The 133131-nt window shown below is 41.2% G+C and overlaps 3 protein-coding genes, 1 long non-coding RNA gene and 1 other non-coding gene across 6 annotated transcripts; 3 read left to right on the plus strand and 2 right to left on the minus strand.

Moving 5' to 3' along the window:
• Window positions 1-1887: 1887 nt before the first annotated feature.
• On the minus strand, window positions 1888-4420 carry LOC133502173 (uncharacterized). 2 transcript variants are annotated; one of them, XR_009795384.1, is made up of 3 exons: window positions 3599-4420; window positions 3351-3477; window positions 1888-3227 (listed from the first exon to the last, which is right to left on the minus strand). It is a non-coding gene; the product is annotated as an uncharacterized LOC133502173 (long non-coding RNA). The 2 variants fall into 2 exon arrangements; XR_009795383.1 differs by having other exon boundaries at window positions 3805-4408.
• Window positions 4421-9393: 4973 nt separating this feature from the next.
• On the plus strand, window positions 9394-70399 carry pdhx (pyruvate dehydrogenase complex component X). Its single transcript, XM_061822657.1, has 11 exons — window positions 9394-9664; window positions 21497-21580; window positions 29011-29111; window positions 39041-39225; window positions 39985-40083; window positions 41923-42085; window positions 43015-43162; window positions 55368-55426; window positions 63323-63481; window positions 66076-66140; window positions 67766-70399. The coding sequence occupies exons 1-11, from the start codon at window positions 9529-9531 to the stop codon at window positions 68019-68021; spliced, it is 1455 nt and encodes a 484-aa protein (XP_061678641.1). The 5' UTR covers window positions 9394-9528; the 3' UTR covers window positions 68022-70399.
• A 6344-nt stretch (window positions 70400-76743) lies between these two features.
• LOC133502651 (CD44 antigen-like) lies at window positions 76744-95906 on the plus strand. The gene is made up of 9 exons (XM_061823682.1): window positions 76744-76848; window positions 76935-77117; window positions 86698-86863; window positions 90216-90358; window positions 90474-90521; window positions 93688-94014; window positions 94439-94522; window positions 94622-94700; window positions 94792-95906. Exons 1-9 carry the CDS (start codon window positions 76803-76805, stop codon window positions 94997-94999), a joined length of 1284 nt encoding a protein of 427 aa, XP_061679666.1. The 5' UTR covers window positions 76744-76802; the 3' UTR covers window positions 95000-95906.
• An 802-nt stretch (window positions 95907-96708) lies between these two features.
• LOC133502566 (excitatory amino acid transporter 2-like) lies at window positions 96709-112864 on the minus strand. Its single transcript, XM_061823501.1, has 10 exons — window positions 112725-112864; window positions 108388-108540; window positions 107265-107515; window positions 106496-106643; window positions 106251-106377; window positions 105891-106124; window positions 105608-105802; window positions 104834-104968; window positions 103537-103780; window positions 96709-100324 (listed from the first exon to the last, which is right to left on the minus strand). The coding sequence occupies exons 1-10, from the start codon at window positions 112852-112854 to the stop codon at window positions 100253-100255; spliced, it is 1689 nt and encodes a 562-aa protein (XP_061679485.1). The 5' UTR covers window positions 112855-112864; the 3' UTR covers window positions 96709-100252.
• On the plus strand, window positions 104168-104240 carry trnat-ggu (transfer RNA threonine (anticodon GGU)). The gene has a single exon. It is a non-coding gene; the product is annotated as a tRNA-Thr (tRNA).
• Window positions 112865-133131: the final 20267 nt, after the last annotated feature.

The raw sequence follows: 133131 nt of genomic DNA on the forward strand, positions 1-133131 counted from the left end.
AAGTATGTGCAGGCCATGAAACCACAAAACAGTGTGGGCTTGATGATGCTTGAGTTATTTGCTACTCTTGTTGAGAAACCACTAACTGAGTTCCATGGCAAAGGTCTAAACTGGTAAAGCCAGACTGTAGTTTTGGGAAATGCTGGAGCACACAAATATGGTATGTTAAGCGTCCATGATTAATGTAATTAAATCTCCAGTAATTCACATGCGTTGGACCTTGCGAAACAAACATGAACCCAAACTGGTTGTAATTTTCCAAAACAACTGCAGAAGGAACGAATTAACTGAAATAACTGTCCCATTTTCATTGAAACTCATTTTGTACTTGAAATACTTAATGGAGAAGAGGGTTAGTAGTATTCATAAGATATACATATACATACGATACAGTTATGAAGTTGAGGAGATTGAATTGCATTGTGCTTGTAATATTTCTGCACGAGGAAATGTTTTACGGCCTGCACGTTTATTATAGGCATCATGTAACACACGATATACTTTAATTGTGTAAATACCGTAGGCAGTTCTCAATTTATAGCCTTGATGAGAGTTGCTCACTAAGTAGTGATCATCACAGCGAAGAATGTAATAAAATAATATTCATAATGTAAATAAGGCACACCTTACGATCCGTTTTTACCTCGAATATGATGCAAAATTTATGATTAAATTTTATAGTAAACTAAGCACCTTTTACGTTAAAGCAATTTCCGTTTGTTCCCAGCAGGTGGAAGTAGGGAGATGCGGTTAACGGGACATAGACATAAAATACAGATACATTTCACCTAAGGTACTAAATCAGTCGTCTATCATGCCACCATATTGGATGTGTCAAAAGTGGAGTACAGTAATGTAAAACTGCCTCATTTAATGGAGTTTTTACTTTACATTGTACCAATATTTTTAGATTCAAAGCCAGATATCATGAGAATAATAATGAACAATAACATTGTGAATATATTAGATTGTGGTGTCTACATAATTCACCTGCGGGACTTCGAGTTGGGTAGTGGGGTTCCGCACGGACTGTTATTGTTGTTCCACTTCCAGTGTTAAGGTGTTATTAGAGTTCCCGCCGTAATGGGTTCACTCCGTTAATGTCTACATTAAAACGAGGCTTGCTCCTGTGTTCAGCACTCCGCCTCCGACTCCTTTTCTTTGGCGCTACAAGATCATTGCAACACACAATTTTGCTGATAGTTATCCCACATGTGGCTCATGCTGAAGACATTGCCGCAGTGGAAACAGCCTCCATACAAAGTCGTTCCTACTTAACTTAATTGCCCTAAAGTATACAGTTCTCTGACTGTTGATACTTGCGTACTAACTTAAAAATAAATAAATGGCTGAGAAAGCACCGATCTAAAGGGAAGGGTTTTTCTGCTCGGAACCCCCTGCCGCCACCCCACATTACAGAAATCAAGACAACGAGGAGGCTAGCTCGTGTGAGGATTGATGTGGAGAGAACCATTAAGCGTGTTAACAATTTTAAGATTCTAAGTACAACTATGAGAATTAACTTTATAGTGTCTCAGTTTGACAATATTATGACAATATGCTGTGCTCTTTCAAATTTACATCCTAAATTGCTTTAATGACTTACCGCAAAAGGAGAGGGTATGTATTAATCTGAATTTCCTTTCAAACTTTCCCATAATTAAGGTTTGAGGAAAATCTATGGCATGCACTTAAAGTTGAGGAGAAATAATGTGTTGTTCATATTACTCAACCACATCAAACTTTGCAGCCCTCATTGTTTGATGCTTCATAGTAACAGCTGACATTTGTCTTTGTTATGATTTGCACAACTTCCATAAAAAGTGCATGTATTTTGACAAAACCTTATGAGAAATGACATATAAAGGAATAATACATCATTGCTATCCTAATATTTTAATGTTTAACAGATCCGTTTGATATGTCTGTACACAACAGATTCAATTACATACCTTAATGATAAAATAGGTACATTTTTATTGTCCATTACTGCAAATGAAAACAGAAAACAATAATTTTCTTTGTGTAATGGCAAGTACGCAACACTGGCTATCCCATCACACAACTTGGACAAAACCAAGATCCTTTTGGCTTTCTTCTAATGTATACACACTCATAGTGAAACCTGGTGTATGGACAATAAGCACCATCACACATGATCATACGTCCATGCTCCTCCTCCTGACAGAAGCACCACACATTTTCCACTAACTCCTTGTCAGGAATAATGTCTCTATGTTCTGGTCTGCTGTTCTCAAGTTTTCTAGATACAACTTCAGGAAGGACATGGTCAAAGAAAAATGTATCACATTTTGACAAAAGAATTGATGTAAATGTATCATCTCATAGAATTCTTACAATTGCCATGTCTAAGTTTGTATAAACCACAAGATCACAGTAAGATACTTTCTGGATATACATTTGAAATTGCACTTGTGTATATTATCTGTGTCCTTTTTTCAAGTCCTTGTCGAGACAAAATAAATTGTCTTTTGAAGCATGACCTACATTACTATCCCTGTGTTTGTAGGGACATTTCACCTCCACACATCCTTTCCCACTACATGTACATGAAACAATTCCATCACATGAAACTGCCATGTAGGGTCTGGTTTGACAGATTAACAATCCAATTGTTGTGCAATCAAAATTGAAATGACTCTTGGCCGCTTGTTTAGAATAAAGATTTCTTGCACGTGCCTCGTTATCTGTGCCCCATGCCACTGCAGCCTTCTTTGAAATATCCCAACTCTTGTATCCCATTACCTTCACAATATTATTCTTTGGGTAAACTGTTGCCTTCATGACAAAGATGTCATGAGCCTTAGTTCCTCTTATTCGACCTTTCCTGTATTCGTACCAAATGGGGCTTACAGCTGGATGTTTTGTCACATTTTCAAGGTTAATAATTTGTTCCTCAGTGCATTTGTAAGAACTCCACTGTTTCTCATAAACAGATTTGATGTTATCCTCTGTGATATCTTCCTCAGATATCAGACTTGTGATGGTTGGTGGGAAGGACCTTGTTTCTTCTTCTTCCTCTCCTGCGTCTCTTTCTTCCTCATCCAGTGAAGGAATGGTTTTGAAGAAAACTGCATCAGGGCAAACATCTCTTAGTGATTGGAGGGTATTCCTGTCTGGTAGCAGAGCTTTCCCTGTTGCTGATGTCGTTGAAATATCAGTCTTTTGACTTCTCATGATATCAACGTCATTGGTATTGGATTGAGCTGAAATCAAATCAAATCATTGTGAAACACAGATAACAGGTTCAAATAACACAGCATTCATACAACGACATAATTTAGAAATATTTCCTGTTATAGTGAAATACATTAAGTTGACATTGATACCTCTTCTCTGTATGATGCATTCCACTTGAAAGCTTCACTTGTGCATGCTGTTGATGTAAGACTAGCACGGACAGCTGCATCAACCTTGAACAAGAGCGCTGCAACATGACTGCATACATCACCTAGACTGGAATGATAAAATGGAAAAAGTCAACGGTGTTAAATCACACAGAGAAAAAAAAGGGATATTCAAATTGATTCATGTAAAAAAAAAATAATAATAATAAAAAAAAATAAAAATACAAGACCTTGTCAAAGATACAATGAGGTATGAATCCAACATTTCAATTAAAACAATTTTTACATCATAAAGTTTTTGTGTCCCTGCCAGATGAGGGGCATTGCAGATGGTATCCTGAAATAACGTCATCAATCCACATTTCTAACATATTTTGGATTTTTCGTCTAATAAATGTATACACAGTCAAAAACAAATTTAAATAAACCATCTTACACTGCCATACATGTACAGTGTGCAAAGTAAACAGTCCCCTCAGATTTGTTTAAGCACGTCCATGGTTGATGAGGTTTGTCCCGAAGTCGCTGAGAAGGGTGACCTTTGTCTTAAAAAAAAACAATGCGGCAACTGCTCTACGTTGAAACATAACACGGGATGCACGTGTCCACTTTTTACGTATTCATCGGCTTTGAGGGACTTGTATGCCTTCAAACTATTGTGAGTGAACTGTCCGGACGTATCGACGAGGTAGAAATATATCGGTGAAAGTAATGTCCGGCCACAAAGACGGATCGCGAACCCATCCATTCTTCAAATTGTAAGGATCGGGTAAGATACATGTATCGTCAGGATATCCCAGCTTCTCAAAGTACCGCTTTCGGACTTCAAACTGTAGCTTTCGTGCATAATCGGAGCATTGTTGAGATTTTCTGATACAGTAATTCACTTTGTTGACACTCCCCATTGTTGCTTTTGCCTACCAGTGAGAAAAATCACGTGGTTCATGACATCACTTCTATAAACGACAAGCATCTTCTGTATGTGGTGTCCAAGCCAATACCAGCCATAGCGCCGCCTCTGACTTGGGGAAGAACTGCAGCACATTATCATACTGCACTCTTGGGTTGCACTCGAGTATAGAGGCAAACAACGAGTGGGAGAGCCGCAATGACACCGGATGTGCGAATATAAAGATACCTCCATCCATCCATCCATCCATCCATTGTCTACCGCATTTCCGTGTCGGTTCACGGGGGAAGTAGCTTCAGCAGGGATACCCAGACTTCCCTTTCCCCAGCCACTTCTTCCAGCTCTTCCGGAGGGATCCCTTGGCGTTCCCTAGCCAGCCGAGAAACATAGTGTCTCCAGCATGTCCTGGGTCGTCCTCGGGGTCTCTTTCCAGTGGGACATGCCCGGAACACCTATAAAGATACCATAAATGGGAATTTCAGTGCTTCGTATGAACAATGTATCCAATAGGTCATGTAATACGTACTCTATTTTGACAATGTGATGTTAAATCCGCTCTCATTTAATCATGTTTTGAGAACATTATTATCGACAGTTCGGAATTTTCAGGGGCGCTGCCATTTTTGCGAGTCACATGACTTACTTGAGCGGATGTGACGTGTAAGGTGTGCACCAAAAGCTCGATTACATTATGCCCAGCGCTGATTTCTCGGATTTATCCTCATCTGATGAAGAAATAGCAGTATCGGTTTGTAGCGCCAAAGAAAAGCAGTTGGGGACAGAGTGTCGAACGCAGAAGCAAACCTCGTTTTAATGGAAGACATCAACAGACTAAATGCATTACGGCGGGAACTCACTCCGGAAGTGCACCAAGCAAAACAGTGCGTGTGGAACCACACAACCCACCCAAGGTCCTGCAGGTGTATTATGTAAACACCACACAAGCCCCCCAGCATCCCCCAGCCCCACATCCACCAAAAAAAAAATTCACCCATAGTCAACATCCCCATGCCGTGGAGGGACCACGACCCGACCCCGGCGGGTGTGCACTGCAGGGGGCGAGGGGGGCGGGGCCACACTGTCCCTTGAGTCAACGGACATGGGCCCTGACGGGGTCGAGGGCACCGCTGAAGAAGCAGGGGCGCAGGGCAAATGGGGACGACACCGGCGTGGAGGGAGGGCCAACCCCAAAGGATGGGCAATGTCCAGGTTAGCGGGCTTGACCCTGTCCACGGAAACAGTCTTTGATCTACCGCCAATGTCCATGAGCAGGCTATTATCCCCGCACTCCAGGACCCTGAACAGGCCATCATATAGGTGTTGCACTGGTCCGCGGTGGGCGTCATATCGAATGAACAGAAAATCCGCCAAGCGCAGGCAACGGGGCAGCCGGGCAGCCAGGGTGCCATGTTGTGACGTGGGAACCGGCACAAACCCTTTGGCGGCCTCCAGCAGGGAGGACTGTTGCCTGGCTGCAGACCAAGGCACCGTGGCGTCTGGGATGAATTCGCCGGGGACCAGCAGCAGCTGACCGTAGACGAGGTCGGTGCACGAGGACATCAGGTCCTCATTGGGGGCGCACCTGAGGCCGAGCATGACCCACTGGAGCTTATCCAACCTGTTGCTGTCCATCAAGCCAGCGCGCAGGGTTGCTCTATGGAGCAGTGGAAAAGCTCGCAGAGACCGTTCGCCTGGGGGTGATAGGCGGTAGTGCGGTGCAGCTTGATCCCCAAACTCTCAGCGACTGCGTTCCACAGTTCGGAGGTAAACTGAGGGCCACGGTCGGAAGCGAGGTCGGACGGGGACCCGAAGCGCGCAACCCATGTGCCGATGAACGCCCGGGCTACATCCAACGATGTTGTGGAGGAGAGGTTTTGGGCCAGCGGGTCATCCTGTCCACCATGGTGAGCAAGTAGGTGAAACCGTGCGAGGGAGGAAGCGGACCCACCAAGCTGATGTTGACGTGGTCGAACCTCCTCTCGGGGAGAGCGAAGGGCTCTAAGGGGCCTTTTGTGTGGCGATGCACCTTAGCACACTGACGGGCCACGCACGAGTCAACCCAGGCCTGCACATCCTTCTTAAACCTGCGCCACATGAACTTCTGGGCCACCAGCCTCACAGACAGTTTCCTGCTGGGGTGAGAGAGGTTGTGGACTGCCTCGAAAACAGCCCACCGCCACTTCGCAGGGACCAGCGGCTGAGGCTGGCCAGCCAAGAGGTCGCACAACAACCTGATGCCTGAGTCACCAACAGCGACTTCTTTCAGGCGCAAACCCGTGTCAGATGTCTTGTGGGCCGGCACTCCGTGGTCCGAGGCCTGGTCTGCGCTCATGCGGGAGTAGTCGGGACCCAGATGCACAGTGCCGACAACTGCCCTGGAGAGGCAGTCCCCGACCACATTGGATTTGCCCGCGATGTGTTGGATGTCCGTAGTGTACTCTAAGATGAACGACAGTTGGCGTTGCAGGCTGGTGGACCACGGCTTGGCCACTCTGGACATGGCGTAAGTGAGGGCTTTATGGTCCACATATGCCATGAACTTACAGGCTTCCAATAGGAAACGGAAGTGGCGGATCGCCAGCCAGAAGCCGAGGAGCTCCCTATCGAATGTGCTGTATTTGCGTTCCCTATGGACCAGCCTATGGCTGAAAAAGGCAAGCTGCTGCAAGGCGCCGCTGACCCACTGTTCGAATATGGCCCCAACGGCGTAATCCGATGCATCAGTAGTGAGAGCGACGGGGACCCGTGAGACGGGTGGGCCAGCATAGCGGCCCAACTCAGCGCGGCCTTTGTGGCCCCGAAGGCTTCCACCTTCTCGGCCGTCCATTCAATGTCCTGGTTGGGGGCCTTGCCCTGAAGAGCCTCATGCAGTGGGGGCATGATGCAGGTGATAGAAAGTCACCATCCCCAGAAACTCCCGGAGCCCCCGAGCCGAGCGAGGTCAGGGAAAAGCGGAGACGGCCTCCATCTTTACCTGAAGGGGGGTGGTGCCGTTCTTGTCGATGAGGTGCCCGAGAAACTGGATGGAGGGCACCCCGAAAACAAACAACAAACATTTCACCAGGTTGAGGATCAGGCCATGCTGCTCGAGTCTCGCGAAGAGGTCCCGGAGGTCCATCAGATGTTCTTCCTCCGAGAAGGTGGCGACGAGTATGTCGTCCAAATAGATGAACACAAAGGGCAAGTCTCAGATCACCGAATCCATTAACTGTTGGAAAGATTGGACCATGTTTTAGAGACCAAGCGGCATCCTCAGAAACTCGAACAGGCCAAACGGTGTGATTACAGCCGTCTTGGGAATGTCTGAGGGGTGCATGGGAACCTGGTGATAACCGCGCACCAGGTCAACCTTGGAGAACAGGATTTTGCCCGCCAGGTGGTCAGAGAAATTCTGAATGTGTGCAACAGGGTAGTGGTTGGGTGTAGTGGCATCGTTAATGCGGCGGTAGTCACCATATGGTCGCCACCCGCCACTTGGTTCAGGGACGATGTGTAGCGGCGAGGCCCACGGGCTATCCGAGTGACGGACGATGGCCAGGCGCTCCATGTTGGCAAACTCGGACTTAGCGACTGCTAGCTTCTTGGGGTCGAGCCTTCGGGCTCTAGCGTGAATCGGGGGGCCCTTGGTTTCGATGTGGTGCTCGACCCCATGTTTAGTTGCGGCAGAGAGAAAGTGGGCCGTGTCAACCCAGGGAATTCACCAAAGAGGAGCTGGTACTTGGTGCCGTCCGAGAGCGAACTGGAGAGACCGCCAGAAGTTGCCTAATTGCGGGCACAGGCAACCGAGGAGAAAGTCAGTGCGTCCACCAGATGGCCCTTCTTCACATCCGCCAGCAGCCCGTGAGCACAAAAAAATCAGCGCCGAGGAGAGGGAACAAGACATCGGCAGTGACAAAGTCCCATGTGAAGCGCTGACCCCCAAAACACAAGTCCACAGTCTTTATGCCATAAGAGCGGGTAGGGGAGCCATTAGTGGACAGTAGGAGTGGCCCCTGAGCCCTGCCAGTGACGTCATCCGCAGTGGCAGTTAGGACGCTCCTCTGGGCGGCGGTGTCGTGCGCCGGGGCCAGCACCTCAGGGGAGAAGCGCTGAGTGGCCAGGAAGAAACAGTCGGCCTCCTCAGTGAGGGCACGGGGCTCAGTGATAGTAGTGTTAGTGAGCGCTGTCTGAACATGCGGCAGCATGTGTCTAAGAAACAGTTCCATGAAAAGGAAAAGGCTCTTCCACGCCCAGCAGGTTTAGCATCATTTCCATGTGTTCGGAAGGTTTGCTCACCCCCAGTCCATTAATAGCCAAAATACGTCGGGCTTGCTCTGGCCGTGAAAGCTCGAAAACTTTGAAGAGGTGAATCTTGAGCCCAGCATATTTATCTTGAGCCGGGGGAGATGTGATGAAACTCACTGCCCTGGCCGCCGTTGAGCTCCCGAGGGCTGAGACAACGTGATAATTGCGCCCGGTATCGAGACCCCGCGAAGGGCGAATTAAGCCTCCATCTGCGCGAACCACGCTGCTGCGGATGGCTCCCAAAACTCCGGCAATTTGAGAATGGCAGTTGCCATGTCTCGGAAACGAAGGTTTTCTCCAGGATCTCTGATTTCCTCCCACACCCAAAAACCTGCCTTTATTGGAGATGCTACCCTTAGGTATGATTGTGAGTGCTAATACTGCAGTTGTTTATCTCTGTATGACTTGGCTGGCAACCAGTTCAGGGTGTACCCCGCCTCCTGCCCAAAGATAGCTGGGATAGGCGCAGGGAAGCCTGTGACCCTTGTGAGAATAACCCGCTCACATAATGGATGGGTGGATTTATGTGTGTGTGTGTGTGGTGTGTGTGTGTGCGTTCATTGGTAGTGATCATTAATTTTGTGCACTTTCATTGTACGTATACTGTTTGTTGTCGTTTTAAGAAGTTCAGGTATTTTATTTGTATTACAGTGCCTACCATACATATTTGCCACATCTAATATGGAAGATGCGCTGACTCCGTCAACATCAGCCCACCTGCAAAGTAGGTGTTCATGTATCAATGTCTATGGCAAATTTCCTGTAAGGACCTTATAGGAATTACTTGCGCCTGTTTAAATGTCTTTGAAATAATCGTTGTTTAACTCAAACAAGTACTAACACCTGAAAGTAATTGTTTAATGTGTATATATTCTATAAATATGAAGTAAAACAGGCTACATTAGATTATGAAAGCCAAACGTTTTAATCAGGCACATCCACGTCTCTCCGAAAGACGGCATCAACATGGCGGCCTCCTTGCGTCTGGGTCGTCAAGGAATTTTATTCGGCCTTAAATTATCGAACATTAATAAATCTTTGTGGATCACGCAGCCGTTACAGGAGCATGCCAGACACTTCTTTCAGTCTCCATGGACTTTGGGTGAGTGATGTTATATGCAATTTTGTAAAGCTATGACAAGTTTGCGACCGTTAACATTTATAGCGATTTCTCCTGCAATATAAGGTTAACCACATCCCAAAAACCTTTCAGTATAAATATTTGACTTTAGTTTGCTCCCCCCCCCCCAAAAAAAAAAGCACTTGTACGCGTCCATCCAGAACGACGGACCATGTTGCAAATGTCAACGAGGGTTACATGTTTTACTGTCGGAGTATCGTAGACTATTAAGTTGCTTCATGACCACCTATGTTGATATTGCTTCATGACCACCATTACCTATGTTGAAATCAGATGATGCCGTTCCTACCTTTATTTTCTTCTTTGTATATAAAATGTGTAGCCGGAAAGGTAAGAGTGCATTTAAAAATAGCGTATTATGATCCTGTGCAATGAATTACTACAGCAGCTATATCATAATACTATACTGCAAATACTTTCTAAAATAAGCTTAAAGTGCTGTATTTTTTTCTCCTTGTATTGGAGAAACAAAAGCTCGTGAGAAAACTACGCAGGCTACGTTTTTAACTAGGATATCCAGAAGATGACAGCAGAATTATGCATTAAATGTAATGTCTCCCACAAACGAAAAAGTTTGTCCCAAACAAAGTAAAATTTTAACTCCTTATTTTAAATGCACACATACAGCGACTGAAAGAAGTATTTACCTAACAATTTTTCTCATTGAATATATTTCCAAAGGGTCGATTGACCTGAAAATTTCACCAGATGTCTGGAACAATCCAAAGCCATAACTACACACAAATAATATACAATGTAGATCCTTCTGACCTTCTCTGTATTTTTCCACGAGCATCCTCAAGGCAAATAGTGCATCTGGGGTACTCTTTGTAGGCATGAAACCATACTGTTGCTCGCAGATACTTCTGTCCTGAGTCTATCCTCCACTACTCTTTCCCATAACTTCATTGTGTGGCTCATCATCGCAATCCTCATACTGATTTTAGTAATCCTTATCTCTGAAGCAGGGTTGTCAAATCTTAAAGCTTGTGTTATTTTAAGGCTTGTGTGGTTAAATTGTCTTGACGCAATACAACTGTCTTGTAATATTTTGCTGGTTTGACAAAGGGAATTTTGACGTAACATTAAATAGACAAATAATAGCTTGTCATAGGAAACGTTGGTCTGCATCATGCTCAACAGACATCTAGCAGGACTGAGACTTCATTCTGCGGACATTGAAAGCATACCATCTGGAACCAGGCTGACCATGCGGGACCAAGCGCTATGACAAGTGCGGTGAAATTATCAGGTGCTGTCGTTGTGGCTTTCATTTGCACCCTCTCCATGAACTCTCCGGTGACGATGTGTCAGCAACTTGGCGAATGAAAATGGTCAGTTGTGAAATGTAGATAATGTACATTTTTTTTTTCATCAATTGCAGCTGAAAACACAATAAATTACTTTATTTTGTACTGTGACTGGCTGTACAAATCCACTGAAAGATTGGAAATCCCGTCCGTTCTCGTCAGACTTTCAGGGCACACAATCTCTGCTGCCTTCCTTATGCATGTTTTTCTAAATTCTTCCTCATTAAATGCTTTTGAAGCTGCTGTGATTTCTTTACTGAGGAGGTAGTCAGCCTCCACAGCTGTGAGTAAACACAGACTCCTGTTTCTTCAGACCGGTCAAGACTACATTCACTTATCCCTTCTCCACTGTCCTTGAAAGTTGTCATATTTGTCGGCATGAAGACTCTAGTGGCGACAAACTTTATATTCTTTCAGAACTTGAAAATGGTGTGAACACACCAAGCAGCCTTCACATTCACTTCTGTGAATAAAAAGGAGGAGAACAATCTTTCTTGGAAGACCTGCAGTTTGCGTCCAATTTTCTCTCTTTTTGACGGAGCAATGAGGGTGCCAAAGTACACACCGTACCACAGAAGCCATAATAGATAGTGCAGACAGTACACAAAGCAGCTCATCCAGACAACGGGTTTGAACTACTCTCCCCGTTATAAACGGTTTGCTTGTTAAACACAATTGTTATTGTTCTATCCAGTGGACGCAGTCAGAACAGCAGTTGCTTTTCTTGAAAAATTGCAGCTCTTCTTTTGTGTCCATCTCTATGCCATCGTTTTATACTTTAGAAAATCAGCTCGTGGGCCAGATTAAACGGGCCCGCCGCCTGTACGTGTGACACTCCTGCTCTAAAGTCTCTAAACAAACTAAGTCAACAACCAAGCTGACGAAAAACACTCAAAACTATCCAAACCCTCAATTGGCTGCAACTCTCCACCAAAACTCACATTTTGAATTGTCTGGGCTTGAGGGGTTTATATAACAGTCAAACATCATGGTGAACCAGTGTACTAATTCCCGAATCCGACACGTGGTGCAGCCGAGGAGCAAGGGTTTGGAGATCATCATTTCCGGTCCCTCCCCAAATAATGCTTCTCGGAAAATGCCCTTTCCATTGCTCAACACAAGCCTCGAAACACTGGTGCATCTCCTAACATCACTAGTTGATCCCAACATCTGGTGAGATTCTGTCTGTCTGTAACATTAGTAATATATTGAGTGAGAAAAATGGGGACGTGTTAAATACTTTTTTCATCTGTTGCACCTCACCAGCATAGAATACATTTTTAGTCAAGTTTGGAAATGAAATGAACTTTTTTTTTTTTCAGATCTACAATAGAGATAAATGATTTGATTTTCATTGGCAGTTTTAGGTGTGGAAAGCAGTACTTGAATTTCATGGCTTTGGTCATTCAAGATTCAAGGAGTAGCTCCAAATAAAAAACAACTCATATTTTAACAGTTCTCTCAAATGTTAATAGTATTAATGATTTAAAATGATCAATTATAATTTCATGAACTCCCATGAAAATACAAATAATTAATAGCTTGTCAAGTTCGTCTGTATCTTGCTCAACAGATATCTAGCAGGACTCAGACTTCATTCTACAGACTTACTTTTTTTAATTGCTATTTGAATTATTGTGCCCCACTGTTGCAATCCTTAAGCAGTGGTGTTTAGTTTTTCTTAAACTCATTTATTTATTTGGGGAACATGCTCAATTTTAACATGCTAGTTAAGATTTTGGTCTGTTCTGGAGCAGTTGGTGTCATGCGATGTCTGCACATCTTTCAGCTGCATATTCATGTTACAAAAATGTTTTCCTTTTACCACATCTGAGAGCTCTTTTACTCAATTAAGATTCGGTCACAGTGGTAGGCACTGAATAACATTTAGGTCATTGTCATGTTGAGATGGGTTTTGAAACAAACCATTCACTGGGCAAGCAAAAGAAAGTGACAAGAAAGGATGGATAGTTTGTTGCCATGCTGGGCAGTCCAAGCTCAGTGACAGCACTCAACTTCTATATGGCATTCCTGCTGGTCTTTGGTTAGATGCCTCTATATTGTGTATTTTGAAGAAAAAAAAATAGATGAATCACATTGCATCTTTTTTTTGTACATTACTGTTCAGTTTGGGCTTGCAACCGCTTTTTTTTTCTTAGGGTGCAGGGGTTAGAATCTAGAATGCCATTTATTATCATTGTACCAGTCACTGTGATTTGACAGGCGCAATTGCGCCCGCGCGCCATCGCACTCGCAAATCTGCACAGTCGACCACGAAAAATCATGCGTGTAAAATTTGTTACGAGTAGAAATACATACATATTGAAAGATGTTACTTATTTTGTGTCGTCTTGTCCAATGCAATTGCGCACTTGTCGCATATTCTCAGCGCATAGGAAAACCGATCCAGCACAGTGAACCACAGCCTAACATCTTTTTTTTTTTCTTTGTTTGTTTTTTAACACGGAAGCACACTGTCTCTAACAACTAGCTGCTGCTCAGCCTACTTCTACTTCCTAGTTTACCTGGCACCATCCCCCTCCGGCTCTGAAAGGGGGACACTCATAAATATAAATACCGTCCACCACCAGTGCTTTAGTTAGCAACTGTTTTAAAACATTTCTGATACCTCGCTCAGGAGTTCGGTATCAAATTTTAATAGGTTCGTCGGAGATAGGCACTCAGAAATGAAGACAAGACACACTTCTGGCTACCAACAATTGGCACTTTATTGGTCCCACACAGAAATGGTAACACAAGCACAAGCAAAAATCACGTGGTATGAAGCTAAGTAATATCCAATCAGCTCTTAGAAGAATATCCAGCTCTTACCGTGCGCCAATAGGAGGGAGAGCCAACACTCCAGGTAGAGAGCAGCTTCAATACCGGCTGGGCATCCGTACGCAACCCGCAGCAGACTCTACCGAGAGTATCTAAAGTTCTCCTTTTATACTCTAAGCGTGTGCGGAAGGAGGGTTGAGTGGCCAATTCATCCCGCCTGACGCCACACTATTCTTTGTTACCAACAAATGGCGTTGCACGACATCATATAACACAAAAACATCTTTTTATGACATTGCTGGTTATCCAAACATCCTTTTATGACATTGCTGGTTATTCAAAGCTATTGCGATCGTCTTTTAGGTTATACAAAGCTATCGCGAAACATATACGAAGCTATTGCAAAACATCTTTTAATTATGGAAAAACAACACAATAAAATTATTCTTACTTCAGCAACACAGTCCGGGCAACGTAGAGCAAAGAGAGTTAGACATGCTGGTTATGTTTACTCTTGATGATAATGGTAAAAGTAGAAAAAAAAAGTGCTGTTGCTTTAATGAATGTTGGGGTATGTGAATAATAGAAGAAAAAGTGGTGAAACTGGAGTATGAAGTATGAAATTGTAATTTACTTTGACTTGATCTAAGTTCTAACGTTACACTAGTCTGTCCATACATCTAAATGCGTCGGTCATTTTCCCCTGTGGTACCACGTTATCTTGACGTTGAAAACTTTGAAAAATCAATGGCCTGACAATAGATACTGCTGTAAATTATGTTAGATTATAACAATACATCATGATGAAATAAAATGATTTGATTATATGAATATTTAGTTTTGAAACTGAATATCTATTGACATCTTTAAAAATGTATCTCTCAGTCTGTGCAGTGTCAATAAATTATGATTATGGTATTAGGTAACTATATACACGGGTATAGCAACCCAGTATTTATTTTTTTTTTAAGGTCTTGAGATTCCATCCCTAATCACACCCGCAACTTTATATCTTCGGGTATGAGTGGTGGACCACACTTGTAACTTTATCCGTGGGCATGACTGATCACACCCGTACATTTTTCAAATGTGAGTGACTGGTATACATCATACATTGAGATAGGAGAACTTCTGTTTCAGTGCATACAAAAGTGCAAGGTAAAAATATGTACAGAAAAATAATTTGTAAAATGGAATGCAAAGCATGTATTGCAAAGGATGTTGAAATCAACATGCCTTCACATATTGGTTCGTACAATTTGAGGAAAAATCAGATTTCAGGCTGGTGATGGCTCCCAAAAAAAAAAAAAAAAACTACTATTCCAAGCATGAGGATTTCGGCAAGTATGGTAACCGATCTTTTGGTTCCGTTGATTTTTGTCCTGGGAAACGGTGGGAAACGATTTTATATTCATATTCTGCACCTCAGCTTTATCACCTCACCTTCTTCATTGGTTTCGGCAATAAATTCTTCAGATATAGTCCACTTTTGGAACGTCTTTAGGGACACAGTCTCTTGTCTTTTACGCTTAGCCCCCAACATGTTTGAGTGACCCGGATATGAATAACTCGACCTTGCGCATGCGTAGCGCAGAATCGGAAACCAGTGCCATTTGTAAACCACACTGACAAAGCTGGGCATTTTTATCATTAAAAATAAAGGGGTTCATTTTATACAGATTGTTGTATTTCGTTGAGAACTTGTTTTACATTTCACACGTGGGCGAATTTTATTAAAGCCCTGAGATCTGGGAAACGGACTTTCGGTTCCGTGTTTTCTCAGGCTGCGTAACGACATGGTAACGGAACGATCGTTTCCGTGAAATGCTCACGCCTGTATTCCTCAATTTGTTGGCTCTTGCTTTTGTGCATCTCTACCGCCTTTCAGATGTCAGTAGCTCAAACAGTTGAAAACCGGTGAAAAGTGTATGTCAAGACCCCAATGCACGTTTTTGCTAATATTATACAGATTTTAAGCTGAATACGAATTTTAAATCTATTATGAAGGAAACATTTTTATTTTTTGATTATCTGCAAAGGAATGATCGGACATTGCTGTATCCGCCAGAAAAGGATGGAAATGTTGCGGAAAAAGCCGATCAGAGGCGTGACGTAGGACGTTGTGACAACATCGATTCCGTAGGAAAACACTGTAAGAACGCTGATGAATTTTTCAATAATTCGAGCAATAAACATTATTCTGAAGGGCCCCACAAAGACTGTGAAGAACATGACCTTTTTGAAGGTGCTAAAGGTTATTCATTTGACCCAGGTAGACAGCACACACGTTTGAATTCACATGAAGTAGCTGGCAATGAAGAACCCGACACAGCAGACAGACCATCGTTGAGTATATGCCTCGTGTTGGAAATATCGACTGGTAAGCGTTTGGGAAGTTCTTGTTTTGTTTAGTTAGCCATAACATGATAAATAGTAAAGGCTTCGATATCCTGAATTTAGAAACGTAGTTATTATGCAAATGCTGTGTATTTAGTAATTTGGTACACGACAACCGCAACAACTACATTGCGTCTAAAATGCTTATTATTGCACCAAAACTTTGTGCTTCTATCATTCAACCATGTAAACTGTGTTCAATGTTCCAAAACAGCCCATCCCAGATTTTATAACATCAGAAGTCCACCCACTACATGAGTCGTTTTGCAGTCATAAACACTTGTATTTTTTCTGGTAAAAACATTGGACAGGATATGTATTTTATGCAACAGTTGAACATATATTTTCGTCTAGATAAGATAATTTGTGTTCAAAATTGCACATTACATACACTTAAAGGTTCTGAGCTCTGCTGAGGCAAAAAGAGGAGTAAATGTCTGTCACAGAGGGGAGCGGGCAGCCAACGATCTTTTATGCTGTTTTAATTGTCCTCTGAAGGCTTGTTCTTTCTGTCTCAGTGCAGCTTGCGGGTCAGATGGAAACACAGTACGTAAGCAGGATCTCAATGGATTAGTGGTAGAAGGCCACCCACAATTTTGTGCCCAGGTTATTTTTAATGAGGACTTTCAGGAAGTGGAGATGCTATTGAACCTTCTTAATGACCGCTGAGATGTTGTCTGTCCAGGAGAAGTCCTCAGAGAGCAGGACTCCCAGGAACATGAATGTATGGACTCTCTACACACTCGTTGTTAATGAAAGACAGAGGTGGTTCTGTTCCTCCTGAAGCCCACAATGATCTCTGTAGTGTTCTGTGGCAAATTGTTGTCTGAACACCAGGTTGTAAACTTCTGGACCTCCTCTCTGTAGGCTGCCTCCTCTCCCTTTGTGATTTAGCCCGACCACTGTTGTGTCATCAGCGAATTTGATGATGATGTTATTATTGTGAACTGGCCTGCAATCAAAGGTGTACAGACAGAACAGAAAGAGGCTGAGCATGCAGCCTTGTGGTGAGCTGGTGCTCATTGTCCGGGTGGAGGAAAGGTTGGAACCGATTGTCACAGTCTGAGGTATGTTGGTCAAAAAGTCCTTCAGCCAGGTGCGTGTGAGAGGAGGGAGACCCAGGATGTCATATTTAGTCAACAGAATGACCAGTATGATTGTGTTAAAAAAGGGGTCTCAATGTGTCTATTGTGATTGACCAGCCGATCGCCGAGGCAGTTTTGGTCAATCGCGTGACAGTGTGCCAAAAAAAAGACATCAGCCTGTCATCCATCTCGGTGCTTGATTCAAGTGTGGCCAATAAGATGATTGCATACACATAAAGGCGCGTTCGAGCAAGCTGTGCTCCTATTTACGGTTTCTCGTTTGCTTTCTCCGTGGGAGTCGCAGCGATGCACCCCTGTGCTAAAGTCTGAACTGTAATCCACAAGACCATCCTAGCATAGCTCTGCGGTTGTTCCAGGTGGCTCAGAATGTAGAGCTATGGCGATGGTCTTCCTCTGTTGATCTATTCAACTGGTATGCGAACTGGTGGGAGTCAAAGTTCCAGGGCGAGACAATCTTTGATTTGCTTGAGAACCAGCCTCTCAAACCACTTCATGATGACAGGTATGAGGACAACAGGGCGGTAGTCATTAAGGCTGGTTAAGGTTGTCTTTTTGGGGACAGGAATGATTGGCGAGGATTTCAAACAGATGGGGATGTCTGCTTGGGCCAGTGAGAGGTTTAAGATCTTACAGAAAATGCTGGACAGCTGGTAGGCACATGCTCTGAGCACTTTGCCTGGGACACCGTCTGGTCCTTCCTGGGTTCCAAGAGCAGGATTGCATGCCTCACGTTGTATTTCTGTACAGTGAGTGAGGAGTTATTGGAGCCTGGTGAGGGGCAGCTGAATGTCACTGTGATAATTCAAAGCGAGAAAAGAAGCCGTTGAGCTCCTCTGCCAATGCCTGTCACATGCCCTAAAGAGTGGGCGGACCTGGGTGGTCATCCAGGGTTTCTGGTTTGGAAAAACCCCGATGCTTTTTTTTCCATACAGACCTATAGGATTCTGCTTCCTCTTCCTCCTCTACCTGCGCTGCTTTGCTGGCCGAACAGAAGTCCACAGCAAGTCCAGCGATCTTATATCTTCTGGAATTTGATCTTTGTAATGAAAATCATTATTTCCCGTAGGTATCCGAGGTCCAAAAGTTATTCCCAGATGTAGCAATGTAGTGCAGAAGCGTGCATAAGCAAACTGCCCAGAAAAACAAACATTCCCTTTTTTTTTTTTTTTTTTTTTTTAACAAGTGTAAAAACAACTCAACCCCACCATCTGGCACCAAACAATTAAGAAACTCATCCCAATCACACACTTTCACCACTCTTTACAAATGATATGAATATTAATAAAAATTATTGACCACAATAAACAGACACTCGATTTGGTTTTTAGTTGACTGATTCGCATAAGATGCAGTTAAGTTTTTTTTCACAATAATCTCCTCTTGTGGACTGTAATCTCCAGTCAGACGTCAGTTGTACTAATACCCATTTGTTTGGAAATTGATGTTAGCATAGGAATTCTATGTAAATACTCAGTTTCAGGTTAAAATGTTACAAAAATGTTAATCATATAGTCATTTGCTAACTGTAGGTTTATTTCTTTATTTAGTTTACATATTCTTAGTCACCCATCGTGACTGTTAATTCATACCAGATTGGCTTGGCACGTCTGACATTTAATCAAAAGCATTCAAATTGCACAAAACAGGAGTATTCAATTTGAAACAATTTGTAGACGCATAGGTACGCCAAGGGAATCCCATACAGCTCACTTATTTCTGTCATTGTTCATTACTAGGCAGTACACTCTTCTTTTCCTTCTGGCTTGTCCTGTTAGGGGTCGCCACAGTGCGTCATCTTTTTCCATGTAAGCCTATCTCTCCTGTATCTTCCTCTCTAACACCAACTGCCCTCATGTCTTTCCTCACAACATCCATCAACCTCCTCTTCGGTCTGCCTTTCGCTCATTTGCCTGGTATCCTCAGCACCCTTCTACAAATATACTCAGTGCCTTGCCTCTAGACATGTCCAAACGATCAAAGTTTGCTCTCTTGAACCTTGTCTCCAAACCATCTAACTTTGACTGTTTGAGCTAATTTTTTTCCCATCCTGCTCACTCCGAGAGAGAACCTCAACATATTCATTTCTGCCACCTCCAGCTCTGCTTTCTGTTGTCTCTTCAGTGCCACCATCTCTAATCTGTATATCATGGCTGTCCTCACCACTGTTTTATAAATTTTGCCCTTCATCCTAGCAGTCTTCTGTCACATAACACCAGACATTGATTGACATTATTGAGCCCAAGTATTTGAAGTTGGGCACCCTTGCTATCTCTTTTTCATGGAGCCTCACTCTTCCTCCTCCACTCCTCATTCATGCATATATAGTCTGTTTTACTTTATTGGATGCCTCCATCTTTCTAAATGTTCTTCCACCTGCTCCCTGCTTTCACTGCAGATCATAGTGTTGTCTGCGAACATCATGGTCCAAGGGGATTTCTAACCTAATCTATCAGCATGTCCATTAGGTGTATTAAAAAAAAATGCTTGTGGTTCCGATTTCCCGACCGTCCCTAAAAATTCCCTCTAACTCTAATTTTTACGCCACGTAATGTCGAGCATGTTTCTCCACGGCTACATGCTTATTCGCAACTTGCCCTCCGCTCTGCTGCGGAAGCACAGCATTAAGTAGGGTGTTTGACAGCACCTGCGGCGTGCAGTGGTGTGTCCGAATCCATTCCTGTGCTCACTGCTGCACCTCATTGCGCCCTGATTACGTTGTGTATTTAAAGGGTTATCCAGTGCTTTGCATGAACAGTGTATCCAATGTCATGTAATATGTAGCCTATTTTGACAATGTGATGTTAAATCCTCTCATTTAATAGTGTTTTAAGAATATTTTTATCGACAGTTATGAATTTTCAGGGGTGCTGCCATTTTCGCAAGTCACGTGATCTACGTGGGCCAGAGCTCGCTCATCAGACTCCGCATCATTCCCGTCCGAAGAACCATCCGCGGCTGCCGGCCCAGAGCTCCCGGGGGCCTTTGTTTACGCACTTATGTCTCGCGTAGGCCTTCTAGTAGTCAGACTCCGCGTCATTCCACCCGACAGATCCATCTGAATATTCAATATTAATTTCCCTCCACAGGTTCAAATCTGTATGAAAGTATTTCCTCAGTCTTCCCGATCAACTGATACTGCTATTTCTTCATCAGATGAGGATAAATCTGAGAAATCAGCACTGGGCATAATGGTCTCCCATGTAATTGAGCGTTTGGAACGGCACGGTACACGTCACATACGCCCATGTAGATCATGTGACTCGCGAAAATGGCAGCGCCCCTGAAAATTCGTAATTGTTGATTAAAAATCTTCTCAAAACACTTTTAAATGATAAAGGATTTAACATCACATTGTCAAAATAGGGTACATATTACATGACCCATTAGATACTGTTCATGCAAAGCACTGGATTTCTCCTTTAAGCCTTGTTTTACATGCCATTTGTTGCCAGATCATTGTGTGTATATCCGTGTGTGTTCAAGAGTGTCACCTACTGTAATTATTTTCATCCCATACCATAGTGTTACTGAGCCATAGCAAGTCAAGTTACATTTTCATGTTTTTCCATGTCTGATTTTTGACTGTTTCACGTTTTTTGGACCAAGCCTTTTGCCTTGTCATTTTTGTACTGTCGCCCTGTTGGACTGCCTTACCTCTGGGTGGAAATAACCCTTGCTAAAATTCACGCTTAGGTCTCTGCTTCCTGAATCTGGGTCCTACCCACCGCCTAGTTTGACAAAATGAAAATTATTTTTCATCTCTGCTAATATTACAGTGTTTCGCAATGCGAGATGCCATCATGAATTTTGATCTAGTTGTGCACGAGATAGCGTGAGTTAATGAGAACTGACAAGAAAATTCCAGTGCCATTTGCTGGAGACGGAGTAAAATTATTTTGTAAAAAAAGAAAAACGTACCGACTGACACTTGTTCTGAAATTTAGGGATTTTGACCCATAACATTTTTTTGGCCTTATTTGTCTGTCAGTCTTGTCTACCATCCTCAACAATGATGTAATCGACATGACTGTTTTATTTTTTTTTATTATTGTTGTGCTTTGTCTTACCGTGCTGTACTGCATTTTTTAAAGATATCAAACCATTTCATCATCATTTTCCAAGAAATATTTGTGCATTACCTTTTAATTTCCTGTTCAAATGTTTTTTTTAAGTTGTGCTGTTATGGTTTTTTTTGGTAGGTGTCGCCCCACTCAATGTGCAAATGCCAGCTCTCTCACCAACCATGGAAGAGGGAAACATTGTCAAATGGCTGAAGAAAGAAGGTAAAATCAATTTACAAGTGTATAACGTGCTTTTCAGCACAACTCTCTCCTGCGGATATTACCACAATCAAAATTTGTTATTCTTCTCCGGTCAAGTCGTCGATGCCGCAGGAGTCCCAAAGCAAGTGTGCATTAAAAACTATGACAATATTTATCTAGTCGCTATGGGCCAACATGAAGCGCCTATCATCATTCTCTGTGACAACACAGCAACGTGCGAGGCATCTGCTTTTGCACTGTTGCATTCATTAGCCTTTGGTGATAAACTGGTTATAGAAAACCCAGCCGTCACTATTCATTACTGCTTAGCAACTCTGCTTATCCAGGCACTACAGCAGGATCCTATTTTATCATGAGCAGCTGAGTTCTGATTGGCTGCTTTTGCTGTGTTCTCATGTGCTTTTCTGACCTGGAGTGAGACATACAATAGCTTATATGTGGATGTGATTATGAAAAATAAATTCTCACTGACAAATAAAAAAAACACATTTGGCCCTTAGTTTGATTACAAAAGTACTGCTACTACTGAAAAAGACTGGGATTTTCAAGAAGCATATGAAATTTAATGATCATAATTAGGCTTTACACGATCAGGATTTTTGGGGCCAATCATCAATCAGGAAGTTTAAAAAAAAAATTATAACAGATAACAGATCCGATCACAAGATTGAGCAATGAGTCTATTTAAATGACCTGTTCATTTACTCTACATACCATCATTTCTCCTGTATAGTGTACACCAAATCAGGAAAACCCTTCTACCAATGTACAATGTGCACCACCAATTTGCTGCTATCTATATGCTCAAAACATAATTTATCTGTATTTCCATTTTGCTAAGTTTTCACTTTTGTTTGTACTTGTATTGTTTTTCAAAGAAATGTCCATCACAATAATTAATAATAATCTTTGTGCATGTGTAATAATATCTTGGGACAGGACATCCTTGTCCTGGTCCCTGTAATTTTCAGAAGAGAATCCCTCAACCAACTAAAATAAATGCTCAATGGCCTTCCCCTTATACCCTGGGGGTACCCCATTTAATTGGGGCCAGAACCACCTGCAAAAAGCAAAAAACTGGAAAGTAGGGGGGCGTGTATGTTTATGTGGGTACCAGAACGTTAAAAATATGTCAACAGTATTTGTACTTTGGATATTTGAGAAAAAAAGAGGTATTTAGTTAAGTCTTGAGTTATAAAATCTTATATACTGTACTATAAGTGTATAATATAAATTATAAAAAACATACTGTATTATATTACTGTGTGGTTAACATTCATCACTTGGAGGCTCTTCTGCTGGAGGCGCGTGTAATGTAGCTGGGTTTTTTACATTTGAGATGGATTTTTTTTTTTTTTGTGTGTGTGTGTGTGTGGGAGTACCAGAATGTTTAAAACGTGTCAACAGTACAGTATTTATACTTTGCATACTTGAGACAAAAAAATACAGCAATACAAGTGTCTAGTTAAATATTTTAATTATAAAACATTATGCTCCATTTCTTCTTTTCCTTTCGGCTTGCCCAGTTAGGGGTTGCCACAGCGTGTCATCTTTTTCAAGCCTATCTCTTGCATCTTCCTCTCAAACACCAACTGCCTTTATATCTTACCTCACAACATCCATCAACCTCATCTTTAGTCTTCCTCTCTCTTTTGCCTGCCAGCGCCATCTTTAGCACCCTTCTACCGTTAGATACTCTCTCTTGCCCCTGGACATGTCCAAACGATTGAAGTCTGCTCTCTCAAACCTTGTATCCATAACCTCTAACTTTGGCTGTCCCACTAATGAGCTCATGTCTAATCCTATGCAACCTGCTTACTCCGAGAGAGAACATCAACATCTTCATTTATGCTATCTCCTGATCTGCTTCCTGTTGTCTCTTCAGTGCCACCGTCATTAATCCGTACATTGTGACTCGCCTCACCACTGTTTTATAAACCCTAAAACCCCTGCGTATTATCAATAGAGATGAAATATGTATACCCTGTACAGTGCTTTGGAAAAAGTAATGGCCCCCTTCTCAAATTCTTATATACTTTACTAGATAATTTACTCACTTTAATGTTGAGGGTCAGCAAACCAGTGTAAAGAGAAATATAACCCATGTGAATGTCAAGTGCCACAGACACCTCAAACATAATATTTAGTATGTTTTTAACCAAAAATAATCATCCGGAATAGACCCATCCGTTTTTTTCACAGCAGGTCAGAATGTTGCTGTATGTAGTTTTTTTTTTTTTTTCATCTCCCGCCAGGGAAAGTCTCTCTCAGATGTTGTGTTGAGGAAGAACCAGGAAGTGGCGTTTTTTGTAGTAGCTCGGTCGAGTGTTTATACTGGTTTATACCTATTGTACCGGGGCAAAAATAACCGTTTTTTTTTTTTTTTTCAAGGTGTTAGCCAAAATACCAGTTTTTTTTATTGCTGGATTTTGCGAGAACACTCAGGAGGATGAATACACTCTTCACACGTTTTCAAAAGACCCAGTTTGTCGTGAAAAATGGATTGTACAGGTGCAAAGGACATGAGCTTTATGGGTTCTAAATGATGGGAAAGTGTGTATAGAGCTATTAAAATAATAGTTGCGAGGGGGACTAATTTGTCTGAGTTTATAGCATATGTTATGTGATAATTTTGAATAAATACCCATGGTCAAACCAGCAAAATATAACAAAGCACTTGTATTGTGTTTAAGACAATTTAATCATTACACAAAACATAAGCAAAATAGAAGTACAAAGACAGTTTAGTAGCATGTAACACGAGGAATCTACCCAAACGACGTATATTCACCACTCGAACTTGAACAATACACTTGTCTGAAAGCACCAATATTTAAGAGTTCCATCCACATCCGATGACGTAATACTTCTCTCAGAACATAACAAAAAATGCTACCAGCTCTTCCAACCTGCCTGGACCTGGCTTATTCATGCACATATATTCTGTTTTACTTCGGCTAATCTTCATTCCTCTCCTTTCCAGTGCATGTCTCTATCATTCTAATTTTTCCTCTGCATGCTCCCTGGTGTCACTGCCAATCACAATGTCATCTGCGAACATCATGGTCCTAGGGGATTCCTGTCTAATCTCATCTGTCAGCCTATCCTTTACAACAGATATAATATATAAGATGTAAACAGGGAGGGGCTCAGGGCTGATCCCTGATGCAATCCCACCTCCACCTTAGATTTTTCTGTCACACCTACACCACACCTACACCACACCTCACCACTGTTCTGCTGCCCTCATAAATGTCCTGTACTGTTGTAACACTTTTCTCTGGCACACCAGACTTACGCAGTACCACAGCTCCTCGCTTGGTACTCTGTCATAAGCCTTCTCTCTCCATAAAGACACAATGTAGCTCCTTCTGACCTTCTCTGTACTTTTCCACTCATCCTCAAGGCAAATAATGCATCTGTAGTGCTCTTTCTAGGCATGAAACCATACTGTTGCTCGCAGATACTTCTGTCCTGAGTCCAGCATCCACTACTCTTTCCCATAACTTCATTATGTAGCTCATCAGCTTTATTCCTCTATTGTTCGCACAGCTCTGAAAATCGCTTTCGTTCTTAAAAATGACAGCTTCTCGCCTGCTAGTATTCTGTTGAATAAGTTGGTCAAAAACTCCACAGCTCCCTCTCCAAATTGCTTCCATCCCTCCACAGGTATGTCATTAAGACCAACTGCTTTTCCATTTTTCATCCTCTTGAGTACCTTTCTAACTTCCCCCTTACTAATCATTGGTACTTCACACTTGCCTATTTTACTCTTCTTTCTCTTTTCTTCATTCATCTACTTCTCAAAGTATTCTTTCTATTTAGCACACTACTGGCACCAGTCAACACATTTCCATCTCAATCCTTAATCACCCTTACCTTCTTCACATTTTTCCCATATCTATCTGTCTGGCCAGCCTGTGGAGATCCTTTTCTCCTTCTTTCGTGTCCAACCTGGTGTACATGTCATCATAAGCCTCTTGTTACGCCTTTGACACCTCTACCTTTGTGCTACGATGCATCTCAATGTATTCCTTTTGCCGCTCCTCAGTCCTGTGTCCCACTTCTTTGCCAGCCACTTTCCTTGTATGACTTCCTGTATTTTGGGGTTCCACCACCAGGTCTCCTCCCAGAAGACACACCAAGTACTCTCCTGTCTGTCTCTCTGATCACCCTTGCTGTAGTAGTCCAGTCTTCTGGGAGCTCCTCCTGTCCATCGAGAGCCTGTCTCACTTTTTTTTCTGAAAGGCTGCACAACATTCTTTCTTTCTCAGCTTCCACCACATGATTCTCTGCTTGACTTGTCTTCTTAATCTTCCTCCCCACCACCAACCTATTCTGTCGAGCCACACGCTCTCCTGCCAATGCCTTACAGTCAGTAACCTCTTTCAGATCACATCATCTGCACAAAATGTAATCCACCTGCGTGGTTCTTCCTCTGCTCTTGTCGGTCACCCTATGTTCATGCCTCTTCTGGGAAAAAAAGTGTTCACTTCCTTTCCTGGTTGCTGTACTTACCCATCACTTATTCATCGCCCAGTTTCCTTCACCTTCATTAGAATCTGCACCAATCAGAACTCTCTATCTAAGGGCTACTTCATCTAGTTCCTTCCAGAATTTCTCTTTCAACTCTAAGTGAAGTATATGTAGTGCTTGGCTTCAGTGTGAATACAGTGGGAGAGGAGGAAAGGGGAAAAAAAAAAACTGTTGACAGCGGACAACATAATGCCAAATAAATTAATGTGACACTTAAAGATATTGCACCCCAGTCATGCTGATAAACCTCTGGATTTTTTTCAGCGAAAATGTGCTGAATCTTGTCGACAATCATCCCGCTTTGTGAAAGCTTCTTCAATAAAGCAGCGAGTACTCTTTGTATCATATAGAGCTCGTGCACCTATGTCACCGAAATCACGTGACTAGCCGTATTGCCGGTCAAACCAAAGCATTGTTCAATGCTAAGTCCGTTGAGACGAAACAAAAATGTCTTATAGCATGATGCCCAGAGTTTTTGTCCGATACCGTTAAACATTTAGAAGGTGGTGATAAATTAAGGTACGTGGAATAATGAGGACAAATCGATGTTTTCGGCGATAAGAAATTGGACAGTTAATTCGCTTCTGCTTGTCTTGGACAACTAGATATACACATGTATCTGGTGAGTAAGTCGTCGAAATTTAGACGAAAGGGTTTGAAAATGTATAAAAGTCTGGATGGATACAAATACTTTGTTGCTGGATCTGTTCTCAATCAAGAATAAATCCCACTTAGTGATGAACCCACTCCACTCAGATGTTTTCAATACAAATACTGATATTTAAATAAATGACCCCTGGTTTTCCACAAACCTGCATTCATTAACGATGATTGGATATAAGAGCACAGGGAGTCGGCTTCTCCGTACATGGAAGCGTATTGCTGCCGCATTTTAACCTCTGTTGCGGCGGATGGTTTATTTTTTTTTTAAATATGCATTGTTCTCAAATGAGTCAACTTGGTATTATAAATACTTGTTGGTAATTTGAGATTGAAAAGACTAATTCCTACCTGAAATGAAATGATCGCTACATAGGCGTGTGTATTTGGATGGGCACCATCCATCATGTTGAATTGACGAAATCCATCGATCTTTTTTGGTCTTTTCAGCTTGTATTGAATACAAATACCAATATTTAAATAAATGACGCCAATGTTACACAAACCGCATTCATTAACTATGATCGAGGGGGAAGAAAAAAAAAAAAGAGGACGGGGAGTCGATTCCTCCGTATACGGAAGTGTATTGCGGCCACATGCGCGCGCACACACACACACACACACACACACACACACACCTATAAAACCTCTTTGCGACAGACATTTTTTTTTTATGTGTATTGTTCTCAAATAAGTCAGTTTGGCATTGTAAATTCTTATATTATTCTTATAAATACATAATTTATTTTTTTTATTAGGTTGGCCACCATCCATCTCATTTAATTGCCGAAATTCATTGGTCTTTTCAGATGGTATTCCATAGAATGATCTCTTAGAATATCTATCTCGTCTGTTGTGACAACCAACGGCACAACAGGTCTCGGGGATTGTTATTATTCTCCTCCAGTTCCGTGAAAAAGGTGACAAGCTCGATAAGGTGTACCAAGTTCCTTTGTTGTTTTATTCATTTCTTTTTGTAAGTTAGTGTTTTATATATTGTGCTCCTGAGTTAATGTTGCTGAACTGAATTTGAACGTATTTATTGATTTTATTTAATTTAATTTTTCACTCTCAAATGGTCCTAAATATGCCGATGTGTGCGTTGGACGGGGTGCCGCGTCGGCACGCCGGCAAAGGCTGCCACGTCGGGCTCGCGGTTGGCGGCGGCTAAGAACAACGCTGCTGGCAATGGGGCACTCAAGCCGCGTGCGACGACAACGCCGCGAAGCGGCCCGGCTCGGCGTCGTGATAAGCCAACTCTGTGCCGAAAATGAGCCATTGTTTAGTTCTTGCTGGGGGAGCGTGACAGAAAATAAGTGAGGTCTAATTTAATATATATAAATGTGTAACATTAGACATCTGGATCTTATTGGAATGTAAATGTACAACTTTTTCACCATCTGTAGGTATTGCTATTAAATGATTTTCTTTTTATTTTTAATGTATTCCTAAATATTATGTGCTCTCTTGACTTTTGAAATATTTTTGGAAACATTTGTGCATTATTCACGAGAAATTCTGGTACTCTAAGTTAGAGTTGTCCCGATCCTTTTTTGTGATCGGAAATTGGGAATGATCACGTAATTTTTAGCTGATTGGTTTCAGATTTTAAAAACCAAACCACAAAAAAAAATGTTATTTTTTTTCTTCATTTTTAAACATCTTTTGTTTGTGTCACTTAAATACTATTTTTATTTTCTGTTTGTGAACTAGTTTTTATTGTGTAGAAAACTGGCGCATCTGTAGAGCATTGCCCCTACAGCTCTGAGGACCAGGGTTCAAATTCCGGCCCCACCTGTATGGAGTTTGCATGCTCTTCCCGTGCCTGCCTTGGTTTTCTGCCGGCACTCCGGTTTCCTCCCATGTTGCAAAAATATGCATTCTTTGGAGACTCTAAATTGCCCCGAGGTGTGATTGTGAGTACAACTGTTGTTTTGTCTCCAGGTGCCCTGCAATTGGCTTGCAACCAGTTCGGGGTTCCACCTGCCCGATAACAGCTGGGATTGGCTCCAGCACTCCTGCGAGCCTCCTGAGGAAAAGCGGCTCAGAAAATGGATAGATTTGTAGAAAAGCTGCTATGGTTATAGAATTGTTTAAAAAAATAAAAGTTTTGAAGAAGTCACCAACACTCTTTTCATTTTCTGTTGCATTTTTCTATTTATGGTTTCATAATGTCCTCCAAACGTTCCATTTACATCATGTATTTGTGGATGTGCACTCTTTTACCATTGCAGGTGAGGCAGTGGCAGCAGGTGATGCCCTTTGTGAAATTGAGACTGACAAAGCTGTCGTTACAATGGAATCTAATGATGATGGTATCTTGGCAAAGATCTTGGTAAGTACTCTCTTTCTCAAAATCTGAGACAATCCTGATAGCTGCAATGGTGTATTTTGTATCTTCTGTACTATGATACAAGATTGTTTAGCCATTTTTTTTTTTTTTTTAGTCCTGTATTTCAACTGGTTTCTTTTGCTACATTAATTTGTATATACTTGCAGGCTTTGGGCTTTCGTTAGTGATGTACATTTACAGTCAATGTGATTTGACAGGCGCCTGCAAGCCATCGCAGTCACAAATCTGCACATCGTGCAGGAAAAATCACGCGTAAAATTTGTTACGAGTAGAAATACATTGATATTCTCAGTGCACATGAAAACCAATCCAGCTCAGTGAACCACAGTCTTACTCTTTATTATTACTTTATTTTCAACACGGAAGCATGCCGTCTCCGGCTAGTTTACCTGACCCCGCCTCCCTTCGGCTCTTAAAGGGGTACACTCATAATTACAAAAAAACGTTCACCCACACAGTCTGGACAACGGAGTGCAAAGAGAGTTGGACATGCTGCTTGTGTTTGCTCTTGATAATAATGGTAAAAGTAAAAAAAAGAAATGCTGTTGCTTTAATGAATGTCGGGGTATGTGAATAATAGCAGCAAAAGTGTAAAAATTGGATGAGATTTTCTCTTTTTTTTTTCTGAGTAAAAAAAGGTCTGGTCTGAAGCCAAAGTAGAAAGTACAGGATGAGATGGTGTATCATGTTAAAATTCCACCTTGGCACAGCCTGATGGAGGATAAAAGCACAGACAATAAAGTGCACAAAAAACTAATTCTGTACTTTAAATAATAGAGGCAACATAACATTAACCTTTAAACTGTTTGAGAGCATCATTCAGCTTTCAACATGCATTGCTAAAGATATTCTACAAGCAATAATTCACTTTTACACAAAGAAAAACAGACAGGGATATCATTGTGGGTAAAAAAAAAATAAACTAAGTTGCAAGTGACCTTTCAAATTTAGTTTATAGTTGGCTTGGTGTAGTTATCAATGTATTCTTTTGTTTATTGACATTTTCATTGTAAGTTTGCAAAAACAAAATTGTAGAAATTTTCTAATGGGAATAAATGGTGTAGTCTGAATCTTTGAATGAGCCATGTAAGGTCAATGGATGACACTGATCTGACAAAACTGTGTCTTTGTGTATTTGGTCAGAGACATAAAAAATTAGAGGCAACATTGGTCTTGACATTAATTTATGTGTTTGTCATAAAACGTTGGTAACAAAAGAAGCCTGATCCTAAGCAATCAGTATTCACCCAGAAACAGTAAATGCAAGTTAACCGTACTGAGCACGTTCGGAAGTGATGCCAAAAGCACATGTTCTGAGCTTCTTCACGTTCTGTGAGCAAATTTACATCGAAAGTCATCAACATCATGAGCCATGTCAAAGGAAATTCCGTTACACTGAATACATTTCTTGGACATAACACAGGTAATGTTTCAGTATCTAACTATAATAAAGATGAGATTGTGATTTACTTTGACTGTCCATATATCTAAATGCGAAGGGTCTCTTTCTCCCGTGGTACAGCGTTATTTTGAAGTTGGAAACTTTTTCTCTTCTACATGCTTTAGAAAGATATAAATTATCTACTGCTATCGTTCATCAATGCATTGACAATAGATAACGCCGTAATTTACGCTAGATTACAATACATCATGATGAAATAAAATGATTTGATTATATCAATATCTTCTTCTTCTTTTCCTTTTGGCTTGTCCCGTTAGGGGTCGCCACAGCGTGTCATCTTTTGCCATCTTAGCCTATCTCCTGCATCTTCCTCTCTAACCCCAACTCCCCTCATGTCTTCCCTCACCACATCCATAAACCTTCTCTTTGGTCTTCCTCTCGCTCTTTTGCCTGGGAGCTCCATCCTCAGCACCCTACCACCAATATACTCACTCTCTTGCCTCTGAACATGTCCAAACCATCGAAGTCTGCTCTCCCGAATCTTGTCTCCAAAACATCCAACTTTGACTGTCCCTCTAATGAGCTCATTTCTAATCCTATCCAACCTGGTCACTCCGAGCGAGAACCTCAACATCTTCATTTCTGCCACCTCCAGTTCTGCTTCCTGTTGTTTCTTCAGTGCCACCGTCTCTAATCCGTACATCATGGCCGGCCTCACCACTGTTTTGTAAACTTTGCCCTTCATCCTAGCAAAGACTCTTCTGTCACATAACACACCAGACACCTTTCGCCAGCTGTTCCAACCTGCTTGGACCCATTTTTTCACTTCCTTACCACACTCACCATTGCTCTGGATTGTTGACCCTAAACATTTGAAGTCGTCCACCCTCGCTATCTCTTCTCCCTGTAGCCTCACTCTTCCCCCTCCACTTTTCTCATTCACGCACGTATATTCTGTTTTACTTCGGCTAATCTTCATTCCTCTCCTTTCCAGTGCATGTCTCCATCTTTCTAATTGTTCCTCTGCATGCTCCCTGCTTTCACTGCATATCACAATATCATCTGCGAACATCATGGTCCAAGGGGATTCCAGTCTAACCTCATCTGTCAGCCTATCCATTACCACTGCAAACAGGAAGGGGCTCAGAGTTCATCCCTGATGCAGTCCCACCTCCACCTTAAATTCCTCTGTCACACCTAAGGCACACCTCGCCATTGTTCTGCTGCCATCATACATGTCCTGTACTATTTTAACATACTTCTCTGCCACACCAGACTTACGCATCCAGTACCACAGTTCCTCTCTTGGTACTCTGTCATGGGCTTTCTCTAGATCCACAAAGACACAATGTAGCTCCTTCTGACTTTCTCTGTACTTTTCCACAAGCATCCTCAAGGCAAATAATGCATCTGTGGTACTCTTTCTAGGCATGAAACCATACTGTTGCTCGCAGATACTTACTTCTGCCCTCAGTCTAGCCTCCACTACTCTTTCCCATAACTTCATTGTGTGGCTCATCAAATTTATTCCTCTATAGTTCCCACACCTCTGAACATCCCCTTTGTTCTTAAAAATGGGAAGTAGAACTCTTTTCCTCCATTCTTTAGGCATCTTTTCGCCCGCTAGTATTCTGTTGAATAAGTAGGTCAAAAACTCCACAGCCATGTCTCCAAATTGCTTCCATACCTCTTCGGGTATGTCATCAGGACCAACTGCCTTTCCGTTTTTCATCCTTTGTAGTGCCTTTCTGACTTCCCCCTTAGTAATCATTGCCACTTCTTGGTCCTTCACAGTTGCCTCTTCAACTCTTCCTTCTCTCTCATTTTCTTCATTCATCAACTTCTCAAAGTATTCTTTCCATCTATTTCACACACTACTGGCACCAGTCAACACATTTCCATCTCTATCCTTAATCACCCTTACCTGCTGCACATCCTTCCCATCTCTATCCCTCTGTCTGGCCAACCTGTAGAGATCCTTTTCTCCTTCTTTCGTGTCCAACCTGGTGTACATGTCTTCATATGCCTCTTGTTTAGCCATTGCCACCTCTACCTTTGCCCTACGTCGCATCTCGATGTACTCCTTTCGCCTCTCCTCAGTCCTCTCAGTATCCCACTTCTTCTTCGCTAATCTCTTTCCTTGTATGACTCCTTGTATTTTGGGGTTCCACCACCAAGTCTCCTTCTCCCCTTTCCTACCAAAGGACACACCAAGTACTCTCCTGCCTGTCTCTCTGATTACCTTGGCTGTCGTTGTCCAGTCTTCCGGGAGCTTCTACTGTCCATCGAGAGCCCGTCTTACCTCTTTCCGAAAGGCCGCACAACGTTCTTCCTTTCTCAGCTTCCACCACATGGTTCTCTGGTCTACCTTTGTCTTCTTAATCTTCCTACCCACCACCAGAGTCATCCTACACACCATCATCCTCTGCTGTCGAGTTACACTCTCCCCTACCACTACTTTACAGTCAGTAATCTCCTTCAAATTACCTCGTCTGCACAAAATATAATCCACCTGCGTGCTTCTCGCTCCACTTTTGTAAGTCACTATATGTTCCTCCCTCTTCTGGAAATAAGTGTTCACTACAGCCATCTCCATCCTTTTTGCAAAGTCCACCACCATCTGTCCCTCAAAGTTCCTTTCCTGGATGCCGTACTTACCCATCACTTCTTCATCGCCCCTGTTTCCTTCACCAATATGTCCATTACAATCTGCACCAATCACAACTCTCTCGCTGTGTGGGATGCTCAGAACTACTTCATCTAGTTCCTTCCAGAATTTCTCTTTCAACTCTAGGTCACATCCTACCTGTGGGGCATAGCCGCTAACCACATTATACATAACACCCTCAATTTCAAATTTTCGTCTTATCACTCGATCTGATACTCTTTTCACCTCCAAGACATTCTTAGCCAGCTCTTCCTTTAAAATAACCCCTACTCCATTTCTCTTCCCAACTACTCCGTGGTATAATAATTTAAACCCTGCTCCTAAACTTCTAGCCTTACTACCTTTCCACCTGCTCTCTTGGATGCACAGAATATCCACCTTTCTCCTAATCATCATGTCAACCAACTCCTGAGCTTTTCCTGTCATAGTCCCAACATTCAAAGTCCCTACACTCAGTTGTAGGCTCTGTGCATTCCTCTTTTTCTTCTGACAATGGATCCGGTTTCCTCCTCTTCTTTGACTTCGACCCACAGTAGCTGAATTTCCACCGACGCCCTGCAGGTTAGCAGTGCCGGGGGCCGGCGTTGTTAACCCGGGCCACGACCGATACGGTGTGGGATTCTTTAGATGAACGCTCATATTTGTTTGGCACAGTTTTTACGCCGGATGCCCTTCCTGACGCAACCCTCTGCATTTATCCGGGCTTGGGACCGGCCTATAGTTTGTGCCCCCATAGGGCTGCATTGATTATATCAATATGTAGTTTTGAAATTGAATGTCTATTGACCTCTTTAAAAATGTCTATCTCAGTGCAATGTCAATAAATTATGATTATGGTATTAGGTCACAAGTTAATACTCGGGTATAACAACTCTTTATTTTAAGGGCTTGAGATTCCATCCCTTATCACATTCGCAACTTTATCTGCAGGCACAACTGGTGGACTACACCCGTAACTTTATATCTGCGAGCATGACTGACCACACCTGTACATTTTTCAAATGTGACTACATTTATCGAGGTCCATCCCCCAGTGTTATTAGATATTTGAATTTTTAATGGGGTTCCAAAGATTTACCAATTGTTTGACATCCATTTTGCTCCCTGAAGTACAGTTATCGTATTTTCGCAACCATAAGACGCATCGTATTAAAAGGCGCACTCTCACCAGTCTACACGCCATCGTCACTCAGTGTCACACCAGACCAAAATCATTCCACCGCATTGAACAGAACAGCACAACCAGCAAAACAAACGAAAAGATGAGCGAAGAAGTAATTGACAGAAAACAGCCACAATTCATTCACAAATTGTGGTGTAACTCGCTGGGCGCTGACTCTCAATCTTCAAAAAGCTTTGTTCGCCATTTCTCAACCATCACTCCCACACAGCTTGTAACTTCACTCTGTTCTCCCCGTTTACAATTATGTCCACCGTATGATGTTGCTTGGTCAAGCCGCCTGGAATAATTGATCATTAGTCCATTGCTCGAGTTATTGTTCTAAGTCGGGCCACCTCGCCTTGTTTCCACGGAAACTAACATTCACCTTCTTGACTTGGCAAAACTCGTTTTCCTGCTTCCTCAACTTTAGCACCATGGATTTGTTAATCTCGAATTTTCTCGCAGCTGCTTGATTCCCATGTTTCTCCGCGTAACTAATAACTTGCAGTTTATACTTTGCTTCATAAGTGTCTCTTCGTTGGTGCCATTTTTGGTGTCCTTAGCCAAAGGGATGTTATTTAGCACAAAACACACATCGGCATTAGATACCTAATGGGGGGGAGGGGGTGCCTTTTGCGTTCTCTCCCGTGGCCACACTTCCCCCTGTAACGTCCGCATGCTGTCCTCTCACGTGGCCACTTTTTCTCTATACAACTAGCGTGTCAGCAGGAAATGCTGCCAGTCAGTTACAAATTTTCGACGTCGATTCACATCTTAGGCGCTCTGCATTATAATGCACCCTGTCCATTTTGGAGAAAATGTAAGACTATTAAGTGTTCCTTGTAGTTGGGAAAATACGGTATATGTTTTTATTCAAATATAATCTATTCTAATTTGACTTTGTGGCAATTTAATAATTAGGGCGCAATTACAAACTTCAAACCATTGGTTTAATGCTAATCTTTATTGGGCGTTTCCCATGTGCCACATTCCCTTACTCCTATCTTACTTTGCTTGTGTGGCGATTGGAGTTTCCATAGCAACCACTGAAGAATTGAGGGTAGGAGCTTTAGACCTGAGGCAGACAGAGAAAATGGGCTGTATAAATCCCACTGTCAAAATGAGAAAACCTTTAGCTGGAAGTATTGCATATCCATTGTCAAATAATTTTTTCATTTAGTTTGTATGATCCTTGATGCCCTTTTCTCAGGTTGCCAAGAAGATTTGGTGGGAAATGTTTTTTCTTTCACAATTTAGATTTTGACAAATATTTGGTTCTGCAGGTCCATATACCAGGATCTCCCAGCGTTTTGTATAGTGACATGTCCTTCAAGTCAGAGAATCACCTCCCTCGCTAGATAGTTAGATCGCAAGATTATTTCTACACATTGACCACTCATTTGCTTCATTTGCGCCACATTTATAGGGTCCTCCCGACCTTTAGTGGGTCGTCTGCCAGCTCGTCTTCAGCTAAGATGTGTTGGGAAGTGAACATGCCGAACATGACATGTCATTCCCATTGGTTCCTTGAAATTTTTTCTTCCTCTTTTTTACTCGCCTTTTCTGCCCTTTCAACCGCTGATGAAATGCTGTGCGCTTAGCCACTATTTGTGTGTGTGTGTGTGTGTGTTTTCTCGTTCCCCCCCCCTCTTTTTCTTGCCAATTCTACTCTCTGTTGCAGCCCCACTCCCTCGTGACCCTTGCGGCCGCTTGTCACCGGCCAGCGGGACGCTGATCCTCCGTTACTCTTATTGTGAAGCACAATTAACCAAGCATTTGATTGTTGGCTTAGTAATATGGAATGTGATCTGAAAAGGGACATAGATGAAAATTAAATGAAGTGGGGATATTTTAAGGTTTATGCTCATGATCCATCCCTATTCATTGGAATTGAACCTACAGCGATGATCATTGCTGGCAAGTAGGGAAATATCTGCAAGCTTAGCTATTTCAACCATAATGGTACATCATGAGTTATAACTAGAGTAAAGTATTGTTGTAAAACACAACATAGGTATACTTTATACTAATACTGTATTTAAATGGCTTGGCATCAACAGAGACTTGCTTTAATCCCAAAAACAATGTCTTGCTGTTGAACTGAGTTAAGTGGGTAAGTACCAAGCACAAAGTAAGCAGGTATTTTAATATTAATTTACAAAAGTACATCATAGGTGCATGGAAATTCTATCTGATTATTTGATCAGATTCATCTGATCAAATCTCATGCATTTATTGTCTTTTACATTCAATTGACAAACTACATAGATGTCAAACTTAAATCATTTCATGTTTTGACCCGTGTCAATCTTAAAACGGTTGTAAAAAAATATTATGAATGAAAGGCTACTTTAAGAGTGCTTTTGTAACCAAAAATTATTTTTTATGCACATTGACCAGCATAATTTCATACATTTTGTTTAATACAAACCTAGATTTAGGGATGTCACCAAATAATCCTTATCCTTTTATTTTATATATTTCATCAAGTAGCCAAGTAATTACCCCATGTATTATTTACTTATTTACAAATAATCAGGTACTCTGACTTCAATTCTGTAGTATCTACACTGATTTCCAAGCATCTTTAGATTACAGGTTGAAGTTCCACTGCTGATTAATAAATATACTAAATGGTATAGGTCCTCAATACATGAAAGAAATGCGAATGGAATATAAACATAATAGGTCTCTGAGATCTGCAAACTCTGATCAAATGGACCACAAAGTCCAACGCAAACATGGTGAAGCAGTATTTAGTTGTTACACTGGTAACTGCTACATAAATGGAATAAATTGTCAAGTGCCATCAGCCCCAGGTGTCATTTTTTTCTCCTCATGCTTTTCAGAACATTTACCCGTTTAAATATTTGTTGCACTGTATGCTGCTTTGCTTTGATTTTTTCTGTTTTAAATGTTTGAGCTGTGTTTGTTTTTAAATGCTTTTAATAATGTAAAGTTACCTTGTGTATGAAATGCACCATATAAATAAATGTGCTTTACTTTACTTTCTTTGTTTTCCCAGCCCAACCTAGATTGCCAGTTCCATAGACCTCAAATTGCCCCAAAATGGTTCAATATGGGGCTCATTCGCACAGCTGTCGGTTACGGATCGTTCATATTTTGTCACAGAAAACACTGACTTATTAACTCATTACAAGCATCACAGTGTTTCTTCTAGATATTTGTTGATATACAGTTAACAACATGCCAATTACACATGTAGCATTATTTGACCGAGTCAAAAGCCTTACTTACCTTTGCGTGGTTATTCTGGTGTGATGACATTCTCGCACATATCATAGCGTGGTTGCTGCTACTGATACTATAATTTCTGGCCTATAAGCCACGACTTTTTTCACACGCTTGCAACCCTGCGGTTTATGCAGTGATGCAGCTAATTTGTGCAATTTTTCTAACGGCCGCAAGGAGTGGAAAAGGTAAGAGTGAGACCGGTGGAATATATATGTAAAGGAAATGACTTGCCGGTATGTTTTTTTTTTTTTTTTTTTTTTTTAACTGTCCCTGTTAGCGCTGTGCTACCGTGTTGTACGTTAGCGCTGTGGTACCGTGTTGTACTTTTTTTTTTTCGTGCTACAGTGTTGTTGCTATGTTAAACTAAGGTATTAAACGCTTTCTGTTTACCGTCTTTCTTTGTAAATATCTCATGTTTCAATGTGGGCACTTGCAGCTTATGTATGTACCAAATGGTATTTCATTTACAAATATACTGGGTGAGGCTTATAATCAGGTGCGCTCTGTATACCGGATATTACGGTAGTTTACCCCCATTTTATAAAATGGTTCAGCACTGAGAAGGTGACTCATGGGCTTGAGATGGAATTTTCTGGAAAAAGCCATCCAATCTCTTGACGTCTACTTCTCTCAGCCACTCAACTTCTGCTCGTCCATCCACCCCTTGCAGTGATTCAACATCTGGTTGATGAACTTTCGTGGACACCCACTTTTAAGTCTCTCCAGAGATCATCATTTGGGTTTGAATCAGGGCTCTTGCTGGACCATTCAAGAACACTCATGGAGTTGTTCTGAGGCCACATTTTCTTTATTTCAGCTGTGTGCTTAGGGTCATGGTCAAGTTGGAAGATGGACCTTCAGCCCAGTTTGAGGTCCTGAACATCATAAAGATTTTCATCCAGGATATCTCCACATTCATTGAGTTCACCAAATTTAATTTTAAGCTTTTATTTTGAAGTTGGCCACAGGGTTTGTGCAGTGCTGGCTCTTTATGAAGCCCTAACCATACATTCACCTCCTGGTTGCTAGCTGACTATGATGAGGGCACTGCTACAAATGAAGTACTTTTATATGTAGCGGTGCATATATTTTAAAGGTTAAATAATTGCAGATAATATTGGATGTTTCATCATCCAATGTTTGAAATATTGTAATACTACTCTTGAATTTAAATGTCTGTGGAAAGCTTTTTCTACCCTACAATTTCAACCAGTTTGTGCTGCTGTTCACAAATTTCTTTCATGCTGTATTGACAGAGACGCCTCACAAAATCGAATTGACATACAAAAATTCACTTTCAATTAAATTGGAAATTGACAAACAGTGAGCCACAACATAGCATATGTCGTCTTTCAGTCTGATGAACATGTTTTGTTCATGTGCTACAACTTAATTTTAAAGGATTTGTTTCCCCCACATTTCAGATCGAGGAGGGCAGTCGCAATGTGCGCTTGGGAACTCTCATTGCTGTTATGGTGGAGGAAGGACAAGACTGGACACAGGTGGAGATTCCCCCTCCCTCTACACCTCCACCCACTCTACATGAAACCGTTGCCTCTGTCTTGCCCCCTGCTTTTTCTTCATCCCTGAAAAATGTCCCAGCAGGATTGTAAGTATCACCCAATGATCTATTGGTGGGATTTGGGATATGTATGTGATTATTTACTGCGATTTGCTGGTGAAAAATTCAGGATGTATCCCACCTCTAGCCCAAAATCAGATGGGATTGGCACAAGCAAACCGACAGTCCTAGTGAGGATAAGTGGTTAAGAGAATCAAGGATGTAATTAAATAACAAACCACTTAACTATTGCAATCCACAACTGTGCAATGTTCTCTTTTAACTAAATATAATTCATTACAATAACTGTGCGAGGTCTATTGTATTGCATTATGACATTGCCAAGGTATTTATGTTATTAGATAGTTATTAGGTTGGCAATTGAGACTTTTTCCTCTCATATTACAGCCTATTTCAGGATTAATGTATCATTGAATGCTGTGCATTTTGAATTTCAGAACCCCTGCCTACCCTTGTGTGCAAAATACAGACATTCGGGCAAGGTACAGGACCTGCCAGATAACAAACAGTGTGTATTTGTCATGCAAGAATTTTGCAGTGAGCCAGTTGACATAATCAGATGTGGATGTCTGGATGAACTTGGTAGAAAATGGATTCAAAACAATACAATTGTCAATTTTTTTTCCATTTACAAATACAGTCGAGGAACCACAGTATTTTATTTGGTAGCAAAACCATTAGAGGCTGTAATTAAAGGTAGAATTTGAATAAACATTACAAAGACCATAAAACACTTAAGTAACTTGTTCATTGCCTCATGTTCTTCATTGGCTCATTCTTCTTCAGGTTACGACTAAGCCCAGCAGCAAGGCACATCTTGGACACTCATGGCATTGATCCAAAACTGGCCACACCGTCTGGACCTAGAGGACTAATCACGAAGGAGTAGGTTTGAGATGAAAAGCTTTCTCTTATGTATTTTACCTTTTAATTTTCCCTTGTATATTTTTACAGATTTTGTAAAATCTGCTATAGGCTAAATCAGATCACACTGAGTTCATAACAGTATCAGCAATCGATTACCTAACCTACCCTATGCAGATGCTCCTCTACTTATATTCATTCATGGGTTTTTTTCCATTTTGTTTGAACTGACTAACATAATTTTGTAAAAAAAAAAAAAAAGCGATTTTTGTATTCATTTTTTTTAAAGTTTAGTGCGCTCTCCATATCTTCCGTTTGACTTGACACTGTCCATTGTTTACATGGCGCAAACGACAGACTGAATGGGCCTTGCCTCTTCCCAGATCATCGCGTTACCCTTGTGTTAAGATGTCAAATCTGTGATCTCTTTACATTTACATTGTTTTGCATTTTTGTAAGCCTAAGCAAATATGGTTGGTCAAAAGCAAAAGTCAACAAGTGATAGTGGCAGTCAAAAGAAATGGCAAGCCATCTATCAGTCTATCAGTCGCAGTTTTTTTTCATAGTTTGGCCTCAAGTGCGACGTATTCTCCAGAGCGCATTGTATTTGTAAATATTAACACATTACATCCATCCATCCATCCGTTTTTTGAGTCGCTTATCTGTTATTTTCACACTGACAACCATAAGAGGTCACGTGTATGCGCCCGCGTACCATCACACTCGCAAATCTCCACAGTCGAGCACAAAAAAAATCACGTGTAAAATTTGTTACGAGTAGGAATACATTGAAAGACGTCTCTTATTTTGTATAGTCTTGACCAACGTTCCCTCTGAACTGCACCAATGCGCAATTGCGCACTTGTCGCAAACTCAGCGCACATGAAAACCGATCCAACACAGTGAACCACACCCTGATGTCTTTTTTTTTTTTTTTAACACATAAGCACACAGTCTTCAACGAGCTGCTGCTCAGCCTACTTCTACTTCCTAGTTAACCTGACACTTCCCCCCTCGGCTCTTAAAGGGGTACCCCTTTTAACTTTTCAATGTTAACAAATTTGCCATATATAAAAAAAGTCACGTGACTAAGAAAGCGTAACTGGATTGGCTGGGTGTTGGATTCTGACCTGAAGTAACCCTACCTTCTTAAAACTCAATTTACATGGCGAATTGTAGCCAGTTGAATTTCAGATAGCAAATTGTATCCAGTTGAATCTCAGGAGACTGAAAATATTGTGTTTGAATTTTAAAGGTTGAATTTTTTTACTCACCAGATTCTTGTGTAGATCCAGTTGTCCAAGATCCAGTTGTCCAAGAGAAGTGGAAGCGGGTTAACAGTCCAGTTTCTTATCGGAAAACATTGACTTTGGCATTAAATATTTGTCCTCCATGTCAAGTGTCTCTAATTATTCAACGTACCTTCGTTTATTATGACCTTGTAAATGTTTAACTGTATCGGACAAAACTCTGGGAGACGTATTTTCGTTTTGTCTCAACGGACTTAGCATTGAACAATGCTTTTCTTGACCTCCAATATGGTCAGTCACATGATTTCGGTGACGTAAGTGCACGAGCTCTATAGGAGGGGGCTCAGCACACAGCCCTGTGGTGAGCCGGTGGAGAAAAGGTGAGAGCCAAATCTGTTTGCTATCTGTTGGTCAAAACTCTTTCATCCAGGATCATATGAAAGGATGGAGGCCCAGGATGTCTGATTTATTCATCAGAATGTCCGTTGCATTAAATGCTGAGCTATAATCCACAAATAGCATCCAAGAGTCTGAACACATTGTGCAGAGTTATGGTACTGGCGTCCTCTGTCGAACTAATATAGATAATATATATATTTTTTTGTTGCAGAGATGCATTAAATCTTTTGAAGATGTCTCCAGGAACAAAGACAATACCCGTGATTGCCCCACCTTGTCAAAGTCCTGCCCCGACACTAGCACCTATTCTACCACCACCAGGCAACAGACCCAATGTACCCCCTCTTTCAGTTCCAGGAAAGCCAGATGCACTGGTAGGTTTTACATTTGCTTACCCAATGTACAAACACCCATCTCTCTGTTTAATGTCTTCCCATCAGTCATCGTCCTTTCTAATACTCAAATACATAAGTTGTAGGTCATCCTGTGGTTATGGCATTGCTCAACATGAAATTCATTCAGTTGATGGATGCTGATTTCACCAATTTGCCATTATTTATTTTGGATACAGATGCTACAAGTTACATTTCAGAAGGTTGCTTGTACCACGAAAGTTCCCCACCTTGGGTATGCTGGACATCGAACCTCCCCAAGCCTCTGCCTTCCCTGCAGACACCCACCTTTGCTCACATCACAGGGGCTTCACTGTTCTTGGAATATGCCACCTTCAACACTCACATATCTGTGGCTGAAGATCGATTTTATCACATAAATATACAAAGAAATGTTATGAGCATTCAGAGCACAAGCTAGCACGGATTACCTAACTACCCATAGTTTAGATTTGGCAGCGTACAATTTGTGGAAGTGTTGCAAACAATGTAACTGCCATTATTATTTTTTTTTGTTCATCATTCAAATATTTGTAAGTCGAGTGGTGTCGCTATATCTGTCAATGTGAGACGGGTTTGACTTGGTTTCAATATCCATTTTGCTATTTTATTTCAAAACATACACTAACCTTTTCTATTAGATATGGCCTTTTTATACTGTGTAATGGGTCTGTAAGTAACTCAATGACTGTTCAGACCTACCATAGGCTTTATGTAACAGAGTTGTCAGTTTCTTTGTTAAACTGCTTTCTGTTGTGTTTGATAACAGCTGAGTTGGGTGGTGTCATCAGTATGAGACAGTCATCATTCTTGTCCTTGTTGGGGCATTTCCCTATTGACTCTCTTGAATTGGTGTTTTCAATGGCTTCAGTAATTCACTGTGTCTTGTCCTCTGCAATCTTATTCCTCAGGGTACTTTCACAGTGCTTCCAGCCTCTAATGTTCGCCGCGTGATCGCTCAAAGACTGACGCAGTCAAAAACCACCATTCCCCATGCTTACGCCTCTGTTGACTGTGACATGGCTGCAGTCATGAAGCTGAGAAAAGATTTAGCCAAAGGTAAGCAACAAGCTTGTGTGTACAATTATGACCCATCATCTAGTTACTTTATTTAGTTAGTTGGCAAGAGCATATTTTTATTCAAGGTTTCAATTGTTGTCCTTGAAGATGAGAACTTAAAGGGTTTCACATGACCACTCATTTGACAAAGAGGATAGTCTGTCGCACGGAACGAAACACTGGCTATAACTGCTCTGTCACGCTAATTAGAACTCTCATTCACACACCAAACTCAAACTATTTTGACAACTATAGACGTGAAAGGCACCCGTTAGACTGATTGAAATTGATTTGGCTGCATACCATTAACAAGATTTATTAATCAAAATACAAGAAAGCTAAATAATTTGAAAATCATCACACACTGAAACTTGCTGTTTGTGTTTGTTGATCTGTTCTTAAATGAATTGGTTGTTTTCTGGTTTATGGAGAAACGTGTAAGAACTTCTTCCCTTTTTTGTCATGAGAATTGGGGACCAATTCCATTCTGTCTTAAATGACTCACATAACCAAAAGCGTTACTTTGAAAAGGTGAAACAGATCCTCACGTTCACAAGAAAAATGAAGGACATTGCGTCATGACAGGGGAGTGTGGAGGGCTGCTTTGAACTACTATTGACACTTTTCAATATTAAGGTACACCCAGCTTTTGTTCATGTTGTTGATTCCCAATGAATGTTTGGAACCGTAGGTTTGGGAGAATAGTGTTTGCAAGGGGGGGGTGCACTGAAAATGTCATAGCCAAAAAGGGAGGCCCAGGATAAAAAGTTTGAGAAACACTGTACTAAATAAATATCCTCTGAAGATCAAAACTACAAAATATGGAAACTCTTAAAATGATAAAGACATCAAAACATAAACATTGTTTCAGAAAGTTTTCATTTTTCAGATACCAAATTATCATCTGGTTTTTGTCAGCAAAAAGGGTTTTTTGGACTTCTCTTCAGAAGGCATCAATTCTACGTAAGGCATACACAAAAAGGACAGAAAATACATAAGTCCACAAATAATGAGGTATGAAATCTCTAAATAAATCCTGTAGTCTAGAAATATTCAAGGCACAGCAGCAGAAAAGGAAGTGTAAATTAGCGTTAATTTAGTGACATCAATATCATTGAAAATAACAGGAGCAATTGATTTGTAATCAAGAGTGTAATGACAAGTGTTGGAATCTTCAAATGAATGCACTCAGCAACTTATATTTTGACGTGTGTCAATATTTGGGCACCTACTCACCATTGCTCTTGTTGGAGGACACTTTTTTTCCTCGCCGCGTGTTCGTTTAATTTCGGGTAGGGAGAATGTTGGTTATCCAAATACAGGCTGGAGATGATGAACAGTTTCTTCGAAGCTTTTACTTACAGAATATTCTGGGCACAAATGAGTGACAGACAATGGCTGTAGCAGATCAGAAGTGCAAAGATACAGAGGACTTACAGCATTCCCCTACTATTCATCAGGGTCCGCATCACAAATGTATGAAAGAAAATAAAAGCATCATCACAAATAAAGAACATCACAAAGAGAACCGCATCATAAAAAAAGAGCATCGCAAACTATCTTCATCATAATGACTAAGCTGGTAATAACTGGCACATTCCTATGTCCTGGTCTCTCCATTAATGTTAACTGATGATTTGGCATGCTTGAGCAGCCTTGTAGGAATCTTTGAGAAACACGAACAGGTGTAAAGTCCACATTAGAAGCATATGGGTTTAGTAAGAAATCTATACAACCTGAGGCAGTGGGGATATGACGGGGGCCGGCCTGCGGAGTCGCAGTTGTCGAGAGATGTTCAGTGAGTGAAGATCCACTGATAAACTCAAATGAGCATGTCCTGCACCAAGGGGGCCTATTCATACTAAAATGAGGCGCTCAGCTATCTGCACACATTCGATAGGGTGGGGATGATAGACAGAATATCTGCCAATCAGACCCAGAGTACACTACAGTGGTATAGTACGACCAAGATACAGAAGACCGATAATACTGATAATTAGGAGCCCAAGAACAAGGGTAAAATTTGCATGCATTGAATTCGAACGTAACTCGAACATTTCCTGGAACCATTAGGCATTCTCCTATGCTGGGCACTGTGGTGGTGGACATTACGTAGAACCGCCCTGTAATATGCTGCGTGCAAATTGGGATGGGACATCCTGAGGTTGCTTCTGCAATGACCCCTGACTGCACCAGGATAGCTACGACCCAGACAATGACTATCCCTGCCAATGTCTGTGTCGAAGAGGGACTCATGTTGAACATCACAGAGAGGAGACCTTTTCCTCTGGGATGAGTCGAGCTCGGGCGCAGTCGGCTTCTTCAGGACCTTGGGGTGAGACTACCTGGTCCCAGGTTGATTCACCGGGATTATTGTGCCCGTGTACCGTGAAATCAACCCTTGTAGAATGATGTCATCAAAGGGTGCCAGCCAGCACTGGAGACAGTTTTCCGGTTGTCGCCAGGTGGAGGGATTGCTGAGCCTGAGGCGGACCTGGCAGGTCGTGTAGACGAGATGTGGAACCACGTGTCCCCCTTTCCTTCAAGACGTTCAGCAGTGGCGGTCCGCTCAGTAACTTGAAAGGTTCAGACCATTGTCGTTTAATCACTTTTAACTACATAGATTCGCGAATGTTCATTCCGAGGGGACCATCTGGTAGTCTTTCTGTTAAATGGGAAAAATTAATGGTTAGTTGCCTGAGTCCAGGTGTGCCTGGAACGTCATCCACAGTCAGTGGAGCTGTGGGTGCAGGAAACTGTCTGTTAGTATGACACTCGAATGGAGTCCACCCTTTAGAAGAATTTAATGATATCCGAATGTTCATCAATGCCAATGGAAGAGCTTGCAACCAATTGAGTGTCGATGAAGCTAAAGCCTTAGCTATCCTTTCCTAAATGTTCCTGTTCATGAGCTCAACCTGACCTTGCAATTGTGGATGATGCACAGAAGCAAAATGATGTTTCAAACCTGACGTTTTTTCAACAGCGTGGAGATGTTTGTTTTTGAAATGAGTTCTATTGTCTGATCTAATTTTCCTAGGGAACCCGTGCGTTGGAATGTAATGATTAACCAAATGTTTTACCACTACGCTCGCTGTTTCAGATTTGCAGGGATATGCTTCTGGCCATCCTGAAAAGGAGTCTGCTATAACTAGCAAATACCGGTAACCTCACACTGTTTCATTCACGTCAGTAAAATCCATTGAATTCACCTGACTAGGAGCGTCCACATTCGGATCGTGTACTCCCTGCGGTGGTTTTGTTGTAGGCATGCTGTTATACCTACTGCAAACACTGCAGTCCTGTAGTTCACCTCTAACAATTTCTCTCATAAAAGGATACCACCAGGAGTGGAGTCGTCTCAATGTTTCATCCACATCTACATGGCATGTTCCATGGGCTTCAGAAATTCGATTTTTCAATTGTGTCTGAGATGGAATGCATTTAGCTTCTTTTTGCCATATGCCATCCTCATCTTTGACACCCCTTTTCGACTTCCACACACTTTTTTCCTGAACTTGCCTTTTCTTGCCACATCTTAACTTTCTATTGTAACCTCCTGTTGATTTTCACATTCAGACTCACAATTATTTGGAGTGTTGGTCAGTACCCTGCAGCCTTTTTTGCTGCTTGATCTGCTGATACAAAATCATTAGTTCGAGAGTGACCTTTGCATTTTATTATTGCTACCGCTGTTGGGAGCAGTGAAGCATCTTCCAATTTGAGAATGTCGTCCTGATGTTTAATGGGTGTACCGGTTGCAGTTTGGAAATTGTTTCGCTACCATTCTTTTAATGCAACATGAACTGTCATGTGTGCATACGCTGAATCTGTGTAAATGTTTACTGAGTGGTTTTCTCCTAACCTGAGAGCTGCTGTCAATGCCAAAATTTCTGCTCTTTGTGCTGACTGTGAGCCTAAAATTCTTACAGCTTGGACTTCTTCAAAACCTGTTTCTGTGGGTTGGGTTACTGCAAATCCAGATTGTAGGCCATCGTTGCCCTTGAAGCAACATCCATCTGTGAAAAGAATGAAGTCTGGGTTCTCAAGCGGTGTCTCATAGAGTTCAGTCCGAAGTGAGTCTTCTTCCTTAGTTCTTCGTCCACAACAATGTGGTTCTCCTTTGAGCAGACCTTCAGCCATGTTTACTCCTTCATGAATAAAGAGAATATGTAATTGTGTTAAAATTGCCTCAATTTTCCTCTGTCTTCCTCCGGTCATGGTAAAAGCTTGACTTGTGACGTACTGGACTGTACTGTGTGATGTTCGCACAGTCAGTGGGTGATGGAGAACAATGTGACATGTTTTCTGAATCACTCTGGCTAGAGCAGATGCGAAAGCAGCACATATTGGATGTCTTTGCTCGTATTTTTCCAATGGAGTGGATGCATACAGACAGACTTGTCGACTTCCTCCTTCCCCCTTCTGATAAAGGGCAGCAGACAAACTCCTGACCTTTTCAGATGCGTCTAGATAAAACATGCGGTTGTAATCAGGAATCGCAAGAGCTGCAGCAGCGGAAAGAGGCTGTTTCAAGGAAATGAAGGAAGTATCTGCTTCCGTGGTCCAACAAAGAATATTAGAAAGGTTCCGCATACCCTGGTCATTTACCATCTGTCGGAGCGGGTAAGTAAGTTCAGCGAAGTCTGGAACATGATGTCTGGAGTAGTTGCAAAGACCAAGAAAGGCCAGCATGGTTTTGACATTCATTGGTTTTGGGTGATGAAGGATGTCGTCTTTGTGAGAGGGAGACATTCCTATGCCGTGGCGTGAGATCAGTTCTCCGAGAAAGGAAACCTGTGGTCGGGCAATCTAAAGTTTGGACTTGGAACACTTCAGGCCAACAGAGGCCAAATGAGAGAGCAAAGACCTGGTGGCTTCAAGACAAGAAGTTTCAGATGGAGCTGCCAGCAAGAGGTCATCCACATACTGCACCAGGAGAACTCCATTAGGCAATTCAAGCGGAGACAGCAACTGACAAAGACGGTTGTTGAAGAGTCCGGGGGAAACGACAAAACCTTGAGGCAGGCGATTGTAGGAGTAACAAACACCATTCCTAGTGAAAGCAAAAAATTGCCTAATTGAAGGATGGAGAGGAATGCAAAAGAAAGCATTAGCCAAGTCAATGAAAGTGAAATGAGTGTGGGCTGATGTAATTTGGGAGAGTGTCGAGTGAGAGTTCGGGACTGACAAAGTGAGAGTTAAAACAGACGCATTAATTGCTCGCAGGTCATGGACCATGCGAAACTTTCCAGTGTCTTTCTTTTCAACGGGTAAAATTGGTGTGTTATAATCAGATTCAGGAATTTCACATAACCCCCCTGCTTTGAGCAAGCCGTCAATTGTGTCTGAAGTGCCAACCATCCCAGCCTCTCTTACAGATTATTGGGGAACATATAGTTGTCCTGGTTTCATCAGAAACGCAACAGGTGAGACATTGCAGAGACCAACATCAGTGGTATTCTTAGACCACAGTGACGCAGGAAGGGAATCAAGAAGTTGACCAGCAAAGTCACTGTCGGTTGTTTCACGTCCATGGTGCCTATCCAGAAGCTGGTGCTCCAAAACAGAAGTTGGCAAAAATGTGTTAGACTGGATCCAATAAGCGTCAAGGGATGAGGAATAGAGCAATCGTGAAATGAATTTTAATCTGTAGCCTGTGTGCATGTCAGGACAAACGGACCATGATCCTTCGCTGTGTGCTGAGATGAAACCATCAAGGAGACATGTGGGTGACAAGGAGGCATAGAAGGATCCAGAAGATCCGCCATCTTATACCATCATAGTTGTTCAGGAGTCAAAAACACCGAAAGGCAACACCTGGTTTGCCCACAAACAAATCACCATGTTCAATTCCCATATGTTCTTATCAATGTCCTGAAATGCCTCGCTATAGATCTCTTCTCCTGATCTATCATAGTACAGAGTGCAATGCATACAATCAGTTACCATATCATAAGATCTGAGATTACAGACCCAAGCTGACCAGAGAGTCCAAAAGTGCTCAACATCGAGCCAACCACTGGAGTCAATATCCACTCTTGCCCAATAGATGTCGGCAGGGGCGCATGCCACAGGGCGTTGTTCAACATGTGGAAAGTGGGTCGTGGCACCGGAGGCAGAGGCGCCAGAGCAGCATTATGTGTTACCATCCGGAAATTCCAGGGTAAGTCCATCAGGGCTGCATTTGATGAGAGGGCACGTGGCAATGAGGAGATCTCTGCCCAAAAGATTGACTGGACAGTTATGTGCAAACACAAGAGAATGAATCACTGGAGTGGTCAATTGCAGGGCAGTTTCTTCACCCTTGAATCCAACAAGTGAGATGGTTTTCCTGGTAAGAGAGGTATCAGGTGGCAGGGCTGTGATATTAGAATGTCGAGTTCCTGTGTCGACCATAAATTATAAAGTTAATCCTCCTACTGTCAGGATCATCAAAGGCTCCTGCAGGCCTAAACATGTCAATTCAGGGCACCATCATTGCGGAAACTGTCCACCAGAGGGCGGTAGATACTGCTGGTTTGGCACTGAGGGATATCCCTGTTGCTGCTGCTGGTGCTGTGTAAGATGTCCTCCCTCTCGGGATTGGTTGTAACCTCGTCGATTGTAGCCACATGCAGGTTGTTGGCCTCTGCCTCTCCATCCGGACACCTGGGGTCGCTATCTGCAAGCATGGGCCCAATGACAAGGCCCTCCACAATTGAACCACATGTCACGGCCACCAGGGGGCGCACCTCGACCTATGAATGAACCTGCTTGATACATCATGCACTCGGAACCGACAGAGGGAGATGAGATCACAGCATGAGTGGCTTCTTCCTGATTTTTCAGATATTGCAACTGCAACATAGCAAGTTGTTTCTGTACTTTTCTTTTTGTCTACCTGAGATTCTTTGTCTTTAGCATATCTCCTCAAATGATGTTTAAGATGTGACAACCACTGGTCAACCTCAGCACCAGGAAAGTCAGGATTGGCCTCCATGGCCTGCGCCACAGACTTGGGAACGCCCTTCAAAATAGCTGCTCAGAACACTTGGGAATGCAAGGCAGAGGCAGTAGGAGCGTGTCCTGTTTTCAGAGAATAATCAGTGACGGCACGGTCAACAAAAGCCGCGGCCTCCTCATCTGCTTTGGGAGCAAACACCATATCTGAGATAACACACTTGTGAAGTGGAAACAAAGCGTCCAGTGCTGTAGACAAGGTCAAAAAATTTTCTCGTGTAAGAGCCTGATGATCGGGGAGAGAAGATAAACCTGAATTTTGCATCAGAGTATTCAACTGTGAAAGTGGACATGATTGTGTAAGAAGGACATGGATATCACCTGCTGTTAACATTTGTCCTGTAACCGCTCTCTGCACTGCTTGAAGCCAATTTACACCACCAGATCGCATAGGTGGAAGTTTCTGCATCAGCACACTCACATCAGTGGGAGAGAGGTTTGTAAAACAGAGTTATCAGTAGCCCGATCAACTTTGGCCAACATGGGAGCCTGTAAGATTTGGGAACGTGTCACAGGCCGATGAGGAGAAGCTGGACCATCGGAAGATTTCTCGAGGTCTTCAGGACCTCCGGTTTGATCCAGAACAGAGTCGTGGTGGGAACCTGAAAGATTTTGGACATGACACTTTAATTCTGTTACTTGGTTCTGTAACTGATCAATGTACAACCTGTTTTCCACTTCCCCACTTGAAGGGCCTCTACCAACGTAAACAGCAAATTCCTGTTCTCTCTTCAATCGGGCTGCTTCTTATTCTGTGCGGAGGACACGTTTCTGCTCCTCCACTTCAGCGTTCGCTCTGTCTTCATGTTCAGTTGTGATTCTCTCAAGTTAATTTCCAATATTTTGTGGAACCTCTTGGTGTCTATTTAATTCCGCCTTGTACATTCCTAGCCGATTCAAACGTGTAAATGGGTCAGCTCTCAAATCTACAACTTTGTCCAATTTTCCTTCTAATTCTTTAATGGCGGCGGTCACTCCAGCAGCCAGAGTTACTGCAACCGTATTCATGTTTGATGTTTGTTGTGAGTGAGTGACAGACGTTTGATCATCTACATCTACTTCAAGTCGACCGGCAGTTACATTCAACACTGGAGCCTGAAATTTCCTGGCTTCATGGTAAGGTGGTACACATGGGTCATTTGGAGACAACGCCAAAAGATGTTTCTCCTCCAAGTAAGGAGGCGGCACGGAGGGCACTTTGGGTGTTGAAGGTACCAGACCAACACTTTCTTCCTTGACAGCCAAACGGGACAACTTTAACGCACATCCCATCACCATCCTCCTTGCTCTCGCTTTCATTTCCACAACTTTCTCAGCATTCTCTCTCACCTTACTACCTTTGGGAGACAATCTGTTAGTTTTTTCCACTTCCAATTTGAGAGCTGCCTCTCTTTTAGCACAAGCTCACAACATTTCCTCATCCATTCTTTGAACTGTTCTTTCTTTCTCTCGTTCATTTTCAGGCAATCCTCCAACACACACATCACATGCATTCCTCACTTGTTCACTTAGCAACACTTGTTCAGAATGGTTTGGCATTTGCCGCAAATCGAACCACTCACTTTCTCTGTCAAACTCTCCCTGCATTTTGATTTAAATTGTCTTTTATCAAAAGTGGTCGAACCTCTTCGATTTTTTTTCTTTTTTTTTTCAAAAGTACTCTTAAAATCTTATTTTATTTGACGAATTCTAGTTTCTAGGATTCTTGAAAGAACGAAACAACCTCTCCTAAAATAAAACTACAATTGCGCAATTCGCTGTTCATAAGGGTAATTCTTATCAACTTCTGTTCATCCGGGTATTTCTTCTCAACTTTTTATAGTGCACACTTTGTGCTTTGATTTCGAATGAGGAATTCTAGTCTCTAGGATTCTCCGAAAAGAACGAGACAACCTCTTGGTTCAGAAAGTTTTGTACTGGTTTCAACCCACTGGTCTGTCTCCCAGTCACGGGATTTACAAAATTTTTGTGTCGGCACAACCTCCGATCACAGGGCACTTCTAAACCCTTTTTAGAGTGGTACGCCCACACACTCTGCGGCTTTTCAACCTTTTAGGTGGGATGCGACGGTGTCCCACCAGGGCCTCTAACCCAGGACCATAACACCCACAATTTCCCCACTGCTCAACCAGCCAGAAACTAATTTCACACTGACACAAATTCAAACGTGACTTGGAGGTCAACACCAGTTAACAAATAGAAGATCACTTTTGGAGGATAAATGTCCTCTCACCTTGTCAATTGTTGGCCGGCCGATGTTCTGTCTGTCAACCAACACCTCAGTCCAAAATCACGTTGGGGTCACCAATTGTTGGAGGACGCTTTTTTTCCTCGCGGCGTGTTCGTTTAATTTCGGGTAGTGAGAATGTTGGTTATCCAAATACAGGCTGGAGATGATGAACAGTTTCTTCGAAGCTTTTACTTACAGAATATTCTGGGCACAAATGAGTGATAGACAGTGGCTGTAGCAGATCATTAGTGCGAAGATACAGAGGACTTACAGCATTCCCCTACTATTCATCAGGGTCCGCATCACAAACGTATAAAGGAAAATAAGAGCATCATCACAAATAAAGAACATCACAAAGAGAACCACATCATAAAATAAGAGCATCACAAACTATCTTCATCATAATTACTAAGACTGTAATAACTGGCACATTCCTATGCCCTGGTCTCTCTAGTAATGTTAACTGATGATTTGGCACGTGTGAGCAATGTGAGCAAAAGATACGCATCAATAAAGAGATACACATCGATAATACACTTCAATCTGTATTGTGGACCCCAAGTATTTAAAGTCGTCCACCCTCGCAATCTTTTCTCCCTGTCGCCTCACTCTTCCCCCTCCATCCCTCTCATTCACACACACATACCCTGGCTTTGAACATGTCCAGAGACGAGTGAGTATTTTGGTAGAAGGGTGCTGACGATGGAGTTGCCAGGCAAAAGAGCCAGAGGAAGACCAAAGAAAAGGTTGATGGATTTTGTGAGGGAAGGCATGAGGACAAGTGGGTGTTAGAGAGGAAGATGCAAGTGATGGGCTTGGATGGAAAAAGATGACACACTGTGGTGACCCCTATCGGAAAGGAAAAGAAGAAAACACCTAACCTATGCATGGTCAAGCAGAACAGTTATGCAGATTATGTACAATTAAAGGCAAACGGTGACAACCACTGTGCAAAAACACATTTCATTTTTGTCTCACTGAAGTCAAATCAGACTAAACGGCTCCTGTTTCATGTCAGGCATGATCCCCAAAATGATTTAATTATTTAAATTTGTTACATACAATAATGAGCAAGAAAATTTCTGAGAGACTTTTACATTATTTTCTTCAAGGTCAAAAGTTTACTGACACAAAATATTCTGTCTTTAAAGAACATGGGAAAACCCAGATGAAACGAGTCCTGCACCGACATGGGCTGAAAGTCCACTCACCGAAAATGAAGTCATTACTGCTAAAGAAAAATCAGAAAGCTAGATTACAGTTTGTAAAAAGACACCAAAACAAAGATCTTAACTTCTTTAGACATGTCCTGGTGTCTGATGACACTAAAGTGGAGCTATTTGGCCATAATGACTGTTATATCTGGATTAAAAATGGGGACACTTGTAGATCTTAGAACAGCATACCAACTATGAAGCATGGAGGTGGCATATTGTGGGGCTGTTTTGATGCTGGAAGAACTGGAGCTCTTCATAAAGTAGATGGCATCACAAAGAGAGAATATTACAGGGAGCTAAGGCAAAATCACAAGACATCTGGCCAGGAAGCAAAAACCTGGGCGTAAACGGGTCTTCCAAATGGACAATGAATTAGGCCATTTACTTGTAAAAAGCGCTTCTACTTGGGAAAAAAATCATAATGCGAAACGAATTCCAGAAAAAATTAATTTCTTAAGTAGAAGTACCACTCTATCTGAAGCCCATCAAAAATTTGTTGGCAGATCTGACTGACAGACTGACAAGCAAGGCAACCAACAAACCTCACTCAGTTACACCAGTTCTGTCAGGAGGATTGGGCCAGGATTCTGGAATACTGACAGACGCTTGTGGAAGGTTACCCAAAACGTTTCACCCAACACATGCAGATCAAGCGAAATGCTACTTGATACTAAGGAAATGTATGTAAACGTATACAATTCCATTCTATTTTCCAAGCTGCGTATTGACAAGGGTTGCGGGAGCACTGGAGCCGATCCCAGCTAACTTTGGGTGAAAGGCAGACTCTAAGAGATTCGTTCTTTCAATATTTGGACATTTAAAAAAATATATATAATTTTGGTGATTCTTACTGACCTGAGATAGGAGAGATTCAGTCTGATTTTACTTTAGACTGAAACAAAAAAATTAAATGTGTGTTTTTGAACAGTGTATATGAACTTCTGACTTTATCTGTAAAATTTGGGCAGTGGTGGGGGGGAGGTGTTAACATGACACTTTTTTTTTTTTTTTAAACCAAAGAACCAAACCAGCAAATATGGCGACTGCCGGAATCTACATCAAAGTATAAATAGGTTCAAAGATTTATTTATTTTTTTGTTTTTCTGAACGGCCTTTCAATGAATGAATCCTTTCTTTCGAGCAAGTGATGACTTTCAGTCAGAAAATATTTGCCTGTTACCGTCGTCATCATCTTAAAATATAATATGTGCTTATTTATAGACATAGGAGTTTATTTTCTATTGCTAAGCATGTAAAATCTGTTTCCTATTGTCATGCAAAGAATACATCTCCGGTTCTTAATCACTGAGGAAATGCAACGGTCATTCCGGACACATTAGCAAGGGTTCTGTGTGTACTGAGAGATTGTCTCCCCGGTAGATTTTGTGGACGGTCTTTGTTCAGGATTGTGCAATTTCACGGTTAGTTTGGTCATCAAGCTGCACAGAGCATTCATAAGTCTGCCACTGCACTCGGGCTGGGAGCGAATGCATTCAACCTTTGCCGACTGGTGTCACACTTTGGTTTAGGAAATAGAACACATTCATATCTTTAGGATATGAATTCATTGTAAGGGTTTGTGTTGTATCTGTGCCTTACGTCATCTCTTTCTGGCAATAGGTGCTTTTGTTGGTTTCTTGTGTTCCAGCCAACTACAGTCGAACCCATAGAGCTAAAGCAGACAGCCAGCAGCTGTCTGGCTATCGTGTCACATTGAAATGACTCACCGGTTTCTTTTTTTTTTTTTTTTCCCCAGACCAGATCAAGGTTTCTGTTAATGATTTCATTATCAAGGCAGCTGCTGTTACACTTAAAGTAAGTATTTCTCAGTGATTTCACTTGTTCTCATTGCTGTTTAGCACCTAACCTTGTCCCTCTGAGTTTGAGGTAGTTGACTTGTATAGAGACATAAATATAAAGAGAATAAAGACAATATATGCAGTGACAATGAGCTACATAATCCTTCTGCAGAAATGTCACCAATTGCTGCAAGAACACATTGGTTTTGACACAGATTATGCCAACGTTACAAAAATAAAACCTCAAGCAATTTAATGATGGTCTAATGTCCAATGCAATTTTTGAGGAAAGTACCAACAAAAAAGCGCACATAAGCATGGGGAAAACATACAAACTACACTTAGGATTGCTCCAGCCTGTATCCAAACCCTTTTTTTTTTCAGAACTGTGATAATAATTATTTAGTGATTAAATGACAATGCACGATTACTCATATCCATGCTGGTGATCTTTTTTTTCTTCTTAGGGGAAAACAGTGGGCAAAGAGAATCAAGTCAACTAAAAATGAACTTTTTTTGTAACTTTCATACATAAACATCCAACAATGCAGCCCTATGGGGGCATAAACCAGTGCAATCTGTAGGCCGGTCCCAAGCCCGGATAAATGCAGAGGGTTGCGTCAGGAAGGGCATCCGGCGTAAAAACTGTGCCAAACAAATATGAGCGTTCATCTAAAGAATCCCATACCGGATCGGTCGTGGCCCGGGTTAACAACGCCCGCCCCCGGCACTGCTAACCTGCAGGGCGTCGGTGGAAATTCAGCTACTGTGGGTCGAAGACAAAGAAGAGGAGGAAACCGGATCCAGCGTCAGAAGAAAAAGAGGAATGCACAGAGCCTACAACTGAGTGTAGGGACTTTGAATGTTGGGACTATGACAGGAAAAGCACAGGAGTTGGTTGACATGATGATTAGGAGAAAGGTGATATTCTGTGCATCCAAGAGAGCAGGTGGAAAGGTAGTAAGGCTAGAAGTTTGGGAGCAGGGTTTAAATTATTCTACCACGGAGTAGATGGGAAGAGAAATGGAGTAGGGGTTATTTTAAAGGAAGAGCTGGCTAAGAATGTCTTGGAGGTGAAAAGAGTATCAGATCGAGTGATGAGACTAAAATTTGAAATTGAGGGTGTTATGTATAATGTGGTTAGCGGCTATGCACCACAGGTAGGATGTGACCAAGAGTTGAAAGAGAAATTCTGGAAGGAACTAGATGAAGTAGTTCTGAGCTTCCCAGACAGCGAGAGAGTTGTGATTGGTGCAGATTGTAATGGACATATTGGTAAAGGAAACAGGGGCGATGAAGAAGTGATGGGTAAGTACGGCATCCAGGAAAGGAACTTTGAAGGGCAGATGGTGGTGGACTTTGCAAAAAGGATGGAGATGGCTGTAGTGAACACTTATTTCCAGAAGAGGGAGGAACATATAGTGACCTACAAGAGCGGAGGTAGAACCACGCAGGTAGATTATATTTTGTGCAGACGATGTAATCTGAAGGAGGTTACTGACTGTAAAGTAGTGGTAGGGGAGAGTGTAGCTCGACAGCATAGGATGGTAGTATGTAGGATGATTCTGGTGGTGGGTAGGAAGATTAAGAAGACAAAGGTAGAGCAGAGAACCATGTGGTGGAAGCTGAAAAAGGAAGAATGTTGTGCAGCCTTCCGGAAAGAGGTGAGACAGGCTCTCGATGGACAACCGAAGCTCCCGGAAGACTGGACGACGACAGCCAAGGTGATCAGAGAGACAGGCAGGAGAGTACTTGGTGTGTCATCTGGTAGGAAAGGGGAGAAGGAGACTTGGTGGTGGAACCCCAAAATACAGGGAGTCATACAAGGAAAGAGATTAGCGAAGAAGAAGTGGGATACTGAGAGGACTGAGGAGAGGCGAAAGGAGTACATCGAGATGCGACGTAGGGCAAAGGTAGAGGTGGCAAAGGCTAAACAAGAGGCATATGAAGACATGTACACCAGGTTGGACATGAAAGAAGGAGAAAAGGATCTCTACAGGTTGGCCAGACAGAGGGATAGAGATGGGAAGGATGTGCAGCAGGTCAGGGTGATTAAGGATAGAGATGGAAATGTGTTGACTGGTGCCGGTAGTGTACTAAATAGATGGAAAGAATACTTTGAGAAGTTGATGAATGAAGAAAATGAGAGAGAAGGAAGAGTTGAAGAGGCAAGAGTGAAGGACCAGGAAGTGGAAATGATTACTAAGGGGGAAGTCAGAAAGGCACTACAAAGGATGAAAACTGGAAAGGCAGTTGGTCCTGATGACATACCGGTAGAGGTATGGAAGCAATTTGGAGAGATGGCTGTGGAGTTTTTGACCAACTTATTCAACAGAATACTAGCGGGCGAAAAGATGCCTGAAGAATGGAGGAAAAGTGTTCTAGTTCCCATTTTTAAGAACAAAGGGGATGTTCAGAGCTGTGGGAACTATAGAGGAATAAAGTTGATGAGCCACACAATGAAGTTATGGGAAAGAGTAGTGGAGGCTAGACTCAGGACAGAAGTAAGTATCTGCGAGCAACAGTATGGTTTCATGCCTAGAAAGAGTACCACAGATGCATTATTTGCCTTGAGGATGCTCGTGGAAAAGTACAGAGAAGGTCAGCAGGAGCTACATTGTGTCTTTGTGGATCTAGAGAAAGCCTATGACAGAGTACCAAGAGAGGAACTGTGGTACTGCATGCGTAAGTCTGGTGTGGCAGAGAAGTATGTAAAAATAGTACAGGACATGTATGATGGCAGCAGAACAATGGTGAGGTGTGCCTTAGGTGTGACAGAGGAATTTAAGGTGGAGGTGGGACTGCATCAGGGATCAGCTCTGAGCCCCTTCCTGTTTGCAGTGGTAATGGATAGGCTGACAGATGAGGTTAGACTGGAATCCCCTTGGACCATGATGTTCGCAGATGATATTGTCATATGCAGTGAAAGCAGGGAGCACGCAGAGGAACAATTGGAAAGATGGAGACATGCACTGGAAAGGAGAGGAATGAAGATTAGCCGAAGTAAAACAGAATATATGTGCGTGAATGAGAAAAGTGGAGGGGGAAGAGTGAGGCTACAGGGAGAAGAGATAGCAAGGGTCGACGACTTCAAATACTTGGGGTCAACAATACAGAGCAATGGAGAGTGTGGTCAGGAAGTGAAGAAACGGGTCCAAGCAGGTTGGAACAGCTGGCGAAAGGTGTCTGGTGTGTTATGTGACAGAAGAGTGTCTGCTAGGATGAAGGGCAAAGTTTACAAAACAGTGGTGAGGCCGGCCATGATGTACGGATTAGAGACAGTGGCACTGAAGAAACAACAGGAATCTGAACTGGAGGTGGCAGAAATGAAGATGTTGAGGTTCTCGCTCGGAGTGACCAGGTTGGATAGGATTAGAAATGAGCTCATTAGAGGGACAGCCAAAGCTGGATGTTTTGGAGACAAGATTCGAGAGAGCAGACTTCGATGGTTTGGACATGTTCAGAGGCGAGAGAGTGAGTATATTGGTAGAAGGATGCTGAGGATGGAGCTCCCAGGCAAAAGAGCGAGAGGAAGACCAAAGAGAAGGTTTATGGATGTGGTGAGGGAAGACATGAGGGCAGTTGGGGTTAGAGAGGAAGATGCAGGAGATAGGCTAAGATGGCAAAAGATGACACGCTGTGGCGACCCCTAACGGGACAAGCCGAAAGGAAAAGAAGAAGAAGATACATAAACATCCAACATTGTTTCACAAAAAAAAAAAAGTTACAGCGATAAAATCCATGAGAAAAGACCCACACTTCCTACCCCCCCACAGACACACATCCACACAAATTTGCATACAGTGCCTTGTGAACATATTTGGCCCCCTTAAACTTTTCAACCTTTCGCCACATTTCAGCCTTTAAACATAAATATATAAAAATTGTCATTTTTTTGTAAATCAACAAGTGGGACATAATCGTGAAGTACAATGAAATTTATTGAATGTATTATACTTTTTTAAACAAAACTGATAAGTGGGGCATGCAATATTATCCAGCCCCTTTACTTTCAGTGCAGCAAACTCACTCCAAAAGTTCAGTGAGGATCTCTGAATGATCCAATGTTGACTGATGATGATAAATAGAATCCACCTGTATGTAATCAAGTCCCCGTATAAATGCACCTGCTCCGTGATAGTCTCAGGGTTCTGTTTAAAGTGCAGACAGCATCATGAAGACCAAGGAACACACCAGGCAGGTCCAAGATACTGTTGTGGAGAAGTTTAAAGCCGGATTCAGATACAAAAAGATTTCCCAAGCTTTAAACATCTCAAGGAGCACTGTGCAAGCAATCACACTGAAATGGAAGGAGTATCAGACCACTGCAAATCTACCAAGACTCGGCCGTCCCTCTAAACTTTTACCTCGAACAAGAAGACGACTGATCAGAGATGTACCCAAGAGGCCCATGATCACTCTGGATGAACTGATCTATGGATGAGGTCTGTCCATAGGGCAACAATCAGTCATACACTGCACAAATCTGGCCTTTATGGAAGAGTTGCAAGAAGAAAGCCGTTACTCAAAGATATCCATAAAAAGTCCCGTTTAAAGTTTGCCACAAGCCACCTGGGAGACACATCAAACACGTGGAAGAAGGCGCTCAGCTCAGATGAAACTAAACTCGAACTTTTTGGCCACAATGCAAAACGATATGCAACCAAACATCCAAAACTTAAAGCCAAATCTACAATGGAATGGTTCACAGATAAACGTATCCAGGTCTTAGAATGGCCAAGTCAAAGTCCAGACCTGAATCTCCACCTGAAGACTGCTGTTCACAAACGCGCTCCATCCAACCTCACTAAGCTTGAGCTGTTTTGCAAGGAAGAATGGGCAAGAATTTCAGTCTCTCGATGTGCAAAACTGATAGACATACCCCAAGCGACTTGCAGCCGTAATTGCAGCAAAAGGTGCCACTACAAAGCATTAATGCAAGGGGGTCGAATAATATTGCACGCCCCACTTTTCAGGTTTTTATTTGTGAAAAAAAGTTCAACATATCCAATAAATTTCATTCCACTTCACAATTGTGTCCCACTTGTTGATTCTTGACAAAAAATTTTTGATTTTGTATTTTTATGTTTGAAGCCTGAAATGTGGCGAAAGGTTGAAAAGTTCAAGGTGGCCGAATACTTTCACAAGGCACTGTACATACTAAATCTGAGTAGTTACATGGCTCAGCACTGAGGGACCAGGTGTGGAAAAGTTAGCTAAGGGAAGCATCTACACTAAGACATGCAACACGACTGCAGAGAGCACCCCCAACCACAACAGACCTGGTTATACCCAACATATTGACCGGGACAACCTCCCAAGAGGCAGACCATACACATCTTGGGATGGAAACCCCCTAGAGGAAAACACTTGAACTAAAAAGAGAGGAAATTTTAAAAAATAAAAACAGTTAAAAAACAAAACTTAAAACGTGAGTGTCCTCTTTAAGTCTCCTCTTTAAAAACATCCAAGGAAAAGGTGATAGAATTAATAAAATAAATCAATTAAAAGCAAATCTAAAAACCCTAAGGCCTCCTCTTAAAACATCAATGTTCTCTTCAGTCCTGATGTTATATGGCACTGTTCTATAACTCAGAGCCATAATATCTGAATGCAGCAACCCCGTCAGTTGTTGTTTTAGGTTTTGGAATGGTTGAAAGGCTGGTGCTAGAGGACCTCAGACTATGTAAGTTAAATTGTGGTTATTTGTACCACCACATCTATTTTCTAAGCCGCTTGTCCTCACAAAGGCTTTACAGGCCCACAGTTGACAGTGTCTTAAGATCTCCTGATCAAAATCCCCAAGGCGAAAGTTAAAACATAATTTTGGGAGGAAATAAAAGACCTTGAGAAAGGGACTCCAGATGGAGAGATGCCCTTTCCAGGACTTTTTAAAATGTTTTTATTATTATTATTATTATTATTATTATTATTCTCAAGGCGGACCTGTGGATCAGCTGGAAAGCGTTGGCCTCACAGTTCTGAGGTCCCGGGTTCGATCCCACCCGGGCCTGTGTGGAGTTTGCATGTTATGCCCTGCGTGGGTTTCCTCTGGGCAGTCCAGTTTCCTCCCACATCCCAGAAATATGCAACATTTATTGGACACTTTAAATCACCTCAAGGTATGATTGTGAGTGCGATTGTTTCTCGATGTGTCCTGGGATTGGCTGGCAACCAGTTCAGGGTGTACCGCGTCTCCTGCCCCTTTATAGCTGGGAAAGGCTCCAGCACTCCCTGCGACCCTTGTGGGGATAAGCAGCAAAGAAAATGGATGGCTGGATATTATTCTCAATCATTTATTCTTATTTAAAGAATCAATTGGAACTAAAAATGTTACATATTGTTTGTTAAATAATGCAATAAAAACAAAGGCTTTTCCTCAAACGAAGAATAATCGCGATTACGAATCGTGATCATCATATTTATCAAAATAATGATAATGATTATAACAGTGATTATTATTTTGACTGTAATTGGGCAGCACTCGAATGATAGTTTGTTGTAAGAGATCTGGATGTTTACACAGATCACTGGTCTGTCAATTATTTTGAAATTTTGGTGATTCAGGGATCTTCATCTCTCTTGAATTCAATTAAAAGTGTTTCATTTCTTCAAATTGTAAAATTAACAAATAATTATTTTGCACAACCGCAGAACTTTAAAACATTTTGGAAACCCCGAAATACATTTTTGTCTACAAGATAAAGCACCTCCGGGTGCTACATTTAAAAGAATGGTAATCAAAATTGCTGGGCCTTGTTCGGACTTCCAATTAAATAATTCCACTGAACAATCCAGAGGCAATTGTCATTAGATCAGAGGATCAAATCTAGCCAAATTAGACTCAACACACACAAATTTACTCTCAAGATCTCCACTTAATTGTTTTGGCAATTCATGTGTATTACAACAGCCTTTTTTGCAGTGAGAAAATGCTGACATTTGAAAGCAGGTCTTTTGTTGGCATGTTAATTCTTCTGGCTCAGATTGCATGCACATCACAATCAAAACGGCAATGATGAAATACACCGATGTATCACTGCTTGTGTTTGGTGATTCTCCAATATGTGTACTCCAGTAACACAACTAATGGGCCATATTTACCTGAGCTTGCATACTTCTTATCTGCATTTATTCTACCGTCCATACATCTGACACACCCTCTGCATCCATGATGGATATTAACATGGAAACACCAACTTTTACTATTCTTGACACTTGTGAATGTAATTTGACGCCGTACTGATAGATAAAGCAGATTATACCATAAATATGAAAACGCCTTCAGTCGCGCATCCATTGTGTCGTCGGCCTGTCGGAACATGGACGGCTCAAACTTCACTGGCGCTTTAAAAGACGCTGAGAATATTGTGCCTATGACAGAATGCTTATTGGAGATTCATCAATATGGACACAAGGTATGACTTCTGTGCTATAGATTATTGAAATTAATTGGTAGTTATATTCTTTAATGAGCTAAGCACTGGTAAAGCACTGGAGCGGGTGGTCTAGCTGGAGAGCTACTCTAAAAGAATGATGTGCACACCGTGCATACAAAGTTGTTGAATACATTCAAGTTCTGTGACCCCCTCCAGCCCTCCCCTTACCCCCCAGATGTCCAAACGTGACTCACGTGCACAATCTCGTTCCCTATTCTAAAAAAGGCTACACAGGCCCACAATTGGCGATGATTGGCAACATCACACCAGTCTGAGGGGAAAAAAACCCCAAACCCCATTTGGGGAATCTAAATCTGCTCTACTCTGTAGATGTTTCCATGTTTGCCTGAGGTCCTTAGGTTCCAGTCCAATCCATTTTGTATTAATTTAATTAAAGCCAGAATAGATAAATTGTGTTGAGTGACAAGTTGATTGCCATTGTTGTGACACTGCTCATGACTTTCTGATGAAAGGAACTTCCAGATGTGAACGTGACCTGGTCAGATGATGGACCCCAAGCACTTGAGTTCATTCACATTTCAATTGCTGTTGCAACTGACAAAGGCCTCATTACCCCCATCATCAGAGACGCTGCAAACAAAGGTGTTCAGGAGATCTCAACTAACGCAAAGGTAAAAGTCTGAACCTGAATCACTGCTTTGTAAAAATGTTAAAGTCACTGAGATATTGTTGCTCCTGCATTAATCTTGCAGGATTTGTATAATTTTGTACGGTGTTTTGGCTCACTTGTCTTCAAAGTGTGTCCTGCCAGTGCAATATTTGGCTATGTGCAGTTGAAAATGCCATTTCCGGTTGTCCATTCAGATTTGTTGATAATTATTTTATTTAAGATTTTATTTTTGCCTGTGCCTGGTCATCTCATCTTACAAATGGAAACCAAATGAGTCAGTACTCAGTTTTTTTTTTTTAATCGTAGCCAAACCCTGGTCAATAATTTATACACACAAACAATACTCAATTGTTCAGAAAGATTTTGGAAAATCTTTCTCTGTGAAATTTCATACAATGATAGAACAGTTAATAACTTGGTGTTAATACTGTTCACAGATCTAGAAATGCATTCACATCCACCCATAGTCAAGTTACATGGCTGTAGGGCTGCACATTTTATCTTTATATTAAAATGTCAGAATGTCTTCCACAAACCCCCCCCCCACCCCCCCATTGCTTATAGAGTCCCTTTTGTCTTTTGGGTTTGAAAAGTAGCTAAATCTAGACAGTGACAAATATGTGCAAGCAATTCACATCACACACTTTAAACTGCAGAAGCTGCAACAGCAAAAAACAGATCTCCAAAAACATCCCACAGCCACACTCTTTAATGTATTGTGTTTTCTCCAAGGTTACTCCTCTCACTCACGCTGTGCCGTAAAATCCTGACCACAATAATGTGTTCGTTTTGTTTTCGAGATGCCTCATCTTCCCCTCAGGGTTATGTCAGTTCCCTTTCCTCATTTTAGAGAGGAACAAGCTGATGGTTTCCATTTGTCTCAAAGGCTGCTATTGGGCAGTTGACATTTTTCAAACACCATGTTCCCGTTTGTGCTAAATTTTTTTTACTCGGTATCTAAAACAAATTTTGTGTTATAGTTGTTTAATAAGTCATGACAACGGGACACTCTGAAGCAACATTTCAGCTTTAGTCATTATTTAGTTTTCTTCCATATTATTGTTTAGTCCTCCAAATCCTACCATGATGACCAACGTTAATATACAGTAGCAGAGTAGTCGTAAGTGTTTTACCCAAAAAACATGAAGCAGAGGTTTTATTCCTAAAATTATTTAATTTGCGCAAACACTAACATTACACTGTTTGAAAAGTAACATTACTCTTAAAGAGTGCTTCTCAAACTTTTTCCAACCCATACTTAATATTGAATAATTTTTTAAACACACTGTATATTGTAGCTTCAAGTAAAAATTCTCACTGCATCCTGCTTTCTGAAAAAGAAACGCACGCACACAGATGAACTGGGAGAAAAAGGTCCTTTGAATGTACTCCCCGGACATAATTCAGTTGCACATGATTTAAATGATAAACCTGCATATTTTTGAAGAGGGGAAGATTATCTCTGTTTCCCACATTTCAATCATGTGCAATCAAAAAATAAGACTTTTTTTTTCTGTGAGTTCTGTGGATTGACTGCTTGAAATGTTTTGTTATGAGATGATGCTTGAGATCCGATGTTTGCATGCATTCATTGCACTTGGCCACATCTTAAAAACCGGATATCGTAATCCTACTAGAGGCCCCATAGCTCAGTGGTTAGAGCATTGGTTTGGTAAACCAGAGATCGTGAGTTCGTATCTCACTGGGGCCTCCACTCCCCGAGAGGGGTTGCGTCGGGAAGGGCAGCCGGCGTAAAAATTGTGCTAAACAAATATGAGCGTTTATCTGAGATGTCACGCTGTGGTGACCCCTAACGGGACATGCCGAAAGAAATTTACTGTGTTATAATCCTACTCTGTCCTTCTTCAAATAAGACCAAATTTGATCTATTTAGTCATATTTTATTTCCTTTCGTTTAGTGCTGCTTATTGGGGGGGTTCATTCGCACTCCCATAGAAGCCACAGTTGTTTATGCAGTGCTGACTTCGTTTGGATGAAGAAATCAGGACAAGCACTGAGCTCTCAACTATTTCGAAACAAATATTGATTCTAATCACAGCAAAATAAGATTAAACTAGTACTGTACCTTTTCCTGTAACTGTCAGTGTGTGTCTGAATGTACACAAACTCATTCTCTCTACTTGCAGGATCCTCGATTTCCACAGCCAATCACAAATCACACTCAGTTGGTTACCTTAAAGGCTTCCCATAAAATCGGAAATGAGAGAACTTATGAACGATATAAGTGTGACCATATTCAGCGATTATTTTAGGGAGCCTCGCGTACCACTATGCGTACCACACTTTGAGTATCACTGTTTTAGAAGATTTGCACTAATGTCTGAAAAAGTTTTACTCAATGCATATTGTTATTTTTTTATTGACTACGATTGGCTGGCAACCAGTCCAGGGTGTACTCCGCCTCCTACCCAATGATAGCTGAAATAGACTCAAGCACTCTCGTGACCCTTTGTGAGGATAAGTGGTTCAGAAATTGATGGATGGATGCTTGTTTACAGTTTGTACTTTGTGATGCATATCCATTACAGTCAGCAGTCTGATAACTAGTAAAACTGACATAATGTATACTTGTAGGCATTGGCCCAGAAAGCTCGAGATGGAAAACTGTTACCTGAAGAATACCAGGGAGGCTCATTCAGGTAAAACAAAGCAAACTGTCTGTACCATTATCAAACTATTTGGTAGTGTGGAGGGGAGGCTTTTCTAGTCATTAGAATTAATGTTGCCATATGGTCTTAAATGGGGTTTCTGTTTCTTTACCTATGAAAATTCAATGCACTTTCTGCTCAACACTCTCATTCAGGCAAAGGGGGAACTTATGTGGAGGCCATAATATTTAAAATGATCTGTAAAACTAGAAATAGAGTATTCATATACACGCCTTTACAGAAGTAGTTTCCGTTTGTTAATCCTGAATAAGTTTATTTATTTTCCCAAGAATATACCCATAAGTTCTATTTTAATTTTTGGTGCATATTTGGCATGTATATCTACACTGAAAATTACTTCAGTGGTCAAAATGGTATCTTGTTACACATTCATTATAAAATGACAAACGGGTTTTGGAAGACATATACCCATTGGTGTCAGCGGACTTCCAAATGCAACAAAAATTACCTTTAGACTTTCTCATGTACAATTAATCCAAAATTGTGAATGGTACTCTGCTAGAATGGTAAATTTTGCCTACAACTGAGAAATTTGGTAGTAATTTTCACTACACACTTCTGTTAAGAGGGTGTGTACAGTGTGACCCCAATATTTGTGTGAAAAAGAAACAAAAGCCCAATATAGATTTATTGTCAATGTACACTACACGTATTCCCTCTGATGCAAATGTTGCTCGCACCTACAAGGCCGCCAACGTCGCGTAGCCTGCCTCCAACAGCTTGTTGTCGTATTCTATCCATATCTGTGATTATGACTCTACATAAATGTATAAAACTGTGCAAAAGCTAATGAAATTGTCATTGTCAGTCTACAGGTAATGTTAACATCTAATGCTTGGAGCAATTACCTCACTAAAAGTGGTCTTAATATTAGCAGAAAACTGCTCAAATAGCTGACTGAGATTATTGTCCCTGTTCCCCAGAAATTGAGACCACTACAACGAGCCTTCTTTTAGGTGATCATGTTATTATTGTGGTGCTGCCATGAAAGGAATGTTCATGGCATCGTTAATATTCTTGGTTAGGTACCAAAACCTTCAGGCTTCGTTGCCAACGCTGGTTAGTCCCGCATCTTTTCCGACATTACATTACATTTGACCCAGATTACCACTACCTTGCGTGTGCACAATCATGGAAGGCCTGGATTATCACTACCGTACATGTGCATCAAGTACAGAATGCAAACAGCAGCAGCATCAGCAGTGGACTAATGAGGCGGTTTTGATAGGGGGAAAAGAAAGCTTCAAAAAGTACACACTGATATTGAACATTAAATTATTCGCCGACCTTTTTCATTCTCATCAAACAGTTTACTGATTGGAAAAACCTCTGTCAACAAAGTGATTACATTATGGTTTCCCACAAGTATGCATTGCTATTTCTATCATTGATTTGTGCCTGTATTTGCTTCTTTAAACTTGTCTTGAAACCCATTTTTAATCTTTTATTCCTCCGCTGGAGACTCTGCCCTTGGTTTAGTATTTGTTTTGAACTTTGTTTTTAAGTTGGTTTGTATTTTGTTATGTGCTCTTTACGTTTATAGTTTTATAGTTTTACTGTCACTTATGTTTATCCATATCCTACACTTTCCACAGTGTATCCAACCTGGGGATGTTTGGCATCAGTGGCTTCAGTGCTGTGATCAACCCTCCGCAGGCTTGCATCCTTGCCATTGGGACCTCCAGAACTGAATTAAGTCTATGTGATGACAACCAGACCCTGCGCACCCAACAGCTGATGACCGTCACCTTGTCAAGTGACGGGCGGCTTGTCGATGATGAACTGGCCTCAAGATTTCTTGAGAAATTCCGCGCCAACCTGGAGAAACCTCAGCGCATGGCTTTAGCCTGAAATATCCAGAACATTAATTAGAGATCAAGAAAAGGCTGTCCACCGCCTCATTACTACTTACTAAGTATAAGCAGGTGAAGGGTCTCATTGTGGTCTTGGGCTGTCACTAGGCTTTGTTAAATTGAGATTCTGTCAGTTATTTAGGAATATTTGCAAAGGCACATTCTACATCTTGGAAGTTCCTTCATTACACATTGTTTGTGTACAAATATATTTTAAACTGTCATGTTTTGTCTGTTCTATAATGTCCCTACACTGTTAAAATCTTAAAACACGAATATCACTGTAAACATTTAATTTATTTGTAATATTTATTACAAGATCTATCTCCTGTTACATTCAGAATTCAATAATTTAATGTTAAGAAAAGAAATATTATCAATGTAGCTAATCACAATCCCTGATGCAAACAACACATTGGGATCAGGTTTAAGCGAGGTCCTCTAAAATGCAAATAAAAACTCGACGGATTTGACCATTATTATATTAAAGGGACTCCTTTCGTTTCGTTGGTCTACAAAGTCAGTCCACCATGTCAGTCTAGCACTAGCACACGTTTTAATTAGAATAGAAAGAGTGCATCAAGGAGAAAAAAAATTCATAGAAGCCAATTAGGACAATATCCTGTGGCAAACATACTGGTCAGCCTATGCCAGCAGATTTACATTTGCCCTAATTGCACGAACAGCTGTTTATGTTGAGATCTGCTTCAGTAGGTGGAGCAATACTTATTTGATTACAACCCCAAAACAAACAATACTGTGTTACCACAGTAGGCTGTGTTCTGGGTGCCAGTTCAAAAGATTGGCTGCATAATGATATTATGACCACTACGTTTGAGAAAATCAAATATCTGGGGTGGCAGTAATTCAGTGCCCAATATTTCCGTCCAGTGCGACACTGTCTGGCCATTATGACGGAAATTGCATCAATGAATTTGATCACATATACGATATTGTTTTGTTATTTCAGAAATATTGCATACTTTAATTAAGAGGGGGGAGAGAAAGCCTCTTGGAGGTATGCTATTTTATTATGCACCAACCCCTGGCTGGCAAGCTTTGGAGGCGAAAGTTCTCTTTGCATACAGTGTCATCCCTCCATCCCTTTTCTTAGCTGCTTATCCTCACAAGGGTCATGGGGAATGCTTGAGCCTATCCTAGTTGTCAGCAGGCAGGAAGCAGGGTACACCCTGAACTTGTTGCCAGCCAATCGCAGGGCACATCGAGACCAATGGCAGCACTCACAATCACACCTAGGGGCAATTTAGAGTGTCCAATTAATGTTGCATGTTTTTGGGATGTGGGAGGAAACCCACGCAGGCACCGGAGAACATGCAAACCACACACAGGCAGGTCCGAGATTGAACCCGGGACCTGAGAATTGTGAGGCCAATGCTTTCCAGCTGCTCCACCATGTCCAGTGTCAATGTATTCTAAATCGCTAATCATCGCTTCCATGCTAGCGAATAAGCTTCTGAAGTGATAAGTGATTGGGTATACAGTACATTATTCATGTGGGTCTGGCTGGAACCGTGCTGTAGTGAAGGGTAAACCAAGTTTGAACAACAAAATAATCCAATTAATACATGTCTGGAAGTATACAGTAAATGTAAGAAAGGGACAAGCCAAAAGTAACCTCCTTTGAACTGGAAATAATACATCACTGAAGATATCATTTGAGAGCAGTGTCAGGTGAAAGTATTATTATTTGTGATATAAGATAACTAAGCTCCAGCACGCCCGAGACCCTATTGAGGATAAGCGGACAATAAAATAGATTGACTTTTTAGTCCCATAATGTGTAATTTCTATCATATCTGTTGCAACAGTGGATATAGGAAATGTTTATGTACATACAGTAGATACCATGCAAGAGAAGAATGTATTCAAGTACTGTACATCCACAAATCCAATCCAATCTATCAGCAACTTGTTAGTAATATATAATGCTGAGTTTTGATTGACTTTTGAGATCTACTTAATTTAATTTAATAAGCATAGCGTTTTTTTCGTTTGTTTTTTGTTTTTTTTAACCAAGGTTGAAAGCAGAGTTTGTAAAAGCGAATTGCTATATTCCACGGTTTGACGGTGGCGTGTCATAATGTCATACTTTGATTCAGGCTTGAATTGCATCCACCACTACTGAACAGAATATCATCTTCAAAACATAATGAAGCCGCAGCCTGTGACAGCAGTTCAAAGTCTCGAATCCCACATTCTTTGAATAAGGAGACATTTGTATTAAAACAAAGTCTCTTTGTATTGAAAGTACATATTTTTCCTTTTTGAAAAACAAATGTCTGCTAATTCTGTCCTTTCCCTGATGCAGAAGGAGATTGTAATGATCAACTGGATAATAAATCAAGAGGAATACCATGAGGTTTGTTCCTGCTGATATTTTTGATGAGCGATCCGCAAGGTCGCAAAGATCCTGTTGGACTCAGCAAGGAGTGTAGGTCACACTCATGGTCACACAGCATGGAGCAGTGTGGAAGCAGTTGCTTTGGCAAAGATAATGGCCAAATGTGTACTTCTGTTGTGCCAATATTGGGCGTTTCAACTGATGATTTACCAAATCCAGGGTCATCCAAATGATGTGTCTTGACATCTTAGCCGATGATTGGCAGGTAAGATTCAATTCGAGGGCTGTCTAAATTATTATTTTTTTTAAATGATAAAGCTCAAGCTTAGCATGCACAGTGAAAGCTGTAAATGTACTTAACTTTGGTGTAAACTTCAGTGCATCATATTGACACATCATATTGACTTAGAGGTCTTTACCTTGTTGATTCTCTCTGATGAGGCTCTGTGAGTGATAACTCTTGCCCAGGATTGGTGGGAAGCTTTCCCTTATCCGGATGATACCATGCGCATTGTTTGTTCAACCATTGCTGAAAGGTTTACTTCTGCTTTACCAATATTCCTCCACAAACAACACACCTTCCTTCATTCCTTTTTTTTTTTGTAATGCTTATGCATTACACAGTATGCATCACACACATGATCCTGCTTTCGATGCTAGAGGTTAAAGGTATGTGTGTGGTAATTACAGTAAATGGATGTTTTTTTTAATCAAATGATCAGGGTTTGAACTGCCCATTCCTGATTCAGATTGTATAAAATTGGGGGTAAAGGGGCTTATGACGCGGGGCATTCCTGTTTGCTATACAATGTTCTATGATACTGTCCAAACATTCTGGGTCTGCTGTCCCAGCACCCAAATCCAAGCAAGGCACTTGCTTTATCGTTGCACAAAGCCTAGTCTTAGCCCAGTCATGCTCAGACAGACTAAGTAACAGTTGCATCTGCGTGTAGGACAGTCTTTAACAAAGGGAAAACCACAAACAGAACAAACTCAACTGGTCGCCTGAGAATGGCAGTCCTTGACATTTTCAGAAATGTAATTTACATTACATTGATTCTTCCAACTCTATACCATTTGACGTTTTCAAAACTATTGGGAAGTCAGTACTACCTAATTTCCAACAAATAATCACTTGCTCACTTCAGCCTTGTGAGTTTCCTAAAGTTCTAAAAGGTCCACTGTCATGAAATGAATTATTTTTAGTATGTTATTAATGAAAAAAAGGCAGTCGGAATGGACCCATCCGTTTTTTCACCACACAACATGATTTCGACCTACCTGTATATGGCTTTTTGTCATTCCCACCATGAAAATCCTCTCGATTAATTTATTTTCGAGAAGAAGCAGGAAGTAACGTAAAGGGCAGTACCGCACTCAAGCGGTCTCGTCTGTTTATACTAGTTTTACCTGCGTGAAGGTAGCTCTTTGTTCCTTCGTGTTTGCCAAAATGCTGGCTTGTTGTATTGCTGGACATTACTTGAACACTTGGGAGGATGGATCAACTCTTCATACTTTTACAAAAGACCCGGTTCGTCATGAAAAATGAATTGCACAGGTGCGAAGGACGAGAGTTTCGTGGGTTCCAAATGGCAGGTAGGTGCCTATAGAGCTATTAAAAAAAATAGTCGTTGGGGTGGACCACGTAATCCATCATAACCATCCTCATAACGTAACAAAAGATCCACGCACGTAAGACAGGTGCTAATGGATGTCAAATGAGACTTCTGGAACATTGCACATGGATGATGCGCTCTCCGCTCATATTTATTTTTTTGGATATACATTGAAGTGAATAGTGTCATATGTAGTTTTCATTACAATATATATTTTACATTGTTTATAGGCATGACACTTGAGCTTTAAAGAAGCTGCTGTTAAGCGTCCTCAAAAAAACAAAAAAAAAACAGGACTGGACGTTTCCATGGTAGCAAGTTACAGAGCCATCTCAAATCTCCGTTTTATAGCCTAGATTGTTGAGAAAGTTATTTTTAATCAACTCAGCAATTGCTCAAATTTAAATGGACTAGTTTCCGAACTCATCACAATATAGAATCTGCTCTCATCAAATTGCTAAATGATATAAGTTATACTGACTCAGTAAAGGTGTCAATTTTGGTCTTGTTGGATCTCAGTGCCGCTTTGTATACGGTAGATCACAATACACTGCTGAACAGGTTGGAAATGTGGGTAGGCCTAAATGATTCAGGTCCTTCCTGGAAGAAAGGATCTACTTTGTAACCATTGGAAGTGCTCAATCTCAACAAATGGCAATAACACATGGGGTACATCAAGGCCCCTCTTGGATCCCTTCTGTTCAGCCTGTATATGCTACCCTTGGGTGTAATTTTCCAGAACTTTAATTTTGGCTATCGTAGCTATGCAGATGACACACAGGTGAACATGACTGCAGTTCAATTGAGGTGTTGTGGCACTGTCTAAAGCAGATAAACAATTAGATGAATCATTTTTTTTCTTCAACTAAACCACAACAAAACTGAGATAATGGTTTTGGCAATAAAATAAAAGAGAAATGCTGTTAGTAAATACTTGGACTCGCTACCTTTAAAAAAACAAAGGACAAGTCCAAAACATTGATGTTCTGCTAAATTTTGACCTGACCTTCAATGGTCATATCAAATCAATTTCTAAAACTGCCTTTTACCATCTGAAGAAAATATCTAGAGTGAAGCATGTGTCAAGCAGACCAGGAGTAGTTCTTTTATCTCAAGAAGACTCGACTATTGTAATGGTCTTCTTACTGGGCTCCCCAAAAAGAGCATTAAACAGCTGCAGCTCATTCAGAATGCTGCAGCTCGGGTTCTGACCAGGACAAAGAGGTCAGAACATATAACTCCAATTCTAAAGTCCCTACACTGGCTTCCAATCAGGTTTAGAATAGATTTTAAAGTTTTGCTGCTGGTCGATAAATTATTTAATGATTTAGGTCCTGAATACATGAAGAAAATGCTTACAGAACACAAATCCAGTCGGGCTCTGAGTTAGACTGACTCTTGACAAATAGTGGAGTGCAAAGTCTAAAGCAAACATGGTTAAGCAGCATTTAGCTATCATGCTCCGCACAAACAGAGGTGATGTCACCCCAAGTGTGAATGCTTTCAAATCCAGGTTAAAAACTTTTTTCTCATTCATTTTAGAGTATTTCTACTTTTCAATGTTATTTCTTGCACTGTACGCTGTTTTAATTGTTCTTTTATTCTTGGTATTTGAATACTTTTAATCACGTAAAGCACATTGAGTTACCTTGTGTATGAAAGTTGCTTTGCTTTGCAGTTTGCTTTGATTTTAGTTAAAATCCTTGAATTAATTTGTAACTTGCAATTTTGAGGACATTTAAATACTTTCTCGGACGCAGTGTGGATCAGTTCCCACTCTTTGTGATTGTCACAATTGCCCTGTGATTACTGTAGACAACATTAAGTAGCCACCATTAAAACATTTTCCTCACTGAAACTTATGCTGACCACAATATTTTGATGACTGACATCTGGATCATATTCCAGAAGAGTCTGTAATACCACAAATACAAGATTTCCAAAGAGCCGCAACTTCACTTATTTTTTTCCCTTAGTCACTCTAGGCTACTTCTGGCCAACAAGGCCCAGTAAGTTAAGTTGACCAGCGCGAATTCATCATAATTTGTTCGTAAAATCACATATCGCTCTATCCTTTCACATCTGTATATACCTAATGTAAAGAATTTTCATTCACATATGAAGATAATAAAATACCAATCTGGCCATTCACATGGTTGCTACACACATGATGTGAACATCTTGTTTTCACATTCATGCAAAATGTTCAGCACAAGATGGAGAATGAGATGGACTTTCTTTATTCTACTACTACTATACTACTTGTGATAGTTTTAGTTTTTTTAATCTCATTTCACTGATTCGGGTCAGTAACTTTAAATTCATCATTTAAATGGTAACTTATTACAATTTATCATGTGGTTCTGTAGTTAAAATCCGATCTGTGCCTGCCACATTGCGGTCATTGAGCTCACCGGTGGGAAAAAGACACGTTACAAAAAAGGAATGCAGAAAAGGTTTCATTTGTTGGCCATCACACAGACTCATGACCACAGGGATGTCTGATGAGAGAGTATGCGTGTGTTCTCACTGACTCGGCGTCATGGAAATGTTTTTCTTTGCTGTATTGGCTGAGTCAGCAGTCTGATGTTTAATTAGGGCTCAGTCATTGCCTGTATACAGCCGGTCACCTCAGCTACTGTTTTTTTTTCCTGCCATGACATCATAGAAAAAAAAAAAAAAAAAACAATTGTCTCACAAACGGTATTTACATTCTGGATAGTTCTTTTTTGCCACCTTCATAATGGTCCTGTGAAAAGAGACAATTGATCATTAGTACTGTTGACTTGAGTTCAACTCACTTTACAATGATTTGTTTTGCCTGAACAGAGGGACAGTAATTGAGCATTTTGTTCATCACATGGTACAGAGGTCAAGTTTTCTTTAAAGGTGACCTATATTAATCTTTGTGTATGCTCAGCTTTTTTAAAAGGGCTTTATCGACCACCATTCTGTTACTCACTGATCCTCTGCCCGTCATCTCTTCGTTTTATGTCAATGATTTTCCAGTAAAAGAAATTAGGACAGAGATTGTTCTGGCAGGGAAGCCGACTTTGCCTGGATAATCATTAGCTTAAAAAAACTACCTTTCTTCAAATTTCATTCGCTGAGAAAAACTGATGTTCAGTTGGTTGAAAGAGAGGAAAGTCCAAATTAAAATGATTCTGCTGCAAGAACTCTTGTTGCACTTTTTGTATTTTGCTATCGAAACCAGTGTTTGGGAAATGGCTTTTACATGGTTCTTTGATGTTTATCTGACGGGTGAAGAGAAGTCAATACATACAAGATCAGCAACCATGATATCTAACTTTTTTTTTGTCATCTTTTGTGTCAATACGTACAGCAATTTAGATGATGAAGATGTTTGTAAATATGAAAGGAAGTTGAGAGGCCACTGCTTCCCTTGGAAATATATTGTTCTCCATTTATTTATTATTTTTTTTTTTTTTGCCCAGCCAGTTCATTTACAGCTAATTGTTCTCAATTTATTTATTTTTTTTTTTTTGCCCAGCCCGTTCATTTACAGCTAATTAGAACATGGATAATGTCGCCATTTGTTTCCTATGCTGTTCCTTCACTTCAGTGCTGAGCAACAGCATGATGCGTATTGCATAAAGCTGGCGATTCTTCAAGATGGTCTCAAATTTTCAGAATTGTTCTTCCCAAAGTTTTACAAACAGAACATAAGTATAAGACAGCAATGCCAATTGTAACTAACATTTTCAATTGTTCTCTTTCAGGAAATATGGTTCTTCTACCACTGATAGAGTGAGACACAGGACATAAATGTTCACAATGAATCACTGACAGGTCATTGCTCATGCTGACACATTAGATACCCCTGACTGCTGGTTGACAAGGAAGTCATACAAATACAAGCTTCAAGTACTCATGCTTTGTCATCACGTGTGTTTGTATGAGATGGTCCACAATGGGTGTGTTGTTGGCAAACCTCTGTTGATTCTGTCAGTTGTTGTCATTGCAGTAGCACAACATCTCTGATGAGTGGTGTTACTGAGATTCCCCTGTCTTGAAACGTGGCACACTAAGATCAAGCAAGGTGACGGACAAAATTAGATCATAGAGAAAAGTTGGAAGTACTACTGGAACTGAAAATGAGTCCTGGTCTCCGATTTCTCTCAATTTCCCCCTAGTTTTCCCATAATATGGTAGCTAGCCATGTGATTTATGTTGTCCAATAGTTTTTGGTAATCGTCGATGCAAGTCATGTGTTCCATAGCAATTGGGTTTGAGGTCAGGGCTGTTATGTTCTTCCGCCACACTCCTCCAACCACGTATTTAGCCACCTTGCTTGTTGGACTGGGGGACAGTCATGACTGAACAAAAAAGGTTGTCCCCACAAATTTGGAGGTGGGGAATTGACTGATATGTGATGCGTCCCATTACGGTGTGGACGTCCCTTAGTTGTATTCCAGTTTTCTCCCATTTGAGCTTCTAATCTTTCTCTTTTTAACATGAAAAGTGCCTGTGAAATGGATGTGACCGACCTCCATTGCTGCCACTAGATCACACTGTGAGATCCAAAGAAAGGGAACAGAGACAAGAAAATTGGTTGAATATAAAATGAAGTGAGGAGTGAACAAAAGACCAGATGGGCACACTGAAACAGTTGCCGGCTGAAAAGAGGAAGGAGGGGAGAAGGACACAGAGGGAGGAGGTAGACGCACAGCCAGATGAGTTGGAGCGATCACCTTCGCTTTTATCCATTCCAAACTGTGGAGGCAGGCAAAGGAAGAGCGATGGAAGCAGAGAGGTGGGGCAAGGGAGGGTGTGTGTTCACATGAGGCGCTCTTCCGCCTCTTGTGTGGGTGCAGACAGCTGCTTTGGTTTGTAGACACAGAAGAGAAAAGTTGGGCAAAGTCTGAGTGCTTTCCAGCTGCCAACAAACACACAGGAACTCTCTTCCACACAGGAAGCAAGCTTTTCATACAAACTGCCTGTCACTCCTGGCTGGGTGGAATCAGGACGACTGGAGAGTTCACGTGCACCTTTACCTTCAGCTACTCATTCAGACAAGGCATGACCAGGATGTGGACTCTTCTCTTGGGGGTCACCTTAGGACATCTGGCCTTTTGTAGGTCAGAGCAACTTCAAGGTGAGGGGAACGTGCCTACTTCCAGTGCTCTTTGTTTGAAATCAGCTTTTCCTTCAGGCTTATTTGAGCCCGAATGACTCGGCTTTGTTTGCGCACAGGAGAATTGAATTTCTGGATCTTTATTAGAATAAGAGAGTAAAAGCAAAACCATGGCTCTGTTCTATGCTGCTTGTTAGAAATGAAATAGTGGATCTCGGCAGGCGTGTGTGTGCGTATCCTACACACCAGTGCATATAACCCCATGCCTGGCAGTCTGAGACTCCTGACAGACACAAAGAAAAGGCTTTCTCTGTGTCTGTCTGTGTCTAAAGCATGTTGCCATGGCTGGAGGGGAGAATCTATTTATTTAATCTGAACGTTAAAAACACAATTTCCAGAGGCAAAAGGCAACCTTTTTTCATCTTTTTTTTTCCAGGGAAACATATTTTAATGCTTTGTGCTCTGCAACAAAGGATATTGAGCACCACCCCCCGGTGCAAATGGCATTTTTTTTTCAATCTTACTTGTGCTCTTATAGTTGGGTTTTGATTAGATTTGTTGCCCCAAGCGACACATCTCTGGAGGTGAACTTGGTGCTGAATCAAACAGGTCTACAGCATCTAGCTTGGTCCCACGGGAGATGGTCGTCACGCTGCTCACAAAGACTCCCTCTGGCACCACACAGCCGAGCATTACACTCTCTTTATGAGTCCTGGTTTAAAGGCGGTTTAAAGGCAAATTCAAAGATTACTTGACAAGAGCATCTGTGGCTTTGGGAGGACTTTGCTTTAATATGTGCTCGATCCTTTCAAGATTTCTTGGGAGCAGAGCAGGCAAGGGTTTGTGTTTATGCAATGGTTTCATTTGATTTTATTTTACTTTTTTTGCTCATCATGTCCTCATTATGGCCCAGGACAGTCTTTGAACATTAACTGTGTGGGCAGAAGTATATCATTAAGGGCAGGCCACAGGATCCTGTTGCAAGACTAACCCTTCATGTAATCTTAAATTAGATTCATGTAAGGATTTTACAATGACATCAGTTTTAGATTTTTATACACATATTGTAACCCCTATGCTGAACAGATATGTTCTGATTTTTAGCTAACAAGAAATACAAAGCATTGTAATTTCAAAAGCTTAGTCTGTTGCGCAAAAGAAGAAGAGATTGACAGACAGTAGATCATCCCAACCATTATATCTAACCTCTTCTTTATCAGATGTGTCAGTTGCAGTGTGGTCAGGACCACTAAACTTGGCATCAGGTCCAAAGCAAGAGAGCTTTTGCCTCTACTGGCCACTCGCCACGGCCACAATGCATGCGCCCGTCTATTAACAAAAAAATAGAAGAACCATAGCAAATAATGTGAAATGAATGTTCAGTATTGGATCTCATTAGAGTATCGAATTTATCAACTAAAGCCTGTGGGGTAATTGGTTGGGAAAATGATTCAAAAGCCTTTTTCATTTTGGTCTTCAGGAAATGCAAGCAACCAAGAAAAAAATCAAGTGACATATTAACTAAATAGAAAAGAAAATGATTCATGATGTCAACAGAAAATCTCTAATCACACCTCGGGAACATTTGCAGCCGTCTTTGCTTTTTAGCAAGATTACCCGTAAACCACATTCACCAGCTGCACATTTTGGTAGGGGCCCAGTAAAGGAAGTATGCAGTTTGACGTCTTTTCGTGCCATTGCAATTCTTTTTTTTTTTTCATTTTAGATATGGATCCTTGTTAACCACTTCCTATTCTGAACAAATGAAAAGTACATGGAATAGCTGATCATGGCAGTCCTGCTTGTGATCTTCCACTATCGCAAAAATGTGTGTGTACATCAAACATGTTTTCACCTGCCACACTTTGTTGTGTGTGCTCGGATGTGCCTGCTGACCGAGCAATTTACCAAGATGTGATGATGTAAAAAGAGTGGTGCCTTGCCGGATTGACGGTAAGGGCACAGGGCCTACTTTGAAACCAGCTGATGAAAAATGATGTTACAGTGAACAAAAATGTGTCTGTTTGAGTGTGACATTCCTGCTGCGGTTTTAATTACGATGTTATCAATAAAATGTGACCGTGAAAGGCGAAAAGCACACACACACACACAAAAACAACTTAGAGCGATAAAGTGAAAACAGTAAGTTTAGTTGATTTGATATGAAGGTACTTGATATGCTGGTTTTCTTCATGCTTTGTGAGGACTTGTCCTTGATAAATTTTCAATTTTAGTCTCGATGAACATTTGTGTTTTGGGCCTGCCCAGTGTCTGCATGAAGTAATTTGCTCCCTATTATTAACATGCAGGAGACAAAAAAATAACAATTTGATTTTTAAAAAAAATCAAAAAGAAAGAGAGAAAGAAAATGAGATGTAGAGAGTTAGGCTTGTTGAGTACAATCCTTTTTTTTTTTTTTAAATCCTGTGTGCCAGTTTGCTCTAGCAGAAGGGAGGATCAGTATCTCTTTTATGCTGGAACAGTTTTACTGTGTCACAGTGGAGTTTTTGAACTCCTTCTGTGGTTTCTGAATATTTTGATGGCTATTTATTGAGACTCAAAGTCGATCAGTGTTTTATTGAAAAGGATCGGTGCTGGTCGGCGCTCAGGAGACAAAGACGACACTCAACAAAAGACCAACATTCCCAAATGCTATTTAGCCTCAATAACTGGCATATTTATTTCGACCAAATGCAAGTTCTCAAAACACAGTTGACATTGCGTGAAATCAATCATATGAGCCCCTTACCTATGCCGAGAAGGTGGAGAGCCAATCACACAGGTAGAGGTCCGCTTGTCAACCAGCTGGGCGTCCGTACGAAACCCGCAGCAGACTCTACCTGTTTGTACTCTGCATCTCTCTATTATACTTTTAAGTTGCGTGCGAGAGAAAGGACGGGTGGCCTACCCGTCCCACCTGGCGCCGCAGCAATTGTTTCCTGATTTACTATTGACACCTAAGTGTGTCCTTCAGGCTCTGAGAAACATCTTACACAGCCATAACTGTCAAGACATCCCACAACAATGTTCGTCTTTTGTATGCATGTGAACAAGATAGTGAAACACAACTTATATGCGAAAAACTAGTGAGTGTATGCATGCGAACACAATAGTGAAACGGTCAAGACGTCTTGACCAGAAAAACAAGTGAGTGAAAAACAGGTGAGTGAAAAACAACTTATATAACCATGGTTGCACAATACATTCGGGTATTCGACGGTTATGGGAAGCATCACTAATTAACACTCCTTTCAATCAGTCATGACAGGGTTCCTACAGGGGAGTGAAAAAAGACAACAACAAAAGACAAAGCACTAACTGTTATCAAGATGGGGAAAGTAAATCATTATATACCAAGAACAATGACACCGATTTGAGTCTTGTATGGGGGCAATCGTGACACACCCTGTGAGGGGAGGACAGAACAACAGAGAACAGTACAAGGACACATGTGGAGAGGAGGCATGCATGACGAGGGCCGTGAACTCTACAGTACATTACTTCTACATTAAAATATTTTAGATTCCCATTACTAGGCCTCAAGAGACCATGGACAATCAGTTGCTTTGGTTTCAACTTCATTTGGTGGCAAAGGTAGCTTTGGGGTGATCACTGCCTTGGGATTTGAAGCTTTGGGGATGCACAAAGACCCGTGTGACTTCTCTGCATACTAATCAATCCCCTTTTTGCATTTTTTGCTGTCTTTGATCCTTGCGGCTAGTTTGGGGGCCACAACTAATGTTGTTTTTCAGCATACCCTTTCAGGGACACTTTGACATGTGGCAGTTTGTGTGTGTGTGCTTGTGTGAATGGGTGTGTGCATCCTGAGGGAACTTCCACTCAAGACAGTATTTGTACAAACTCTTGTTGCTCAACTGCCGCCAACAGGACATAGTTAATAGTGCATGAATAATCGATAATCTTGACAGGTTAAAGGTAAATTATATCTCTTGCACTGGCTGTATATTCTCCAAAGTAAATACAAAATAATTTTGATATACCGTATTTTCCGCACTGTAAGGCGCACCACATTATACTGCACACATCGAATGAATAGCCTATTTTGAAACAGTTTTTCATATATAAGGCGCACCACATTATAAAATGCATAGAATAGACCCTACAGTAGAGGCTGGGGTTATGTTATGCATCCATTAGATGGAGCTGCACTAAAGGCTCAATATTGTTCCATACATAAGGCGCAGCAGATTATAAAGCCCACTGATTGCTTTTGAGAAAATTAAAGGCTTTTTAGGTGCACCTTACAGTGCGTAAAATACGGTAATCTCTCTTCCACTTTTTTTTGCATGCATGCAATGCAAGAGTCAAAATTTATGAAACCGTTATTTCCTCAATATTGTACATCCTTTTTTAAACTGTAACAATGTAACAGTTTTCCTTTTCTGTTATAACTTGTGGTAATATGTGAACACCGGCGGTACAATGATGTATAATATGCATACAACACAAGTCTGATATTAAAACATCACAAGTAGTTTGAAAAAATGGTGGATGGTATTGGTGGATTTATTGTGGGATAAAAGAGTGGTCAGATTATCAAATGTAGTTGCAAAGTTATAAAAAGGTCTGTTAAACCACTACTTTTAAGTCTGTTCTATTAAGTTAGCTATGATTTCAAAATGTATGAAAACTAAATTGTTTCGAGCTGAGCAACCAAGAGGTCGACTCTTTTTATCTGCCGGTTGGCTTGGTCGCCACAGACCACAACCTAACAGAGTAAAGTGGAAGTTTCCATTGTGTCATCACAAGTGGTGTTTGTGGGAAAGCAAATGTGTAGTGATAATTATAATGCTGCATACAAAGAATCATCAATGTATTCACTGAATACAACCTTTGATCTTACTCACATTTATAATGAACAGTAGATGTTTGTTTGTTTGTTTTTGCTATTTCGGGAAGTCCTTGAAGCAACCATGATCTTTTATTGTTACCTCAAAATTATAATTTGGTGATTTAAAAAGCCTGCAGCGGTCAAACCGCAGACATTTTCAGAGGTATGATGGAATGCTCACTATGTGGATAACAAGTGTCAAACTCGCGGACCGGGGCCTGTATGTGGCCCCCGTACTTCATTTTATGTGGCCCGTGAAAGCAAATCATGTGCATTGACTTCATGTTTCTTGAGAAAATATCAAAACTGTTTTCACTTGAAATAACATTGAGATTATTGCAAGCATGTTTTGTTACTAATCTGTTTTATTGGGTTCTGATTTCAGAAGTGATGTTCCATCTTTTTTTGTACTGTATATGTAGTTAAATGAGGCGATAATTCTTTCTTATGGTTTCTCAGTCATAAAAACCCTCTCTGAAATTGTGCAACTACTGATATATTTTTTGATTCTCCTTTCCATCCAAGTGACTTCTTTTACTGTCACCATGAATACGGATCTTCACCTGCTCCTTTCAGGAAACACCCTCGGTGTTTAGCATGATCTGTGTCACCACTTACTTCCTGTTGCTCTTTTCTTTTTCTCACTTCATTTATCAACTTCACGTTTTTCATTTAAAAAGGTTTAAGTCGTTTACATGTGTGGTTTAGCTCCCATCTGGTGAAAGAAGGTTCCATTTTTTTAAGGATCATAACGTTGAAGCTATTAGTTGTTTTCTAAAAAAATAAATAAACAAATAGAAGATCTATTTTAATGTAATGTTGATACATTTGTGTTTGTGTATCTTTTCCCGAGGCAATACAGTACTGCAGACACATGATGCTTCTGTTCTTCACCTCGTGCAAACATTGTTGAACTCATGCGTATGTCCATGGAACATACCACCCCGTGTCAGATCACTTATTTGCTTATTACCCACTTAATAGTTGCGAAAGGGTTCTCGTGGTCCATGACAGGGTCTCAATCAGAGGGACTAGAACACAGCAGCACTGTTTTTGCAGCCATCCACGTGATGCTAAAGATTGAATATGTTGATAATGAGCTATGAAAATAAAAAGCGATTGAGAAGATAAAAATGTATTTGTGGCTTCAGTAGTTGCTTTCAGTCTGCTTCATTTCCACAGATCCCTTCTCAATTTTTTTTTTACTGTTGAATTTCATTTAAAAGAATACAGTAATTGTTTCTCCTCTGTAGCCTTCAGCCATCTATTTTCTCTAGTGTTTGTCTTAATTCGGGCGGCTAGTGAGTTGGAACCTATCCCAGCTGAATGTGGGTGAGAGGTGGGATGTACCCTGTGTTTGTTGCCACTCAATTGCACGGCATATTGAGGGGTCTTATTTTTGCGACTAGTGTAAATTTGGTGGAGTAGGGAGTGCAGAGGTGGGTTAGACCAAGTTTTTGTCATTTCACACCCACGTGCATGCCGTCGTGTCGCCATGAATGAGGGCTGTCTGAAGGAATTCTGGGCGTGAACATAGCCGACTTCTCTTGTGTCCAATTGGAGCAGCTCCTCTCATTCTGTAATAAGTATTGCAAGGAGACATCTTCGAAGAACAGGACGGTCTATAATCCTAGTGATCACAACTTAAATGTCTCCAGATCTCACACAGGGTGCCAAACGGGGGGTAAATACAACACAATAAATACAATACAACTATGCAGGGGCCTTTATCATTTGAGGAAGGGGTGGGAGGGGTGTTGGGGTGTCAAGCAGGGGTCCCCAAATGTACCCTCATCCCCACCCAGATCGTTTTTAAGCCCCAGCCCATAGCAGCATGTCATCCAGTTGGAAGATAGGATAATAACACAGTCAATTAATTGATTTATACAATTTTGGGTGGGGTTGTTCGACCAGTCCAACTACAGCTACCAGACTTAGATGCGGTCTGAGTAGAACAAAGTTTAGACTGATTTTCCGCCACCAATTTGTCTTTGGCACATGCCAAAGGACAAACTCTTATTGCACTGGAACGGGAAGCTTGTCACAGACTAGTCTGCCAAATAGGCAAATGCTTGGCATGCCTTGTGCTTGTGATACATCTGATTTTGCCTTCTGGTGGACATTGATGAAATAAGGACCCTTAGAGTAAGGATGTCCAAACTACAGCCTGGGGGTCATTTCTGACTCAATGTCTATTTTTATGCTAAAAATACAATGTGACATAATTTGCAAAATCATCGACAAAAAAAATTATACAAATACAAACTGTGGTTGTCAAAATGGTGGGATTGCGGCATCCACATCTCCCATGGGTTAATAACCCTTAAAATGACTATTTCTACTTCATTGTTTTTATATAGAGGTTTTCTCAAATCAATCATTGAAACTGCCTTCTACCATTTGAAGAACCTCTCCGGAGTGAAGGCTTGCATGTGTCAAGCAGACCACGAGAAGCTCATCCCATGCTCTTATCTCAAGTAAACTTGACTATGGTAATGGTCTTCTGACTGGACTCACCCAAAAGAGCATTAAACACCCAGAGCTCAGGTTCTGACCAGAATTAAGCAGTCAGTATATAACTCCATTGGCTTCGAAGCAGCTTCAGAATAGATTTTAAAGTTCTGTTCCTATGCTATAATGTTACATATATAATACAATAATATATCATATGGACTATAAATCATGGTTTTGGTTTAGGTCCTGAATACATGAAAGAAATGCTTACAGAATACAAACCCAGTATAGTTCTGAGATTGACAGACTTGGGTCCAATAGTGGAGCACAGAGTCCAAAGTAAATATGATGAAGCACCATTTAGCGATTATGCTGCACAAAAATGGAAACAAGTTTCCAACAGAAGTGATCTCAGCTCCTAGTGTGAATGATTTTATATCCAAGTTAAATACTCTTCTTTTTCCTTTTTTCTTTTTGGAGTATTTCCATTATAAAATGTTTTAATTGCATTTTTATTTGTATTTCTTCCCCATTTTAGATGCTTTTTTTTAAGTGCTTTAATTGTATAAAGCTCATCGAGTTACCTTCTGGATGAAATGTGCCATATAAACAAGTGCTTTACTCCTGCATAGTCTCAATGTCAGAATTGTGCGGGCCATTCAAGTTCATCCACATCAAACGCTTTCATTGGTGTTTTTATGAACCCTGATTTGTGCACTGATCTACAGTCATGTCGCAGTACAAAGGGGCCATCTCCAAACTGTTCTCCCAAAATTGGAAATATCCACGATATTTGCCCCTGAGCTCCAGCTAAATGAACTTGGAATACTTCAGCATACCAAGAGATTTTGTATAGCCAGACAGATTGGGGATTACTCCTTCCTGTCCCAACATGTCTGTACACCAGTGCACACAGCAAGGTTCATAAAGACATCGGTGCGAGATTTTGGTATGGATTAACTTGACTGGCCTGTACCCTCAACTTGACAGAAGATTGATTTCGAGTAGTGTTCTTCTCCAACATTAGTGTGTGACGTCACAAATATGCTCTTGCTAGATTGGACCCAAATTCCCTTAAACTCACTCCGAAAACTTATTGGAAGCCTTCCCAAAAGAGTTTACGCTATTACAGCTGCAAAGGGTAGACCAACATCATCTTAAACCACATGGATTTAGAATTTGATTTTACTTAGAATTACATGTCAAGGTAGGTGAGCGAATATTTTTGATATTATACTAAATCACATTTAAAAAAAATCATGTTATTACTGTATGTTCTTGTTTTTAACCTGAATTTGGACCTGAAATTCGGTTTCCCCCAAGTGCTGATGTGGCTCTACTCGAGTGGGTACAGGGCAGGGTTCACCTCTCAATCTGGAAAAATCCAAAATTATTTTCCTGTGCTGTGAAATTCCAGTCTTTCCAAAATACAGTAACTATAGTATGTAAATGACTAATGGATTGATTTCAGTGTGTTTGATAAATTAAGAGGAGGGCACAGTGACTCATCTGGAATGTAGTGGCCTCACAGTTCTGAGGTCCCGGGTTCAATCCTGGACCCGCCTGTGTGGAGTTTGCATGTTATCCCTGTGCCTGCGTGTGTTTTCTCTGGGTATTCCAGTTTCCTCCTACATGCCAAAAACATGCAACATTAATTAGACACGCTAAATTACCACTGGGTGTTATTGTGAGTGGGGATGTTTGTCTCTATGTGCCCTGCAATTGGCTGGCAACCAGTTGAGGGTGTACCCCACCTCCTGCCCATTGACAGCTGGGATAGGCTCCAGCACTCCCCGCAACCATTGTGAGGCTAAGCGGCTAAGGAAATGGATGGATGGATGGATGGATGGATGGATGGATGGATGTCCTTGGAGGAAAATGGTTTGACATCACTACTTTGGAGTACAACAACCATTCACACCTTACAGCAATTAATCCATTATCCATTTTTCACCCTCAAATGGTTTCTAGCCAATTAGTGGGCACATGTAGAAAAACAACTATTCGCACTCATGTTCACACCTACAAACAGTTCAGTCTTCTGTTAACTTAAATATCTTTGGAATGTGGGAGGAAGCAGGAAAATCAAGAGAAAACCCACACTAGCAAATATAAAATCTACAAACTCCTTACAGGAAGGCCTGAGCTGGGATTCAAACCCTGAACTTCTCTCTTTTAAGACAGGTGTGTTAACCGCTATTCCACTAAGTGCTCCTCGGTACTGTAATTCCAACAAAATTATCTATTCATTTTTATCTTTTAACTGAATCCACTTCTGTTTTCTTCTTCCAACAGTCAATTCTCGCAGCTGCAGCTTTGCCGGAGTGTTTATTGTCGAGGGAGAAGCTCGTCACTCTCTGACATTTATCAAGGCTCATAATGTATGCAAGCAGCTAGAGACGACAATGGCAAATCCACAACAAATCAAACAGGCCTTCGAGAAAGAAATGGAAACCTGCAGGTGAAACCACAACATTTTTCATTTGCTCACCCCTCTCAACCACATGACTCATTTCTTCATCTGCTCCGTTGTGCCTTATCTCATTATTCTGGTTATATTTAACTCCGCTGGTTCTGTTCACTTTATGTGATTGGTATTTAATGCTGTGTTGGGCGGCACGGTGAGGCAGGTCTGGGAGGGCCCAGGTTCAATCCTGGCCATCCCTGTGTGGAGTTTCCATGTTCTCCCCGTGCCTGTGTGGGTTTTGTCCGAGCACTCCGGTTTCCTTATACATCCCAAAAACTTGCAACATTAATTGGAGACTCTAAATTGCCCCCAGGTGTGATTGTGAGTGTGACTGTTGCCTGTGTCCATGTGCTCTGCAATTGGCTGGCAACCAGTTCACGGTGTATCCCCCTCCTGGCCGTTGACAGCTGGGATAGGCTCCAGCTCTCCCGCGACCATCATGAGGGTAAGCGACTAAGGAAATGGATGGATGAATGTATTTTTTATTGTTGTTTTTATGTATTTGTTTATCTTATATATATATATATATATATATATATATATATATATATATATATTATATATATATATATATATATATATATACATCTTAAACCACATGGATTTAGAATTTGATTTTACTTAGAATTACATGTCAAGGTAGGTGAGTGAATATTTTTGAGATTATACTAAATAAACCTGAATTTGGACCTGAAATATATATATATATATATATATATATATATATATATATATATATATATGTTTTTTTGCTGGATTTGGGTCTTGGACATAATGACGTGCCACTGTCTTTATATGTTACCCTTGTTACACACACACCACAGCTATGAATGAATCTCTCAACATTTTTCCCCACATTTTATTGCAGCAATTAAATCCATCCATTTTCTTTTGCCGCTTCTCCTCACGAGGGTTGCGGAGAGAGCCAGAGGCTATCCCTGCTGTCAATGGGCACGAGGCAGTGTACACTCTGAACTGTTTGCCAGCCAATCGCAGGGCACACCGAGACAAACAGCTACACTCATAATCACACCTAGGGGCAATTTAGAGTGTCCAATTAATGTTGCGTGTTTTTGAAATGTGGGAGGAAACCGGAGTGCCCGGAGAAGACCCACCCAGACACTGGGAGAACATGCAAACTCCACACAGATGGGACCGGGATCGTACTCGGGTCCTCAGAAATGTGAGACCAACGCTTTACCAGCTGAGAAACCGTGCTGCTTACTGCAGATATTATTTATTTAAAAAGATCATTTGCTTACATGACAGGAGTATTATGGTATTGTTAAATGTCCATTCCTACAAAAATATAATAAATTATATACGTGTTTTTTTAAAAACTGTGATTGCTTTTGTTTTTTTTGTTTTTTTTTTTGGGGAGGAGGGCGGCTGTCACATTACACTGGTGAGCTGTCAGGTATCTTAAACAGAATTGGAAGCACTAACCTTCATTTATATCCCAAATTCTAGTATTTGTTCCATGAAATCTATCCATCCATTGATTTTATGTATCGTTTATCCTCACAAGGGTCACTGGTGTGCTGAAGCCTTTCCCTGCTCTCTTCAGGCAAAAGGCAGGGTACACCCTGAACTGGTCGCCAGCAAATTGCAGTGCACATAGAAACAAACAACCATTCACACTCACATTCACACTTAAGGGCAATTTAGAGTCCTCAATCAACCTACTATCATGTGTGTTTTTAGGACATAGGATGAAACCGGCGTACTGAGAGAAAACCCACGCAGGCACGACAGAACGTGCAAACTCCACAAAGCCGAGGCTGGATTTAAACCCTGGTCCTCAAAACTGTGTGGCAGATGTGCTAACTAGTCATACACTGTGTCCCCTTCCATGAAATTATATTAATTTCTTCCAAACAGTCTATTCTCTTTTCTCTTTTGTCTATTCTCTTTTTAAAAAAATATTTCTCTTAGCTGCACTCTTTGGCGTTTTTGGTGTATTGTTCTGTTCACCGTCTAAATGCTGCCATACTAATCTAATCTACAGAGCGACTTCGAAATAAGCAATGATGCCCAATGTAAGATAAACTATTAGCGATGGGACTGTTTCTTCAGCCAATCAAATTTAAAATTCGGCCTCACTAGGCCAGCCAAGGCCAACGTGCTGGCCCTCAATTACATCAATATTTTTCTGCGCTCTATAAGTGGTCTGAGCAAAACATGTTACCGCCAATTTTGACAAGGAGAACATGTATGCAGCAATCTGTACACATTCATTTTACTAATCAGCATTTCTGGTGAGTGCAATCATGTATTTAATTTACTCTTTCATGTCGATGGTTTCTATCATTGCAATTTGAAAGTGATGCATTATGTTGGGTAAACCACCAAATGCATGACCCGCCACTCCATTGCAACTCTCACCAGGTAGAATTCACTGTGCTCACTTTGCTTTTTCCGTAGTAGCCACTTTTGAGCTCAGGGCACTGTGGACCCCCCACAGTCAAACACACCCCAAAAATTAATACAGAAAGAGTTATGAGACATATATCGATAATCACTTACCAATATATAGCACACTTGTTACTTCGAGAGCAGAACAGCTATTTTACAAATCATTCTTGAAAAGCCATTTTTAAGGGTATCGTAGATTTAATTCTGTGACATTAAGTACAACTTTAGGCTGCCTTATGCTTTTCTTTCATATATTTAAATTATAATATGTATTATGTTTTTTTGATAAGAGCATTACAATAGAAGAATCAGGTGAGTTGTCACATTCCTTCTGGGCAACTATGACTTACCATGGAAATAAAAGATGCGTTTTACAATGTGGTATGGAACCACTTTGAAACTGGTCTAGCAAATGAAGCAAAGTCACTTTTTTGTTCCAGTAAAAAGGGTGGTCAATACTTGAACTGTGAGGATCACTGAAAAGATTTAACACTGAAGAAACAACTGACCGATTCATCGCTGAGTACAAATTCACATCAACTCCATGTAAAAAACATATATCATGTTTTGCAAATTATGTGAAATTATTCAAGTGATAATGTAATTTAATGATTCATCATAAGAAGATGTCAGCCAAGAAAGGAGCACTGATCATTGTGATGAGGTGATATGGCGAGTACATGATATCATTAACCATGAGTCATCTATTTAAGGAGGCCAAATCAGCCCTTTAAATGATGGTGTGGATTTTATGACATATAGCTCTTACAAATGCTGGGATGATTGTAAGATCATTTGTCTTGGCCAGGTTGTTTTAAACAGAAATGTTACCCTTCCACTTTTGTATTACATATGTCCCATTTGTCAAATTCAAAGTCTGTCTTCTCTGCAAATGTAACCATGTCAATGTGAAATTTTGGCTTCTTGTCAGGAATGGCTGGATCAGCAACATGAGCTTCGCTATCCTCAGGCACACACCGCATGAAAACTGTGCCATGAATATGACAGGCTTAATCATTTATCCTCATGACGACCTATCTGAAAATTTAGATGCTTACTGCTACGATGAAACAGGTTAGTTCGTTTCAGATTTTTTTTTCCCCATAAGTAATTTAGAATTGTATGCACATTCATAATCTGTACCTCATTAGTTACCTTTACCATCCGTTCTACTTTGTCCATATACTAGCTGGGCCGGAGATTAACTGTGATAAGATGTTTAAAAGAAATGAACAAGGTAAGAACAACCATCTGTGCATGCGCCTATTTTAAATGATACACAAACACAACCATGCCTGTGTCACATAAATTCACAAATAAAAGAATGCTTAAAACATTTGATCAAATGTTTCACACCAATGTGCTTGAAATTAAAAGAAAATTGAAATACTATGAAATCAAGTTAAATGTACATTTAGTGACAGAGAAAGACAATAAATGGACTGGTACATCGTGGTGAAAAAAAAATAAATCTCATTTTACTGTGATTAACCCAATCAATGTAATAACATCTGATAGAAGGACAAATGCAGCATGAAAGGAAATGTTGTTGCTTCTCAATGTTGTTGACCATGACAGGTTGCCCTGGGCATGGCAGAACCTTGATTGCAATCCAGTGTACCATCCAAATAATTTTCAATTGACCTAATTTTTCCCTAGTTGAAAATCCAGAGTGTGGCTGCATTTCATGGGCACAAAGGAGACTAATTTGATAACAATGTTAACAGTCATATCAACAAGTTTGTTTTAACTTGTCTGGCTCACGAGTGCAATGGTCACCTTATCTCAGCTCATTGTATTATTTTGTCTGAAAGATTTACGGGGGCGTCAGTAGCTCATTCAGTTAGGACTTGGCTTTGGCACTGAAAAGGCACAAGTTCTGAATTCAGAGGAATCAAATGACAGAAACTGAGAAAAGAAATGCTGGGGAAGACACAAAGCAGCACTGTATTACTTAGTAGTACTCCTTATTGAAAGTGCCTTCAGATATAGGAAAAAAAAGATCAAATATGGAACGTAATTGAGTCACATAAATAGTACAACATATCCATGTGTCACCTTCTTGGCAATGTTTTAATAGTGTGATCTGCAAACCGCCAGTGGACCAACGGTCCAAGAGTAAAATCGTGTCATGTTTGCTCTCTCGCTTACATTTATGACTTTCACTTGTGTCCTTAATTGGGAGTTGCTGATATCACTATCATTGTTTTAGGGTCCTGTTTTCATTGGTCTACCCATTGGAGGTCTGTTTCTTAGGACACTACTGGTTTCTTTTGTCATCAGGATGGTTAGGGTTAGTGATGTTTATGCAATGACTCTGATTGATTCTCTCTCAGGTTCTCAACCCAAATGCAGAATGCATATCATGTAAATGTACTACATAATATAGTAGGCTGATGAAAAACAAATGAGTAGTGTCAAGAACGTGTCAATCAGTACAGTACGCTTTACAGTATGAATGGGCATGAAAAGAAACCATTTTAACTTGAAGTATGACTGAACTATTAATCTTCTCAAGACTCCATTTAAATACAGCTACACCTCAGTATAGCTCTGTGCTGAACTGAGCATAGTTTATTTTCTACTGAAACTATTATAAACTGTCGAAACAATAAATCAAAGAGGGAAAAAGAAATATGTGCTGGTTTTGATTGGTTATGATTTAGTGAATTCTATTGTATATGATGTTCACCCGTGTATAATAGCACCCCCAAAGTTGACCTCAAAATTCCTGCAACCTACATGAAATGCATTTTGACATGCAAATCACAATACTTTCTTTATATATGCTTCCTCCCCTTTTTTGAAAATCACAGCCCCATTTTTTTTTTAGTGAATGAGAAAACACCCAGTCGTGCTCACACATTTGATTACGCAGGCAGAATGGGTACAGTTCTTTATTAAATAAAATAGAGGAGGGCTGGGTGTAACACATTTTATTTTATCTTAATGGGATACAGATTTAACTGTTAGGCATTTCAGAAATGCATTATCATTAAACAAAACATAAACATAAAGACATTTCTCATATTGACAAAAACAACATTTCACAAATTCTTCCAGGGTATGCAGTCTTATGAGCACAACTCCACATACATGCAGTCAAACATACCCTTGTCCTACTGGTATGAAAGTGGAAGCTACACCTTTTTCATAACCTGCTGGTGACGGTGGAATATTGAAATAAAAGTGTAAAACTTTTTCATAACTTCTAGATGGTGGCATACAATTCTTTTTAATTTTTTCCTACCCCTATGTCCACTCTTGAATTTTTACAAGTTCTTGGGGAAAAAATGTGTTTTATACATGAGAAATTAGGGTGTCCATCCATCCCTTTTATGTACGCTTATCCTCACTCGGGTCATGGGCGCGCTGTAGCCTATCCTTCCTGACTCTGGACGAGAGTATGGTTCCACCTTGAATTGGTCACCAGCCAATTGCAGACCACATAGAAACAAACAAAAACACATTCACACCTACAGGAAATTTAGTCGTCAATAAATCTACCATGCATGTTTTTGCGAAGAAACAGGAATACACAGTGAAAACCCACACATGCGCAGGGAGAATGCAAACTCAACAGAGGCGAGGCTGGATTAGAACCCGGGTATTCATCCACCCTGCATTCTGGCTATGAGTTACGTTTTCCTGTATTTTTATTTATTTTTTTATATCACAGGATGTATGAATCCCTCCTCCAAAAAAAAAAAAAACAAACGAAAAAAATCCTCAAACAATTACAGTATGTCATTTTTTCCAGTTTCGTAGTTAATATAAGCAGGAGGTGGGAAAAAAGTGCTATTAGTTGTTGAATAACCAATTTACTGGCATATGCTTGGTCAGAGATGGTTTAAGTGGAGGTTTACTGAGTGCAGATGCCCTCCACTTATTATCCTTTTTGCCCGTATGTGCCCTTTTTCAGGAATGGAAAATGTGTGATAGATGTATAGATGTGTGTGTGGCAGCACGGTGGATCAAGTCGGAAGTGTTGGCCTCACAGTTCTGAGAACCTGGGTTCAATCCCGGCCCTCTCTGTGTGGAGTTTGCATGTTCTCCCCGTGCCTGTGTAAATTTTCTTTGTGCACTCTGGTTTCCTCCCACGTTCCAAAAACATGCAACATTAATTGGACACTTTAAATTGCCCCAGGTGTGATTGTGAGTGGGGCTGTTGTCTGTCCCCATGTGCCCTGTGATTGGTTGGCAACCAGTTCTGGTTGTACCCCGCCTCCTGCCCGTTGACATCAGGGATAGGCTCCAGCACTCCCCGCGACCCTCGTGAGGATAAGTGACGAAGAAAATGGATGGATAGATAGAAGTTGGATAGATTGATAGATGTGCCAATGTTATTGTGATGCTAGGATGAATGCATAAATCCTTCTTCTCCTTTGCCACAACTCCTTCAGCTGAGTCTGAGTCCACTCCATCAGAATCAGAACTATCTGTTGGGGTAACTGAAGCAACACCGCCCCCTATGCGAGAAGAAACCACAGAACAGCCTACAGTAGAATCCACTTCACTTGGATGGGACAACAATCATAATGTCCTGATCACGTTCCCTGTTGGAGACTTTGATCAGACCACAGGATCCGGGTTGCAGCCGCCCCACTCTGAAGAGGAAACACTGTCGACCCAAGTCACCGCCAGTGAGACTGACGTGACACAGCCCCTTCCACATGATAAGCAGGGGGATGTGAAAATGAAACCCGAAAATGAGCATCCTACAACTGCACGTAAGTATTGTACAAGCGGCGTGCATGTGTTTATTGTACACACCTGATAATACAACAATGACACATAGGTATATTGCGGTGTATTAAACCAATATGTTTGTTCCTATATTTGAAAATAGTATTCAATGAGAATTGAACTTTTACTTGGTAATTCATCTCGGTCACCTCTGATGTTTTAATTCCTTATTCAGTAGATGTGTTTTAGGAGGGTGCAAAAACGTTTTAAAACTAAACACAGACCTCTGTTACAGTAATAACCTACTGTGTTTGTTCATTCTGTTCAATTATTTCTAATAGCTGAAGTAAATAATTTCCTGATGTTTTTCTTACCATATAAACACATTTTTACAAGCTGAGCCATAAAAAGTGTTGAGTCAGATATGAGTCAAGTCATTGTTTTGTTTGTTTGTTAATGGACATGAAGCTACACAGCAACCCTCCCATGGCAACAAAAGGATGAACGAGGTCATGCCAGAGTCAAATCAAAGAGAGGGCAGCGATTCTTCAAGTGAGCAGCCATGATGTGCTACCATGAAGTCATTTGTAATTTAAGTCAAATAGCACCGTCGCTGGTGCCTGAACTTCTTCTTGGTACATCTCCCCGCAGACTGGCTTGTCATCATTGGGGTGCTCGCAGCAGTTGCCGCTATCCTCTTTGTGTGTGTGGCAGTTGCCAAAAGGAAGAGGTATGAACATACTGTACAATTCCAGTGACATTTTGAGACACGTCAGGGAAAGCAACAAGTGGACAAACGCGTGTGGATGTGTTTCTTTCAGCTGGTGCGGCAAGAAACAAACCCTGATGATCACGTCAAAAGAGAATGAGGGAAACGGTGCCGCAGGGGCTGTGGCCTCCAGTTCCCACGTGCAGGAGAGGGAGCAGGAAATGGTGACCCTCATGAATAAGGAGAAGATCCAGGAGAATGGAAACAATGAGGAGTTCACCGTCATCACGTTGGAGGAGACGCCTGATAAAGAGGCGTGAGGCAGTGCAAGGGAAGGGGTCGAGTGGTCGGATGGGTGGCGTTCTAAACTGCTTGGGTGGTCAGCACTGGATGGACACTGGGTGGATGTTAGGCATAGCTGTGTGTGTAATGTAGAAATGAAGTTGACATTATACTGGAGCGAGCCCGCTGGGTTGTTCCAACCCTCATGTCCAGCATATTGTTTGTCCAGTGTGCCATATTAGTGGGGGAGGGGGGGCATGTATAACTGAGTGTGAGTGTGTTGTGGGTCTGTTTTTGTGCATGTGTTGTGTGTCTTTATAACAAAGGGGATGGCTGGGAAAATGAAAGGGGTGGGTAGGTTGGAATGTTTTAATCATTGAAGATGTATTGATTGCATTGTTTTTGCTTATTTGCTCGTTTAAATGAGCGTGAAGACGCACATCAGCCAAAACAGCGAAATGCCCAAACTAAGACAATGAAATTGAATTTGAAAAATCCAGTGTCATATAAAATATGAGCAGTCTTTTATATTGTTGTGATTTATTTCCTTATTTTTGCTGTTTTGGTCTCCCAGGCATTTCCTCTAGTTTAGTTTTTAGTTTCTCACGACAGCTGGCAATACCACTTGTACCATGTTTCTTGGTGTGTGAGTGTGTGTGTGTGTGTGTGTGTGTGTATATATATATATATATATATATATATATATATATATATAGTATATAAAACTTTGTTTTTCATCTTTTTTTTTTACATTTTAGCCTGAAATGTCCTTGCAATAATAGCTTCCAGTTATTCTGGTATGAATAGCTTTGTATGTTTGTTGACTAAAACAATGTGTCAAGTTTCTATGGCTGTGGTGAGAAGACTGAGAATGTAAGTTATTACAAGACCATAAAAAGAACAATCAAGAAGACATTTAATAAAGCATTGCGATGATTTGTTCATTTTTGCACCAAAGGATTGTTGACTTTTACACTTGGCTGTATTTTGTCATAATTATTCATGAACCATTCATAAAGAAATTCAGGAAAATTGTGGAAATACATCGCTAAATATAGACTCCATACCTGTTAAGGTCAAGGGCATTTTTGCCCACAAACTTTTCATGTTCTGGAGACGTAGCACGTGGTCTAGTGTCGCTGAAGATTTGTACAATAACCTAGAGAGGTAACAGATATATGAAGATCTGTGCAGTGCAAGAAAAAAGTGAAAGGGGAAATCCAGTGGTTTGCATTAACAATGAAGCCAATAGATCATGTAATATGTATTCTATCTTGACAATGTGATGTTAAATCCTCTCACATTTAATAGAGTTCTGAGAAGATTTTTATCGACAATTACGAATTTTCAGGGGCGCTGCAATTTTTGCGAGTCAAATGACCTACGTGGGCGTATGTGACGTGTTACGTGCCGTTCCAAACGCTCGATTACATGGGACACCATTATGCCCATCACTAATTTCTACTTTAAATGAAAGAGGACGCCAAGTTTCTGTGATACCGTGGAGGTAATGCTTAAATGTGCTTGCACAGGAAATTAAGAGTGAAATAAAGATTAATATTGACACAGAAGGAGATGGAATCACACCATTTGGTCAAAGATGCAGGGCAACATCTTGTCAACACAGGCGGAGTAAACCCTGGAACGTTAAATATTGTATGAGCGCTCAGTCGGTTTGTTTGTTTTGAAGTTTTATGTAACGCACACGGCAAATGTATTGAGATCAGCCAATTGAGTCCAAGAAAGTGTCCTGTATCTTTCTATGATGAAGAAATAGTTCAGTTAAAGAAAGAACAACCAGAAGTCAATATGAGTTACGAATCAACATTTATTAATTATATTTGGATATGTACACCAAAGGTACAGCACATTTAGATATGTAGAAACAGAATTTTAAGATTGAGGAAAGACTTCATTTCCTTTTTTTGTCTTTTTCTCAGTATCACTTCAATACATACTTTCGCCTTTACCTTTTAAAATAAAAGTGAAAGATTTACAAAGAAAGGAAGGCCTAGAAAAGTATCATTAGGAAGGCAACTTCATGTTGACAAAGTTATCTTAATTTCGGGGTTGTTTCATCTGCAAAAGACACGTTTCAGTAAAAAAAAAAAAGTGGAAATGTGCTTAAGGGCCCTTTGCGACAATATTCTTTCCTATTTCAACTCAACAAGTTCCAAGTGGGTTTCTGTGCATATTGTGGATTGCGTAGAAAGTGACAAAAGGCAAGCGGGTAAAGGCAGGTTTACTATGCGAATTGTTGGTGGCGTGACAGTCTTGCTATGCAGGAGGTTGAATGCGCGGCAATTCAATGAAGCGACCGATGATACGCTACCAACTGAGCATCAGCTCAATCATGGTGCCAGAACTGTCAATGAGAAAAAGTCCAGTTTTCGCCATGAAACAGACACAATGATTTACCTGAGGAATGTTGCTCAGTATTGTGAAGTTTGATTTGAAAATGGAACAGTTGTTCGCTCACTTAGTAACAGCTCAGCGCCATTTGCGTCTTCACGCTATCCTATGTGCGTACGTACGGAAAAGGTTTTAACTTCTTTTCTGCAACTTTTCTCACACTCTCAACCAAATAAAGTCACGTTGGCTGTTTTTAACAAACATCTTCTTCCCTCACTTCCCTTGTTCACACCCTCTCTCTTTTTGTTTCTCTTCATGCAAACGTTGCTTGGGGATATTTTGCATTGCCACGGATCAGAACATTTACCGTATATATCTATTTATGTACAATGAAAATGAATGCACACTGCTTATATTGTCATGGAACAAACATTCAAAAGGCTTACATTAGATACAAAAAGATATTTATACTGTATATTGTTGAGTGACATAAGTAAAGCACCTAGTTATTAGAGAATAAAAAAAAGAACAAACAAGCAATTTAATACACAATTTCCTGCCAATAAGTTTCATTTAATCTACTTCTACTCGGCACATGGATGATATATTTTCTATAGGATTACATTTAGAATGTAACAGCAATAAACTGTATTCCTACAAACCATTTTAACACTCCCAAAAGGAAAAATGGAGGCAAACAAATGACAACATCAAATCACTGTTGACTACAGTACAGTATATACACAAAAGTGCAAGGAGGCACTTCAAATATCATGCTTTTAAGATAGTGGTGCAAAAAAAAGAAGAAAAAAAATTATCATTTTCATTTCATTTTATTCATCCTTCTAAAATAGTTTGAAGGTAAACATGGTCCAACTCTTATTGTGATGGTGTTCATCGTCTCCTTAATGGAGATATTTTGTCCTGAAGGTAACAAGGCCATACGGTCAAACTGGAAGGGCCTGTTAGGGTGTCAGTGCTGTGCTCTTCAATATTTTCTCACCTTGACGGTTTTTATAAGCTTGTTCATTGTGCATATGTGTGGCACAAATGTGCATTGTGGGGTATGGAAGCCCACTAAGACAGCGCGTGAGCCCCTGCGTCAGCAACCTGACTACACCGACAGGTGGGCTGTATCTTGTTAGCTCTTTCTACTTTGAAGTGCTTGATATTTCCTTATTGATCAGTGTGGCGCAAACATCTTCAAGGCCGAGTTGTCGTCAAGCACAGATGAAGAGAAGCAAGACAGAAGGACACAACGCCGAGAAAACAAAATAAATCACAGATTTCTCACTCATACGGACTGAGACGCACAGTTGTCCATTTGTGTTTCATTTGTGAGAGTTGTAAAGTAACATTACCTGATTTTGGTAAAAAGGAAGGGATTATGTGTCCGCTGTTTTGTTGAGTGAATCATGGATATGGGCACAAAACTGCAGCATCAAGGGTTTGTAAAAACAGTCTTGGACTCTGGTGGCTAAAAATATGGACTTGTTTGCCTTTGTACATCTGGCAAAACAGGAACCTTGGAGGCTTCTTGAGGATAAGTATAAATATCGAATGTCTGTCTCTGTTTGTGCATGTCAAGAATCCCATCTGATATCCATTGTCTGCAGTTTCTCTCATTTCTATTTGTTTTCAACATAGCTAATTTGCCCCTACACACAGGTAGAGGATCCGTCAACCACCGTAATGTAGTAAACGTTTTTGCAGAAAGTTCTTTTTTTTTGTGCTAAAATATTTCCTTGTCGACAAAAATTTGCAATGGTTGTGCAATGAAGCCCCATATTGTGATGTGAATAGCTCATGTGAGGAAGTAAACGTGAGGGATTTCCACTAATGTGTCAGGAGTACAGGAGTAAACATTAAGGCCTGAGAACCTCTTGGAATCAATGTATTTGCATAATTTCGTGTCGCTTACTGGCTTTCGAAGTTGATGGCTCATTCACTTTCTTTTTTGGGCCACATGCTTTGTGCTTTACATCTTTCTTCATTTGCGCCACAATAAATTTAGATTCTTCGTTGGCCTTACGATGCAAATTTTTAATTTTAATTCATTCATTTTGGGCAGTAATATGCTGTGCCTTGAAAATACAATTTCATCTGGATTTGAGATTGTGTCCATTGTAAACAAACAAAAATAATGTCTCTCAATGTGTCTGTGGCAGTTTGTAGACTCATAATATTTTTCGTCCCAGTAACTGACTGACTCACATACCATTGCACTTCCGAATGCTCACCCACACACACAAACACACCCACACACACGCATTTTACGTCAAATCAAAGAGAAAAACGTCCCTTTTCTAGATTATAGTGAATTTTAAAATAAAGACATAGTGCCTTAAAATTTGTCTCCATGGTATGATTTGTGCTTTAATGATGAAGAGTGAATATTGTGTTATAAGGCTCAGCAGAACCCGCCCCCAAACCTTTCATCAATTCGGGAGCATAATAGGTCATTGTAGCGCGGTGCATGATCTTAGCAGGTGTGCTTCTGACGGATATGAAAAAAAGTAAAAGTAAAAAGTAAAGTGGGTAGTGGTCGCCATGACGACTCCCCCTCATGTTACAATAATCAATCGCCTATGAGACGCTTTGTGAATGTATTGCTAGCAATAGTGTGTCATTTTTTCATGTTTTTATCTTTCGTCCCTCCTTCAACCTTGAAATGTATGCTAATACGGGTAGAATTGTGCTCTAACAGGAAGTGTGTACCGCCATTGTCTTTTCACAGTTAAGTGAATTAGTAGAATTTATCAGTCATAGAGACAACTACAAAAAGAATCTTAAAGGGACTAATGATAAAGAAAACTAGACTATGTAATTAACATTAGTAGTTCAGTTCATATGACATTTTTTTCATTCACTCTTTTTTTTGTCATCACCAGAAAGGAAAGCTTGTGGAGCCCAGGAGCAGGGGGATCTCTGCACTGCCATTATTCCTGTTTCCACGGTTCCTCCTCAACAAGTGTGCACTCCGCAGCAGAACCATTTGTGGCTGAGGTTACCTGCAAGCAGTTAGCATGGAAATCTAAACAAAACGTCTAAGAAAGAGACACAAAACTCTTACATCTCCCTCCCCTAGGAATTAAATTGATCATTTAAGCGCCATGGATTTGTAATGCTTAGAGGCAGTTGCCATGAATTCATCTTTTGGATAAATGCTACTGTTAAATTATCAAGAAATTGGGAAAACTAGATTTCATACGATGAGACACGATACTTGGCAATTTCAGTCTATTGTTGGTTAATCCTGTATGTGTTCCTTATATCTTTTGTGTGTGTGGCACATTATGCCTCATTCATCGATAAAATTGTTTACATATCTTTACTTTTGATCTTAAAGGAGGACTTTGTTCAAAATTCATATGTACAATAAACCTTCCAATGTGAAGTAACATTATTATTACATATATTTTGGACATTAATTTAAAAAAAATTGAAAATAAAGAACATTTTTCCAATCCAAGCAAAATCTGGATATGCGCCAGCTTTCACAACAAAACCCGAAAGAAGCATCCTTGACCCCGCCCCTGATGTCGCCGGTGCTTAGCATTCCAGACCATTCATTCTTGCTAAGCCAAGATTCCGATGCGTTGTGCAACAAAACAGAGAATACGTACCGAAATTTCTCCTTCCTTAACCTTCCGTGGGGTCAACCTGACAGGATAAAGCTATGGCTGTCACAGTTGAGGCTCGTTCATCAACGGGGAAATTTGCAAGCATCTAATCATTATTGGTTATTAGCTGCTTAGTTATAGCCTCTCGTGCTGGTACTGTATAAGCAACATACTTTACGAGGCGGCACGGTGGCGCAGCTCTTCAATCCTGGACGTCCGTGTGTGGAGTTTGGATGTTCTCCCCGTGTCTGCATGTGTGTAACCTGCCTCCTGCTCGTGGTTCTCCCCGTGTCCGCGTGTGGGACTGTTATTGTTCGTCGTCAGCAACACACCCCTCCCAACATGTCGAGTTCCACCTGTATGTATTCTGGCTCAAACACTTGAACATTGTTATTTTTGTTTTGTTTCCTCAATGGCGGGAGTAGTAATAACACAGAGCATCGACTCGCTTTTATACTCAGTTTGTTGGCTCTTAGTACACAACACTTCCTGGTTACTATTTACGGCGATGCACGCATGCAATCCCCACCCCCGCCGCCGGTTGATCGCGAGAGGCTGTCTGCTTGAAAAGTACTACTTGGGGTAAAAACAATTCTGGCCACGCCTGCTGTATCCTCTCCACACCTAAACCAACTCCTCAGAAAAGCATCAAACAAATCTCTGCATCCATATAATGGGATTATTGTTCATCGTTAGTGCCACGACCCCTCTCCAACACGTCAAGTGCCGGCAGAGTGTATTTTGGCTCAAGTGCACAGCCTTGAACATTGTGCTATTTTTGTTTTGTCTGTTTGTAATTAATTTTCACAAAAATGGACTACAAAATGCCAGATAGTGGATGTTCTCTGTTCGGTGAAATGTATCCACGAGCAATGGGTCAGAACAGCAAGCACTGCAGGTGTGGCAAACGCTGATTGACTGTCAGTTTTCACAGCCAGGCTCATTGGAATGTCTGCGCGAGAGAGGAATTTCGATAATACTTTTCCAATTTAGAGATGTTTATTGGTGAAATATGTGGATAACTCTGGCATTAAAAGAAACATTGAACCCCCATCTACTAACTTTTAAAGTGTGCGACCATTCCTATTAGTTTTGACAAAGTCTTCCTTTAAGAATAATGAACTTTTTTAAAAAAAGAATTATAAAATAAATACATTCTAATAAAGGCTTTTTGATGGCAATTGATTGACTATTGAACTAATTATTGCAAATCCACACAAATCGAAGATATTCCAGCATCCCGGGGAGAATTGTGTTCAACATTTGAGGTTCCACTGTAATTGGGATCGTATAACAATATAAACATGCAGTATTCAGGTAAGCCTATTGATTCCCTGTAAATATCATCTGATGAAGTCAGAATACTGTTTAAAAACATTATTTTTCATTTGTGTTCTGTACATTGAAGTACTTTGTCAATATCGTAGCAACAATACCATATACAAATGTAATGGACCTGGAACTCCCCTAGAACCACTGAAGAACATGCTTAAAGTGGTCTTATAAGTGGAGTCACCTGGGGACATACCAAGCATTCATTATCACAAAAAATCTAAAACTACATAAAAAACTTATTAGCATGCAAAAAAAGTGGCACAAAGTTGATTATAGAACACTACCGAAACGCCAGAATGAATGCGTTTTTACTTGCTTGCAAGCCCACGTTCAAAACAGAATGATGCTGTTAGCATATGACAAAATACCCAAATTAGATAGAGAAGGAACTGGAAATAGCAAGCCCCTGGTCTGTTTAGAAATGCAGCCTTGAAAGAAAACTATAACATATGACTTTGAACAGATTTCTGGTGCCAATGTTACCAGGCAAAACCTTCCATTCTTTGATAAAGGAATAGTACAAATACATGTTGATGTACATACGAGTACATGTGTGTTCCTGCATTGTTGGGAATCCCTTAAATTCAAATAGAGGTTTGAATGAACAATGTTTTACATGACATAACACTCAAAATGAGCCAACATAGCTTTTATCTAAAATACCATTCCCTGTGTGTTAATGGCTCAGTAACCGTGTATCGGGAATATGTGAGCTCCTAATTATCTGCAGCATTTTCCATCGGTGGATTTTCAAATGCCTCCAAAAGGTGAGCCATTGGAAATCTGTTAATAATTAAAATAAGCTATAATTAGATGAATGGAAGGGTCCACATGGGAGACTGAGCACAAGAAAAAAAAAGTCTGCCACAACTAAGAGAAATCGTAGAATAATATCTTATTTAGAGGGTTTGAAAATTGATGTAGATATGAGATACTGAATAATATTCCCACAATGCCTAGGAGAGGCCATTTAAAGCCAGTCCACAACAAGTTATAGGATCAGCAAAGGCTCATCAAGCTCATTGTAAGATGTATTGAGATGGTTCATTTTAAAATCAAATTTTTGATGAGTTTTTATAGTTCCTTACATTCACAACACACGAGTTGCTATTCCAGAAGAAGTACAAACATGCAGTCTCAAGCATCATTTCTGTCACCAACTTAATGTGTTATACAAAGGTGCAGTGAAGCAAGCAAAAATAGTGAGCATGCAAAAAGAAAGATGGTTACATACAAGTCTCTAGATCAGTAAGCATTAATTGTACCTTGCACTCATCTACTACGACAGAATTGTTAGCATTTGCGGTAGGCGTTAAGACGCACTGGTTGGAATTGTTTTCGTGGTGGTTCTTCATGTCGTCGTAAAACGACGGGGTCTTTGTCATTTCTATGTCGTCTGATTTAGTCATGTGCGCGTCCAGCTCTTCAAGCTCTGCCTTGGACATGTGGTACACGATGCCTGCACCGTAGGAGTCCCCAACCACATTCACAGAGGTCCTGAACCGGTCCCTGAAGAGACAATTTTCGTTATAAGAAGGAGTATTTGAGTGACTGAAAATTTGGAACCGTGACTACTCTGCAGTTTAGAGCAGCAAAATGTGCTGTTTCCCGTCAGATTGCAATGGCAAAAGTGCATTGTTTGCATAGATACAAAAAAGACACATAGGCTATTGTTTTTTTATTGTTGTCTGACATCAAATCAAACTAAGCTTTTCCTGTTTTACATCAATTGAAATTACATACTACAAATTATTGTTATTGACTTGGAAGCTTCTGTGGTTGTATTTGATGGTACACATGAAAACACATTGGTTCTTTGAGATATTATGAGAATTTCTTTTTTTTAAACCAGCACGTCAAGGCCCGTCTTAATTTTGCCAATTACATTGCCATATAGGCCCCGTAGCTCAGTGGTTAGAGCTCTGGTTTGGTAAACCAGGGGTTGTGGGTTCGTATCCCACCGGGGTCTCCACTCCCTGAGAAGGGTTGCGTCAGGAAGGGCATCCGGCGTAAAACTTGTGCCAGACAAATATGTGTTTTCATCTGAGATGATACGCTGTGGCGACCCCGAAAGGGACAAGCCGAAAGAAACACACTCACACACATTGCCATATATATATATATATATATATATATATATATATAATATATATATATATATATATATATATATATATGTGTGTGTGTATATCTATATATATATATTTCCGCTGCAGGAGGGACTGGTGCAGTTCACAAAATACGTACTTAACTTTCTCTGTCAGTACTGGCTGTCACTTCAGCAGCCAAAGTGAGCATGACTAGCATATGCAACTAGCATGATTAATGTCACAAAAGGCAATGAATTGTATTCAGTAAAATGAGTATTTGATGTTGTCATTGATGTGAAGGCAAATGGGACCTCAGAGACCATGGAACTGTTGGTAATACCCTATAATATCACTGGTATGTAGCCAAGATAAATGGCTTGGTACGCAATCATTATTTCTTCATAAGAACCATTATATGAATTTTCATTTAACTAATTACACAAATCAAATATAAAAAAAAAAAAAACCTCACAGAAGCCAGTCAACAGCAACTAGCAGACTGATGTCCTGAGTTGGCAGCCCCACAGCAGTCAGGATCAAAAGCATGGTCACCAGTCCAGCACTGGGAATACTGGCAGCTCCAACACTGGCCAGAGTGGCTGTGAGACTAAATGAAGACACAGTAGTCAGAAAATAAATAAAAAAAAAAAACAAACACCTAATTCCTGCACACGCCTTATACAGAAAATGACAGTTGTTAAAAAATTGCTACGACCCTGAATCACACTCGTACAGTATGAGTAATAGCAACTAAAAAGCCCCAGAGTGGATGGTCTGTTTCAAGAGGTTCACGCATGAAAGATGAGAGGTTTCAATTACGAGTTGGTCGAGAGACATGATAATGAATTCTCAAACTGAAGGTCTCCCAGCCTTGACTCTCTCTACAGCCCTAATGCTAATTACAGTACATTAAAAAAATTGAGAGACAGATAGTTTTTGTATTGTGCATTTTGTTCTCTCTGTCTTGTTGTTGTTCACTTTCAATTTTTAGTAGCTGTTTAGAATAATTTGAGTCCAAAACTATTTTTGTGCGTGTTGTACAATTTGTGTCTTTCAATCGGCACATCTGGTTTTATCTACTTGTTCACCTCTCATTTTGATATTCATGTTTTCATCTTTTTGCCACAATTCTGCCATTTTGTTTATTGTTATTATTGTTACTGTATGCATTGAGTGGTGACTTGTCGTAACAATGAAAGTAAAAGATGGTTTTAGGCACAGTATGTTGCTCAGTGTGGTTTCGGACCTAACAGTGACAATCTGACCGGGGTCCAGGTGGACACCATTCATCTGGGCAATGAAGATGGCAGCCACAGCCTCATAGAGAGCAGTTCCATCCATGTTGATGGTGGCACCAACTGGGAGCACGAAACGAGTGACTCTTTTGTCAATTCCCAAATTCTCCTCCAGACAGCGGAAAGTTACAGGCAGTGTGCCGGCGCTAAGAATAAAACATTTTATCTTCGGTTATCAGTTTGAATATTAAAGCACATGCAAGGATGCAGACGTTCGTGGTCCTTTTTACCGACCTTGATGCAGTGCCCAGGGCAGTAATCCAGGCCTGGAAGATACCCAAGAAAAATTTGAAGGGGTTTTTCCTGACAATTACAAAATAGATACTAGGCAAAAATATGGCTCCATGAATGATGAGGCCAACGATCACAGTGACCATGTACATTCCCAGCTGCCTGGCCACCACCTCCAAGTCCTTGATGGAGATGATCTTACCGCAGATCAGGCAGGCAATACCAAAGGGAGAATACCTGGTCAAAGTGAAAAAAAAGGAATTAGATGCATATAGGATATAACCTAACATTATGTTTTAACAACACGCCAAGAGTTGTTTTAACACAAGAGTCAGTGGATGATAGTATCTCCTCAACACTAACCACATGATCATGATGACAAGTTTCATCACAATCTCATTGAGAATGTTGAAAAATTCAATCATCAGTCTGGCCCTCTCGCCCATCTTGCCCATGCAGATTCCAAATGCAATAAAGAACCCAATCAGACCTGTGATGGAAAGTCACAAAACTGTCAGCTTTTGAATGAAAGTTGACAGGAGCGTGAAATGGAATCAGAAAAAAAAAACACATTTGATCACTGTCAGACTTTATAACTTAATACAGACCCAAGACATTCATTCCACTCTTGAACTGCAGGGATTTTTTAACGACAAACTGTGGCTCCTTGGTAATGTTTGCCAACAAGCCCTCCATAGTGGTAGCATTGACATCCTCCTCGATTACCACCTCCACCTTCTTAGTCACCGTCTGGATCTGAGGTTGAATTTCAACATTCAGTGATCATCTGAATGATTGATACTGTATTTCATAAAATATATACCTAAAGTTTATATATATTGTGACTCTTTTTCCATTTCTCTCTCGTTTGTGCACTGATTTTATTTCTTAGCATAAAAACTACATACAGTATATACTGTTGCTCCAATTTGAAAATTCCCTTTTAAGCATTAATTACTTTGCTGTGTGTGTCCATCTCACTCGCTGTGCCTGTCAGTTCTCTGCCCAGGTGCACAGCGCTGTCGGAATAAACAACAATCACTCGCCGAGCAACTATGCACGGCAACAGGTGGCAGCACAAATATGACGTTATGAAAGTCAAAGTGAAAGAAAATGAAGCTATTCTCTGGATGCATATAGCTACAATTTCAGTTGCGGAAACTCACAGCTGGTAACACACAAGATTAAAATATAGCCTAGTTATTAGAAAAGAAATCAGAAGAGAAATAAATCAGACAGTAAGAGAGAGTTTTGCAGTTTTCCTTTTTTATATCCTATCTAGGAATATTTTTTTCCAGCTAAAAATTTCACCAATTGTTCCAATTAGTGTTTCAGTGGTGGATGGATGTTTTTATTTTCTCCACACTGTTGCACTACCTGTTGGAAACACGCCTGCACCAGGTTCTCTGGGAACAGGTTCCTGATTAGATCAAAGAAGGCATCCAAGCTGGACACATCATCATTCTTCTCTCCCTCTCCAAGATTCTCCTTGAGTTTGGGGTTTCCAGGGTGGATGACCAACACTAGAATGACTCCCAAGATGGCAGCAATGATAGTGGTGGACATGTAGTAGACCATTGCTCTGGTACCCAGACGACCACTGGATTTGGCATCCAAACCAGCCAGTCCTGGAGCCAGAGAAAGACAAAGTGTGTGCTGACCTTTTCATTGGTGAAGTTTGAATGATAAATGCCTTTTGCGTTGTCATGCACATGAAGACTATGTTTTACTCATTTCACATTCATTCACAGTTTATATTTGTATATTTATATAGGCTAACAGAACACCACTCGGTTTCTGATCGGGGGGGGGGGGGTCCTCCCAATCACGCCCTTCCATGCCTCACTCTCAATGCTCATTTAAGTCCCACATCAGAACGATGCTCTACAGCACCCCCTCCAAGGTCTCCAAAAAGGGTGAATACTCTGAACTGCTGTTTGGTGAGTAGGCACAAAAAAACAGTCAGGATTCGTCCCCCAGCCGAAGGTAGAGGAAGGCTACCCTCTCATCCACTGGGGTGATCCCCAATGTACAGCCACCTAGCCGGAGGGGCATTAAGTATGATCCTGCCAGGGGCATGTAGCCCCAGAAAACCTAGCTCCAAGGATCATTAGGACACACAAACCCTTCCTCCATGATAAGGTAATGGCCTGAACACAACTGTATGCTGAATTATTTCCTCTAAAGATCTTTTCAGTTTACCCCATTTTGCTTCATGCATGGTGGAAAAACCTACCTCTCATTGTGATAAAGACTGTAAACACAGATAGATTATAAATAGCACACCCTCTGAGGTGTCAAAATTGAGGATGACTATTATTGTAAAGGTAGAATTTTCAATGCAACACTATTGGACCTCAACAGATTAAGGGAGGTCACTATGAATTTTCTGAACTACTTAAGTAAAGTATGTAACAAGTTATGAAACTGAGAAATCACAGAGAACACCCAATGTGACATTGACTTTCAACAGTGCAATATATTGTACATTTTAGCATACCTGTGATTAAACTGGAGATGATAAGAGGCAGGATCAGCATCTTCAGCATCCTCATGAGGATATCTCCAGGAAAGGCAATTACCATGATGATGTCCGGGTGAATTGGGGAGGCAACACGCAACAACATCCCTGACACTGCTCCTAAGATCACACCTGAGGTACGAGGCATGTTGCTGTAAATGGTTTTGTACAAACAAACTGGCAGTGATGCAACAGAAAAGTCCTATTGTGGGGGGGAAAGTTCCATTCAAGTTACTATTCAGTTCAACATATTTGATGGTATAAAAAGAAAACAAACAGTCATTTCCTCCATAAAGAATGATTTGTACATGTCATTGTCAGGCTGCAGTCACACAAAATGGGGCAAGGACTGATAAGCACACAATGGAGCTTGAAAGAATTCCACTGACAGGCTGGAATTAAACTAAGGGTATTGTTGGATGTTCTTCTGTAGGGAGAATGATGCTGACGGACTAGGGGGAAGAATGGGACATACACAACATTGTTACCTCGGTAACCACAGCCTGGGATGTCAAGTGACAAACAATAAAAAGCGTGGCATTTTCAGTGTTCTTAAATCAGGTGGTTGGTTGAAAAGATAGTATTGAAGGGAAATGTGTATACGATGGAATATATTGTTTTGAGCACCAACATAAGCGGCTCAGATAATGGATGGATGGATGTTCTAAATGCAATAAAAGTAAAGATGCGAAACTAATAAGTATAGTTAGAGCGTCATTGAAAAAACATTCTATTTGCCATTCCAAGCATTTGCTTGGAACAATTAAATTTGTATGTGGCTCCTCCTTTAGCACCAGTGTTTGGCTTTTGGTTATGGCTATCTCACCAAAACACAATCTACCCTCCTAAAAAAAAAAAAACCTTCTGCATCCCCCATTCTACCCCATCCTAGTGCAACACTTCCTCCCCCTCCAACTCCTCTGCCAAAGATCACCATGTTTTATAACACGTTGGAATGGAGAGCCTGCCGGCTTTTGTAAACTGCCCTCAATCCTTCTTCCAGTAGACCTGAGAAAGTGTTTCTGGATGGTACTTGATTTCCTGTGCCTTCTCTTTGGCCCATTTGCAAGATCCCAATTCAGGCTCTTATGCAGCTCGTGACAGATGATCAACGATGCTGCGATCTCACTCCAGTCATGAGTGAACTGCCAAGCAGAGGTGGGTCACTCCAGCCACATGACTTGACTTGAATCGAAGACTCCACTTGACTTGTACTTAAACACAGATGGCTCTAATTATGTAAATCCAGGACAGTGTGTGTGTTTTAAATACCTCACCAGTGATGGGACATGGTGCTTTTCTAGGAATGTTATAGAGGTGGTCATTTGAAAATGTAAACACGGAGAGATTTATACAAATAGAGTATTGAATGTTATTTATCCATCAATCCATTTTCTTTGCTGCTCCTCACGAGGGTCGCGGAGAGTGCTGGAGCCTATCGCAGCTATCAACAGGCAGGAGGTGGGGTACACTTTGAACTGGTTGCCAGCCATTCACAGATTTTATTTATCAGTTTCCCAATTATTGTAAGATGTCATTAACATGATTATCACATAATAACATTTAATCAAAGTTTATATGAAGCAAACTTTGCTCTTTCAGAAGTTTGTTTCAAACTGGTAGCCCTTTTGCATTAATCAGTACCCAAGAAGTGTCTCTTTGTTTCAAAAGGTTGGTGATGACCCCTGAATTCTAACCCCTGTGATGATTGTTTGTGGGCCCCCCCCCCCCCATCCCAGGAGCTGCAACCCTAACCCTGCAGCTAGTATGTGGGTTTGAATGACAGCTGTCATCTGCTACATATCCGTGGAGCTTGTCTGTCTGTCTGTGGCTGAATGTGCCCTCATCACCTCAAATTGGATTAAACCAACTGTGCAAAATCTGAGATAAGGTACGAGCAAGTGCAGGTTTAGACAAACTTTTGACACCAGATTCTCACTCTACCAAGCGCATTTCCAAAGGAACCCTATCACTGTGCTGTTATGCCCAGCTTGGCGCAGTTAGGGTTAACACTTGCCAAACACATGCAGAGAGACTTGGGTTTGTGCAAAATTCAAAATGCTCCAGTTTTTACGCTTGAAACTCTTGAGCCCTCTATGAAAATAGACCTGAAAGTGACCAGGACTAACAAACACATAATGTAGGGTCTTCTGGTTTATGATTGTAAATCTAAGGTTGTAAGGTTGGACATCTTCTTCTTTTATTTTCCGCTTATCCCGTTAGGGGTCACCACAGCGTGCCATCTTTTTCCATCTAAGCCTTTCTCGTGCATCTTCCTCTCTAACACCCACAGTCCTCATGTCCTCCCTCACCACATCCATCAACATTTTCTTTGGTCTTCCTCTCACTCTTTTGCCTGGCAGCTCCATCCTCAGAAGCCTTCAACCAATTAACTCGCTCTCTCGCCTCTGAACATGTCCAAACCATCGAAGTCTGCTCTCTCTCTCCAAAACATCCAACTTTGGCTGTACCTATAATGAGCTCATTTCTAATCCTATGGAATTCACACCCAGCAAGAACCTCAGCATCTTAATTTCTGCTACCTCCACTTCTTCTTCCTGTTGTTTCTTCAGTCCCACCGTCTCTAATCCGTACATCATGCCCGGCATCACCACTGCTTTATAACTTTTCTCTTCATCCTAGCGGAGATTCTTCTGTTGCATAAAACACCATACACCTTTCTCTATCTGTTCCACCTCGATTGGACCAGTTTCTTGACTTCTTTACCACACTCTGCATTGCTCTGTATTGTTGACCCAAAGTATTTGAAGTCATCCACCCTCACTATCTCTTCTCCCTGGAGTTTCACCCCTCCTCCTCCATCCCTCACATTCATGCACATATATTCTGTTTTACTTCAGCTAATCTTCATTCCTCTCCTTTCCAGTGCGTGCCTCCATCTTTCTAATTGTTCCTCCGCCTGCTCCCTGCTTTCACTGCAAATCACAGTATCATCTGCGGACACAATAGTCCAAGGGGATTCAAGTCAAACCTCATCTATCAGCCTACCCATTAATACCGCAAACAGGAAGGGGGCTCAGCATGGATCCCTGATGCAGTCCCACCTCCACCTTGAATTCTTCTGACACACCAACGGCACACCTCACCACTGTTCTGCTACCCTCATACATGTCCTGTACTATTCTAACATATTTCTCCACCACCCCAGACTTCCGCCAACTCTTCCACCCCGCTTGGACCTGTTTCTTCACTTCCTTACCACACTCACCATTGCTCTGTATTTTAACGTTGGACATGCCAACCTTATTTGTTTGATAGGAAAGCATTTTTTTTCTGTCAATACCAAAAACTACAACACAGAATTTCAGTGTGTTTTCTAATCTCCTGTCTTGTCACCCCGAACATACACATACAACAGGTTTGGCACTTCTTTCCGTTCTTCCACTCATGCACGCCCCCCTGGCACTCTCACCTAATCTTAAATAAGAATTCAGCTTTCACACATTCACAGCTTTAACAACTGTTGAAACTTATAAATCTTGACTCATTCCACACAACACATTAAGGCACGGTCGGCAAAATTCTAAATTGAATTACACCCAAACTCAAAAAGATACTTTAACATAATTTGCTATAACACAGCTAATGAACATATGTTATGTATGTAGTAATGTCATGTTATGTACATTTTTTTAACGATTCCAACCAACAACAACAACTAATATTTACACTTTATATATAGTTTTTGTGTGATGATGAGTGAAAAAGCATTTTTCATTCCATGTTGAACATGTTGTTGCTGAGCAAGATTGTACAACTTGATATGTGAAATGCTGAGCTCAAGTGATGACCCGACTTGCTTGGAAAGAAGTGGGTGGAGGGTCAACTTGACTTGCTTGGTTTTTGCTACAGTAACTAAACTTACTGGTAATTTCCACCTCCATATCTCAGCAGGGTGGGATGTACACATCCTCGTACAAAAAAACAACAACACTATTTTCACCCATGTGATTTCCACGTGCAGCATGTTTAGATTTAAGATGGTGTGACCTATGCAATGTAGTTGCCAAATATTGCAATGGAACTGCCTTATGTGGCTGCAGGCCTTCCATCTTTGCATCGGTGCCCTTTACGAGTGTCAAAACAAATCCCTGTTAATGCAGTGAGCCTGTTGTAATTGCAACAGTTTATATGCACCACTCTAGACTGTACGGGTGACTGTGTGGATGCTGCAAAGAGCAACAGGTGGTGTGGGGAGGTTGAAACGTCAGGTCAGCATGTCTGGTATGTCCAAACAGGAAAAGAGATCTTTAACATCAAATAAAATGGGGGGCAAATATGTCCTCGGTACTGACCAAGGACGGTGAGTGTAAGCAGAAGGTTCTTGAACATCTTGGAGCAGATTCTGGCACATTTGGACTGAGGCCTGGCCTCTATTGGCTCTAGGTGACTCTCATGCATCCTCACCTCCACTTGTTTAGGCATACTGTTGGCACTGTGAAACACAGAAAAGACAGTTAATATTTACACATTTTATACACAGGTACTGTTGTGGATCATGCAAGCAAATCCTTTCATCTGTAATTTATCACTTTGTAAAATGCAGATGAAATCAAAGCATGTGTGTATTGGGGAGAAAAACAAAAACTGTTAAAAAATTAAATTGCGATGGTGAGCCGTCATTCCCATATAAGCCTTCATAGTTGCTATGGCAGCCAGCAGATGGAAGATGACGATAATGTGCCGCCTGTAAAGTTGCAGTCTCTTGAGATGCTGCTTGAAACACTTGAACCACTTTATTAAAAGTAGATTCTTAATGGGCTCCAGTGTGGCGTGTTGTAATCGGGAGGACACTTTATTAATGTGATCCATTGCGACAGTTCGGTCATTAACACTTCCAACACAATGACAATGTTGTAGTCTGTTAATGTGTACTGTATAGAGATCTGGTTTAGGAAATAACAAACCTTGATCCCAAATCTAAATTTCGAGATGTACTTTCAACATAGTTTCCCTGCGTTTGAATCGAGAACGAACAGTAAGCTTTTTGTCCATATTGAAAACAGACAATGAGAATTTACGCTGTTGGGTCAATTATCCTCAAGTGAGTAACACATCATTTAGGACGTCACAAGATTTTAGTGATGGAGGAAGGGATCCAAAAAGTACTCTTTCTGTTCCACTCAATTTGTACAGATGATTAAATGACAGCAAAATTGGAATCACATAAAACAAATACTATTACACAAGAGGGAAATGTGTCACACAGGCTTATTAATCAAATGAAGTGATTTATGGAGGCAGCATCGACCGTTTTCTTGCATTTCCACTGCATGAATGGGATAAGAGGGCCAGTGCACACATTTTTTCCCTGACAGTTCATTAATAAGGTTGCTTTAATCAATTTAAGAATGGTTGAGAAATGCAAAATGGTTTATTCCACCCAGCTCATTTGATGCAACGTTCAGTACCACAGGGCTCTGAGTACACACACAGTATACGTGAGAAGAGAAAGGAGAGATGAGAGGTAAAAGAAAGCGACTTGTGAATGTCTTGATGTTGCCATTCATTTGCAAGAATCCCATTGCAATGGCAGCAGTGATAGATTGCAGAGAAGAGATGATGTCGCTCCGACATTTGACCTAAGTGCTGGGGTTCAGGGCTGAAATTAAAGTTGCAGTAAAGAACGTTATCATTTTCTTGTCCTTGGACCCTCCCCCAGTGGTTGACTGTGAAGTGAAAGATGTCATCTCTTGAATTCTGTGAAATGAAGCTTTTGTAGATTACAATATGCTAAAGTCAAGTATTTATTTTCATTAGTGATGTAAGACCATGCAGGGGGTTCTCCCTTGTGAAAATTTTCTGAAAATCAAGTTGTTGTTATTTTCAAATGGTTTTAATATTCTTACCTAACTAAGTGGAGCGGACCTCTGCACATTCACAATTCAGCATTCACAAATTTGCTTGTACACAAATTTTCCAAAAATCAACCTTTTCCTGATTTCTCCTCTACATATCCTGCACATCGGTGCACAGTCTCATGGTTGTCTATGATGACCTGCAGTAGAGCTAGATACACTGTTTTTAGTCTCGCCAGGGTGTGCGGGATGTTACCGGCAGGCATGAAGACAACACTGAAATTGGTTTTCATCCTGAGCTCTTCAGTGTTCATTTCTCTATCACCTGAATGTCTGCACACACACTATGTAGCTGTAGTGTGGCTGCGTCTGGCATTTTGTCATTGGTTCATCCATTTAGCATTGCGTGCAACCTGGTTCTCATGCTGCATCCACACCACCTTGGTTACGTCAGCCTACGTCTGCTTCATCCACTCAGGATTGGTGCTTTAGCCTCATGACAGATGATCATCAGAAGTGCTAAAGCTGTTCGTGGGAGCCCAACAAGTTTGCCAAAGAATGTGCTAAATATCCAGTTTGACGGAAAGCAATACTACAGGGGGTCGGAGAAAGCCCAAGTTGAGTTTTCTGTTGTTGAAAAGCACGTCTCTGTCGAATATAATCTTTGAGTGTGTGGTGCAATGCTGCCATGCTTTTGTTTGGAACTTTACTGGCTCCAGGATTTTTTTTGTGAGAATCCCAAACGCCGCCGGGCGGCACGGTGGATAAGCTGGTAAAGTGATGGCCTCACAGTTCTGAGGTCCCGGGTTGAATCCCGTACCTACCTGTATGGAGTTTGCATGTTCTCCCCATGCCTGCGTGGGTTCTCCGGGCACTCTGGTTTCCTCCCACATTCCAAAACCATGCAACATTAATTGGACATTCTAAATTGCCCTAAGGTGTGATTGTGAGTGCAACTGTTGTCTGTCTCTATGTGCCCTGCGATTGGCTGGCAACCAGTTCAGGGTGTACCCCGCCTCTTGCCCGCTGACAGCTGGGATAGGCTCCGCTACTCCCCGTGACCCTCGTGAGGATAAGCGGTGAAGAAAATGGACGGATGGATGCCAAACACCGCCAAAGGGCCGTTGCCTTGATTGGTGAATTTCAGATTGCACTGTGGAATATGTTTTGCCATATGATTGAACTCCTTCAAACAGTGTAAGCACTAAGTTTAAGTTACAAATAACAGCCTCAGGAAGAACAAGATGAGAACTTTGTGTTTGGAAGATGTTACAAGCATGTTCGCCCTGCAGAGGACACTACAATAATAAAATGCTGTGCTTCAGGAAAAGTTGGCTGCTCTGTATTTTTAAGGGTGAAGCAATTTTTTGGGCAATGTTTGTAAGTGTTTGTGGGATCATAGTTTGTGGTGCTTATCATCACACTTTCAGGGGTGCGTCATTTTATTCATAGAAATTCACGGTCCCCAGTTGTAGTTGATCCGTATCCTCCGTGAATGGTTGAGGATCTTTTGGCATCGTGTGGTTACTAATTATTGCACACACACATACACGAGCAAGCTCACACACCTCCTCAAGCATTGTGTATTGCTGTGAGATTGACTATAGGAAGACCACCTGGGCAGCTTCCAGGCACACAGATGGAGTGTTCCGATCTCGTCTTATTAACTTCAAAGAGAAGTGTGAAATACAGAATGAACATGCAAACAGACGGCAAAACATTCCCATTATACTCCGCCACGGCTTGCGTTTCCTACAGCGGGCAAAGAAAGCTGCGTTAGTGAAAGCACAGAAGAATAAAGATGAAAAATGAGCACTACTGCCGAATCCCATTCCATAAGAGTGATGATGAGTTAATTAAATTCTTTCGCACTTCTCTCCCTGTTTCATTATTTTTAGCAGGGAGGAGAGAGGAAGCAGATGTTAAATGTCACGGAGGTCGGATATTATTCTGTCAGGGCCCTCTCATTAGAAGACACATAACAGCACGAACTTGTAAAAAAAATTATACTTGAAGTTATTATTCATAACCTGGACACATTTGGGAGTGTTTTTTGGGGGGTGGGGGGTCTCATGGCTTAATTGTGTGGATTTGTAATGGAAAATATTGTTATTCTTTTAATTCATAAATTGAATATGTTTCATATCACGGATTTGACAGTTTTGTGAAATGCTATTTCACATTCTAAAGGAGCTTGTTGTCTTTTGGTATATTTGAGCATTCTAACTCTGATTTTAGTAGATGGGAAATGGCCTGAAAAAGTATAATCATTTAGGTAAGAATACAAACTACAATTTAAATGACAGTTTTTATAATGCATTCAGGATGTCTTGGCACAAAATCTTAGTCTATTGCCACATTTTATGCCATTTTTAGCCAGACATGAATAATATTAATAATGCTAGTCTAAATAAATATTATGATCACAGAAAATGTGTACTGTTTATCAATCGTTTTTTAGAGTACAGAAAAACAATGTGCAGTATATATATTATATATTATATCTATACTATCCTAAAGAGTTTGACAAAGGGAAATGGTAAAATTCTGGAAAACTAGAATTAATATAAATTGTGTTAGGTTTACATGCAGTATGTGATTCTGGTGACATCATTTTAAAAATAAATATTTCAAATTCATGTAGTCCAGCGACCATAATTTAACATGATGCGGTCAATAAATCAGTCTTGGCCATTATTCGCTGTACACAAAAACCTCATGAATCAACTTCCATGTTACATACAAGAGCGCATGCGCATTTGCGCACACACATTCACATCAGGGGAAAGGCCTCAGATGATTAAATCAATTAATCTTGGCTGAGATCTTACTCAGATGAATTCTACATGGCAATAAAGTCAGCAATGAATTCACAAGTGTCTGAATAAAGCAACTCTACATGCTCAACGCTTAAAGTGACAGTGCTCACCGCTGACCTTTCTGAAAGTGTCAATGCCAAATGGACTTACTTCATTTCAGGTGGAGTTGAGGTAAGAGCTATATACATTGACCAGGGTCACTTGTCCAGCTTTGGTATTGAAATAGCCAACCGGTCTCTGTAAAATCACCACCGTGCCATGCAACGACGAAACTTTAGCAGCTGAAGATAGGCTCCCCAGGACGGCTGTCAGCAGCAGCCAGCATAGATGTGCTGGTTGCGCTCAGATGTCCTTCGGCTCTTCGTGAGCATCCACAGAGCAAGAGTCCACTCGCATCAGACCACAGAACAAGTCACCGTAAGGGACCACCTGAATTGCCCTGTCCTGATGTCTGCAGACACCCACCCGCCCCGAAACAAAGCCCCTGACTCCTCGACCAACACCCCCAAACACACATATACAACACACACCCACACACGTAGATCCACATGCACACGCACACACACACACACACACACACACACACCACACACACACACACACACACACATTCTGTACAATGAATATAAATAAATAACTGAGTTGACAACAACGTTCCCTGGGACCCTGGACTTTGTAATCGCCACTCCCAGACTGATCCACCTCTGTGGAATATGGCAATAATGATGCAAACTAATTGCTCAACATGCAGTGCTTGACAAGCAGACATTTTGATGAAAAGAATGATTTGACATCAGCCATGTGTGCCATCCCGGTGGACAACAGATGGGAGGAGTTGATGCTTACACTTCCGTGCGGCTATGCAACAATATGCAATGTTGTGTCTGTGCGGTGATAAAAGCAAAACTGTATATATCATTGAGCAGGGAATACAAACAGATATGGCACATGAAGGTAAACCATCAATTCACATCTTTGTAAATCCCAGGACGAAAAAAGAAAAGCCCTGCGCTTGAGCTCCAGAGAACAAATGAACATTCATGTGGGGATGGACTCAAGCTGACTTCTCTCTCGTCTCTGAGCAGCATGGGACTACACGTAGCATTCAGCAGTATCACATTATTCTAATTAGGGAAATGTGTTGGAAAGCTATTTCCTCTTCAAAGAACTGGCCGCCTGCGCCACAAAAACCGGTGGAATATCATTCTTGCCGGCTAAGGTTGTCATGAGAAATACCTCATCCTTAATCCCGTGACATTTCATACTTCCACAGAAGACTTTCTCAGGGCAAATGAAGTATATTTATATGAAAATTGGGGGTATAGAGAGGAAGGGGTTACAGGGATAAGCTCTGCAGGAAAGGGGTTGCTGTGATCCCATCACCTCCTCCCACCAAAAGAGGGGCCGAAGAGGGGCAGCCGGAGGCAGCCATCGCTGCTCTTGGCTGGTACCATGTGAAGCGCTCTGTTTCCTCTGTCTTCTTTTTGAGGGGTCTTTGTTTCACAAGCAAACAGTGGAAGTGGCCCCGAGTTACCCGGCCAAGCACTGCATCTAAACTGGCAGGGGTGAGAAAAAAAAACCAAAGAAGGGGGGGGGCAGGGTTCAAATTGGAATATCGGAATATAGTCAGAGGGGAGGGCAATGGGCACGCTGGTTCTTTCAGGCCACTGATGTCATGCCTGTGCCCACCGTGGGAGAGCGGTGGCGGGACCAAGACGTCCCTTTCTCTTTCTCTTCCTCCACAACCTTTTTCTTTTTGCCAAGATGAATGAATCTTTCACAAGCCGCGGCTCTTTGTGAGTCGTAATCGACGGCGATTATCCCGATTTTATGCTGCCTTCCCAGTGTATGGAGGTTCCCTGAGTGCTGGCCTTGAGGGCTACCGGACCACGAGGAGTTGTCGTGGCAACACTTTGCAGCTTAGAGAAAAGGGAAAGGGATGAAGGGGAAGGAGGACGCTCCCAGCCACACAAATACACACAGTACACGAACTTCAAGATACACTAACAGCGTTACAATCTACAGAAGGGGTGCAGCATTCGTCAATGGCAAATACATGAATGAAAAACTAGCATCCATATTAAAAGATTGCAGTTTGTTAGATGTGCTTGTAATATGTGCTTTAAATGCGCTATGGAATACAATTAGTGCAGCTTTGAGTACATAACTAAGTAACTAACGCATTGGTATTCAACTTGGCTGTTTTTTTTTTTTGTGTGTGTGTCAAATATGCATTTTGGAAAGATAGCGCATTGAGGAAGATGTAAATGAGAATACACATTTCCCACTGGTGTCTCTGAGGCTCAATGCCCATTCTCATGACTGGTGCATCACAATATAATGTGAGGTAAAAACAAGTTGAGCGTGGCCAGGCTCCGGATATATCTGGGCCCACTGGGCCTCACAGCTACTTTGTTATGTAGTGGGAAGAAATGGGCTCACACAATCTGGCTGCCTGGGAGCTGTGAAAAAGAAAAAAATGAAACCCTCAGCAAGCACTCCAGGTTGTGCGGTGCTTCGGAAATAGGAGATAGATTCCAGCATCTAAAGAAACAGAAGCTTTCTCATAATCTCTTTGAATAACTCAAGCATGTTTTTCCGGAGAAAATTTGTGACGCAAAATAGTCATCATGATGAAACGCGGTTAGTTACTGTCAGCGTGAGGCCATTTCAGTCAGCACATAGATTTACAGTGAGTGAGTGCAATAATGTTACAAACCCTACAGCTCTGTCCAAAAAGAAACAATTCTGCCAATACAAATACCATACAAGTATGAATTTTAGAATATGTGTTATGTTTGTTGTTTCTAGGGCTGTATACCTGGACAGCGGGCCACTGATAGGTGTTTCTAACGTATTGCTAAAATATCAACCACAACTACAACGATAAACATTCTTTCCACAAATAATTATATATATATGCAGTATACTTTACCTACTTCCCACTCAAATACAAACTAGTCACTCTTTAAAATGATTACTGATGTACAATTTCTGACTTTGTCCCAAACCGTTGTATTCTCTTGTACTTTCCAAGCTGAAAATTTGAACATGACGAGTTTATGCTGTCGCCATGTTTCTGAGTTTGTTTTTGCCTTTGACACTTGTAGCCATAGAAACAGAAAATTAATTTACAATATTCTTTCATTTAGATTAGTGATTCCCAAGCAGCGTGCTGTAGCACATGAATGTTCTGTGAACTTGTTCCAGGTGTGCCGTTTGGAATGGTCAAATTTTACTTAATTGCTCAAGCATTAGGTGGCACGGTGGACAACGAGTTAGACCACCAGACCAAATCCCAGCACTGCTTGCGCAGAGTTTGCATATTCTCCTCATGTCTGTGTGTGTTACTCCGGGTACTCCAGTTTCCTCCCACTTCCCAAAAACATGCATTGATAGAGATGTTAAATTGCCCCTAGGTGTGATTGTGAGTCTTCATGTGCCCTGCGATTGGTTGGCAACCAGCTGAGAATGTACAGTGAAGAAAAATAAGTATTTGAACACCCTGCTACATTTCAAGTTCTCCCCCTTAGAAATCATGGAGGGGTCTGAAATTTTAATCGTATGTGGATGCCCACTGTGAGAGAGATAAAAAGAAAAATCCAGAAATCACAATGCATCATTTTTAATGCTTTATTTGTGTGATACAGCTGCAAATAAGTATTTGAACACCTGAGAATACCAATGCTAATATTTGGTAGAGTAGCCTTTGTTTTCAATTACAGAGGTCAAACGTTTTCTGTAGTTGTTCACGAGGTTTGCACATACTGCAGGAGGGATTTTGGCCCACTCCTCCATACAGATCTTCTTTAGATCAGATAGGTTTCTGGGCTGTCACTGAGAAACATGGAGTTTCAGCTCCCTCCAAAGATTTTCAATTGGGTTTAGGTCTGGAGACTGGTTAGGACACGGCAGAACCTTGATATGCTTCTTACACAGCCACTCCTTGGTTTTCCTGCCTGTGTGCTTCGGGTCATTGTCAGGTTGAAAGACCCAGCCACGACCCATCTTCAATGCTCTGACAGATGGAAAGAGGTTGTTCTCCAAAATCTTACAATACATGGCCGCGGTCATCCTCGAGTCAATACAGTGCAGTTGTCCTGTCCCATGTGCAGGAAAACACCCCAAAGCATGACGCTACACCCCCATGCTTCACAGTAGGGATGGTGTTCTTGGGATGGAACTCATCATTCGTTTTCCTCCAAACACGGTGAATGGAGTTATGACCAAAAAGTTCCATTTTGGTCTCATCTGACCACAAAACTTTCTCTCATGACTCCGCTGTATCATCCAAATCGTCATTGGCAAATTTAAGATGGGCCTTGACATGTGCTGGTTTAAGCAGGGGAAACTTACCATGCATGATTTCAAACCATTTATTTTCTCAGGATCATTGAGACCCCACAAGGTGTTATCTTGCATAGGGCTCCACTCAGATTCAGCTTGACTGTCATGTTTAGCTTCTCCCATTTTCTAATGATTACTTCAACAGTGGACATTTTTTTCACCTAGCTGCTTGGCAATTTCTCCGTAGCCTTTTCCAGCCGTGTGGAGTTGTGCAATTTTGTCTCTGGTGTCTTTGGATAGCTCTTTGGTCTTGGCCATGTTACAGGTTTGAGTCTTTCTGATTGTATGGGGTGGAGAAGTGTCCTTATGCAGCTCACGTCACACAGGTACATCTGATTCAGGATAATACATGGAGTGGAGGGGGACATTTAAAGGCGGACTAACAGGTCTTTGAGGGTCAGAATTCTAGCTGATAGACAGGTGTTCAAATACTTATTTGCAGCTGTATCACACAGATAAATCATTAAAAAATCTTACATTGTGATTTCTGGATTTTTTTTTTTTTTTAGATTATGTCTCTCACAGTGGACATGCAACTACGATGAAAATTTCAGACCACTCCATGATTTTTAAGTGGGAGAACTTGTAATATAGCAGGGTGTTCAAATACTTATTTTCTTCACTGTACGCTGCCTACTGCCTGTTGATAGCCGGGATAGGCTCCGACACTTCCGTGACCCTGAGGATAAGCAGCAAATAAAATTGATTGATGGTTTACAAGAAATAATGTATCTGTGATTGTATTTTTATGCCAGTGAAGCATTGTGAAGAATTTTTAACTTATTTTTTACTTTTTTACTTCTATCAAGTTTTGTTAGAACACAAAACATATGTTCTTCAATGTTGGCTTTTGTTCAAATGTGTAACCGTGCTTTATTTGCATATTTATGGATTACACTGTGTTGCACTTCTTTGATGCCTCGTAATTGACACAGCATCTCATCATTCGACCTGCACATTTTACACTGCGGCCAGATTAATGTGCACTATTCCAATGTCATGACAAACTGCCACTTGTGACAAATCTTCAGAGTGTCAGCGTGGCAAGAATTCAGTACCATGGTCAGTGACCACCCGGTGCCGAAGGAGCTCAGCATCTTGCTTTTTAGTTCCACGCAAATCCTCACAGACACACAGTACATGCATAGTCATCCTGTTAAAGCCACGATCCCAGCTGTATGACTAGACATCATATAACTACACCAATTTCCAATTCATCATTACTGAACATTGCACATCAATATTCATCCCTTCCATTTTTACCATCCAATCCCCGATCTGGACGCATCTCATCCTGGCGATTTACGACTGAATAGTACTTCTCTTCCCGTCAGCATCCTCTATTTTTTCTCTTTGTTTCCCTTTGTGTTCATAATGAGGCAGTCATTAGAGACAGAGCCTCTGGGAATCCCGAGGCTCGTGTTGTAGGCTGTATAAGTCTCTCAAATGTGACCAGTTCAGCTCTAATTACGTGCTAACGGCCCATTATGATGGAGAGGGTTTGGGATAGACTGAATTTCATAATTCCCATTCATCTCCATGAAGTGGCAGAGATGCTAGAATTTGAAATGTACTCCAAGAGTTTCTCCAGTTAAGTAAATAATTCCAATAAATGATCCCTTTTCTGTACCTTGCATTCTATGTATTACATAGATTTCCGATGATGTCACCACAGTCCCAGGATTCTCTTGTCCGCCATCTTGTGTGTCACTACCAGTAATTGGAAACCTATCTATAGGTATTCCCCTCAGGGTCTTGATATGAGGCCTTGTTTTCCAGGGTCTTCCCTGAAAACTGTCCAACCCCTACATTTAAACTGCCATCAATCTCCTACATTAGCACAGATGAAAGCCCAGTGGAGAAAGGAAGATCATCCATATTCATAGTTACTTTCTCGCTGCACTGTGGAGGGCTTTCACACCTATTTCTGGCGTCCTCATCTCTTCATCTCATCTCTTTCTCATAGATCTGCGGCTGTTCATGCAAATCCAAAGCTGTGCTGCTTTCATGAGCAAAAGGAGCGCGTCTTAATCAGATCTGGATATATGGCGGAGGACTGCTTCTGATGGCTTTGGCCCATTCCCCCCAGGAGATCATTATATCAGCTGGTAAGGCAGGACCACCCCACCCCTCACTACAGCACCAATATTATCCACCCACCGCATTGCTGAAAAGAGAATAAAAGAGGAGGAGAGGTGTATAATAGACGGAGGGAATAGTAAAAGCAGGCCTGGTATGAGAAAAGCCAGGGACAGATAGATGTGTAGCTATGCAGAGAGGAGGGGGACTAATAAACGGGTGGAGGACAGCAGGTGGGGTGCTCATAAAGGCAGGGACAGAGACAAAGGGCAGAAGTGAAGAAGGGTTAGGAACGCCATCGAAGGTAGAGATCAGATTAAAGCAATCACGAGAAGTGTGTTACATGCAGGGTTCATCGAGGGAGTCTGTTATCAGGTAATCTGTTGGCTCTTTAAAGAGCTGACAGCTGTGCTGGGCAGCTCTGCCTGTGAAATGGCATTACTGCACAAATCACATTTCATACATCGATAGACTCACCTGCCACTATCAAAAATAGGCAACAAAAACGTCAGAGGCCTTTACAGGGTCTCGCAAATTTCCTGCACATTAACATATAATTGCAGCTACAACATTTGTCGTAAATCTCGGCTGGACCTCGTCCTTTGTCTCAGCTTCATTCAAGATTTGCCAATAAAAGGACCAAAGAGGATGGATGGTCTCCCACTAATTAAACACCGGAGTCTTTTGGGACTGAGCACTCCCTGCAGCAGTAGCAATGCCAGGCTCTCCTTACACCAAACTGCAGTGTTGACAGAAACGACATTCCTACATGCACATCCACAACTCATCACATCAGCCACTTAAGACGGACAACTACACACACACAACACACACACACACACACACACACACACACAACACACACACACACACGCACACACGCACCCACACGCACGCACACACACCAAGACTATGGTGAACTCCCAAGGAGCTCTCACACACACACCTTGTTTGAACATGACATATTTAAAATGCTAAGAGCATATTTATTGTAAAAAACACTACTACAACTTACAAATAATACTCAATCATCTTCTCTATCTGCTTTCTGAGAGTTGACTTGAGAGGTCCATAGTACGCCACAGCCCAGGCTGTGTCATTTACTAAGTACGTACAATAATCAAATCTTGTTTTTTCATCACTCTCTACGGCAACAAGGCCCATAGGATTTATAAACACATGCGGTTTCTCACATGTAAGAACGTATTCTTGCAACGTAAGATTAACCATGATACAAATTGCTTCTCCTTTTTTTCTCTCCCCTTCTTTTTGTGGGGTTCTCCAAAAACACTGTTACAACCACTATCAGGTAAAGCAAAAAACAACGCATTTTTGACAACACAAGATGGAATTGAAAAAAAACTGTTCGGTTAAATTGTTTTAAATTTTCACTTCACACAAAGTTATCCTTAGAAATACAGACATTACATTAACAATCGTACTTATTGTAAATAATTAGCAAAATCCATGGAGAACCATTTCTTCTGCATACTTTCCCTGTTTCACTTATCTCCGTCTCAGCTAAATCCCACGTGGAGCTTACTTGCCGTAACCCACTCAGAGGACACTAAAGCCCCTTCAGTGGGGGAGTAAGCTTACAACATAAATTCCACGAAATCCTGGCAGACTGTTATCCTACGACAAAGTGATGAACCTGGATTTTCTGCGACGTCACAATGGACTGCATCCTTCGCAGTGCAAAAGCTAGCTGGAATTAATCAAAATGACTGTAACAGATAGATAGATAGATAGATAGATAGATAGATAGATAGATAGATAGATAGATAGATAGATAGATAGATAGATAGATAGATAGATATAGATAGATAGATAGATAGATAGATAGATAGATAGATAGATAGATAGATAGATAGATAGATAGATAGATAGATAGATAGTCTAGTCCTAATTAAGCAGTGTATAATGCAGTGAGCCAAAAGCTACAAACAAAAACCCCTCTGTGTTAATCAGCTATTGAGGCAGAGCGCTCTTGGAACACGCCATCCCAACTCGAATAATGGGGCACTTTACAGGCCTCCAAGTTAGTTCACAGAATATCGAGCTGGGAAACCGCTAGCGCGGGGTTCATGGGGAGGAGGGGTGATTTAATTGTTTCCTTGGTTTTTGTTTTTGCAGGCCCCTGCACCTCTTCGCCTCTCACCCCTTTTGGTTCTGAAAGGGGCTTCTGACAAACAGGCAATGAAGGGGATTGTTGTGTGTTCCGTTGCACAAGCGGGTGAGGTAAACAAACCAGACAGTACGCTCTATCAGCTGGGCTTGCGAGAACGGCGATAGGCTGAGCGGCAGGGAGCCGCTCACACAGCGAAGGACGATTGGTTGAGCATCGCGGGGCAAGAGGGGTGCATGATGATGGGGGAGTGAATGGGGAAGAACGGTGGGGTATAAAGGGTGACGGCAAAGACTCCTGAGGGAGAGCGTAAAAAAAGGCGGCTATTCCGGAAGAAGGGGGTGGGGGGCGGGGGTCTTACTGCTAGAGTTCTCATGCATGAGACCCCTTGGCTTCCGAAAATGTCCACAAGTGATGAAGCGCTCCCGCATCCGAACAGACAAGTGGCAGCTCGGCTCTTTGCTCCCACAGCTCGAGGCAATTTACATGCTCAAGAGGAACATTAATGCCTGCCGATCCACCCGGAGTGAACAAAGAAACACACAAACCTTGCTCAGAGGCTCATTGCGCACTTCATTCAGGATTTGTGAAGGAGTAAAGGGGCAGAGGAAAGGTGGGTGAGGCAAAAAAGGGATAGGAAGGCCCTGAAATACTATTTAGATTGCAATCAATTAGGCATAAATGATAAATTCATATAGGGGGAAACGGCATATACACTAAAAGTGCTTGACTTTCTATTCTCGAGAAAAATACTGTATGTGGGGAACAGCTGCAACACATTTTCCCATTAAGCCCCAATGTATTTGTTAAAAGAAAATACTCAAATATTTACGAGGAAAAAAAAAAACTCATTAGATTATTGTATTGTGTACATTTTCTAAATTCTGGTGGAAACTGAGTCTCTTCATATGCTTCATATCTAAATATTTTCCATGTGTTCTTTTTTCCATCTTCCTAAAATGTCCGTCAAGTCTTTTCTCCAGACAAACATAGACAATACACACCAAAGCGTTACGTTTGTTGATGAAGTCTCATATTTGTTTTGAACAAATCAATTACAGTACCGACCTTCAATTATGATTCTTGGTTTCAACACAAGGGGCAGATTGTTCTCAGCAGCTTGCTTTTGGTATCAGCAGAAAAAAGCAACAAAAACAAAATGAGACCCCCCTCCGTTTACCCCCAACCTGCTTACCATTCATTCTCAGAGCAATTCCGTGACTCCCGTTGCTGACCTGAATTCTGATGGAGCAGGTGCCAAAAGGGATGTGGGTGGCGGACAGCGGTAAAAGGATTGGTCTGCTGTATCAACATCAACATGCTATACTCAATCCCACCCAGGATGGAATTTTATTCGTGGCTCACTAATATTGATGGTTTGGAAATTCGCCACATTTTTCGATTAATTAAATCTAGGGGTCAACAAGGAATCTTTGGTCTGGAATTGACATTGGAAAGGGGCAAAAGACCTAAGCTAAAATAATATTTTGGCTATGATCATTATTATCATTATTATTTTGAAATAAATCTCTATATCCAAAATTATTCATCATCAATCTTAATAATTGTGTATTCTGTGTCTTGTAATTCATCATTGATTAGCGCTTTCTGGCTAGTGCAGGAGTTTCCAGGATGCTTCAGAACGGTGATAAAGATTGGATGGTCTCATAATATTAAAATCATTTCAAACTGTGTAGTATAATATTTCTAAGACAACTTGCCACATTTATCTCTTTTAGAAATGGCCATTCATCAAATAATATTTCATTTTAACTCAGAATTGGGTTTAGATTTGAATATACTATATAGTACATAATAATTCTGTATGGTAAAAATACGAAACATCCTTCTCATGCAACTTTGTTATAATGGCTGTGATGAGACATTGTTCATCGTGTATTCTGTTTGATGTGGTACACTTTGGGGGGTGGGGGAAGTTGGGCTTGTGGAATTGTTATTCTCGTGTATTTTGGACTTTTTACTGCATCTGGGCTATTTACAGTATTGGTAGCGGAACAGTTCAGTTGTACACACATGGAAAAGAATATTTGACTATGTGCATTCTGCAATGGCTTGTTCATTTGTATGCTTAGTACCACTAAAGGTATATTACTTGAACAATAATGAACACAACAAAAATGCTGAAAACTGAAGAAAGAAGGGTGGTCTACTAAGTTTTTCCATGACTGTAGCGCACTTTTGTCCAGTTACCAAAGGGTTAACCCCCACTTTGGGCCCAATCCGCCACTGATTGGCAACTGGTCCAGAATGCAATCTGCATTCATTCTAAATATTTTAAGATGTGTTCCATCCTGAGCAGGATAAACAATATATAAAAAGATGTACCAAATGTACATATTTGTCTCCCGCTCCATTTTTATGCATTAGTGCATCTTCTAATTTGGATTTCTGTGGATGTGGTGTTGATCCAGTATTTGTACTCAAATGACATCAAATGTCTCACACATTCAGGATAAGTCATAACATATTTACAAATCATATAGTGTGTTAAATAGCAGCTGTCTCATAGCAAAACCAAGGAAAAGCTTCGATCAAGAGGTCTGTGAGGTCTGTTCGTGGTCAATGCTTGTGTTGTGCTGTTCCTGTGCAGTTAAACAGAAGTGAAGTGAGCCAAGTTTTTTGTTTGGGAGGGACCCCACTCTGTGCTGAATTCTGAGAACTAAAAGGTGGATTCTATAAGCAGGAGGACTACATTGGCAAAATAATAATAATAATAATGATCATGATAATAGGGACGATCCATAGACTAAGAATCCAGGGAACATAAATTCAAAGACAATGAATACAATCTGAAATTGGATTGTGTTAAGGCAAAACCATACTAAGGCAAAATGAGACAAAAGAGAGAAAAACATAACTGAAAACTTTTAGGGGTCCAGACATAAGAAAATGAGAAACAGTATAGACAAACACGAGGATGGGAGAGAGTGAAACAAGGAGTTGGATGGCACTTTGGCATCCTCCGTGCGTTCCCAGGAGGATTACACAAGCAACGGATGCCACATGATAACAGAAGGAACTCCATGAATGGAAAGCACAACATCTATATGGATGGGGGGGGGGGGATTCTTCTGACGACTTCACGTGCTATATTACTTTGTATCCAGCTGGAATTGTAGTCTACCGCCGGTTTCCGCCCATCAGCGGAAGCAAGAGAAAGTGTTGGTCCCCTCCAGGTGGGTGACATATGCTGCAACATTCATGCTGCTTGTGCTGCCCTTTTACCTCACTGTGGGCATGAAAAACAAGCTTCTCTGAACACTACAGTAAATCCCCACTGCATCATTTACACCTACATAAAGAGTTCTTCTCTTTTTAATGTCTGACACTCCCATTTTGTCACCCACTCTTTGTCACACATCGAGCAGAAACCATTTGATTATTATGTTTTAAGAAACCCTTCATAGAAATGACTGAGTCAAGGCAGAAGAAAGAGTCATTTCAGTTGGTGACTTTCATCCAGAGTAGTCATTATATTAATCAAGTAATTCTTGTTCATTTATATTTTATGTTGTGATTGGCTGGCGACCAGTTCAGGGTGTACCATGCCTCCTGCCACATGACAGCTGGGATTGGCTCCAGCATTCCCGTGACCCTCGTGCGGATGTGGTTCAGAAAATGGATTGATGGATGGAGTGTTTATATCTGATATACATTTACAGTCTTATACAAGACATACAGGGTGTCACATTTATTTTTAGTTAGGGAAGCTATTGAGCTTTATTTGTAAAATTACATTGCCATCTCGCATATTGATTTTTGTGCAGTTCGGTAAATGAATGGAATGGAATGAATTATTTACCCTTGGATTGGTTTGCATTTTTCAATAATAGCACCTTACTGGGGCCTTGACATGACTGCCCCCCCTCCCTTCCCTCTTTCTCTCCCTCTCTGTCATTCTCTTTCTCTCTCTCTCTCGCTCGCTCACACACACACACACACACACACCACACACACACACACACACACACCACACACACACACACATTCATGTAAACATACGAGGTACCCTGAGCAATGTCTACCCCAATTAAAACATTGTTTACCCAGATGGCTTGCATTAATATGTGGCTGCTCCGTAGGGTTGGCATGTTCATACATACTAATTTTGTTATTTTTTCATCTTATTATGGTTACTGTCATCAGCATGTGTGTGTATAATGCACACACACACACAAATAAAGCATTTGGATTATCTAGTTGAAGATCTTGATCTGATTTAACTGTTTTTATTTAGGCTCGTCTCTTTGAAAATATTGAGGTTGTTTATAGTTCGATGACATGACCAGAGCATTGAATAAAAAAGTGAGCAGTTTTAATTTGAACACTAAAGTGGCATCTCAAAAAAAAAAAAAAAAAAAAAAAAAAAAAAAAAAAATATATATATATATATATATATATATGTGTCATCTTACAGTAATATCTTTAAAAAATAAAAGAAAATATGTAGGTAATCAATTGGGTTGCTGAACTCCCATTGATCAATCATTATGATAGGTACGCACAGACACACAAACACACAAGAAAGCAGTAAGATATAATAATAATAATAATATATATATATATATATATATATATATATATATATATATATATATATATATATATATATATATATATATACATACATTTTCTTTGCCACTTATCCTCACGAGGATCGCAGGGAGTGCTGGAGCCAATCCCAGCTGTCAACGGGCAGGAGGCAGGGTACACCCTGAACTGGTTGCCAGTCAATCGCACGGCACATGGAGACAGACAACACTTGCACTCACGATCACACTTTAGGGCAATTTCGAGTGTCCAATTAATGTTGCATGTTTTTGGGATGTGGGAAGAACCCGGAATGCCCGGAGAAAACCCACGCAGGCACGGGGAGAACATGCAGACTCCACACAAGCGGGTCCTGAATTGAACCCGGGTCCTCAGAAGTTTGCATGTTCTCCCCGTGCCTGCATGGGTTTTCTCCATGCACTCCAGTTTCCTCCCAAATCCCCCAAAACATCCATTAGTTGTACACTCTAAATTGCCCCTGAGTGTGATTGTGAGTGTGGCTGTCTGTTTCTATGTGCCCTACGATTGGCTGGCAACCAGTTCAGGGTGTACCCCGCCTCCTGCCCGATGACAGCTGGGATAGGCTCCAGCACTCCCGTAACCCTAACAACGACGAGCGGCTTAGAAAATGGATGTATGAATGGATAATGATAATAATGTATTCCAATTATAGAGAGCTTTACAATTGGACATATGATTCATTCACTCCCCAATCACAACCTAGTGGTTGTAAGTTAATTGTGAATTCACAGCTGCCCTGGGCCAGTCTAAGTGTGGCTGCCATTCTATGGCTACAGCCCCACCGTCCACTTCCAAAAATCTTACCGCATGCATTCATAGGGAATGTGAGTTAAGTGTCTTTGCCCACGTGACACGCGACCCTTCAGTAGCTTCTCCTCTGCACCATGCAGCTCTCCTCTATATACTGCCTTTATACATTGAAATGACTCATATCGCCTTCCAGCATGTGCCTTCGATGTCTGTGCTCATTCATGTAAGGCAGAAAATGCCACAGTACAGTAGTTTAGAGAAGAGCCTCTGGGAAAAGGACAAAATGCATTAGCTGCATGGACACTTTTCAATACAGATTCTCCCGGCAATTACACCAAACGCCAGCTTCCTTCAGATCCCGCCCTTGTGACAAAATGGCCATGGTCCGCAAACATGTCTCACCGGGTAAAAGGTCTTTGGTAACCCAAATCCACAGATTCCACTTGATCGACGCATCCATCAATGTGGTCTTGACAGATGCGTTTGCTCACACACCCCGTGCACGTTTTCGAAATTGATGAGATGGAGGCGATCAAGTGATGGTGCCAAGAGTGTTGGTTTCCATGGTGACATTGGTGCCGCTGTAGGGAAACTGTGTGCATGTGTGTGTGCATGTGTGCATGTGTTTTAAAATAAAAGGGGCAATGGACCACAGCCACTGCCTTCTGGTAGTAAGGTTTTGCTTATTCAGTTTTCTTTGCAGGAGTGGTTTTTCAATCTGTGTTTTAATTTAAAAAATGCTTGTTCAAACGAATAGTTTGTGTACAAAAAGCTTAAATGATAATACAAACACGGTTTCCATTCAAGGTACTTGCATTACTTATTGATTAAATTACAGTGATGACAACATTTTATTTGACAACAAATCCACAGTAATCCAACGTGTTGATCATCACAATGCTTTTCTGCAAAGTTACAGTGATGTTAGTTTAATGTAGATGCACCTTGCTAAAAAGACTAATTAAGTGCCACCCTATTTGCCACAAAATCATGATAATCTACTGAGAGTAAACCAGACTACTCATGGGTAAATGTTGAATTAATTTAACCACAAACAACTTTATTTCCCATGAAAAATGTCCAGACTGAGTTTTGATGTCTAAAATGAAGCAAAGCCAGACATTGTTTTTTACCAACAGATATTAGCCTACACTAAGTCCAACCCAAAGTGCTGCAAGAGCAAAGTGACAACAAATGCTCACACGTCCCATTTAAACAGTTCCATGTGGTCTTATTCTGTGTGACAGGCCATAAAGGAAGAGGCGCATCAATCAACTGCAACAAATTGCTTTCAATTCTACATGCATGTCTGATCATTTTTGATTAATGAACCCAGATGGATGAAAGTCAAGGCAGCTCTGATGGAATGTCTCGCGCGCCTCAACATTACTGTGCGCGCGCCGAACATGCAGGAAAAAAAAGATGCAATCGAATGAATCGAAATGCACGCACCAATAGCGTTCAAATGACCAATTCACGATGTTTTCTTTAACAGATCAAAGCCGCATCTTACCTTGATTCCGAACCGCAACAAAGAAAGTTTTCGGTGCAGCGTCTTTGCAGGGTCTAGTTGCATCCGCGTCACGGAGGCTGAAGCAGCAGAGGAGCCAATGCGGTTCACTACAGGAGCGCTGGACCGCGAGATCGCGATGGGGTTTTTTGTCTCAATAGAATCCGGGAAGCTGTGCAGCTAACCGAGCCCAAGGAATGAGCTATGCCTCACCTCACCCCTCGGCGCTTGACTCCCCGACTCGCCTGCGCACGCCCCCTCCTCTTTGTGTCCTCTCAATTGGGATTCCATCTCCAGTTGATGAAGCCTATACCTGCTCTCGTCCCTCTCCGACTCACGCGCGCGCTTATTCTCACCCAAATGGAAGGTGAAAGAAAGCAAAACACAACTCAAAATAATAATGCTCTTGAAGCGGCTCTGGGGTCCTCAACTAAAAGTTCCAGGCATTTAAGGAAAATGTCTTCAAACTGAGGTCCAGAACACAAGTCAAGCATGCGTTGGCATTTGGTTAGTCCCAAATACTTTGCTACGCTGTCAAACTCACATGACAAAATATACAGGAAAATATAATTGTTGCTGTTTTTTACAAGGAACTGGAAGGAGTGAAAGCGGAACAGTGGTTGACTCTTTTTTTTTTTTTTTTTTTGCACATCTGCCTCACAGTTTTTAGAATCTCGG

The sequence above is a fragment of the Syngnathoides biaculeatus genome, chromosome 6, assembly GCF_019802595.1.
Source record: "Syngnathoides biaculeatus isolate LvHL_M chromosome 6, ASM1980259v1, whole genome shotgun sequence".
In the NCBI taxonomy this organism is placed as follows: Eukaryota; Metazoa; Chordata; class Actinopteri; order Syngnathiformes; family Syngnathidae; genus Syngnathoides; species Syngnathoides biaculeatus.

Excerpts from the sequence above, each read along its gene's own strand:
- pdhx (XM_061822657.1), top strand. The coding sequence starts at position 9,529 with ATGGCGGCCTCCTTGCGTCTGGGTCGTCAAGGAATTTTATTCGGCCTT. Across the intron at positions 21,581-29,010 it reads CAAATGGCTGAAGAAAGAAG|GTGAGGCAGTGGCAGCAGGT; the intron begins GTAAAATCAATT and ends TTACCATTGCAG. Across the intron at positions 40,084-41,922 it reads AGAGGACTAATCACGAAGGA|AGATGCATTAAATCTTTTGA; the intron begins GTAGGTTTGAGA and ends TTTTTGTTGCAG.
- LOC133502651 (XM_061823682.1), top strand. The coding sequence starts at position 76,803 with ATGAGGCGCTCTTCCGCCTCTTGTGTGGGTGCAGACAGCTGCTTTG. Across the intron at positions 90,359-90,473 it reads TTACTGCTACGATGAAACAG|CTGGGCCGGAGATTAACTGT; the intron begins GTTAGTTCGTTT and ends TCCATATACTAG. Across the intron at positions 94,523-94,621 it reads AGAGGGCAGCGATTCTTCAA|ACTGGCTTGTCATCATTGGG; the intron begins GTGAGCAGCCAT and ends ATCTCCCCGCAG.
- LOC133502566 (XM_061823501.1), bottom strand. The coding sequence starts at position 112,854 with ATGCCTAAACAAGTGGAGGTGAGGATGCATGAGAGTCACCTAGAGCCA. Across the intron at positions 106,378-106,495 it reads GAGTGGAATGAATGTCTTGG|GTCTGATTGGGTTCTTTATT; the intron begins GTCTGTATTAAG and ends TTTCCATCACAG. Across the intron at positions 104,969-105,607 it reads GGTCAGATTGTCACTGTTAG|TCTCACAGCCACTCTGGCCA; the intron begins GTCCGAAACCAC and ends GTCTTCATTTAG.